Source organism: Opisthocomus hoazin, chromosome 6 (genome assembly GCF_030867145.1).
Source record: "Opisthocomus hoazin isolate bOpiHoa1 chromosome 6, bOpiHoa1.hap1, whole genome shotgun sequence".
NCBI classification, from domain to species: domain Eukaryota; kingdom Metazoa; phylum Chordata; class Aves; order Opisthocomiformes; family Opisthocomidae; genus Opisthocomus; species Opisthocomus hoazin.
In genome coordinates, this window is record NC_134419.1 from 22,261,270 (window position 1) to 22,401,881 (window position 140,612).

The window sequence follows — 140,612 nt, forward strand, 5'->3', positions numbered from 1 at the left end:
AGTGTGACTTCAAGGAAGACAAAAATACAGAGTTTATTCTGGGAAGATCACAAACAAACAGTCAAATAACAAAATGCAGATGTCTTTGCCACTTGTCTCCATGAATTAGATATTCACAAATAACTGATTTTCAATATTTTTCCAGGGGTCATCTTCTTATGGAGGCAGCCATTATGGTGGACAAGTAAGCATTAATAGTTCCCACTTATGTAGTTTTGACCTATGCAAACTTGTGGTTTATTTGTTACCTACCTGGCTGTCACCATTAGCCTTAGTTATCTTAGCCTAAAACCTTCTCAGTAAATCTTTCTCTGTAGCATTATGGTGCTACTGTGATTAAACAAAACAAGGTCAGATGAAGACCTTTATTTGAGACTAAGAAAAAACAGAGTGTGAAATATTGTTGACTCAATTGGCTCCTGAAATTTGCAGGACTAGAGGGTCATGTCTTTCTGAAATAAACTAGTGCTTCATGAAGCTGACCAAAATTTTTAAAAGCCTCATGAAATGATTCTATGATTCTGTGAAAATGGTGTAAACAAGTTTCAGTTTCCCTTTTTGTTGGTATTCAGGGTTCATCTTCCTCAGGAGGCAGCCAGCATGGTGGACAGGTGAGAATTCTTCCCTTGTAATGTTTACTACTTTATCCCAGAGACTTGGTAGTTCTCTGTGTAAAAGAACATTTTAAGGAGATGGATTTTTTTTTTTTTCTTTTTTTTACATTTCATTTAATTTGTTGCTGGGTATATAGTAGTTGTAAATCTATGTGATGCAAAGCCACAGGACAGTTTTTAGGAGATGTAATCTCTGATGCATCATGGTAAATGCAGATGAGTCTCACTCCTTTTTGCACAGTCTGGTTCAGTCCACTCAGTTTTGCACTGAAAGAAATTTGGTATACCTCCTTCACATGGAGCATGGTTTAGAGGAGTGCTATGACATGGATATAGAGCTCATTTAATTCTTTCTGTTCAGCGTTCACCTTCTTCAGGAGGCAGCCAGTATGGAGGACAGGTAAGAATCTCTTCTTGTGTAGTCCTTATCCTAACACACAGCTTCTACATCAAAACTTGGCACTTTTCTATTGACTGAAAAAAAGTAGTATTTTGAGTAAACTCTGTTAAATAGACAATCAGGTATCTAAAGATACATGATCTTAAACCGTACAAAAACTGTGAAGGGCCAGTGCTTCTGTCATATCACAGTAAATGCTTGTTCTACCCTCCAACTTGTCCTCCTCACCTGGACCTATTTCCCTTCTGCTGCTGTCATGGTTTCTTAGCTCTAACAGTAAGCAGAAAACATTTGTCAGATTTATTGGAGAGGGAATGAGTGGAGAAAGATTTTCAGTCCAAATACAGTTTCCCAAAACTAGGTGTATAATCCTAATAGCTCATGATCAGTATTATGGAAGATTCATGTTACAGACCATCACTAATTTGCATAGAACACATAAGGGAATAGGTTGAGTGTTTATCTTTCTGTAATCTTTCATTGCACAACAGAGAAGGAAAATAGTCTTTCTTTCAGAAAACCTTACAGAAGCTTTTTGATAGAGAAATAATTGGCATCTTTGCTTCAGGGTCCATCTTTCTCAGGTGGCAGCCATTATGGAGGACAGGTAAGAATTGTTTTTCTATTTTGGGTTTTTTTTTTCCCATTGTTCACCTTTCTCTCCTTTTCTGTTTTGCGAAAAACAAAATATTTTATAAAGGGGTGGCTTACAGCTAAACAGTGTTTACGCAGAGTAGATGAATACATGACTACCTACGGAGTCAGCCCACTCAGGAAAATAGAACACAGGAGGCTGCCCTGAGCACACAATCCAGTGCAACAGTGCTCCTCACACCTGACTGAAGCTGACTTTGATTTAAACTTTATTGTTCTGTTTAAACAGTAGCCATTGTAAAGGCCAATAGCTTTCAGTATGGTTATAAAGCAAGTGTTCACATTTGCGTGATACTGAAATCCATGGAAGACAAAAGTGTGATTTTTCTGTGATGGGTCATAAGTTCAAGAATGTGCAACAAATATAACGCTTCCTTTCTCATGTCTTTAGGGTATACCTTCTTCAGGAAGCAGCCAGTATAGTGGACAGGTAAATTTCTATTTTCATAGTATTGGCAGTCTCAGTACAGAGTTTGTTAGGAAAACTGACCTGTATTTTTTGCAAAAAGAGGAACGTTCTGAGAAAGAATAGCTTTAAACCGAACTGAGCAAGGATTGCTAAGTATTGGTCTGTCTGGTATGTCAGAGCATGATATGAGCGAATGATACAGGGGCCTGTGTTACTGCATCGAAATGCTTCCTTAAACAGATTGTAGTTCTAAGAAGCCCATTTTTGTTGTTATATTTAAACAGAAGCAATTTGAAAGCCTAAGGACCACAGAGAACAAGTGACACTGTTACTCAGTAACATAACTAGTTACTCATCTTTTCCAGGGCTTTTCGTCAGGAGGCAGCCAGTCTGGTGGACAGGTAATGCTTTTCTTTCTCCACACCGTTCAGTTGTCCTAGTGTCAGGCACTCGCAATTTACTTTGCATATCTTTCCTTCACACGAACTGTCTTCCTCACCACTGTCCGTTTTGCCCAAAGCCTCAGCAACACATTATTTTCTTTTTCCGGGTCATTCAGACATCCCGGAAGCCAGAGTAGCCAGTAGCAACTATCAGAATGGCAATTGTATTTGAGCTTCTGTACCTGCTTTCGTGCTAAACGTTTTTCTGCTTACACATTTCATTGGAGATTGAATGTGGAAAGCAAGATACCGAATGGTGAACCCCTGGCCACCTCTCACTTAGTTTTATCAGAGTAGAAATCGCCTAGTAGGCCTCCACTGGAAGTGATCCTTAGAGTTTTCTGTAACATCTGTAGCATGAAAGAGTGCTGCATGTATTCCAGGTGCTCTGGTCTCTCTGGGAAAGAAAAAAAAAACCCAAATATTTTCTGTAGTACTTAACTAGTTACTCAGAATTTTTTACTCATCCTTTTGGAGAATTATTTTACTGTAAGTTTTAAATGAGAAATTAGAAGACTATACTTAAAAATTTGATCAGTAAGTGCACAGTTAGCCTGAAAGGACAGTGGAGAAAGAAATAAATTACTTTTTAGATGGAACTTGGTGAATCTATGAGCAGGATTTTATAGCCTGTTTTCTTGCAGTAGCAGAATGTGAGTTTGATTTGCTAATGCAGAGGCCTCTTCCAGTCACAGACTCAGGAAAATGTTTGGTTGTGTTTTCTGCAGGGTGGATGTGTGTGCCCTGGTGGGAGTTCAGTAAGTATTCTTTGTCTTTGTATAGTTTTCATAGTACGTACTGGAAAATTGCCAAGGAACTACATTTCTGTGTGTGAACAATATATATACTTCTGTCTGTGAAATCATACATATCATGAATTTTTTTTTACATTGTGCTAAAGTGCGAAATTTTGAACCTGCTAAGAACAAAAATATTATGTGACTTGCAACTGTAGTATTGTATTCAAAAGTAGCTACCCAGAAGCATTTCTATTTTGAAACAAATACATGGGAAATTGCAGTTTTCCCACCCTGGATTAAACAAGTCATAATGTTCTCCAGTACCTGTATTAAAGGAAGACTAGTACTAATTCTGTAAAATATCCAGACATGAAAAACTGCTTCGAAGCATTTCATTTCTTTTGGTTTGTAAAAGAGGTCTGGGACTTCTCTGAGAATCTGTTTCCCAAATATCTCATAGTATATCTGCTGGGTTTTGGACACGTGTGTAATAGTGCTCTTCTTATGCTAGTTATTTACAGTATCATTGAACTACTGAAACTTAGATCTAGAATCTTGACCCAAAATGCTTCCAAGCAGAGCAACACATTTTAAAAGTTAAAACTATTTCCATTTTTCTGTCTAATTAGTATATTCCCTATACTTTTGTAAATACTTTAAAAACAACGACAACAACAAAAAAACCCACTGTTTTGCTGAAATTAAGCTAATTTGCCATTGAGGGTAGGGTTGAGTTATCTATCTCAGTATAGTAAAAATTGCTTTGATTACTACAGCTTTTTCTGAGATTATGAAATCAAGAAAAACCCATATGCCATAAGTGGGGACCTAATAAATGCTTATAAATATCTCAAGGGTGGGTGTCAGGAGGATAGGGCCAGACTCTTTTCAGTGGTGCCCAGCAACAGGACAAGGGTCAACAGGCACAAACTGAAGCACAAGAAGTTCCATCTGAAGATGAGGAAGAACTTCTTCACTCTGAGGGTGATGGAGCACTGGAACAGGCTGCCCAGGGAGGTTGTGGAGTCTTCTTCTCTGGAGATATTCAAGACCCACCTGGACAAGGTCCTGTGCTGCATGCAGTAGGTGACCCTGCTTCAGCAGGGGGGTTGGACTAGATGACCCACAGAGGTCCCTTCCAACCCCTACCATTCTGTGATTCTGTGAAGTATACCACTCATCGTATACATGCCACTTCTGAGAATCAGAAGTGCTGAAAACAACACATAAATTATCAGTTTACTTCTCTTTGCAAGCAAACAATCTGAAGGAATAAGGACAAATAAAAGTTAAATCCTTTACTTGTTTAATCAAACAGATAGAAAAGTATACTAGTAATACTGTAAATGACTTGATAATTGCAATAGGTCAGTAAGTTGTCTTGGTTCTCCTCCACATGACACTGATTTTAATATGGAGTAAACATTGCTATTTTTGTTGAATACAGGGCTCTTTTGGAGCAAACAGCTACCATAGTGGACAGGTAGGAAATTTGTCTTTAACATTTACAGAGTTCAGCTCTTCAGGAATAAACGCAGCTCAGTTGCCATATTTGCCCAGAAGCCATTAAATATTGAGTTCAGTTTAGTCACAGAGATAGGGCAAATAATTCCAGAGAGTGCATATGGCTTTTATTGAATTGCTCTTGACATTTCAGTTATATCTTTCTATATACTAGAGCCAAGAGTTTGCTTTGTACTTACCTTGAAAAATACTGAAGTGTAATTCATGGGGTTCATCTCATTGCATAAATCACTAATATGATGTGCAGATAAGTAGCAACTTGCCACTGCATTAATAACAGTATAAAGTTCTTCCACATAATCCATGTCATGAGTATTGTTTAGATTAGGTCCAGGGTTTTTTTATGCCAAGTGGTGTTTAAAAAAATTATTTACAAAAGTTTCACATTCTTTTTACAGGGTTCGTCATATTCTGGAAGCAGTCAGTATGGTGGACAGGCAAGCAACTTTTCTTTGTTTTCAAGAGCTTCTTCCTACTTACTATTTATTAAATGAAAAATACGATGCAGTGCACACACCGCCAGCCAGATTTCTGAGTCATTTTACTCTCAATAAATATCTGAAAACAGGGACTGTTTCTCAGTAACTGAAATGTAGTAGCATGAATAAAATTCAGTTTAAAGACACTGCATACATCATAAGTTTAGTTATTTTACCTCAAAGTGGTTTTTTTCAATTATATTGAAATTATCCTTTTTTTTTGCATTTGTTTAGATTAAATACTTGGAAATTTGGTACAAATATACCAGTAGATATTGTTTTGAAAATATCAATTCTGTTGCATTACCCACAATAATACTGCTTTCCTCATCTTGAGCTGCAATTCAAGTCTCTTACTCCTATGTACCTTCAGTAGACTTCGTAGTTTGTCACCGATCAAGAAATCTTACTAGCCCAAATAGTTAACAGATGTAATGGATGGCTATCTAATAAGAAGGTGGAACATATTTTTCATTAGTATTACTCTCTTGGCAATGTTTCACTCTACTATACTAAAAAATACTTTAATTTCTGTTTGCTCCATTGGCAAGCATTTGAGTTCAGTATCACTCTATTAAGAAGATCATTTCATGTAGCATGGAGAGGATTTTTAAAGGTGTAAAACAAATTTTTCCCAAATTACTTACTTGGAATAGTAAAGATGCTCTTACAATGATACACATGATGGTCTCTGAAAATGTTTGACCTAGCAGAAAATCACAAATAAAATAGATTACTTTTTTTTCTCTTGAACAGAGCCATACTTAAAGACACTTTATATCTGTATATTTATATCAGGGCATAGTCTTAGCAGTTTGTAAAATTTAACTACTTTCAACTCTCAAGGAACTTAGCGGAATTAAGTCAGAAGTCTTTAACTGCGCCTTTTTAGATTCATATACTTTCCAGATTCCTACTGAGATCTCCTGTCAAAAGGTCCTTCTGTGGTGTTTCATTCTGCACAGGAAAAAAAAAAAAGAGTAACTGCTGTTATTCTGCCAATATTTAAGCACTTCAGTTTCCTCTGTTTTTTTTTTTAATAGGGACATTCTCCCTCAGGAAGCAGCCAGCATGGTGGGCAGGTGAATATATTCTCTTCCCATCCCATCACTCCTAACTCTTTCCCTGTACTGTCTGCATCAGGTTAGTTACTTGATGCTGAAAGATACATTAATTGGCCATTTTACAGGGCTTAAATAGTTGAGGAAATATCAGTTAAATCCGTTTCAGCAAGCTGAATAAAATAATTGGTTACAATGAATTACTGCTCTATGTAAAACTGTAGTCGCTATATAGTATTTCATAACACCACTCTCCTGATGCAGAGTAACAAATTGCCATTGTTTTGGTGTGCAGTAGATAGCCTAAGGTTTAGGTACCCCAGTTACTTTTTGTTCAAACAACATCCAGATAAGTTTGTCCTAAGTACTGCATGAATTATCTCAAGACAGTGATAGAACATTTTTTTTTTCATTCAATTAATACGTGTTTGATTGACTTCTTGCAGGGCTCATATTCTTCTGGAGGCAGACAACATGGTAAACCCGTAAGTAAAAAAATTTCAAGTTTACTCTTCTTTTTTCTTGTAAGCCTGTTAAAAAAAAATCATATCCAGTTAGTTATGGACTAGATACTTCTCTGAGAATTACTTAAATATGCAAAGTGTCACATGATTTACTTATCTGGGATAATGTCAACAAATGCAAACACAATATTTATTTTCACACAGTTCCATAGTTTTGAGTCAGCATTTTACTCTGTAACTGAACTTCTAGTCAATCTCTGGATTAGTTCTAATAATAACAGAATAAGATTACAGGATCTTCATTTTTTTATAAGGGACTTCTGAACGTTTATATGTGTTTAAATTCATAGTAATTATGCACTTTGTGCTCAGACCTCACATTTTCATTGATTTTATATGCATTTGTCTTAAGTATTTCTGGTTTTCTTTGAAGAAAATATTTTCTTTTTCTTTTTGAAGGAAATAATCATTGATATTTGACTGTGTATTTTCATCTCCTCCCATTTCAGACCGCTATTTTACTATGTAATTTAGACCTTGCTCTTGTCATTCAACAGCAGGAGATATAAATATGCACACACAATGTTTTAGCTTATCTCGTACAGAAAATAAGATGTATCAACTTGTTATTAAAAACTGGGCAAAAATGTTATATTTTCTTATACACAAATCATAAAGGTGATCATTTTGTGTACTGTATTTGATGGCATTTCCTAAAGAGTCAATGCTTGTAAGATTTCCTGTTAGCAATGCCATTCAAATAAGCAGAGCATCTTTGCCAGAAAACTGAATAAGACTTTTGTAGAACATGTAATTTTTCAGTATCCACTTTTATTTTCAGTTACCTTCCTTATCAGAGCTTTCTTCAAGTAGGGCTGTAGATTAAAGGACTCTAACACTTACCTTTCCCCTTCTCCTCCCTCCCCCCATCTAACTGTAGACTGATTCTAGGTGAATTAATGTTTAATTTCACCTTATTATTTTTTCCTTTCTATATATCAAACACATTGTAACTACAAAACAGCTCTTTCTTCTTGAGAACTTTGAATTAAATTCTCTGCCTAATACATCATTCAAAAGAATACTTGTAACAGAAAGATGTTAAATATTTGTATTTCACATAAGCTTTTCCCTGGGATTTTTGGATGACTGGACACAAAATAGTGTTCATTCTCCTGTGGTCCTTTATTCCAGATACCAAGAACATACTAAAGTACAAATAGGCTTAGAGTCAAAAATAGGTATCTTTTTTCAGGGTTCATCTTCCTCAGGAGGCAGTCATCAAGGAAAGCCAGTAAGGATATTCTTCTTTCAGTATTCTACAACGAAGGTAGAAATGTGGATATTGGTATTTAAAATAGGTAACAATCATGATGGTGAAATTTAAAATTATGTTACAATGCTAAACGTCTGAGAAAACTCACCAATAAAGATTGGAATATTTTGTTCAAACTGGAAACTTAGGATGAAGCAGCATTCGCTCCTCCCACAGCAAAGTTTTTACATTTTCTGTTACTTACTCATAGGAACATGCTTGGATCATTCTAGTAAGCATTATGTATTTAAATATCAGGATAACTATTTCAGTTTCAAACTTAGTATTTCAGTCAGTGATACATTGCTTTGAAAATCCTCTGAAACTGTTCATGGAATAAAGAGGACATAGCTGTGCTTTCTTGAGACCATTCAATTCAAATAGGGAATAAAGTTCAAGGAAAAAGGTAAAATCAAAGTCAGTATCAAAACTACTAACATCCAGCGCATTTTCAAGACTGCTGTATGCTCTTTGGACACAATTCACTAGGAGACTCGTACAACAAAAATAAATGGTTCACAATTATTTTACAGGGCTCCTCTACCTCAGAAAGCACTTATTCTGGGAAACCGGTAAGAATACTTTCATCACTACATTTTAATCTTCTTTTCTTGATAAACAAGGAACCTGGGTGGTTGATAGAGCAATTCTGGGATGATTTGGTCTGAAGAACATGCTGTATTAGTTCCATTTGTATTAGAGCATATTTAAAGAAACTGCTGTGGAAAAAATGGCCTCCGCCTGGGAAAGCTATTTCAGTATCAGTCATATTTTGAATCTGAATCTGTCCTGCTTCACATTCCAGTTAGTGGCCTTGTTACATTTTGCTGTCCTCTATTTTTAAATTGCTGTGCTCTGTGTAGATTTTTATAGGCTCTTTTCAGTTAATCCTTCACTCTTTTTTTTTTTTTTTAATAAACTAGATTTTTCAGTTCTTCACTGGCAGGTTACCTTCCTTACTCCTTATTCCTTCCTCCCTCCCCGGGTACTCATCAATTTTTAACATCCTCTTTCAACTATAGGGATGGAAATCTCTGTAAGTAATATGACAGTGGAGTGAGAGAAAAATAGACTTCTGCCCTTTCATCAATTTTAAGTGAAATTTTCAGTTGAAAGACAAGATAGTGTGTAACTAGAACTGTTTATCTGTGCAAAGCTACTTTCCTCTTGAACAACTTAAACCGTGCTGTGGGTTAAGCTATTAAAATTTTGTAGATCACAAGCAAAACTGTGTTCAAAACCATTGGGTGGGAACACTTCTAGATTTATTTATTTGTTTGTTTGTCTACAGAATTCACCTTCCTCAGGCGGCAGTCAAGTGGTAAGGACTTTTCCTCTTTGTAATTTCTACTGGTTTCTTCCTATACATATTGTAGAAAACTGAAAGTATTGTTTATACTGTGAGGTATCTGTCAGATTTCCTCTATCTGAATAAGTGTTTGCGAATGCATGTGCAACATAATAAATGGGAATAGTATCAACAAAAATGAGAAGTGGGACCACATAAGTGCTTTATACTTTTGATCCTGCCTGTCATTTAAAAATAGAACACCTGTCGACTTATGTGCATTATAGATGTGGCACATGATATTTTACAATCAAAAGTGTCTACATAGTAGCAGGGAACTAATAGGAGAAGATTGCTCTGAAACTTCCTCTGCTTTTATAATAGTAATAAATCGAACTATTTTGGACTGGGTTTATCAAATTGTTCTCTTTTTTTACAGAGCTCTGCTGGGAAACACTCCACTCCCCAACTCCTGCTGTTATTCAGCGTTTTGAGTGCCTTTGCTCTCTCTGCTGCTACATCAAAATGGTCTATGTGAACTTCTGAAGAGTTGTTCAGCATCCTAGACATGGATTATATTCAGTAATATTAATTACTTGATGTAAGAAAAAAAAATACCCTTAAGTCAAACTGGCAGATGCTGCTTGGCTGTTGTATTGTATGTCTAGCTAGTATGTCATGCCTCTCATTAGTTTACCTTCGGTTTTAGTCATTAGTAGGATCATTAGTTTTGTCAGTGTTGTAGGCATCCATTTAAGAGAGCATATTGTACCCTACCTATATGATTTATTTTTATTTCCAATGGGGCATGCAATGAACACCTACCTGAAATCTGACTGGTGCAACAAACAAATGCTTAGAAAATATTTGATTATTAACAAAAGCGGAAGAGGTCGAAGAAATTGTTGTATATGCAAACTGAGCACTGTGCCTGGTCATCATGGCATAAAATAAGGCTAATGTAAACATCTGATAAGCAGTCCTTCATGGGACAGAAGAAAAGATACTATAATAATGTCAGAGTATTGATTTTAGTCTATTGTAATCAAATGCAAGTTCAATACGGAGGTTGCAAAGCAAAAAATAATACTCCACGGGACTGAAATTTTGGGGGCTGAATTGAAGTTTATTCATTGAAGAAGCCAAACAAGCTCAGAGCAAAGAAATACTGAACTCTGTTCAAACTGATTGCAAATACCTAGAGTTCTGTAGCGAAGTGTATGAGGCAATGCACCCCAGATTAGACCAACAGTCTAAAAACTGCTGAAAAACAATGCATTTTCCCTCGGGAAGGAATGGAAATTGAACTAAGTTCATAAAACTGATACTATCTTGTCTCCTTTTCTCAAGTATTTAGTCTAGCCTGTGATATCTGATCTATCTGCAAGTTTAATTTCAAGAATGATGCTGACATCTGCAAGCAGGCACAATAAATGTGGTCACAGAAAGACCATGGCCGATTTTTGAGTTCAGGAGCAGTTCCACGTCTTGCGGCAAACTCTCTTGGAGCTGCCACAGCCACCTTCTGTTGGTGCAGCACCCATTGCTCTGGCACCTTGTTAGCAGTGGTGTGCCCATTGCACCGCTACTGCTACGGCTCCTGCACCAGCATTAGCCGGGAGCTAAGCTCGTTTGCTATTAGCAAAATGCACTATCCCAAGGCATACTTCTAATCAGTGTCTTACTGAACACGTGCCTAGTATTAAAATTACATTTATTACTAGTATGCTTGTCTCCCATGGTTTACAATTGTGATTGATGAAATCTGTTTCCACTGAAGTTCTGCTGCCAGCTTCAGTGGGACCAGGATCTCACCCGTTACGGTATGTTGCTCAGGACACACTGTCCTATCAGTAAATCAGCGTAACTGAAACTGTAATGGAAGCATAAAGCAGTTCTGCCGACACACGCTCTCCAGAATTTGGCGGACACTTTGTTTCCTTGGGATACGCAATCAGGTTCTCTTTGTGAGGTCCGCACTTTAATTCGAACTAGCCTTGCTCTTCTTTAATAAACTTATGGTGGATTTCCTACCCAACACCGTGTCCGTCGCTGCGGCCCCTCCCCGCCCCGCACCCGCCTCGCTGAAGCTCGGCCCTCCGCCCCGACCCGTGCCGGAAGGGCGCCCCCTGCGCGGCGGCGGCCCGGCCCGGCCCGGCCCGGGCCTGCCGGTGGGAGGCGGCGGGCGGGGTCACTCCCCTCCACGCGACAGCCCTCCTGCTGCCGCCGCACGCGCCCGCCTTGCAGCCCCGCGGGCCCGCGTCGCTGTTCCTCACGCGGCGGCCGCAGCGCCACGGCCCGTGCTAACCCCCGCCCGCCTCCGCCAGACGAGAAGGCGGCCCGGTCGCTCCCAGGCCGGCGGGCTATCGCTGCGCTGCCCGCCGCGGCGGCTCCGGGGCCCGTGCCGGCCGGGGCGCGCTGCTTGTCGCGGCCCTGGGAACGGAGCGGGCGGGGCCGCGGCTGCAGCCGGAGCCTTTGTGGGACGGGACCGCGGCACCCGGAAACACCGGGTGGCTGGTGGGAGCTGAGCCGGCAGCGAGGGGCGAGCTGGGCTTCCGGGCGGGTGCTGCCGGTGGGGGCCTGGGCTGGGACCGGGAACAGCAGAGCCCGGCCGAGGCTGACCCGGAGGGAGCGGTGCAGGGGGTATGGATGAGGGAGGAAGCCTGAGGGGGGCCTGACGTTTGGGGTTGGTGGATGGGGGGGAGGCAGCTCTGAGAGAGCCGGCTGGGGCGGGGCACAGTGGGGCTGAGGAGCTGCTGAGAGAAATGTCTGTAAGTGGAATGCTCTGGGGAAGAGGGAGGGAGTGAGGGAGGTGAAGTTGCTGTGGGAAGCGGCCGTCTGTGAAGCTGGGAAGGGGTACGAGTCTGGTCAGCCGGCTATGTCGTCGTTGCTGAGGCTGCGGCTCACTTGCTAGGTTTCTTCTCGGTGTAGGTGCGGCTGGCCCTCTGCTGAGGAGGTGCTCGCTGTGCTGCGTGTAGTGCTGCGTGTGGCGCTGACAGAAATGCGCGCTTTATAAGTATTTTCATGGCATCACAATTTCATACTGAGTTTTTGAAATGAGGAACACTTTAGCAGTACAAAACTTATGGATTAAGTCGGAAAACCAGGAGGTGCAGAGATAATGAACATAATAAGATAATACATATTATGGAATAGACTGGAAGATAAAAGATAAACACCAAAAGATACTCCCAAGTTGTTTCATTTTATTGAATCTTATAGATGGTATTTTAAATCAGAGTGAGGAAGATATGGATACCAGAGAAAAGGTTTTTAAGGAATGATTGGGTGGAGAAGACTGAGTCTGCTTTCTGCAATGGAGGGATGTGTTATCTGGGACACAAAGAACATGCAACAAACCTTTCTAAAGCTGAGCGAGCACCATAGCAGAAAGCCTGTATGTCACTGTGGGCTCTATGCCAGGAGGGCTGGGGTCTAAGGCAACCCTTGCTTTTCAAAGAGCGTATGTGCAGACTGACAAAATGGGGTTTAGAATTAACATTAGGTGACGCAGTGCTTCTCCCAGTATCTGTGGGGTTGCATTTCTCCGTAGGCGCTGCACTTGACTCATCTGAACTCTTTGTATGTGGACCGAGTTGAGACTGACCTGTTCATCTCTTCTCTGTTAAGTTAGTACACAGGACCAGCTCCACAAAAACTGCTGCTGCGTAGACAGTTTGCTAGAGTAGATGCTAGCTCTGTGATGTGTGCTTTTCTTTTATAAAAGAACAAGCAACATCAAATTTCTTTAGAGGCTGCAGGGTGAGTTTGAGGGAGGTGATAATTGTGGAGAAACTGATTTAGAATAACCTCTTCCTTTAGAGACCGTAGCTCATGATTCCATTGTACATCGTTAGGCTTTGTGAGAACTTGTCATTAAAAATTACAGTTCTGGGAGATAAGGATCCATTGGTTTGGGAAGCGTGATGTTCTGGTTTGTAGAAGTAGAATGTATAACAAAAGTACTGGTTTGGGGAAGTACTATGGTGGTGGTAGTAAGTATAAATTTGCTTTAATTAGAGCCATGTATTGTTGGGAGTGACTCTACATCTTTTAACAATCCTACAGGCAGGCTGCCTACACAGCCTAATTCCTTAAGCTAGTTATGCTGCTGTTGGCAATAACAAGAAAAAGGCAGGGGTTACCTGAACCAGGTACCTAGGAAAATGAAATCACATGTGTCTTCTTTAAACAGTTCTGGATTTGACAGTGTTAAGTGAGGGCAATATATATTTGATTTTTGGGACAAGCTTGCTAGATACAGTTACTCCTCTCTTACTATTCTTGAATTGCTTGCCACCTGGGTTTATTCTTCACCGATTTCTTCAGTTCATACCCATATGCATGCTGCTTGCGCAGGCTTGGAGGGTGTCTCTAGAGGAGAGGAGAGATTCTTAGGATCTGTACCTAGCATAATAATCTAAGATGGTTAAGAGTTCAGGATTTTCCCTTTGAATTTTTGAACCTTCTTGTCTTATATTCATACCCCTTCAGTACACTGTTCAGCTGTCTAATTTTATTTATAATTACTAGCTTTCTGCAATAAGTGTCTACAGTTTCATTTTCACTGTAATATCTAGTTTGTGTTACTCTAATCAAACTTGGTCACCTTGACTGAGGGTGGCTGTATGACCTCAAGCACCCAGACTTGATTAGTAACTCACAAATAGCATAAGTGTAAGCTGTAGCTGAACCCCAGCTGTAATCAATGTTCAGTCTTTCAGCAGTGTAAAATTGTCCTTCATTGGCTTGATACATCTGCAGAAGTTGCATTCAGGCAGTGCTTCAGTTCATGGCATTGCGCTCCTGTATGCTTGAGGAGGGATGGGCATTTGAACTAAAAATGAGAACTGAATGCCTCCTTGCTTACAGAATCTGGATGTGACTGCTAGGATGTTTCTATACTGTGATCTGTACAATGAATGCAGTGTGTGTACTGTTTGAAAAAGAGAGGCAGTTAAGGCAGGTTGTATCAAATTTCTATGCAGGCAGGCAGAGTTTGGCTTAATGTCTGTTATGTCAATATAAAACTGTTGCACTACTGTGCACATAGTTGAAGTCATCTTACAAGAAATAATGGTGTTAGATTTAGCTCAATGAGGGCCTGAATTTCCTGATGCTGAATATTTATATGTGATTTCTTTAATAATTATCAAACCAAATTCTCATCAGTCAAAGAAATCTTATCTTTGAATTCTTAGGTTTGGTGTAAAGGATAATGGGGGTGAGGTGGGCTTAAGGAGTGTTTAGCCACAAATCACACATTTAAGAGTCACAATGACAAACTTTTCCTGTTTGATACATAATTAAAATGGTGATTCTTTTTTCTCCCCCCCCAAAAAAACACAACAAAAAACCTTTGTGAAAGGTTTTTTCAGAAAACTCAGCAGTGTTAAGTTCCCTTTCTGCTAGGTTTTCTGTCACACTGTGAGAAAACCTTACTTGAGTCCCAAGCAATTTATAGCATTGTCTGAAATTAGACAGTAGTTAATATGTAATTACATTCCCTTTGTTAGACTTGGCAATGGTGGGATTTGCTGGTTGAGCAATAGGCCAGTAAATCACTGATACAGCTTCCACTATGCTTGGCAAAAGCCTAGGGTTTTAGAGCAAAGCTGAGAAGACATCATTGGTTGATCTTTAGCAGTTACAATTTAATATTTAACTGCTCTGTGCATAAGTGTGCTTGGCAGCACTAAAAAGTATCTGCATGATTTTAAAAAGGCCAAGATAGAGTTGTGGCTATGGAGCTAGATGACGTTGCAGGAGCAAGGTCCACCAGTGTTCTACTGTGTTGTGCTTGATATCTTTGTCATAAAAATATCATCTGAAAGCAGTGCTTGTTTTAATTTTTTCACCAGTTAAGATTTTTTTAAGTGTAAATAGAGAAATTGGATATACTGCATGAAGGAAACCTTCATGTGAAAAAAATCTTTGTTACTAAGTTTCTGCTGGAAGAGTAAAGAAAAAACTTTGCTAGAGGATTTGCTTTTAATAACACTTCTGAAGAAGAATACAAGCTCTAAGAAACACATAGCTTTTTTTTTTTTCCGTTGTGTACCTAATACACATTATAATGTATCCAGCAAGAAGAATGGGTAAGAAACTGAAAACAAAAAGAAGGAGCAAGGTAAGTTTTAAAATGATTGAGTGATTTGCAGTGGTTTAGTTGAAAAGTGCTATGTATTTGGAGAGGAACAGTTGACAAATATAGATAGCTTGTGGGAGGGAGCAAAGAGGAAATTTGTCTGAAGTATGAGGAAGATAGAAAACATTAATAGTGACATTTTAAAGTGAGAATTACAAGGTTTTATGTTTGTCAGAATGTTTATAAAATGGTTTAAAAAAAAATACACAGGCATGAAAGATTACATATTGGGGGTGGGGAAAGAAAGAAATGCGTTGTTGAATGATAGCAGTCCTAATTTGGCAGTTAAAATACTTGTATGTATGTAAAATCTTGTTCATAACCCTGTTGAGCAGCACTGATTAGATTCAGGAAGGTCTATGCACCCTCAGTACCATCTTGGATATTTATCATAGAATCATAGAATGGTTTGGGTTGGAAGGGACCTTTAAAGATTGTCTAGTTCCAAACGCCATGGCCTAGACAGGGGCATCTTTCACTAGACCAGGTTGCTCAAAGCCCCATCCAACCTGGCCTTGAACATTTACAATGATGGAGCTTCCGCAGCATCTCTGGGCAACCTGTTCCAGTCTCGTGCTACCCTAAAAAATTTCTTCCTTACGTCCAATCAAAATCTACCCTCTTTTAGTTTAAAACTGTTGCCCCTTGTCCTATCGCTACAGGCCCTGATAAAAAGTCAATCTGTCTTTCTTAAAAGCCCCCTTTATATCTTGAAAGACCACAATAAGGTCTCCTCACAGCCTTCCCTTCTCCAGGCTGAGCAGCCCCAACTCTCTCAGCCTTTCCTCATAGAAGAGGTCCTCCATCCTGCTGATCATTTTTGTGGCTTCCTGTGGCCCCGCTCCAACAGCTCCATGTCCTTCTTGTGCTGGAGGCTCCAGAGCTGGACACAGGACTGCAGGTGGGGTCTCATCGGAGCAGAGGAGCAGAATCACCTCCCTTGACCTGCTGGCAACGCTGCTTGTGATGCAGCCCAGGGTACGGTTGGTCTTCTGGGCTGAAAGCACACACTGCTGACTCCTGTCCAATTTTTCATCTACCAGTACCCCCAAGTCCTTCTGGGCAGGGCTGCTCTCAATCTGTTCATCTCCCTGTCTGTACTGATATTAGGGATTGCCCTGGCCCATGTCCAGGTCCTTGCACTTGGCCTTGTTGAAAATCATGAGATTCTTTCCATCCATTTGTTTCTGTATGTAAACTATTTGTTGTATTAGATACTACTTTTGGTAAAAAGAAGGCTGTATTGAGTCCAATAGAAGATTTATGGAATAGAACTTTCCTCTGAGGAATGTAGTTGTGTTATAGGAAGTAGCATGTTACTTGTGCATTATCTACTACGGAGAAGAGGGCAATGCACATGCAAAAGCATAGGAGGAAGTCTTGTAAAAGTGTTTTTCAGGTTCTGTGAGGTAGCTCTTGCTTCACCTTCCAATTGTACTTTTTTTCCTCTTTGTTGCCTGCTTATTCTATTTGTATAGGTGTAGAACCAGCACTGGGCTCATATTTCGTCTGAGAAATATGAGAACACAATCCTGTTTCTTTAATCTGCTTTCTAAGCAAATGCCCAGGAAGCATGTCCATACCTGTTCCATTGGAATGGTGTACTTTCCACTCTCTTAGTTCCGTAAGGCAGACTCAATCAGTGTTTAGTTTCTGGCAGATCCCAGACGTAGAACTTGGTGTACTGGCACACAAAACTTTATTTTTTGCAGTTTTAAGAGGCTGGTTGTCTGCTTCTGTTTGGCTTTGTATTTTAACCAATGTGCAAGTGCCTTTTGTTTGGTTAAGGAGTCTTCAACTCATTAATCATGAAATGGAATAAGAGCTAGCAATAACTCCTGTAACTTGGCTTTTTACTGTAAAAGATCATGAGCAGTGAAAACATTTCACAGCTAGGCTGGAACGAATGTAATTCTCAAAACACCATCGCGGTGATGATTGGAAGCATATGAGTAGTTAGTAATTTTTTTTTTTTTTTTTCAAATTTAACTTTCCTTGTGACAGAGTAGGGAGGAGTAAAGAGACAGTTGCCAGTAGAAGTTACTTTCATGTCAAATCTTTTGGTAAATGGGTAGAAGTTAATACAAATATTAACTCTGTAGCCTGTTGGAAAGGCCTCATTTCACCATTTTTTGTTATTCTATGTGCATTTGATTTTGATATGTTGCATCCCTAGGCCATGACCTAAGAAGGCCTTTGCTTTTGTGCCTATGTAGCATGCTAGGCTCTGCCAGTGAGGTGTAAATTGCAGGATGGGAGCGTAAACCAGCACTACACTTGACCTTCCCTCTGGCATGATTTCCTCTCATTTTATCGTTCTAAAGATGTGTCGGTGGTGAGTGGTGAATGGACATTGATTTGTAGACATAGTGACCGTAGGTACTCCGAAACTATTTTAATTGTATCTTACAGTGAGAGGTGAGGTGTATCTAGCAGTGAGAGGTGCTAAGTATCTGCAATTCATTGACTGTAATGTAGCCTGTCGCATCTGTTGCCTGGTAGTAATTGCATGCATGAGTTTTACTGTGGATTGCTCAGTCATTTGACAGACAGCATGTTGTTATTTTAATCTGTGAATTTAACCTGCTTTTTTGTTATGTGACTTATTGGAATTCATTGTTATTGCTTTTTTTTGTTGTCTTAGCTACTTCTTGAGATAGTGTTGGGTGCTTGGATTTTTTTGCATGGTGATTTCTTCAAGTTTTCTCTGATACTCTCCTGAAGTTTCAGAAATTTAAGGAAAATTTAATTTAAATAATAAAAAGTGAGCCAGCTGCAGTGACTGTAATAAATGCTTTCTTAGTTATTCAGGCTGATTTAATCAAATATAATGTAGAATGCTGGATAGTTGGGGATACTGAAAGAACTTTCAGTGTAATTGATGCAGGAGAAATGCACAGTCAAATAAATGAAGTTTGGATCATTTGTGCAAGAGCTATGATCTTTTTTATTTATAAAATAATATGTGAAAGTGTAAGGCACCCCAACCTTACAATTTCAATGAGTCTAAAACATGCTAATCAACTAGATACTTGATGTTAGACAAAGCTGAGTCTTAACAGTTCTGTGCTCACTTTATCTAAATATATTTGTATCAGCATGGTGTGAAATTTTGGGAGTGCCTGATCTTTGGAGTTTCCCCTGCTCTTTTGTTCTTGCAGATGGTGTTAGGCCATGCTTGCTGGAAGGATCTCCATAATATGCAGTACAACTCCAACCATCTTTGGAAAATGTATCAAGACAGTATCTAGTTTGTGAGTTTAACTCAAGAGTATTTAAAATAAAGTAGTCACTTTTCCTTCAAGAGTTCTCTTTTTTAGTGTTTTAAGAGACCTCAAACTAAAGTAATTCTGTCAGGCTTTGAGATCTACAAACTCAAGAATAGGATAAATTCATAAACTAATCCTTAATTGTGCACAAGGTTCTGTTACTGTAGATATTTAGCAGCTGAGAAGCTCAAAAGTTTGTACCATCAGGTCTTAAAAGACAAAATCTTAAGGTTAAGAAAAGTCATGTAATCATCTCATTGGTCATGTAGTAAATCCTGGTTAATATTAGTGAGTTTTGTTAAGAATGGATAGAGGAAAATAAAATATATGTGGTATGTATACTGTTCATTAAGTCAAATTGAGTATGTACCCTTTGGCCTAATGTATTTCCTCTGCAAATGTTAGAATTTACCAGTATTTTAGGAGGATAAGTGTGGGGATGATATAAAAATAAAATGTAAAATATAAAATTTTAGCCTGTGGTGGAGAAATTACTAAGGGAGATGAAGATCTGCAAGTCAAATTTATTCATTTTGCCTGAATTAATGTTGTGAAATGGAAATATGTGGTTTTCCACTTCTAAAAAATCTGCTTCCTTTGAACAGGTATTTTTCAGACTTTGCACAGTATGCTTGGAGCTGAAGGTATTACTTCCTGTATTGATCGTTTTGGTTTTGTTTTCTGAGTCTGTGAACCCTTTCCAGGTTCCTCTTCCTGTGTACTTTTAAGGAGAACAACTCTTTATATGGTATCCATCTGCATTTTATCCACTTGTGTGTACTGAAGTCAAATGTTACATGGCTGTAAATACCATTTTGGCTTACTGCATGTGGATTTCCCATATAGACCTGCCTTTAACCTCTTCCCCTGCCTTCCATTTTGCTGGCTGTAGGGTGTGTCTACATGGTATGCTGAATAAACCACACAGAAGCAGTTTGCCTTTTTTTGTTATCTAGACTAACAAAAGAATCGTGGAATGATTTGAGTTGAAAGGGACATTAAAGATCATCTCGTTGCAGCCGCCCTGCCACGGGCAGGGACACCTTCCACCAGACCAGGTTGCTCAAAGCCCCATCCAACCTGGCCTTGAACACTTCCAGGGAGGGGGCAGCCACAGCTTCTCTGGGCAACCTATTCCAGTGCCTCACCACCCTCATAGTTAAGAATTTCTTTCTTAGATCTAACCTAAATCTAGTCTCTTTCAGTTTAGAGCCGTTACCCCTTGTCCTAATCACTACATGCCCTTGTCAAAAGTCCCTCTCCAGCTTGCTTGTAGTCCCCTTCAGGTACTGGAAGGCGCTATAAGGTCTCCCCAGAGCCTTCTCTTTTTCAGGTTGAACTACCCCAACTATCTCAGCTTTTCCTCGCAGGAAAGGTGCTCCAGCCCTTGGATCATTTTTATGGCCTCCTCTGGCCCCGCTCCAACAGGTCCATGTCTTTCGTGTGCTGGGGGCTCCAGAGCTGCGTAGCTGGATGCAGGACTCCAGGTGGGGTCTCACCAGAGCAGAGTAGAGGGGCAGAATCGCCTCCCTTGATTTGCTGGCCACACTTCTCTTGATGCAGCCCAGGGAGAGAATAGCCCAGAAAAGAATAGTAAGCCTAATCACTGAGTTAACACATGTGGCAGGCCACATTACAGTCAATGAGTTGCAGGCTCTTAGCACCTTTCACTTGTAAGATACAGTTCAAATGTCACTGAGTTAATGTGACCACTCAACTTCCAGTCTTTGAATTAACTACCCTAAATCTGATTTTTGGAACAGATGCATCCCGCCAAGTACTGAGTAGTCTGTCCAAAGCCCACTAAGAAATCTAAGCCCAGTTGTAACTCTGTATAGGAAATGTGTTGGGAGCTTTCATTTCATTATTGGTTTGAGACAATCAAAGTGTGGGCTGCTACTGAACACAACAGTCCATTTAGTAAATCACAGCACAGTCTGTTGCAGTGAGCGTAGCAGGAACTCACAGCTAGAAGAGAGTGATTACACCTCTGGCAGTAATCTGTAAATCTAAACCTGCTGTGAAACTGCAGTTGAAGGCAGTTCAACGGTTTGAAGTTCAGTACTTTTTGCTCCTTTTCTGGATCCAGTTCCCAGTTTCCACTGAGTTCTACAAACTGATACGCAGGTCTTTTAAAAGAAAGAAAGAGGGACCAGGAAAACTGACAAGATACTATGTGTGCTATTTAGAGAGCGGTTATTTTATTGGCATACGTGAGTGTCGTGGAGTTTCAGGACTCTAGTTCCTGCTCTGTGAACCAACTATTTGTAAATGCAGCATAAAACTTCATACACTTGTTCTCTACAAGCCTGTCTTACTGACCAGTGACAGCACAACTTTTAGCAAATATCCTTATATCAGCTATCACACTGGACGCTTAAAGTCCATCTTGTGTGAATTTTGATAAGTCTGAAACTGCTGTAGTGGATTATGGTAAAGAAGCGTTTCCTGCTACTGGCACCTCTTTGAGACACATTGTCAGGGGGAAGTTCTCTGTTTCATCATGATTACTAATGAAGACAAAGACTGTAGTTCATTGTGATATGTGTTCCGTATGGCTTTGCTGATGGGCTTATTAAACTGTTGCGCTCGTTGGAATGTTTTTATGCTGAATGCTTTGATACTTGCTTATAAACAAGGTATTAGTGATTTACTTTTAAAATTACATTTTAAGCTGCTTAGTAAATAGATGGTTGCATTTCAGGAAGAAATTCACATTAACGTTATTTTCATAGAATCATAGAATAAGTTGGGGTGGAAGGGACCTTTAAAGGCCATCTCGTCCAACCCCCCTGCAGTGTGGAAGGACATCTTCAACTAGATCAGGTTGCTCAAAGCCCCATCCAGCTTGAGCTTTAAGGTTTCCAGGGATGGGGCATCTACCGCCTCTCTGGGCAACTTCTTCCAGTGTTTCACCACCCTCACTGTAAAAAATTTCTTCCTTACATCTAGTCTAAATCTACCCTCTTTTAGTCTAAAGCCATTACCCCTTGTCCTATCGCAACAGGCCTTGGTAAAAAGTCTCTCTGTCTTTCTTAAAAGCCCCCTTTATATCTTGAAAGGCCACAATAAGGTCTCCTCACAGCCTTCCCTTCTCCAGGCTGAGCAGCCCCAACTCTCTCAGCCTTTCCTCACAGGAGAGGTGCTCCAGCCCTCAGATCATTTTTGTGGCCTCCTCTGGCCCTGCTCCAATAGCTCCATGTCTTTCCTGTGCTGGAGGCTCCAGAGAAGAATGTGAGACTCCAGGTGGGATCTCATCGGAGCGGAGGAGCAGAATCACCTCCCTCGACCTGCTGGCTACGCTGCTTTTGGTGCAGCCCAAGATACAGTTGAAAGGTTAAGGAATTGATCTCTGAGAATTCTGAACATTTGTAAAACCCTTTGTCACTTCACATGCTCAGAGAATGCAGAAATTTGTGTCTGCTTTCAGGTAAGATGTGTGTTCCCATTATCTGTATTTTGTTCAGAAGCATTTTGAAAACTGAAAACCAAAAAGTTTAAAAACTTACTTATCTGTAAGTGTGCTTTCATGAGATTTAGTGTTGTTCATCTTAACCAAGTATTGCTCAATACTGAAAAATAGCGTAGATGGAAAAGTCTGAAGAAATTGTGCAAGTTGGCTTACATAAATGTGCATTTTGCAATGTCAGTTTTCTCCAGTAGCATAGGCAGACCTTTTCATGAAGTTCAGTTCTGTATTTTCTCTTGGTGCATTTTTTTTCTTTCCCTTTTTCTCCCTCTATTTCTCCTCTCCCTGTTTTGCTGGTGTTTCTCCAGAGAGTATGATCTCTGACCTTGCATGTTCCCTCATCATCCCTTCATGGGAACTGTTCTTCTGTTTTTCCTCCTTGTTCTCAGCTATAGCAAATCCATTCTTCAAAGATGTCCCTCTGACTAGTGGATCTTCTCCTTTTTGTTGTTGAGCGCATGTAATTGCACAGTTAACATCCTCATGTTAAGGGTTATTCCACGAGAACCTGTGGAAGAAGTTAGCAAATCTTCAGTGTAGTCTACAGCTTTCTTCTTCTTCATGCTTTACATTTCTGTCTGATGTCCAGTGCAGTTGCATCTTTGGTATTGGTTTCTTCAGTGAGTTACATGAGATCATAGTTTGTACAAAAGTATCTTCTATTAAGGTTCCTGAAAGGAATCCTTGTGTATTTCTTCCTTGGTTTCTGCATTCTGGCTTTTTTTTCCTTTGCCTATATGCTTTTGCAAATGTTTTTACAGCCATATGATTCTTGAGGTAAAAAATTTTATTGTGTAGGATACAAGTATGTACTTCATATCTCTGCAGCAGTTGGCAATTCATATTTGTTTGCAGGTTACTGCAATGTCTCTCAAGGATCCATGCCCTAGTAAGTGTTAATTTGGCTTTGTATACTTGACTGGGGAAAATCTATTAATGCTTAGAGACAAAATAAAGACAAGTTGGAAATGTTTGAATAGCACATCTCTCTAGATCTCTGAAAAAATAGCAGTGAAAATTGTTATGAAATGCATCTTGAACTAGAGAAATGCAGTCAGCAAGAAACAGCTTCAGTTTCAGCTGGAAATGTTTAGAGGTACCAGCACATCCTTCAGTATCCTTCAGCAGTGTGTACAAAACTAGATAGTTAAGGAGTCAAAACTTGGGTACCTGTAGGTGTAAAACATGCATGGGGCAGCTCTGGCATATGCCACCAATAAGTACTGCTTATGTGACAACTGTATTTATTGTCTTGACTTGTTACTGTATTTCCTTTACTTGAAAACATGTTTGTTAACTTTTAATTACTGATTTTATTTTACTTTGGCATTAGAAAACACTGCTCTGTTTTTGAATACATGGGCAGTGAAGGCAGTAGTAGTTAATTTTAATTCATTTCGGTGCATATAGAAATTCTTACTTAATATGAAGAATATAAGAAAATTATATACTATTCTGAATAGAAGTGATGCATTTTTTTAGTTTCCTTGTAATATATTATTCATGTGAAATGAGAATTGTTTTCTCTATTAGTCTCCTGCGCTAAGCTGACACTTTAATTGGTTACTAAGGGCGAAGAAAACCACGTCAGCTTGGTGAAAGTTCATGGTAAAGATGAGGATGATACAGCCTTACTAATGTAAGGTTTGTGGTAGTCAGTGGAGTATGAGAAAGTGAGTGTAGTCACCTATGATTATCTATGTATAATTCATTTTTTCTAAGCAGGATAATCAGCAGGACAAGTTTAGTGCTGTCTCCCTGCAGCTCCTCCATGCTATATCTTCCTGTCCAACCCCGCTTTTCTTTTGGCGTCAGGCATACCTGTCATTTTCATTTAAAGCAGCCCAACCCTCACCCTGTCTTGCGCTGGCACTGTGTCATCTGCCAAGGCAGAGACTGCAACCTGAAAAACTTTGGAGAGGTGGAGGAATGAGAAGATTTGTTTATTCTAGGAATAGCTCATTGCAGCAGGGGTACCAGGCATTCCGCAGTACCAGAGTGTGGGGCTTTTTCACGTTGAAAATACGTTTTGAGCCTTCACCTACATAAAGTGTGTGATTGATTGAACTCGGGAGATTGATTTTGTGAAACCAGTTATTAGAAAGTTAGTTATCAGGTAATAGTCCTTATTTTACTTTATTATTATTATTACAGTTAAGAAATACTTCATTTCTCTATTAGTTATCACCTCTAATATTCTGATATGCTTCTCCATTTGTAATCATGTATTCAAAAAACATTTGTGAAGTGTTAATCTCCTTTTTAAATATCAGATTAGGTATGTTGTTTTCCTTTGGCTGAGCTCCATGTGTAACTTTTTTTAATATACTGATTTTCAGGGGAAACATCTATCTGCAGTATTACCTTTTAAGCCTGAGTTTGGGATTTTTTTTCCTGTTTCAGGAAGAAAAAAATCAAGAAATGTCTACCAATTTAAAATACCTTTCCTTGGGCATCCTGGTTTTTCAGACCACAAGTTTAGTCTTGACCATGCGTTATTCCCGGACACTGAAAGAAGAAGGACCTCGTTACTTATCCTCTACTGCAGTAGTTATTGCTGAACTTCTGAAGATTTTGGCCTGTGTTCTGTTGGTCTACAAAGACAGCAGTATGTGTCAAATTTTGCACCAAGTAATTTTCCTAATCAATATGCTGTGTTGTAGTGGCAACTGCAAAGCAGCCAAGTGAGTGCAGGCATACAACAAAGCATTTCCCTCCTCATGTAAGAAATAAGTGTTGGAAAGACACTAATACTTCAGTCCTCATCACACAATAGAAGATATTGTCTGTTTGCTGAAGAGAGTTCTTTTAAAGAATGTGGATACTGAGTAAATTTTCTGCTAACAGCTTGAAGCTTTGTGTTTGCTCAGGCATGTTGAGAAATTCATATGTAGAAGCAGGAGAAAATAAAAAGATTTAAGTGTGTGCAAAGCATTAATGATAATTGAACAGCCTATAATAAACAGCAGATGCAGAAGGGAGGAAGCATTTTCATTACTACAGGAAGAAACACAGTTTTAAGCTCAGCAAAAGTGTGTTGAAATTTACTCTAGTTCTTATTTTGTACATTTTATACTGAATTTATCTGATTCCTTGGCATATATATTTGATCTTCAATAGCTTAAAAATATCATTGTATATGCATAATTATTGATGATGCTTCTAAATGTGCACTTTTTAGGTGATACTCTTTAGTGTATCATCTTCAAATATTGATTTGATTTCGATAAGCTTTGCTTAAAGTATTTTGAGTAATTGTTCTAGTTCTGATATTCCAGGCTACAGGAAGACACTTTGCAGCCTTTTTTCTTACATATGTGAGGCTCGTGGAAGTCAAACATAGGTAGTATTTTGAGATCTTGACAGCAGTGGTAGCTATAAAGAGAGGGCAGCAATCTTTAAGAACAGAACATTGTTATCTCTTTTTTTTTCCTCTCTGTCTCTCTCTCTCCTTTTAGTGAATGTCTATTTTTTTATTGTTTCTTTGGGTAGAGTGCAATTTACGGACTCTGAACAGAGTGCTACATGATGAAATCCTTAATAAACCCATGGAAACTCTTAAACTTGCTATTCCTTCAGGAATTTATACTCTTCAGAATAACTTGCTGTATGTAGCATTGTCAAACCTAGATGCAGCCACATACCAGGTATTGTACATTTGGATTTCTCTGTAAGTGTAAAAAAAAAAAAAAAAAAAAAAAAAAAAGAATTATGCAGTAGTAACTGTTTATGGGTTCTTCTAGGTTACATATCAACTGAAAATCCTTACCACAGCATTGTTTTCTGTGTCCATGTTGAGCAAGAAATTGGGTGTATACCAGTGGCTTTCATTAGTAATATTGATGACAGGAGTGGCATTTGTGCAGGTAAATATTAACAGGTCATTTATGTTCTTTATTCTGTTTATTCAAGGAACATGGATTTCTATACTGATTACACAACTTTCTGATTCTACCAGCTGCACACAAGCACCAGCGTACAGTCAGTAGCTATGAATCACAGCTGGGCAGGGCTAGAGGACACCAGAAATGGTTCAAGGGCAGAAGATAACACCTCTTTTGTGTCCCAGTGTTCTACTGTGGAATGTGATAGGGCCTCTGGAGCAACCTGCAAATAACAGTAATAGCAGTATTTATTAGCACGGTTCTTTAGACATGAGGGATTCACAGACCTTCTGTGCCAGTGCAGTCCTGCTGCTCACCTTGTCATAAGGTTTCAGCATGGAAAATTTACTTGAACTTTTTAAAGAGGCAAACTTGGCCTCTGTTCTAAATAGTGCAGGTAGGGGAGTTTGTAGTTTTCAGAGGGCAGGATCATGGGATATGAGACTATTCTAAGATTTTTTTTTTTTTTAACAGATTTTAGCATATCCTAGAAAGTTTTATTGTAAAACTTAAGGATTTAAAAAATATTCTGAGGATTAAATATTATAGAATTTTCAAATTTAATAATGAATTAATAATGAAAAATGGCAACAGAACATGAACAGACTCTTCAGTCTGTTTTTGCCGATGGCATTACATTTTAATCTGTTAGCAATAGATACATGGCAGGATTTAGCTTCATAAATTTCAGCTTGTTGTAATTGTCTGCATAACCAATGAAGAGGGGCACATGTGAAAGACAATTCATCCCATCTTGAAGACAGCTGGTGTAAGCGGGTTTCTAACTGTGCTTATATTTGTGAGGTAATTAACTGTCAGGTGGCAAAAGTTGGTGACTGTCAATGACCATGATTAGTCATGCTGGGATTCAGAAACAGTTCCAGCTTATAAAACATAAATCCTGGAACTGTTTAAATTGGTGCGTATTCTCCTAGTTCAGGCACAGTTTTACTCTCCTTTATAAGTGTTTGTGGTGCAAAATACAAAACTTTACAAGCATGTGATTGTCTGCATTTAGTAGCTGTTACTGTTGCTAGAAAACAAATTTGCATTTTATAGATGCTCATGACTTGATTTTATCAGTGAATTTTGTATAACTGTTTTTACGTCCAGTGGCCTTCAGACTCTCAAGCAACAGCTGCTAAGGAACATTCAGCAGGATCTCAGTTTGTAGGCCTGATCGCAGTTCTTATAGCATGCTTTTCTAGTGGATTTGCTGGGGTTTATTTTGAGAAAATTTTAAAGGAAACTAAGCAGTCTGTGTGGATCAGAAACATTCAGCTTGGTAAGTTTAATTTTAGTTATCTTTTAGAGATGCTGCATTCTGAAGAATTAAAATAAATGTGCAAAATATATATGTAAATAAAAACATTACCAACATTTTAGTATTCTGCATAAATTTACTTTTAAAACCAAGAGTATAAACTCTGCTAGGTAGATTCTAGCAGTTGCCTTCTGATCTCAACTTAGTTCTTGATTTAACTTGCTTATAGAGCATCTGTAAGTTTGTACAGAATCTGTCAATTGAATTTGTATTTTAAATTTTCGAAAGAATGTTATCTTATGCAAGATTCTATGTATCCTGTGTTTAAAAATGAGTATCTTTTGCACTAATTCATAAGATCTGCTAAATACAAATAATACTCCTTTTTCCTAATTTTTTACCTTTTTTTAGAGAATATGGGAACATTAAAACAAAATATGTTTCTAAATCAATGTTTTGAGATGTTTTAAAATTAACTTCTTTTTTTCATGTCCGGGCAGGCAGTTTTTAGAAATGCCAACATAGAATACAAAAAAACCCTGCATTGTTTGTGAACAATGTTGGGGTAATGAATTATTATTATTTCAGTACAAAGGTCAGTTTGTTTTAATTGTCTGTATACTCACTGGAGAGAGGCATATGCAAAAGACAGGTCATCTTAACTGTTTTAATGCCCTTACCTATTGTGCACCTATCAGTAAGAGAATACCTTCTATTTCCAAAGTAGTTCTGGGTCTTCTATGCCCTAGAAATTAATGGTGAATGAGTTTTCCCTCACCTCAAAGTAGTCTTGTCCAGTTTATAACGTTGGAAATGTGACATCAGCAATGTCTTTTTGTTCCTGTTTTGCACCAGAAACAAAACTTATTGTTGGAGTTGCCCTTCTTTCTGTAATGGAATCCCTCTAGTCTTCACCTATAGGCAATAATTATTTAATGCATATTTGAATAAATGCTTACAGAAGAATTTGAATTGTCTGTCACTTTAGAACAGACTCTTAATCAAATCCACAGTACTGTAGAATTAAGTCATGAGGATGATTTAGTGGATCCAGGGCTGTGTATTGAATCTGGTTAGAATGTAATGAACTACCATAAAAACAGGAGATAGTGTGGTTTTTGTAATTAGATAGTTGTTCAAAAACTGTTACGGTCAAAAATGCTGGAATACCAGCAATTTTTTTCCTTTCTTTTGCTGTTGCTGTGTTTTAATTATAAATGGTTTTGGTTAAAAATGCAGAACTGCATTTTCATTATATTTTAATATTTTTACATGTTAATAATGTTTTGAAACTTGAGGATTGAGAAGGGGATCAAAAGCTCTACTTACTATCTGCCAGTATTCATTGAAGTTGTGTATATTAAAACTCAGTTTTCTTGAACAGGGTGTAGCGGATACCTCAGGAAAGGTTATGTTAAGGAATTTTGGAGGCAGAGGAGGGTGGGTAGCTGGGGCTTGGTCCAGCGTTTGAGGTAAGATTCGGTGCTCTGGCTGGAGCTACAATGTAACGGAGCTTCCCTTGCCATGGAAAGCTGACTATTATTACTCTCAGTTTCCATGCTGAAAGTGCCTTGGTGGGCAGCAAGGCGGATACCTGAAACAACTTCCAATGAAACATCCATAATTGCTGGAAAATCAATGATCTCATCTAAAACATTCTTCAGATTTTTCTACAGTGCACAAAAGTATGTATGAAAGCAAGTGAGTTCCCGATAGTCGGCCTGATCATGTCTTGAATGTTCCAGTAATTGCTTTTTGCAAGCAATGAGATCAGAACAGTCTGTGTCTAAACACAAACTGTTTAAGATAATGAATAACTAGGACGGTGATATATGAAGACATAAATGTCTGTGATAATAGTGAGAATCGAATCACATGGTGTTTTTATTTATTTTTTGGCAGCTTAATTTGCCTCAGTATGTTTACTATTAAGGTTGTTTTCAGTTCAAAAGGGAAAGGAATATTGTCAGATTTCATAGAGAGTCTCCTGATACAGCTGTTAGAAAATATTTAAAACATGAAATCACAATTTCAAAAATATGTTAGTGTATCCTTTCTACAAGTGCAAGATAGTTGCATGCTTAAGACATTGTATCATTCGGGAGCAAGTCAGTCATAAGCAAGAGCTTTGAAATAGGGCTTTTCTTAAAAGACAAACAGCAAAAACCATATATCCAACTGTTTTCGCTTTCATATCTGTAGAGAATTATTAGAACTGTAGAAAAAAATGGAAAATATATTTGAAAATCACTTTTTCGCTTTTAAATCAATCTTGTACTTTCAGGATTTTTTGGTAGCATATTTGGACTGATGGGTGTATACATTTATGATGGAGAACAGCTGTCAAAGAATGGATTTTTTCAAGGATACAATAAACTTACTTGGATAGTTGTTGTTCTACAGGTGAGATACTTTGGATCACATGTTTCTGTGGAGGCACTTGGGATTTACTCTTCTATAAATGATTGGAAAAACTAATGGGTGTCATTGAAGCTACTGAGAATTCTATAGTCAAAAGTCTGATGTATCACTATTAGAATAATCCTTTAAATAAAAACCTGGACAATATATAACAAGTATATGACCAAGTGCTGTGCAACAGAAAAGCATGTAAGCATTATTTCTTTTGCAATGTTTTAAAAAAAGAAATGCCCTTCCTCCTGCGCCTAAAAATGTATAGTACAAGCATTTCCAATAATCCAGTGATGGTAATATGATCAAAAATTCTTTAATGGGGAAAGAACTCCTCCAATATTTATCTTCAACAGTGCATGTCCATAACATTAAATAAATGAAGTGCTCCTAAACACAGACAAAAGCTTTTCCTCAAGTAAGCACATGTTGTTAGAATAGATGCTCTCAGTGGAATTACCAGGTTTCGATTCCAAACCTCAATATTTTTTCAGGCTCTTGGAGGGCTGGTGATTGCTGCGGTTATAAAATACGCAGACAACATTTTAAAGGGATTTGCAACTTCTCTCTCTATTATACTGTCAACATTGATCTCCTATTTCTGGCTGCAAGATTTTGTCCCTACAAGGTAAGAATTATTTTCCATGTGTGTTGGGGAAAAAAAAAAAGTTGAAAACTTAATGCTTACCAGGTATAACTGCAAAAAGAGATTAAAAAAACAGTCCAAGCCACACTTTCAGAATGTTTAGATACAACTTGCACATAAAAGTTTAGTTTCATAACATACCATATATACTACTTAATATTTTCAGTATAGTTGGCAAGATTAAATCTTCTGTAAGATACAGCCCCCCACAGGTCAGGAGCTATTGAATCTCAAATCTTGGCTTTTGACAAACCACTGTCTTGCAGGCTCTATGTTTCAGGTCACTGTCCCTTTCTCTTTTCCTCCCTACCCTGTCTCCCTCAGTTTGTTCAGCTCCTGCTTTTCTTGTATGCTGAAGCCAGTCCTCTTCAGCTTCGCCGCCTGCCTTGTGCGGCATTTGGCTCTGCTCTTGGAACCAGTCTCCCCCCGCTGGCTGTTTCCAGAATGGGCCTGACAAAGGGGTTGCCTTATGCTTGTTTTCTCTTTGTCCTCTAACTGGACAGATCTTCTACAAGTCATCTCGCTGCAAGAGTTGTTATGGCTGAACAGTAATAATGATGATAATCTTTTTACACTGGTTTTCATCCAGTCTCAAAACAGTCTGACACAAAGTTACACTACAGCAATTAGTTGCCCGAGGACATCCAGAAGCCCAAAGGTAGAGCTTTTTTCTAAAGATAATACCATATTTATTAGTGAAAACACTCAGCCGAGAGAGAGAAGAATGCTTGCTATATGCTTCTAGACCCAATACAATGTGTCCTGGTCTTTTGTGAATCAGATTTTAGTAGCTGTGTGCACTGCAGGTTTTGTACATGGGTAGGTTCCAGAATAGTGCCTGTCTTGGCAGTGCATGTTAGTATATGGAGTGTAGACATAATATTCCAACTTTCAGATATATTTATAGGATTTTGCTTATAACTGACCTACACTTTTCACATATGTTACACAAACTCATAGTGTAAAAATATTTTTAGTAGTATTTACAACTTCTGATACAAAGATACATCTTTTTATCTAAAAATAGTATTTGCAATATTAGCAGGAGTTTACTTAAACATTAAAAAAGTAAGTAAAACATCTGTTTAGGCTTAAAAAGTGGGAGATATTGAACTTAAATTATAAGTAGTATATACTTGTCCCATTAAGACAAATGTGGAAAGTGATTTAAGAATTTCTGTGTGCTGGAATGGAAAATTAGTGAATAACTTACCAGTTTCTGCAAACATGGTTAAAATAGAAACAGTGGTAAATAATTAAATGAGGTGAAGCCAACTAGCAGCATGTAGAACTTGAAGCCATGTCATTTAATAAAACTTGATTAACTTGAATTAATCGAACTTAATCTTTAGTACCTTTCTTATGCCAACTGAATTTATTTGAACTGAAACTGCGTAATTGTTTCTGTAACTTCAACAGACATTTTTGGTTGAGATAATAGATATAAAGTAAGTTTATATATAAAGTGATTGAATGTGTTGCGATGGATCGTGTCCAGAAATAGGTTAACTGTATTTTCTGAAGGATTATCATGTCACGTGCCACAGGTTTTTTTAGCGTTTTGTTCAGAAGAACAAATTGTCAACATTGTCATGTCTTTATGACACGATTCTTTTCTAAAATGTGTACTGATTGTCTTTTGGCTTTGGATACTTTGTTTCCAACTTGTGCCTGTCAAAACAACTTGAAAGGCGCAGACGTCACAATACAAAAGATGCCTTTACTATCTTTTCCTTATATAAATCTTTGTGTCTGCCAAAACTTAGATTATACTGACTTGCAAACTGGTCCTTGGGCAGCAGTAATTTGTTTTCATATAAGCTTTGGTTTTTAAAGTAAACGCAACTTCAATAACGTGATATGTGTAAAATGTTAAAAGTGGCTGGATAACCATGGTAGTTAAGCTGCTTTAGCTTCTGCTTACATTTTTCACAGAGCTTTAGGTAAAAGGAAGAAAAAAATATGGTCTGATTACTTTTGATAATTTTTCCATGAAACTATAATTAATTTTAATTTTCAGAATGTGTCAGTATAATGGTATAATTTGTGGTTGTAAGTTTCTCATTTCAACTTCTTCCTGCATCCTTCTATAATAAATATATGCCAATTATTTTGTTCTTTATAAATTGGACAAATATAATTTATCTTTCTGTGTTCCCACAGGAAAAATGTCCTTCCTTTTGATTGTATTACATAAATAAAATTGCATCAACTAAAATGAGCTAATTTTTTTTTTTTTTTTTCATCTCTATTCTATTCAGTGTCTTTTTCTTCGGAGCCGTCCTTGTAATAGCAGCTACTTTCCTATACGGTTATGATCCCAAACCTGCAGGAAATCCCGTTAAGGCATAGCAGACTTCCTCATCAACGTGTTTCTCAAGATCATGCACTGGGGGCCTTGCTGACCATGGCATGTGGAAAGTGTCATTGTGCACTGCAAGGAAAGGATTACTACCCTGAATCTATGGAATAAATTCTTATGAATAGTTCTGAACAGCCAGAGGGGTTAAAGGTGGATGATGATACTGTCTGTAACTGATCAAAACAAACAAACAAAAGAAACCAAACAAACAGAAAAACCAAAACACAACAGTGGCAGGGGAATGCCCGGTGCAACTTGCTAATAAAAACTTGAAAGGAACAAAAAGTTTCCAAGAAACTGCAGTTAGGAATGTTTACAGCTTTGACTAGGATTGCATCAGAAAAATTTACTGTATTGACTGCTGCAGAAATATGTCCTATGCACTCTTCGAAAGAGCACATGACAACATTGTCAGATTGTATGTTCTTGCAATTTGACTATATTTAATCTTAGTAAATATGTTTTTAACTATTTGTCTATTTACATGAAATCAACTGAATACACATCATGGTTCTAAAGGGATGGTTCTTATTAAAACTGTGAAGATCGAAGCATGGTTGAAAGACACTTTCACAATATCAAATATTTTTATATTTTTAAAAGGATGAGAAATCTGTTATTAAATTATAATATTATAATTCTGTTGCTTATATGAAACTATTGAAAGTGTGTTAATATTCTCACCTAAGTTCACAAAGGGAGAAATTCACAGTGAAAGCTGGAAATCTTTGTTGATACTCCAGCCTTCATCAGGATAGCCTGTAGTGTTCCAACAGATGCAATAACTCTGTGAACGCAGGCCGGAGGTTCGTGCACTAACCTGGTACTAAGACTAGGGTTATGAGGGAGTGTTTGCTCAGATGTAAGGTTCATTCTTTTTATTAATGATAAATCAACTTGTTGGTAGAACCTTTGAAGTAGATTTTATGCTTTAAATATCCTCTGGGGATTTTTTAAACCAGAAGTTTTTTTTAAAAAAAAGCCCATAATAAACATTTTAAATGCATTATTGTTGTCTGTAACAGCTGTATCTGGAGCTATTATGGTATATGATGTGTATACTGTACTGTACTTTATTACAGAGGTGGTTTTTAAACATGTTGTTTACTCATGAACTCTCCAAGGCTTTTTCAGTACATTTCTATGTAATGGCTTAATTAGAGATTATTTTTAATTATAATTATTATTTTATTCTGGGAATCCTTGAGTCAACAGACCAAAATGGGTTCTCTGGAGCTATTCAGTTTAGTAGTGGAATTACTTTAATAGGAAGCATAATGAAAAAGTAATTAATTGTGCAATAGGTAAATATGAAAGCATACTGTTCTTGTGTTTTAAACCCAAAAAACTTCACAAAGAAACCTAGATGCAATTAGAACTCGGATCAATTAGACTACTACGAACGCTTCACTTGTTGAAGTATTTGCACGTAGCCAGAAACACACACACGAAAAAAAATGCCAGACCTAATAAACAAAAAAAGCTGTCTTAAAAATCACTTGTTTTCAGGAGACCTGTTCACAATGGATATTAATGTAGAGTGACTTCTTATCCATGTTACGCTTGTATACATTTATACAAAAACATATCAGTAGTCCCTTACCTGTAGAATGGCAAGTGATAAAAATGTATTATTTCCTTTTTCCTCCCTCATGCTCTTTCTCACTTCTGTCTTGCTCTAATGAACACGTTATGAAGAGAGAGGCTTTTTGAAATGTTTGCCAAAGTACCTCATCCTCTTTTCCACATTTTAGTGGTGGATTGACAAGGAGATTCTGTAAGAGTGCTCTGAGATTTTTCTTAATGGAGTAGTGTAAATGGGAAAGGAAAAATTTCACTTACGTCAGCCAAGTAAAAATAGTGTTTTCTTTCTGTTGTCAACGACATGGATTATCAATATTTTGTTTGTTTATCGTATCAAAGCAAGACATTAAAGAAATTTCAGAGTTACGCCAAGGGCTTGCTAAGCTTTGTGAACTGTGAATCTATCCCAGCATGCTGTAATTGCAGGAGCTTTACTACTTGGTAGCCAAAGCTATTGTATTACCCTAAATTGGCATGCTATGTTGATACTAAACCTTTTTGCTATAACATTCAGAGTGGCAAAATCTTTGAAAAATTATGTTTAGTAATTTGCCACTGAAATACAACGTGAGGTAAGATGTATGCATAGAGCAGTGGCTCGCAGCATTGCTTAGTGTAGAATGGGACAGACTCTGAGATGATCTGAGAAGTGTTGGTAGTAATACCTGAACTGGAGTTTGGCCTTACACGATAATAATTTCAATTTCATGAATTACAGTAGTGGAAGTGTTCAGGTGATATAATTGGTTACTTCCTTGAGGAATTTCTGCAAAAAACAAGCAGCAGGTTGAGAACACTTTAAAGCCAGTTGCCAGTAGGCCAAATAACCACCACATTGCCAAACTTCTGTTACGTATAACCCAGTTTTAATACTTCAGGTGCACCTGTCAATATTTGTCAGTAAGCATCAGTTTAAAGGAAAGAACAGGAATATGTGCTTTTTGCTTTTGAATAGGATGTCATGCAGCTTTGGAAAACAATATATGTACTGCACTAAGGAACAGTAACTCCTGTCTGTAGATCAATGACTGTTCCATGCTTTCAATTGACAGTTCCATTAAATTTTCCAGTAGAGGGATAGATCTCTTTGCGAACTTGTTGCTGTAAAGGAGATAGGAATTTGCATTTTGAGCCATCAAAGGCTAAGGAAAGACCCTCATCTGAGGCCTTCCTCGTTGAAAAGCATTATTGTAGACAGAGGGAAGACTGCATATGTTTCTCGAGAACGGAAAGGATTTGAGGAGGGTTTCTGTAACCTTTGCAATCTGAGAACATGTGCACATTTTCTCATTGAGATACATTTGTATCTGGATTTTAAAACGTAAAAGAAAAACAAACATAAAAAACCCAAACCCCAGTTTTAAGTCTATAACTCATTAACTAACCAAAGAAGCATAGCTAGCACAGAGCAGGATAGTGTGCTCTGAGTTTGCCCTAAAAGCAATCTGTAGGAGTCTTAATTTTCCAAAAATAAACCTGTCTTTCTGAACTATTTTTCTGACAATGGATTTGTTTAATTGTATAGTTAGGAGGCTAACCTATACTTAGCAGAATTTTATTTAAATATTTATAAAGTTAAAGTCAGGTATTTATTTGCAGTCACTTGAATTATGTGGGGTTTGGGGTTTTTTTTTTAAGACTTGCAGAATGAGAGTACTAGTATTTATTGAATACTTGGATAGTTGGTAGTTGTATTTGAGAATCTCTGGCATACATGATAAATGGTCAAATAACCGTAAATGTAGAACTATCTTAAAGCAAAATAAGTCGGCAGTTCAGTGGTGAAAAATCTTGAGTCTAATAAAGCAAAATAAACTTTTCTTCAAACATTGTGTTTCTGTGCTATCCGCAAGTGCCGAATAATCTTTTTTCTCAAAGAATTCAGATAGTTTTATAGTTCTGTTCAACTTCTTTGTTTTAGACAAACTGTAAGAAAACTTCCCTTTTTGTTTGCTTTAATAGTGGGTAGATTAATGTTCTAGATCCAGTTCCTACAAGATAACGCCTTGGCATTTTTACTGAAACTATTGTTTTATTTTTTCTCAAAAAAGAAAATCTTATTTTGGTAGCAAGTACTTGCGTTTCAGTTACTCATACAGTCCTCTCACAGATTTTTAGAAGCATATCAATGTTTTGTGTTCCTTATTTTTATGGCTGTAATTCAAAAGACTGTAATGGATTTTGTTAAATTGTTTTAAAATTGATAAATGAAACATTGCGTTTCTTCTAGTTTTCATTGTCAGTAACTTTCATGTTTTAATATATTTCCTTATCAGCTGTGCATGTTCTGTTGCATATAAGCAATCATCATTTTTCCAAATTTGAAGTTGTTGCTCATTTTCCTCCGGTTTCTTCCTTCCTGTTTCTTCCTCTTTCTTCCTTCCTGTTTCTTGCTGGGTATTGTGAATGAGGAAGGTTGTTCATTGTTTTCTTCTCCGAAATCCATATTTTGTAAGAATGAGATATTAAAAAACATTAAGGGTTTTTTGTGTATTAGAAAGGTAATGTTTATCTATAACATGGTATTATACCATATATGTGGTAGTGTATCATTACCTGTGTTGCTCAGTTACTGTAAGGAAGTCCAAAAAGTGTTTCCTTGCCTTTGTTTTCATGGTTCTGCTCATTTTTAATGTGATTATTTTCCACGGGAAATTACTAAAGACTTCTACTCTTTCCAAGTAAGCTCATTAAATGTTTTTAGATATCTAGAATTAGGATATTTTTACTGGAAAAAATGCAGCAGAAAATGCAACAAAGTAAGTGGGATTAATTAGATGATATCTTCTGCTCCAGTTACTCTGAATGCAAATCTCTGTTCAGTTGAATTTAGAACTTTTTCTAATTATTTCCCACTAGGTGAATTTATAACTCTTTTCTAGAAGCAATAAAATCTGTCCTGAGGTGCTGTTCAGTGCCTCATTCTTGAATGTCTGTGGCACATTTGTATCCAAGAGCAGACATGACATTTTTGACTTCAACTTTCCATCATCATTCTGACTGTAATTAGCCATATTAATTTTGTTAGCAAAGTATAGCTGAGTAAAAATTGCTTTTATGCTAGGCATGTGTGTATATTTGCTGCCATGAGTAATACTTCTTTAGATTTTTTAAGAATTTTTCTTTATTGTCAATATACTTTAATTTTAAATATATGAGCCCAAATAGAAATCATATATTCGAACATTCTAACAAAATTTTTAAGGTGGTCTTGGGATTATGTGTTGATGTTGATATTTGTGTGTGATTACACTGAATACAATTCTAATATATGGTGTTTCCAGGCAGTTTGGAAACAGGTTGTTTTTTGTTGAACCATGGAATGCATCTTACATGACGTAATAGTCTTCTTTTAATCCATATTGAGGTATGGGGGTTTTTTCTCCTGTATGTGTAGATAATATCACTGCAGTAATAAACTGCTTAAAATTAAGCACCAGCTTTATTAAGAATATGATATAAAACTGTTTGAGAGCCTTGTAAATGGAGAGGCTTGCCTTATGCATATTTTAGCAGAAATAAAACTTTTAATTAGCATTCATTATTATAGAATATAATTTTTGGTATCATTTTCTATAAACTCCAGAAGGCTATTGTAAGATATTTGTTAGTAGTATCTTTTAACATACAGCTTACTGAATTTTGCCAGAAATTTAATTCTGAGACATGCTTCTTTTTGACCACTGTATCATGACTTCTTGTGAGTCGCATTCCAGCAGTGTTCTTGTGACTGTCTGTCTCTGTACTCTTCTGGTCTGAAAACCCTTATCTCCTTGTTCAGGACTGTGGTTCCTGAACTGGAGGTGGTGTGGAATGTCTGGATATCAAGTACAGTATAATATGCAATTGTAAAACACTGTAATCCTCTGTAGAAGACTTTAGCCACAAGTTACCAGGAGGCATCTGGTTATTCAGTAGGCTGGGGTTTTTGCCTGTTTTAAATATTTGATTTTCATAGCAGTGGAAAGTACTATACAATATACCTGCTAGAACACAACACAATCTGTTGATTCATGTTACAATTTAGAAGCTGAGGTTTTATATAGCTGTAATTTACAATATATCGAAGTCCTGAACAGAGTTCACAAACACATTGCTGTAGATAGTGGATAACATGTTTCCCTGTCCTTTCCAGAGATACATATAATAAAGTCAGGTCATTTCACCAGCTATGCACCAGTAATTTTCAAGACACTTCATTTCTGCCAATTCCTTTTGTCAGTTCTGCTCTGATCTTAGTGATCGCATGCAGCATGATTTAAAGTGAAATTTTTAGGCCATTAGGTCACAGAAATTAGTTATTCATCAACCAACCAAAGGAGCATTGCTGGTACAGAGTGCTGGGATGCAGGGAACAGTGTTCTTTGAGTTTGGCCTAAAGGCAGTCTGTAGGAGTCTCAACTGAAACCACTGAAACCATCATTTGTCAGTGCTTTAGAATCAGCCATTTCCTTTGGGGAAATGAGAAGTACTCTGTCCATTTTCATTCCACTTCCAAAAAGATGGTAATATCTTCTACAGCTAGTGGGTAGTATTATGCATTTACTTTGTGTGGAAAGTTGAATACGACGGGTGTTTAGATGTAACAGACAACTTTTGTTTCTCCAGGAGACTAAATGTCAGCAATTTGTCTCTCAGTTAAGGGCAGAGTGGATTATGTCAGGACTTACGTAGGTAAGTGGAGTCTGGTATTGAAAACACATAGCTGACTGAAATTCACGACAGCAAAAGCAAGTCATATTTATCTAAAGTTTATTCTAAAGTTCGGAATTCTTACTTGAATCGTCTGCTCGGCCTGCATGAGCGAACTTGATATTTAAGATGCATTTATTTTGGGATAATGACATCAGTAACAGAGGTTGGTCTAATATAAAGGTGTGGATGGGAAAAGAGCTGTTTAATCAGCCTAGTTACAAAATGTCTTTCCTGATACGTAGTTTTGTTAACTTTTTTACATGAGTTCTTTACATGTCCTGTACATGTCTGTGTGTGACGCTCCCACCAAAATGCAACAGCACTCTCTCCAAGGAGTAGACCTGAAGCGATGGTGAAATTTTAGGACCCCTCTCCTTTTCAAACAGAAGGGGTGAGAAACCCTGGAACATAGTGTAGTTGTCACATGCTTGGCATAACTTACGAAGACTTGTAACAAATGACCGATAATAGAAATGGCTGCACACAGCCTTTTTCCCCAGTGGGTAGCCTGGTAGAGCCACACTTTGTGTCATGAGCTACAGTCTACTTGCCTTGGTCTCACTGTCAGACCAGAGTAGATCCGTTGGCCTGAATAGGGCTGTGCCTCATGATATTCTAAATTCCTTAAAAGCTGCATTATGATAAAAGGGTGCTTGGTCTTAAGGCTAATAGTTTTAACTTAAGCCACATGATCGTAGCCACCTCTGCTAACATAGTTGTGTCCATGCTCTGAGGGAGCTAGAGTACAGGTCGGTACGTTAGGGTTGAGTGAGTTTCAGGGTGGACAGAGGAGATGTTAATGGGTGGCTGAGGTTTTGGAGGAAGCAGAGCTGTCACTGGAGCGTGGAGGTAGGGATGTGCAGTAAGAGGGCTGCAAGATGGAGGACTGAGTGAAGAACATAGAGAAAAGACTAATACGTGGGTATGGCCATGGAGAGCTGTGTCTGAGATTGTGAATGTAATAGTACTGCGTGTGGACAGATGTTGCTCTGCTTGGTGCTGCCAGTCATCAGCAGTGAAGGAATTTAAACTAGAAGCCACAGAGTAACGTTTCTTAAAGATTTTCTCCACTAAAGGGTGTGAGGCCTTGGGAAAGCTGATCCCTGTTACCTGATTACGTGCAGGCCGCTTGGTAAGTCGGAACCTGAAAGGGCCTCCCCATTTAAAGATGTTAAAGCTTTCATAAGCTAAGTTTAAAACTTGAGAGTAAGAAAGCAGAATGTCTCCAAGTTGGATTTTTAAGATGGATTATGTGTGTGGTTATGTACTTTGGCTCTAGAAATGTCTTTCGACGTCAAACAGGCATATCCAGTAAGAACTGCCTTTTCTTGCTCTTTTTTTCCAGGCCCCTCGGCCAGCTCTGGGAGGGAGAAAGGATCCGTTGGGAGGAGGTAGCTCGCAGGATTGATGCCGGAGGAGGTTTGTGAGAAACTGAGGCTACTGAGGGGCAGGAAAGGCCACGACAATGTATTTTAAAATGCCAGTGCTCAGTGTTGTCAGGACAGGGAAAGAAGTCGAGTGTCTCCAGCAGTGCAAGATCGGTGTGAAGCGGGGCGGGAGCTCAGTGCGCCGAAAGGAGGAGGTGGTTCGGAAGCGGCAGCACCGGGCGGCGGAGGGCAGGCCCGCCGGGCCGGCAGCCGCGACGCTGGCTCTGTCGGCCACGTCACAGCGAACCGCGCGGCTTCTGGCAGCAGCCTCGTTTACTCAAAATGTATTTATTTTTTCCCACTCTAACCATCACTTTTCGAAAGGCACCAAGGCGAACCGCTGCCTGCGCGCGGGGCGGCGCCCTGGCGCGGCGGGCCCGCGGGACGGGCCGGCGGGGGCGTCCCGCGCACGTGACCGGCGGCCGGCCAATGCGGCGATCGCGTGATGCGCTGCGGCGGCGGTTGCCCCCGGGGCAGGCAGGCCAAGATGGCGCCGGGTGCGTGAGCGGTGGCGGCGGCCGCGCGGAGGCGAAGGCCCGGCTGCTGGGGAGGGTCCGCTGCTGCCCCTCGCTCCCCGCCGGGGCGGTAGGATGGTAAAATGACCCAGGGGGGGAAGAAGAAGAAACGCGCCGTGAACCGCAGCATCATGCTGGCCAAGAAGATTATCATTAAGGACGGCGGGACGGTGAGGCCGGGCGGGGCCGGGGGCGCGCGGGGCGGCTGTGGGGCGAGCTGACGGCGGCGGGTGGGCCCGCGGGCCTCGAGCGGCATGCGGCGGGCCGTGCCCCGGCCGCGGGCCGAGCTCCCTGGCCAGTTTTCGGTTTCTCTTACAGTGCGGGGTTGCCGCAGCCCCGGTAGCTCCGTTCCGACCTCGCGGGCTGGCTTCCCGAGGAACACCCGTAAGGGGGTCACGCCGCTTCGGGCCGTCTTTCTGGGTGCTTTTCCCCTCGTGGGCCGGCGCCTGGAGCGCGGGCGGCCGCGTCGCCTGGAGGGCGAGGCACAGGTACCTGCCGGCCGCTGGCGCCTGCCCGAGCCGAACTGTGCGCTGGGAACTGTCTGGCGGAGTCTCGGCGGAAGGAGCAGCGTCCGGGAAGCTCTGCCGCATACAGCATCGCTGTTTCAAATAAAGAGATGCATTGCCAGAGCAAATTGCTGGTGGCCCTTCAGTGTGTCTTTTTGGAACAAAAATGGAGGAGAGGGAGGTGCTGGAGTCACTGCAGTTGTTCACTGAACTGTCCGGATTACTTAGTGATAAGAAGCAAAACTAATTCCAGTGGTGGATGCTGATGTTTTTCAGGACATGTTCTCCTGCTCCACGTAAAGATAGAAAAGTATGTGATTACCTTTTACAGATGTTAAATGCAAATATTTTAGAATGAGTAATAGAAGCAGAGTGGATGATGTTATTCGTGGGTACTTTAGCATTCCTCTCTGGAGTAATCATTGATTAAAATACTATATACTTCCAAGTGTCCTTTATCTCTCAACTTTAACTTTCTGTTGCCAAGAGATGAGAAAGGATACTGTGACAGCTGCATTCAGTGATACTTAGGGTGCTGCATTCAGTGTCTCCCACTAGTTTCAAATGGAGAGTGCAAACTTGCATGAGTTCTGTACGATGTTCAGTTGTCTACAAGCATTAGGTGAAGATATGTAGATTGTTGTTAGATAACAAAAATACCAGCTTGTGATATTTTCTGCCTTCAAATAAATGTTTTGAGAATTTAATTGTTGTAAATGCATTTTCAAAGTTATGATGTCTGATACGGCAGAGTATTCTTTATAATGACAGCAAAAATTTTATGTGTGGATTTTATTATTTTTTTTATGTTTGCTGAAAAGCTTAATTAGGCTTCTGTGCTCAGTCTCCATGGTTTCTTTGCTCACCGAACAGGCTATGTGACATTATGGGAAACAGGTAAATGAAAATGGCCCATGCCTTGAATGCCTCCAACTGGCAAAACCAGTAATTAATCAAGCATGTAAGTGTGCAGTTTCCAGCCTGATTGGTTTATTCTGAAACTATGTGACATCAAAGAGAACTGTGTAACTCTTTTGTCTGAAAGAATATACAGCAGTTTATTGAGGCAGCATCACAGGCAAAAAGAGTTTACTGATGGGGAACTTAAGTCAATGTAATATATTTTAATTTCTAATCACTGATTCTGATGTGGAAAGAACCAAGCAAAAGGGAAAAAGCACCTCTTGTGTCTGCAAAGGCTCTTGTCCCACTGCAGGTTATGCTGGGTCCCGTTGGCGAGGCGGTGGGTGGTGCAGGAGGCTGGGGTCATGTGTGGTGGTATTTTTGTGGAGTTCTCTTTGCAGCTTAGTAGCTGTATCACAGAAGAGAGTGTGTAACAGTGCGTGTACTCAAGTGTGTGTCAGATTCACTGAAAGAGAGGCAGTAACACCAGCAAAGTGGTTTCAACACTGTTCTTAATTTTACCTTCCTTTATGACCAGTTGGAATTCATCTTATGTAAGATGATGCATTTTTCAAGCACTCATGAACTGAATTAGGAGGTACATGCCTGGGCAGTGCTGGAGAGAGTTGGAGCTGAGTGCTTCATGTGGTGCCTCTTCCTTTCCCGCAGAGGAGCAGCAGCTATGATCTTAAAGCTGATGCCTTTGCTGCTTTGATAGTTATTCTGTTGTTGTCAGAGTGTGCTTAGGGTTGCCTGGCATATACACTTTTTATCACTGGTGTGACTGACAGTACAAAATGTTTGGTTAAAGATGTTTTCTCCGTAACTAGAGAATGGGGCATTCTTAAGAGTGCAGTTTTGTGCCACTGATTTTGCCAAATATAAATACTTTCTGCTCTGGCTACATGGTTGTAGAGGAGGGTTGCTATTACTCTGATGGGAGCGTATCTCTGTTCCAGGTTGTTCACACAAAGGCTCCTTATCTTTCCAGGTGTGAGGCCACCTGATTTGGTTGTATGTAGGTCATTACATTACATTACACCATGTTAGCCATTTTGTAAAGCACGGCGGGGCTTGTTTGTAAAGTAAGACAGGGCTGAATACTCAACACCTGTGCTGTACACATTGCGGTAGGAGGGTACGTCAGACTAGTACTTAAGTCTTGTGGACCGAATGCACATAGTACATGTTGATGAACTGTAATGTAACCACTTATTAATCTCCTTCCCTCTTTCTTCCATCTCAGGAGTATTTTTGCTACTTTATAGTTGCAACCATCTTTAAAAATAGCTATAGAAGTGATGATCTAAATGTGATAAAATTACTTCTTTTTTTTATAGATAAGAACAAGTAACAGTACCTGTGGTAAGTGAGCATTAGCAACAAGAAAGCAAGGAAGTTTAGTAATCCAAATGTCACTTCTGTTTGCTTCTGCCAGTGTAATGGAAAAATCTGATCAGGTTGCTTACAGCTGGATGACATGAGAGAGAGAGCAGCTGTCACCTTGCTTGTATGCCTCTAAAATCACCAACAGTTTAGGTCTGCAGAACAGCCACTGGTTTCATTCTGCTGTTTTGGCTTGTGTGTGTGATCTCTGGGCAGCTGCTCAGAACTGGACAAGGGCAGTGTAGAGACAGGTGGCTGTTGAGCTTGTATTTGCTGTATGTGCACAGAACGGAGGTGCTTTTGACCCTGGTGCTTGGAGGGACAGGGGTGGTTCGTGACTCCTGCCTCACCATCTGTACTGCCTTGGGGGGTCACAAGCCATCAACTTGCCAGGAATCTGGAGACTATGAGAATGAACCTGATTTTCCGTATCAGACAGAGCCAAGGAGCGAAGATTGTTACTTACTGTTTGTGCAGAGCCAGATAAATTTTTAACCCAAAACTAAAATAAGGATTGTGGGTAGAAAGGGAAAGGAGTTGTGGGAAGTGAAGATAATTATACCTACAAAGACTGTTAGTTTACCTGCTTAAGAGAACAGGATGAAAAACTAGCAGAAATATCTGTATGGCATGTCTATATTTACTGAAGAGGACTTGGGAAAGAAAAAAATAGCACAGCGTAATTATGATCTTTTCTAGCAATAGAGTGAATGGCCAGTGTGGTTTTCTGTATTTATTTCCTGCAGTTGTTCAAAAGGCTTATTTTTTTTCTTTCTGTGTTGGAAATACTGGAATCTTGAAAGAAAAGCTAGGTATGACTTGCATGAATCTTGTAATAAAAGAAAGACTCTAGTATACGTAACTGAAACTTAAAATTGTGTAGTATTTGAGATTGGAAGGCACCTCTGAGCATCTCTAACCTGACTACTCGCCCTGTTCCTCCAAACAGGGTCAGCTGTAGCAGTTTGCTCAAGGCTGTGTAGGGATGGAGTTTGCTCATCCTTTGGGGGATGGAGATTCCACAACCGCACTGGGCAGCCTGTTCCAGGGGTTTGTTTCATTCAAGGTTTAAGTAGAAATTCCTGTATTTCAGTGTGTGCCTCCAGTCCTGTCACTGATGCCTCCAAGAAGAGTCTGGCTGTGTCGTCTTCACTGCCTCCCGTCAGATATTCATACACGTTGATAAGGTCACTGTGAGCCTTCTTGACAAGCAGCTGGGGACCTTAACCTGTGTGTGTTTGCTCAGTATAAATGCTAGGTCTGATCCTGGGGTACATTAAGAGGAGTGTGGCCAGTAGGTCGAGGGAGGTTCTCCTTTCCCTCTACTCTGTCCTGGTGGGGCCCCATCTGGAGTACTGTGTCCAGTTCTGGGCTCCCCAGTTCAAGAAGGATGAGGAGCTACTGGAGAGAGTCCAGTGGAGGGCTACGAGGATGATGAGGGGACTGGAGCATCTCTCTTATGAGGAAAGGCTGAGGGAGCTGGGCTTGTTCAGCCTGAAGAAGAGAAGGCTGAGAGGGGACCTTAGAAAGGCTTATAAATATCTGAAGGGTGGGTGTCAGGAGAATGGGGCCAGACTCTTTTCAGTGGTGCCCAGCGACAGGACAAGGGGCAACGGGCACAAACTGAAGCATAGAAAGTTCCATCTGAAGATGAGGAAGAACATCTTCACTCTGAGGGTGATGGAGCACTGGAAGAGGTTGCCCAGGGAGGTTGTAGATTGTACTTCTCTGGAGATATTCAAGACCCGCCTGGACAAGGTCCTGTGCAGCCTGCTGTGGGAGACCCTGCTTCAGCAGAGGGGTTGGACTAGATGACCCACAGAGGTCCCTTCCAACCCCGAACATTCTGTGATTCTGTGATCAAATCAGTGCCAATCTGCTAGTAACTCACCTTCACACAAAGCCAGGAAAGTAGACATTAAGGCAGCATTTCGAAGCTTAAAGAATGAATATGAGATTTCTGATGAGTTATTCATACTACCTTCGTATGAAAATAATTAGTACACCATTTCCTTAATTTGCAAATGATGAACTGTGGCATGTTGTTTGACAGGGTAGCATTTACAGAGTATATTAGATGAGCAGGTTGTCCCACACATGCTCCTTTTGTTCTTCTCAAAAGCTACATCTGATTATACTAAATCACCAAAGAATTTGAATCCTTATTTCAAATCTTTTCTCCAGATCTCTTCCTACATTTGAAGCCCATTGTAGCTAATAGGTCTGTTCTCAGTATTTGGGAAGTGATCAGTGCTGTTCCCAAGATTGACTTCTGGTGTTATAGAATCACAGAATCACAGAATGTTCGGGGTTGGAAGGGACCTCTGTGGGTCATCTAGTCCAACCCCCCTGCCAGAGCAGGGTCACCTACAGCAGGCTGCACAGGACCTTGTCCAGGTGGGTCTTGAATATCTCCAGAGAGGGAGAACCTCCCTCGACCTGCTGGCCACACTCCTCCTAATGCACCCCAGGATCCCATTAGCTTTCTTGGCAGCCAGGGCACACTGCTGGCTCATGGTCAACCTGTTGTCCACCAGGACACCCAGGTCCCTCTCCACAGAGCTGTACTCCAGCAGCTCTGCCCCAAGCCTGTACTGGTTACTGCATTGGGTTGTTCCTCCCCAGGTGCAGGACCCTGCACTTGCCCTTGTTGAACCTCATCAGGTTCCTCTCTGCCCAACTTTCCAGCCTATCCAGGTCTCACTGAATGGCAGCACAGCCTGTCAGTATATCCACCACTCCTCCCAATTTTGTGTCATCAGCAAACATGCTGAGGGTACCCTCTGTCCCTCCATCCAGGTCGTTGATAAAGAAGTTGAACAAGACTGGGCCCAGTACTGACCCCTGGGGGACACCACTAGTTACCGGCCTCCAACTAGACTCAGCGCCGCTGATGACAACCCTCTGAGTTCTGCCATTCAGCCAGTTCTCAATCCACCTCACTGACCACTCATCCAGCCCACGCTTCCTGAGCTTCCCTAGGAGGATGTTATGGGAGACAGTGTCGAAAGCCTTGCTGAAGTCAAGGTAGACAACATCCACGGCTCTCCCCTCATCTACATATCCGGTCATGCCATCGTAGAAAGCTATCAGATTGGTCAAGCATGATTTCCTCTTGGTGAATCCATGTTGACTACTCCTGATAACCTTCTTTTCCTCCACTTGCTTGATGATGACCTCCAGGATGAGCTGCTCCATCACCTTTCCTGGGATGGAGGTGAGGCTGACTGGCCTGTAGTTCCCTGGACCCTCCTTCTTGCCCTTTTTGAAGATTGGAGTGACACTGGCTTTTCTCCAGTCCTTGGGCACCTCTCCTGTCCTCCAGGACCTCTCAAAGATGATGGAGAGTGGCTCAGCAATGACATTCGCCAGCTCCCTCAGCACTCGTGGGTGCATTCCATCAGGGCCCATGGATTTGTGGGCATCCAGATTGCTTAAGCTCCTTGAAGAGGCCAAAGTTAGCCCTCCTGAGGTCCAAGGTTTTGATCCTACTTATCGCCCTGCTTCCTCCACGCAGGATCCTGAACTCCACCATTTCATTGTCACTGCAACCGAGTCTACCTCTAACCTTCATATCCTCAGCCAGTCCCTCCTTGTTTGTTAGTACGAGGTCCAGCAGAGTGCCTTTCCTTGTTGGTTCCTCCACCATTTGCATCAGAAAGTTATCATCGATGCTCTGCAGGAACCTCCTGGATTGCGCCTTCCCAGCTGATGTCAGGATGGTTGAAGTCCCCCATGAGAACCAGGGCCTGTGACTGTGAGACTACTTGCAGCTGCTTGTAGAAGGCCTCATCAACTTCCTTCTCCTAGTCAGGTTGTCACTGTTTCAGTTTTTCTTTCCTGATTTAGAGCTATCAAAGTTCTATACGTAGCCATCGTGCCTTTTAGTAACAGAAGTACTATAAAGCTGTTTGATAGACCAGGTAATTAGACTTTGGGATAGCCGAGTGTAAATGCTACCATGTTTTGAAATTATGAAAATTTTATTTCCATGCAGCATTGTGTGGCCTTAGCATTTTTCTCAAGGAAAAGTAACTAATTCTCCAAAGAAGAGTCTGTTTCTGCTTTCAGCAGCATCCTTGTTTCCCTGGCTGGCAGTATAAGTGGTTTATTTTTTAATTTAAGATGGGAGCGCACTTTGTATTCTGCGGAGGATTAAGACACTTCAGGACATTGGCAGCAAAGGGTTAAAAAAGGAATTTGACACAGTACCAGTTAGCTGGAGTAACTGTATCCTGATATTTTGAGTCCTGTTTCATTTCTTAATCCTTCTGTTCATAGTGTTCAGATGCATTTCTCATGACTGTGATGGATTGTTACATGTTCTAATCGCCTGTTTTTTCTCGTTTTAGCCTCAAGGAATAGGTTCACCTAGTGTCTACCATGCTGTTATAGTGATCTTCTTGGAGTTTTTTGCTTGGGGACTCTTGACAGCGCCCACTCTGGTGGTAAGTGATAAGCTTTGTCTTGCTAGGTGGCAGGTGGGACAGTTGCTGCAAAGGCACTGAAAGTCTTCTGAATTAAATGAAAATTATGTATCATTGAGCTGCTCTGTTGTGCGAGTTAAAAGTTTTGTATTTTTACATGGAATCAGGAATTTAAAATTATTTCATTAAAGCAGTGTAATGATGCAGCATAGCTGTTTATGTGCAAGTGTGCTAATAGTCAAGCTTACACGTAAATATCTTCTGACTTTAAACCAGTAAGACAGTAACGAAATTACCTTTCCTTTCAAGATGCTACAAAAAGTTGGCACATTACAAATGTGAGGACAAAAATGCACTTGAAATTTGGTAAAATTATGCAAGCGTGTGTGTAGGTGGGGAGATCTTTGCTGACCTGCTTGTGCTTTAAACGGAAGCTTCAGAGCGCAGACCCTGTTACACCGGTGAAAGCTTCCCTATGATTAACGAGACAGTCATACCAGCGTGTTTGTACCAAATTATTTTCTGATGTAGTTAGTTGCTTTCCATTTGGATTTAATCTTTGAGGCCGCATGCTTACAAATTAGAAGGAGCGAAGGCTTAAAGATCTCCAAGCAAACTCCACCTAAAATGCAGTCTCAGTGCGTCTCTGTAAGCTGATGTTAACCATGGACAGTCTCTTGGACATAAACTGCATGTTGGTCACTGAATGGAATCCATCTCATGTAACACAAGTCAGACTGAGGGAGGTGCTTATTTTAACCTGTGTATCCAGGCTCTGGTCGCTGAATTGAGAGGCACTTCTGAGTGCTGATGTCTCTCTCTCTCCCCAGCCCCCTACAGATGACTCGGTAACATCTGGAGAGTCTGGTCTGAGCTCATTTTCTAGATTCTCTGTGGTCTGTTTAGATTGCAGACACTGAAGCTGGATGACATGAATTCTTCCCAAAGCATTGACAGAACTGAGGCCTCTAGCAAGTAAAGCTAAAATCTCAAAGCACCTTCCCTGTGAATTACAGATTAAATAGATTACTTGTGGTGTGTTTTGTGTTGTCCTTTCTTTATGTTCTGTGAAAATACAAAACTCCTGTGGGTGTGCCACTGTAGGAGTTGGGTGCATCGTGAGCAATATTTGTAGTTACTACTGTGTAAATGACAGTGTTTGTATTTCTTCTCCAGGTTTTGCACGAAACCTTCCCAAAACATACATTTCTAATGAATGGTCTAATTCAAGGAGTAAAGGTAAGGTGACAGAAGTTAATCACAAGTACAACTTAAGGGGAGTGGTGGCAGGAATAGAGAAATGACTGCCAATTGAGAGAAACATTCAAGAGGTTTTTCAATATAGCTTCCATGGTATAAATAAAACAGGGGAATAAATTATTGCTAAAAAAGCAAATATGCATCATTTCACTTTTAGTAAGCTATTGCTTGGTCTGTACCTGCTGTTTGGGTTCAGCAAATAAAAAGGTAGTTGACTAATCCCAAATGACACACGTGGTGTTAAAATCTGAGAATTTTTTACTTGGAGCTTGTTGCTCCAGTAGGGTATTTTCAATTACCTACATTTATGTGAATTCTAAATAAGTAAAACTATAAAACACAGTTCATAAAACTGCTAGTATGACTGGATCACCTGCGTTTTGATTTTTTTGTAGCTCTTAGGTAACATCTCAAATTTTATTTGGCAGACATGGGGGAGAAGATCAGTAATGCTTGACCATATTGCCTTTGATTGCATTGCACTGTAGTCATCGACTTTAATAAAAAAAGAGCCCAGCCTGCTATCAGGCTGTGGTATGGTCAGCTATCATGATTCTAACCACTTAGTTCGAACTTCAAATGTTTTGTTTCATTTAGGGCTTATTATCGTTCCTCAGTGCCCCACTCATAGGTGCCCTGTCTGACGTGTGGGGACGAAAGTCCTTCTTGCTGCTAACAGTATTTTTCACCTGTGCACCAATACCACTAATGAAGATCAGCCCATGGTTAGTAAATTCTTTCACACTAGATTTGCCATTTCTTGTCAAGGTTGCTGTATAATGCTTATGTTTGTAGCACTGTGGATAAAATATTGTTTCTGCCCCCTGGAACGTTGAAGCTTTTGTATTATGGGCTTTTTACAAGGGCATGTAGTGATAGGACAAGGGGTAATGGCTTTAAACTGGAAGAGGGTAGATGGAGATTAGATCTAAGGAAGAAATTCTTCACTATGAGAGTGGTGAGGCCCTGGCACAGGTTGCCCAGAGAAGCTGTGGCTGCCCCATCTCTGGAAGTGTTCAAGGCCGGATTGGATGGGGCTTTGAGCAACCTGGTCTAGTGGAAGGGGTCCCTGCGCGTGGCAGTGGGTTTGGAACTGGATGGTCTATAAGGTCCCCTCCAAGCCAAACCACTCTGTGATTCTGTGAAAGCTGGGAGGACAGAGTCAAGCTGAAGTAGCTGCCATGAGGGCCAGATGCCTTGGTCAGAATTTTAAGAGCTGCTGTTTTTGAGCTCTGTGCTGTAGGCCCCATTTCCTACTTCAGAACATTTGCAAAAGAGATGAGAATGCTGTCAGTAAATTGTGCGGGTCTTTCTTGTGCCCTTATTGCTCAAATACTAACCAGCTATGCAGAAATGGAAACCTTGCCTAATGCTGGCTAGTGCCTGTTGCTGCAATTTTATACTTTTGTTTTTCAAGTTTTAAAATCCACCAGCTTTCACGTTGTGTGCAAGTTAGTAAGCTCTTAACTGGCATGTATGTTCCCCAGGTAGTGCATGAGTCAGAACTTTGAGTGCTGTCAGACTACCCACGTGCTGTACCTGAGGGTGTAGCTGAAATAACACAGGCTGCACTGACGCAGAGCAGCACCAGCTGGTTAGGTAGCTCCGTGAGCCTTTTCAGTTGTCTCTCCAGTCACAGGGATTGTTCATGGATTCATGGATTCTTCATCCCTTTTCTGGAAAGCAGCTTCTTTCTAAGTTTAGATTAATGTTCCAAATGATGAGTGCTCGTGTCTGGCATAAAGGTAAGGCTACTGTTGAGACCTCTCAATGACCAGATTCTCAACATACTGAAGTTCCTAGTTTGCTTTGGGTCATAGGCATCCGGTTAAAGTTAGTCTAACACCTCGGTTCCTAGAAGTACTTAATCACAGCAGCTTTTTGTAGATGTTACAAAATTACGCTGTTTATCTTTGTGCTCGGTGTGCTAAGGAGGAATTACACAACTGTATTGAGACACATTCACATTGGCTTTATCCAAGTATGTCTTAATATTTGTCAGTTGGACAAGATGATTTACTGTTGAACTGTACTTGGATTGTAAATAGAGACTTTGTTCAGCTGTTCTAATCTTTTTATCATGTTCTTAGGTGGTACTTCGCTGTTATCTCTGTCTCTGGAGTTTTTGCAGTGACATTTTCTGTGGTTTTTGCATATGTAGCAGACATAACCCAGGAGCATGAAAGAAGCATGGCCTATGGTTTGGTATGTATTTTTTTGGCTCTGTTCTTGTGGTATTCAGTGCTAAATACTTCAGTAGGGAAAACATTCCAGAGAAGAAACAAAAACACACTTTTGAAAAGTTGATTTTTAGTTTGGAGTAACGCTTTTCTGTTTAATTGTTCTTCTCATCCAGTCCTGTATCTCTTGAATATTCTGCTTCAAATTTAAACAAAAGATGACCGTGTTAAAAGCTGTCTTTCAGATATGTCGTAACAGTTACTGTCAGTGTTAATGAGGTAATCTGAGGGGCTGTAGCTATTCCTCCATTGTTTCTCACACTAGTACAACTCTCCCACCTTTTCAAAAATCTAACCTTTTGTTCCTGGATAATCTTGGAACTGTGACTGTATAATGTCATGACAACTACCGCTTGTGTCTCCAGTCACACAGCTGCGCTTCCATTCAGAGCAAATGTAGCTGATTGTCTGTCTTAAGTTCTTACAACTCGCTTCCGTTTCTCCATTGTCTCCCGATGACCTGCCACATTTCAGGCGCCTTCACAGCCCTACGTATTATGGATTAGTGGAATTATTTGTTGCGTTCCAGTTACAGAATCTGCTATCATATTCAGCAGGAAGAGCTGAAAGCAGTGGTTATAGAACTAAATAGTTACTTTCTGCCTGTATGCATCAGGAATTGAGATATGCTGAGAAAGTTCCTTCATTTTTCAAGTTAACATCCTTCAGAGCAAGGCCAGCAGGTTAACTGAAAACTGTTTTCTGAAGATCCATTGTACTGAGTTGGATTAACCAGCACACTAAGTTTAATATGCCCTTGATAAATGTGATTTTTTTCTTAACAGGCGTCACATATTTCACTAACATGAAGATTAAATACAGCTCATCACTTCCCAGAAATATTAGCAGACTATAGATAATTTAACCTAATTATGTCAGTACATGCCAGAGTGCTGTGAATCTCATGTTGCTCTCCAGTAATCAAAAAAAAGAATTGTTTTTCATGAAAAATTTTGGCTGTCTGAAATACACAGCTGCTACCACACAGTCACAGGAAAAAGGTTACTTTTAATCACTACCTGATTCAAATGGTCAGGCTTCTGAACATGAGGAAAAACGTGAGTAATAATACTGTTGACTTGCATCACTGAAAATCTTACCAGCTGTTGCTTGTTCTAGGTTTCAGCAACTTTCGCAGCAAGTTTAGTTACCAGCCCTGCTATTGGTGCCTACCTTGGTCGAGTCTACGGAGACAGCCTGGTCGTGGTCCTGGCCACAGCAATAGCCTTGTTAGACATTTGTTTTATTCTTGTTGCTGTACCAGAATCACTGCCGGAGAAGATGAGGCCAGCATCCTGGGGAGCACCCATTTCATGGGAACAGGCTGACCCTTTTGCAGTAAGCTATTTAAATATGGAATGTTTTGTTATTTGTAGATGTTGAGCTTTTGAGACAGGAAGGAGACTGAATTTACTACATTTCAGGCTTAAAAAACAAAGCATGTATGTTTTAAATTTAATCTTGCATTGCTACTAATACTTTTTCCAACAATCTTGCTAAACGTGGGGAATGTTTTGGTGATACCACATAATAGCTTCATTGACAGGCTTTTCAGGTGCTTGCTAGGTATGTTTTTCTGCATATGAAGATTAAACGTTTTATAATAACTTTTTTTGCTGTAGTCACTGAAGAAAGTTGGCCAGGACTCAATTGTGCTGCTGATCTGCATAACAGTCTTTCTTTCCTACCTCCCAGAGGCAGGTCAATATTCCAGCTTCTTCCTGTACCTCAGACAGGTAACTTAACATTTTGATATGGATTTGAACAAAAGTAAATTTATAGGGAAGTTTTCAATATTGCTGAATTAATAGAGAAAGTCGATATAACTAGTACAATTTAAAGCTCCCAGCAGCTGATTTAAGTCTTCTTGCTGTTCTGTTTTTGTCTCTTTCCAGAGAGACAAAAAAAGGAGACAGATGAATGAGTTATCAAACAATTTCTTGTATTCTGTAATTATTTGCATTATTCTTGGAGTATGAGGTTCATTATGTTACACTGATTTTTTTCTATTTTTTGAGGGAACCATTTACTTATTTTCTATTTATGCCCCTTTGTTTTTGAATACTTGCTTGATTTAATGAAAAAAACCCCAGCTTTTTTCTAAGTTAGTGAGGAGTTGAATAGTACTGCTCTTCTGCATTGTGTGTTTCCCCCTGATGTTTGTGGCATGAGACGTGGTTTACGGTTAATAATCAAATTGCCTTTTTTAATACAGATAATGGGATTTTCATCTGAAAGCGTTGCAGCATTTATAGCAGTCCTTGGGATTCTTTCCATTATTGCACAGGTGAGTCACTGCTATGTACTTCATTGATTTGGTAACCTCGAAAGAGCTGAGTGCTGTGGAGAACTTCCACAATACTACGGTTCCAGAACTGTGACTCACCTTTTCTGTAGCTGTTTTTCTAAGTCTCTTAACAACTGACAAACACTCTTAACTGTACCCTAGATGAAAAAACAGCTTTCCAGCCAGGGTTTGGTTCATTAATATCCCAAGTGTGTTGTGTTGGGAACAGCTGAATCCGGTGCACCAAAGAAGGGGTGACAGTTCGTATTACTTGCTAAATGATTGCTGCTTTTTTGGCAGAGGCTCCTGAACACTTGGCAAATATGGCTTTTGAAGACTTTTACTTGGCTTTGTAAAATTTATTTATTTGCATGTATTTAACATTTAGAATAAAATGTTTGGGTTTTTGTTTCTTTTTTTTTTTTTTTTTCCGCTTTTTCCCCTCTCTGTCAGACAATAGTTTTGAGTTTACTTATGCGGTCCATTGGAAATAAAAATACCATCCTACTGGGCCTAGGATTTCAGATACTACAACTTGCATGGTACGGCTTTGGATCAGAACCATGGTATGTAAATTTCATCTTAATAGCTGAATGACAGTATTTTTCTGCATTTTACCCTTTATCCAAGGGAGACACTTAAGTGTGTGTGTATCTGTGTATATACACTCCAGATGCAAAACGCCGTCCGTGCAGGGCAGTTACTTTGAGTCTGTTTTTTTGCAGGATGATGTGGGCAGCTGGTGCTGTTGCAGCCATGTCCAGTATTACTTTCCCAGCTGTAAGCGCACTGGTTTCACGAACTGCTGATGCTGACCAACAGGGTAGGCTTTGTCCTAACGCTTTGAATTCTAGGCAAATACTGCGAAGGCAGACGTGTCAGGGTGTTGTTGTGGTGCTGCTGCTCAGTCAGCCTGAATCTCAGCACACAGCAGCCCATGCACCTGAGCACAGGTCACAAAATGTTAAAATCCAAGTTCCTTGGAAGTTGTAATACATGCGTATCCTGTCCTTCTGGCACAGAGGGAGAACATTCAACAGGTCCCAACAGTAGCAAAGTATTTAGCACACTTGATATGCTGTTTATTATTTTCCTCACTTGTGACAAAAGTTTACTTAGTTGTCCAGGTTCCATACAGTGCTTCCTCTCCTGTGTGAGACAGTGGTAGCAAGGATATTGTGTATGGATGGGTTGGTCTCTCAGTGAGCACGGCATGGCAAGTACTGCGCTGTGCCTCCAGGGAGGTTGAAAAAAACCCACGTGAATGTGCTATAATGGCAGTTTTTCTGTGCCCCTTGTTTATTGCTGCCCTTAGTGCAGCACCACTTCGAGAAGCTTTCCTGCTTGCATCAGTTTGAAGGGGAAGTGAATGAAGTCTTACTGATCAGTTTATAATCCATTAAAAACAGTTAATTAAATATGTATAAATATAGATAGACAAGTAACAGTGAATTTTACTTTTTCCAGGTGTTGTTCAAGGGATGATAACAGGAATTCGAGGACTCTGTAATGGTTTGGGACCAGCACTTTACGGTTTTATATTCTATATATTTCATGTTGAGCTCAATGAACTCCCCATGCCTGAATCACCAGCAGGAGGTGGTGCGGTCACACAATACCATTTACAACAGGTATTGTTCCTTCACTTACTAATTCCAAAAAAAAAGAAATTAGGAAGGGATTGCGTGCCCACCAGTTCTTAAGAGTATGACGCTGTATTACATTTTGTTATACCAACTGTAAATGAAGCATGTTAAAAGCGGTTCTTAAATCACTCTTGGGGAGGGTTGTTATCTGTCTGCTTTTAACTAGATGGTATGGTTTAGTTTAATTTTCCAGTAGATACAGCTGATAGTAATTAGATAAATGATGACCCTTGAGAATAGATTGAGGGAAGGGGGGACTAGTAATACCAGCATCCCACTCTTCTGGTCTCCCTGACAATGTATTTACCTTTCACATGTTGCACATTTTTGTTTTATTGTCCTTTAGTCTTTTAACCAAGCTCTCTGTATTTTCTTTAGTTCCTAACAGATACTAATTTGTTGGGGAAAGGCAGCAGCAAGAACTTGCACAAGAAGAGGAAGTTGGCACGCATTAGTCAGAACTATATGCTCCCTCTCATAAATCTTAGGATGTAACATTCTTTCTGCACGTCTTCTAAAAGATTCCACAGGGCGACAAATACCATATTGGCTAGTATAGCAAGAAAAAAGTTCTTTCCACCCTTGAAATTTGTGTAACTAGCAATTTAGTCTGTTAACATCATGTCTGAAGGTTCATTAATAGTTTGTGGTGGTTTTTCTTTTGTTTTCAGAATTCCATAATTCCTGGCCCCCCATTTTTATTTGGAGCATGCTCTGTGCTGTTGGCGCTACTTGTTGCCTTGTTTATTCCTGAACACACGAACCTAAACCTACGACCTAGCAACTGGAAGAAACACTGTGGCAGCCATGGCCACCCCCACAGCCCACAAGCTCCTGGTGAAGCTAAAGAACCATTATTGCAAGATACAAATGTATGACAAAAATCCAGGAAGATCTTCCGGATGTTTTTTTCCATCAGCAGTTTGGGACACACATTCCAATTCCATCCAAAATGTTATTTCTTAAGATACTCTTAAGTATCTTTCTGCATGAAATTCATAGGAATTGAAAAAAAAAAAAAAAAGGAGTTTCTCCAAAGATGTTGCCATTGAATTATAATTTGCTTTTAAAAACAAACTGTTACATACTTGTCTCTTGCCATGAAATACTGTTACTACTAAACTTTACATTCTAGGTCCCAGATAAAAAAGAATATAGTCAAGGCATGAGCATGTGTCTGTTTCCTTAAGGTGGTAAGCTTTAATTCCTGTCATGCTAAGTCTCAGTGAGACATACTAGCATCTGTGTGGACCCATTCATTTTAATGTTGTAAAATCTTGGGTCAGATGATTCAAAGCCTTAATGTAAACGTACTCAAGTAGGGAAAAGGTGAATTGGTATCATTTATCTTAAAAGTCATATAGCAGGTTTTTTTTAAGTTTGTACTAATACAAAAATCACATGAGCATGCTTGCTGAACAGTAAAAGTTATTTTTATGTAAGTAAGTGCATTTACTCTTTCTATTTTTGAATAAACAGTAGTAGCAAACACTTGTTTAAATATCCAGTTAGTGTTTTGAGCCTTACAAATTTTAAAATTGGCTCTAAAACTCTGCTTTCCTAAGTACCGTTTATTATACCACTATATTTCTGACATTTGCGTGATCAGAACGGACCTCAAAACTTGAATACACAGACTGAAATATAAGCTGATAGCCTTGAATATGTCAGTGTGCTATATATAGTGGCCTTTGAAGACTGTCACAATAACCCTTTTGCATTACAGAACTGATGTTTTAGTCCTAAATTTTCAGGACCCTTAGTACAGAAAAGAGCTTTATACAATTACTGATGTGAATTTCTCTAAAAGTGTATATTTTTGTGTCTAGTTGTATTATTTAAGTGTTCCTTTGTATAAATTTGTGTATAAGGTATTGTATAGGTTTCAAATGTTTTCATCTTGTGGTTATTGCTTAATGCTTTTTTTACCTTTGAACATTCACCATGGTTGACAAAGAGCAGGAAAAAAATTATGTAAATATACTGTTAATAAAGTTGAATATTTTAATGAATTTTTAAATAATTGTTAATGTCTCTTAGAACCTAAATTTAAGTTCTAGAGTGCATGCATGTTATATTCCAGCAGTGTGGAGCACAGGTCCAGCACTGTGTTTTATCTGTCAGCTATGTTTGCCTTGAGCACGTTGCTGGTCTCCCTTTTGTTCGGCCAGCTGGCTGTGGCTGCCTGCTTTATTCCCTCGGGGATGGGACAGAGACAGGCTGTGGCAGACTGGTCAGTGCCCTGTACCTTGTGCCCCTCTGTGCTACAATGCTGTGGGTCGTCCCTGGCCCACTGCAGTTTTGCTTCATTTTAGATTTGCACAGGGCTGGGAGATATGGAAAGCAGCCACCTTTTATTAACTACCAGCTTCGTGGTTGGTAGCAGCTTATATACACTTCAAGAGAAAAAGACCAAACTCACATTAAATTACACTTACTAACATTTAACTGGAAAAAGTAGCATAAGCATAGACCCTCATCTTGGCATTTCAGTACAGTGGGGATGATGGTGATTTAGTACTCTCATAACATTAATCAATTCTTGATAAAAACATTTAATATTTCAATTGAAACTTACACATGACAAAACAAGCAAATATACATTGACATGGTGCTGATTTATAAAGAAATATAAACATTTTGCACTGCAAAACAAACCAGTTAAAAATTTTTAAGCTGAAAGATGTGTAAATAGTAATTTTTAAAAGTGTATTTTGTATGTTACAGATACTTGTGTGCTAGTTCTTTATTGGGACACCAGATAAAAGATGGCACAGAATGAAGTTGTTACACAATTCTAGCATTTGAACCCAGGTAGCAGAACAAGCTGAATAGACTCAGTACACCTAAACTTGAGTGTTACAGTATCTTAAATTTCTGTACAGTCTTATAGTTGTAAAATATGATTAGTAAAGTAGCCTTTAGGTGTTGTGATACTTCTCATAGTTAGCTGTTCAGATACTTCAACTTATAATTTATGCACAGGGGCGTGTAGAATAGAACAGTTAGGGTAACCAAAAATGAGAATTCTAAATTACAACTTCATACCTTCAATGAAATAATTTAGCATCTTTAGATATATGCAATTCAGATTAGCTGGTTCCAAAATTAAGCAACTTTTAAAAATTAAAACTGTAAGCACTCATGCTTAGGAGCTTGACCATTATTAAAATGAATAGCATCACCCAGTTGCCCAGCACTTTTAATTTGCATCATCCTTTCTCTGAAAGGAGTCAAGAGAAGTATACATAGAGAAATGTTGTCTCTGAGGGAGTGCTGGGGGGGTACGTCAGCTGTTAGAGCCACACTTGTCAATTCCTCTAACAAAAGAGTCAGTGCACTTAGGTGGGTTTTTATGAAGACTACAAGGTCTCCAGTATACTAAGAGAAAATTATGCATAGGCCCAGTGACTTAACTACAGCATTGTTCCCACTATGGCTGAGCCTGCTTAAAGCTTTATCTTCTCTGAATTAGCTCAAGTATCCTGAAGAATCATCCAAGTCAGTCAAGATCTCTTTCTCAAAGAAAATAGATTCAGACTTACAAAATTACGTCAGTTCACATTGATACATTACTAATACGTTATTACAGGACATACAAAAATCCCCAAATGGTTAAAAGAGGACTCATACTTTAAGAACCCTGTCTACTATCCAGGAAAGTAAGCTGAGGCTGGTGTTACTGCAGTTTTTGGTGACGACTGGGCTTTTGTTGGAAAGTGTGGTTTCAGATACTCTGTAGAACAGCAGAAACAAAATACTGTTCATAGAACCGTAACTACTCTTAAAGTACATTTCAAATTGGGTCTTGTTTTACTATTTCCATACGTACCCAAGTTAAGTGTATTTTGACTAAGCCCTCGTAAAGGAATGCTGTCATCTTTTTTCTTAAAATACTTTGATTCCAGTCCCAAATTTTCACCACTAGAAATAAAAAGGCTAATTAAAATTTAAAACAAATGTAATTAGCAATGCATGAACAAGTGTGGATACAGACTCATTCAGAAAAATAATAACTGCAGTGGAACTACTGTGTTCCTGTGAACTTTATCATTTAAAGGCAAACTACCACCAAGCAGATTAAGAACAGTCTAGAACCAATTTTTTTGACTGACCCATCCCCTGACAGCACAGCTCTTCATTTGTTACCTACAAACCATGTTTAGTGACCCCCTAAGTCTGCCACAGCTTAAAATTCATTAACATGCTGATGGAGGAAGGCAGCTCACAGAACTAGCTTGGTACTAGAAATGTTTTGCTCAGTTCCAGACACACATGGAAGACAAATGGTTTCATAAAAATAAAAATAAAGAAAACCCACTAAAAATACAATAGGATTACACTTACTTCTCCTTATTTGCTGGAAGACTAGTTGCAGCAGTCACTATCTGAATATCTGAACATCGATTCACTTTAGAAAGCTGTGTGTTAAACTGAACCTGCAGAAACAGAAGAGTTACTCCAGCTAGGATGGTCCACCAGTAAGTGTACTCAGAGAGTGAACTTTTGAGGGACTAATGTTTCTATATCTTGCACAATACTTCTGTGCAGCAAAGCATGCTAGAACAAGCAACCTAAAAACAAGCATTAGCTATGAATAGTGATAATGTTCAAAAGAGGGAGTGTTTAAGAGTACTAGGATATACAGTCAATATTTATGCATTTTGAGAAAAATTCAAAACATTAAGCTTTGATGGTTTGCACTATCACATTCTTCACCAAAGAGAAAAGTCAGAGTGCTTGCCTTTGGTACTGGACATTGTGGACTGACAGTTTTGGTGTGTCCTGGTTCCGGAAAGTGCTGGAAGGCATACAGAGGAGAAATGGGATAATTGAGTCCTGAGCTGGGAAAGGATGGTCGGTCAGGCTATACGAGAAACAGAATACGTCCATAAAGGAGAAAAACAATTCTTGAAGTAATTATTTGCAGAGATTCAAAATTCCAAAATTAACAAGTAACCACACTTACAAAGCTAACACTCATTTGAGTCTTCCTGATGAGTAGTAAACATCACTTTTCCTAGATTCATATTCTTAAGGAAAACTTGTAACTTTTTATAAGTTAGCAAGCTGAGCATTCTTTTAGCTAATAATTACAAGCTGATCATAAGCTACAGACCTTGTAATTGATTAATATATTAAATGTATCTAGCTAGAAATCAGAGACCTCTTTGCATGAATATGCCCTTCCACTACTGAATAAGCAGCTCATCAGTTGCTAGGTGACAACAGACATCTGTAGACACGGGGATAACTAAGAGTAAGAACCAATAAGCTATGGTATTTAACACAGTAGATAATATTTCTTAGACCTTATTATCACATTTTCACTAATAAGAATATTCAAATAGTACATTTTCAACCCACACAAAGATAAGTAGCATGTAAGCTGACCTCAAACAAACACAAAAATGCCACTTCCCCCCCCCCTTCACTTCATCTTTTCCAAGCTAATTTTAGCATTGTTGCGTGTATTTTAATAAATGAAAGCATAGAAATTCTCACTTAGAAAGCCAGGGCATCAAGTAGCACCCAACTGTGTATTAAACAAACCAACCAGCCACAACAAACCCCATACCCAGCCAAAACTATATAGGGCCCAAGGAAGATGAAAGCACTTCCCCGGCCCCCTTTAAGGCCATACATTTCAGGAAATAATGACTACATTGTAACCATTATAGTTGTATCTTACCATGCCATGAGCTGAAATGGCAGTCCTACCACCACCGTGTGTGCTGCCAGAAGTCTCTAGCTTCTTGGCCATCTGAACTTCATTCAGCTGTTTGTTTAACCATGTGATTACTGGAGAGAAGAAAGAGGTCAAGCCACTTCCTACCTCTTACAAGCTGTTGAAAACAGCAAGTAGCCCTTCCTCAAAAAGTGACAGCTCAGTGGGCTATTTTTCCCCCTCCAGCTCGAGCATCGCTAGAAGTCCTACTCTCACGAAAAGCCTTTTTGTTCAAGCTTCCTCCACCCCTATGCACATTCTGTTCTTCTTCGAGAGCTAGCATCCCACATGCACACTGCCCCAAGCAACCACGAGCACTGACTGCAAAGGAAATATTCTCTACTTGCAGCTCTAGGTTGTTGCACACCCACTACAGACAGAAGCTTCTTCTCCATAAGTGACAATAATCACAGCTCTTTACAAAAAAAGAACACAAGTACAGCAATATGGTTGCTTCAGTCAGTTTTCAGGAGGAGTTAGATATCTATGTCATTTTTACAGAGGGAGAAATGACATTGTATAAACCTACCATTTTCATTGGTTTTCAGTAACTGCTTACTTTCCTCTAGTTTTTGTACTGTAGTTTCCAGCTGTTCCTGTAGCTTGCAAACCTGCAGTATTCCCATAACAACACCACCATCAGGAGCTACTACTAATTACAAACTGAACAAAAATTATAATATAAATAAATAAATAGGATCTATGAAGTTGTTCTAAAACTACAGAAGTCTGAACTCAGTTTTTTACAAAAGCAATACAGTAATTCTTTTAAAATATGCCCTGCTTCTAGCTAAGATTTCAACAAGATGACAGCCAGAAACCTTTCCAACCTTAATTCTTCTATGATTAAATAATGCAAGGACTCTGAGCAAGGGAATCTACTTAATGGAAGAAAAAGTTCACTCTGCTACTGTTCTTGCCTCATTCACCAACTTTCATATGAATATGCCCTCTAAGGCAAATTGATTCATCCATTATATAGCTTTGCACTCAACAATACAATTTTAAAGTTTTCCTCCATATGGATGGATGGCTCGCACAATTCAGTTTAATAAGAAAAAAATGAAAAGTCGATTACACATTTAAATACACTTAATATTAACTAAGTAGAAGAGTACATTCTATTCCATGGAAAGGTTTAAGACCTTATTGCTGTAAGTAAGTTAAAAAACACAAAAACCCAACACACTACATACAATAACATTTAGAGGACAGTGTTAACCTATCACAATACCTCCTGCTCTTTCATTCGAAGAGATTGTCCCATCTCCTGCAATTCTCTCTGCTCTTTTTGAAGCCTCTCTTCTTTTTCAGCCAGAAGTTTTTCCTGTTGAATTGTTACTGTATTTTTCAATTTTAGTTTACTCATTAGAGTTTTCAAATCTCCTTGTAACTTCTTGATAATGTCATTAGCCTATTAAAAAAAATACTCAGATATTCTCAAAATAAAGAAACCCCTAAAAATAAGGAAGACATTTCATAAGGATAATGGCATGTTCAAACAAACCTTAAGAAGTTCAGCTGACAGTGACTTAATTGTTGTCTCTAGTTTTTCAACATGAATTTGTTTTTTCTCTGTAATCTCTTCCAGTATCACCTTTAAAAGAACATTAAAAATATTACAATTATATGTGACAGACATCACTTATGATTTCAAGTAGAACCTCAATAATTCTGAGCTAATCCAAATTCATCCATTTTTTTGTTTACAAAAAGTACCACTAACTTTAATCCAGTACCACATCATTAAAACCAGAGCAACCATTGTAAAACTCAATCCAGTATGCTTTTGATGCCCTAATTTAGAACCTTTAGCTACATTTAAAAACTCACTTGCTGTATTCATAAAGACTAGTCAGCTGCTAATCTCTAGAGACTGCAATTAAGAAGGTTCTACAGAGCTTTAGAGAAAATTATTTTCAAACTTGAAGGAACCTTTTGTTCTTGTGTTGCATCTAATACTTCTTTTGTTCTAATAATTAGCTGATCTTTATCTTTGATTTCTTGTTCCAAAACAGCAACCCGGGTCTGTAGCTGATTAATGACTTTCTCTTTTTCATGACATTCAGCATCCAGAGTAGCATTCTCCCGACGCAGTGACAGCACCTCCTGCTTTGCTCTTTGACATTCCTAGAATGTTGGGAAGGAATTTTGGGGTTTTTTTAAGAAAATTTGCAATAGTGATTTAAACACATACATCTAAACAGTAAGCATAATGTGGAATGACAAGGAGCTGAACAAACTTAGTATGCTGTGTTTTCCATTAATCATGGGCAGGCAGTGTTAATGCTCTAAAAATAGCAAGTTTAGTTACGGAAATCAATAAGCCATACATCTTCTATTCCAGAAAGTTTGGCTTTCAGTTCTCTGACTGTTGAGTCTCCTTTGTATCTCCTTTCTGTCAGATCTTTATTGATGACCTCAAGTTCCGAGAGTCTGTTCTGCAACTGTTGAATACTTTTCTGATGCAAATTTTCTAATTCCTTTTTCTGTTGTTCATGCTGTTGTTGGTACTGAGCTTGTGCCTATAAGAAGCAAATAAACTAAGCAGTTACTCAACAAATCTGAAAATTAAGCCAAGAAACTATTCACATATAAGAATATTGTTAATTCTCTTCTGTTGTCATACCTGAAGAGCTCTTTCCTTTTCATTTGCCAGCTCCTGTGTGTGTTTGTTTGTTAGAGCTGTAGTGTATGATGTCCATTCATTTTTCAGTTTGTCTAGTTCTCGGCTCTTCTCTGACAAGCTCTGTTTAAGTTTGACAAAGCATAAAGAGTTTTACAAATGTAAGCATTTCAGTCAATACTGCATGATTCTTTACTGTTACTTCTTAAAAAGGACACAGAATTATTAAGAAAAGTCTAAATTTCAGCACCAGAAATTCGTTCTGTAAACAGGAAAGTAAGGCACCGAGAAGCTGAAAAGCACCTTTCTGACACTGGATAAAATAATCTTCATTTCCAATTGTATTTTGTTCCAACCACTGTTTCAAAGTGAAAAAACAGCCTGCTGATGTTCCTTATGCTTATAGCAAAGTGCTCTACTAGGAAGGAAAAAAAGGAAGTTCTTCTGCAGAATCTTTTCCTCTTTTTGATTTGTAATGCTGCATTCCAATTCAGCAAACACATTCCAGCAACTCCAGCTGAAATTGCAAAGATGAGGTAAACAAGTACTCAATTCCAAAAAAGCTCCATAACAGGAGATTTAATGGATTTTTTCTGATTCAGTCAAAAAAAATCAGCTTGATAATTCTAGAATTTGACCCAAGTCATCCTCTTGAAACACAAATGCAAAGTCATTACTGACTGCAAAAAATCAAAAAGCAGTAGAGTAACATGAAGTCCAAGACTTCCAACTTACTTATCGTGGTTTCACAATTTTTCCAAGTATAAGGATTTCCAACCACTCACGGAATATGTAGAGCACATTTATCTTCACACTACTATATATTTAGTACATACTTTGTGTATGCATATACAGAATACAAAAATACTGTACGAAATTAATTAAAATTCTGTTTTACTATTGCAAGAACTAAATTTTATTCTTCAGTTGCACGCTTTACTCATTCTTGAGAAAAGCTGCAGTAGACTACTTCTTGTCACTCACTCCCAAGTCAATTATCTTGGCTAAGTAGTGGCTAACAAACCAGCGCACAAGAAGGTACATTTTCCACAGATTAAGAGAAGTGCAACCTACAAAAGGAAAGTTAAAAATTTACACAACCTGTTGAGTGTAGCCCAGTTGTCTGGTAAGATCCTCTTCAGTTTTTCTAAGCTTTTCTTCCAACATAATTTTGTCTTCCTGTGTACAAATAAACATTGAGTCAAATCCTTAGGTCCCAAAATACAAGTAGTATTTAGCTTCCATTTTATCAGTGTACCCTGCCTAAGCAACCACATACCCGTTATATTTGTGGAAAAATAATCTTATTTAATAAACTTCATATTGAATAAGATATAATTAATAAATTTAAAAGAAAAGGCATTAGCTCACAAGGTAAAAACCCTGAATTAAATTATTACGAGGTTTCTATAAGGAAACAGTATCTTATCATAAAGACTTGTTTACAAAGGAGTTGCATGTACGACAAATTAACTGAAATACTATAAATGTATGTTATTAAAATGGCTTATTAGGTGGCTATAAACATAACAGCGTAGTAGGAGATACACAAAACCCAGGCTATGAAACTGAAATAGACAACTATGAGACCATTAATTTCTCATTAAATAAAATCTAGCATGCTACCAACTGCAACATTACAGTTTCAATTTGCTATTTATAGCTACTAGCCCTTTGAAGTCCATAAAGCCTTGGAATTATATACACACAGACACTTTATTCTGAAGTTGGATTTAGGAAAGACACTGAAAGTTTGCAGTATTTTCCTTTTGCAGTTGATCTGGCAATCAGCACAAGGCTATGAAGCACAAGACACTGAAGCATTCAGAAGCATTCAACAGCTGCATACTACATGCACCACATATGTAAAATACCTGATTTTCTGCCAGTTCAAATTACAGCCTTGGTTGAATATACATGTAATATTTTCATTGCTAGAGTGACAGTAACAATTTAGCCTTGTAACATGCACCCAAATAACTGCATGCAATGGCATGCATGAGCATACAATTTGGTACATACATCTGAAGTATTAAGACTGAAAAAAATGCTTAAGTACACATAGCCTCAAGTCCTAGTTGCAGCTATGACAAGCCTTCATTTTACCTTAAGGCATTTCAAACAGCTGGCTAAGAACTTCTTTATTTCTGCATCATTTCCTGGTAGGAATTTTAGAGAGAGATGGGTAAGATGTTTAAAAGGGTTGGTCTCCACTACATTTAAAGAGACAGGTGTGTGATCTAGAACAGATGCTGAAGAAACTAACTGCAGCAAAAACCTAGGGAAAATAAAAAATAATCAAATGTTTAGTATCTTTTCTTGAAACTACTGTAGATCCTACAAGCTATTTTCAAATAAAATATATTTTTATATGTGCAGTAAAAGGCTGTCCAGTTTTTGTTTGAAAAAGAACTATGAAATTCAATCCCTATGTTGTAGTTAATACCAGTAACAATATCAGCTAAAATACTTGCACCTTATAAGAAGAAATGTACAAAACTAATCAGTTTGTTTATTTGTAAAATTTCTAGAAAACCATCTTAGACTTAGAAGTCCAAAACCAAGTATGGCCTTTGTAATTAAATTCAACAGGAAAACAGACTCCTGACTTGTAGGTATCCTACATCACATATCTGCCACCTTGTGAAGCTTACCAGCTTCAACTCAGACAGGGAGACTATTACTAGACATCAATTCCACTGCTTAGCCCTCCCAGGACTTAGGTTTTATCAGTAACATCCACTGACTCGTATTCAGATACATCCAGGGAAAGGCTAAGTCTACTGACTCTTCTCAGACTGAGTGGCTGACAAGTATTTTAAGAACTGAACAGGTACACACACAGAGTAACATGGCACTAACTTATTACCTACCTTGGGATATCTTTGTTCTGTTCCTGAATGCACTGCTGAAGCAGATCTATAAATTTTTGCGGGAAAGCAGAGAAGTCTACCAAGAGACCTTGCTGGGATTTTAAACTATATAAACAGATTGGAAAAAAGTATTAACAATATATAGACATGTCATTTATTTCCTATAAAATATTTTGTTTACACTAGTAGAAATAACTAGTTCTGATCATGCCATTAAAGTTTGCTAGCACATTATTTTCAATCCTCAACACAAAATAAATGTGATCATGTCTTGGATAATAACCACCAAAGGGTATTTTATTTTTCAAGAGTTCTTGCAAATGGGCCGCACTAAGGAAAAAAAGAAGTTTTGTGGCACAACAAATGTGCTCCTTCAGGTAGACATCTTCCTTACAGCACAGAGTGATATGGTTATTGGATAGGAGCACATGGAACAAGCAAAGGACAATGAGGGGAGACTCAACCATTATCAAGACTTTCTGTCTACTTGTTTGTTGAATTACGCACGTTCACCACAGATGCAGTAAACTCAAAGATAGAAAGACATTCAACAGTGTATGCACAAAGCCATGCCTTGGCTTACAAAACACTTCTGCACATCTGTTTTACAAATACTATTTTACTTCTGCCTTTCGATCCACACACTGATCACATCTCACTTTAAGGAGAAAAAAAAAAAAAAAAAAGAAAAAAAAACCACCAAAACCACCAATAAAAAAAAAACCTACCCACACCTCCAAACAACAAAGCAGGAAACTCAACTGTTCATGCCATCATTCATCAATGCCAAATTTGATGGTCAAATTCTGAGCAAGTAAAATAAATGAGACCCAATAGTACAATCAGCATGCAAGAAACCCGTAAGACAAAGGCTTTGGTCTGTGAATCCATGTCCACACAAACAGTCTTTCCCCTTGCAATTGTTTCTTGAAATAGTTCACACGTATACAACAGTCTATACGAAGTAGTTACGATAAACAGAAGATGCAAGTAGTAATGTAAATTGTGGTACTGTAGCTATGCAGGGAACTTAACATCAGGATTCTGTCACTCATCTGTATAATCTTGAGCCAATCACTTTCCTGTACTTTGCTGTTTCACCAACTGGTCAAAGAGAACAATGTTCTACCCAAATACTGACAGCACTCCCCAAGTGAAAAATGCCAAAACCTAAATTCTAAGATAGACCATTCTAAGCTAAAAAAATATTCCTTCCTTTTTTTTTTTTTGCCATTTAGAAATGTTTCACAGACAGGACATTATAATTTCACTTGCCTTTGAAAATCTTCTTCAGATATGACAAGGTTATAAAGGAAAAAAGGATCAGTATCATCAGTCAATCGAACAGCTAAATCCTGAAAAGACAGACATTTAAATATTATTTAAAATACTATAAACCATCCTACAGGACTGTTTAAATATTGTAAACCAATACTGCAAACAGTATTTAATGTTTTTACTGTTTAACCAAAAATAAGGTAGAACTGTGGCAACTAATTCAGAAGGTGAAAAATATTAACATTTAACACAACTCCAAATACTACAGTGGGAAAATGAGGAAAACTATTTCTCACAAAAATAAACCAAGTGAAAATCTTCAACTCTGAGCAGCAAAGGTTTCAAAATTCAATGCGTCTTCACCATTTTACAGAAAGAAAACTATTTGCTATTTTTCCCCATCATGAAATAGTGTAGCACTAGCAGTCCACTGTAATAACATATCATTCCTATAACTGCAAGTTTTTCAGAGCATACTGCTCCTAAAGCTTTAAGCAACCATCTTCTGAAGAGTTTATATAGTTGAATACAGAGCTTCACAAAGCAAACATAAAATGAATACAGCTGAAGTCCAGTAAGGTCGTAAGGAAAACTGTAGCATTATGCTGCTTAGCTTTTAAAAATGAACTCATTTGTTTACTGAAGGTCTACACAACATTTTGGAAAAAATTCCTTCTCTATAAACCTCAGTCTTTCATTACAAGGCTGGGGTTATGCAAAACACCTGATATATTAGGCCCAGGCACCTGTTCTCTATAATAAGGCTCAAACCTGTGCAAAGAATGCAGTATTTATTCCCTAGCAAAGAAAGGAAGCAGAAACCTGACAGCTCTTCCAACATAACTGAAGTGTGAGCAAAGCACACGTATACATAATGTTATAAAAAATGCAGTACTCCTTCACAAACAAATCTTTACTCAATAACACTATAACCAACTAATGACCAATCTTAAACTGTACATCCACCTACCATGATGTTAAGTGACAAATTAGACATACAACAAAAAAGATTTTATAACCTGCAGTAGCAATCTCATTGGTATTCTTCCTGAGGAGGAAGATTTTTTTTTTTTTACTGCAAATTTAGTATATCACTTCCTTCCCACGCCCACTGAATGAATTCCAAACATTCAAATACCAATACACTTATCAATAAAAAGCAAAATGTTACAACCACTACAGGTCATAATTTTTGCTAGTTAAGATGAGGACTTTGCAAATGTAACTGCTGCTCTATATTCTTAATCAAGTGTTGAGTATATTTAAAGCAAGACTGCTCTTAAGCTCTAACTTGAGCTCCTCTGAGGGTCTCCAAATACTTTTAATTTTTAAGTTTATGAAGACCCATGAACAGCCAAACTAAGAGAGAGGAGTAAAAAGGCTAGGAAAAAAGACACCATAGCAAACCAATTAAGTTACTCAGGAAATTATATCAAAAATAAAATAAGGTGAAGTGACAAACATACTAAAATCCTATTTTGCTTTCCCTTTGCCTATTTGTCCTCTTATACAATGAAATTCAGGTAACACCTAAAGAACAATACAGATACAACTAGTCCACAAACCTTTTTATGAACAGGATTAGAAATGGACAGTAGCTCAATATTCACTCGAACATTTAATCTCCTGTGTACAAAAAGATAAAACTCAGTAACAAATCAAGAAAACATTCTCCAAATAACATGGGTTTGTAGCCACATTACAGGCATCAGATGACATTTAGAAAACAAATTTAGGCAGAAATATTGAGAAAGCTCCCATTGACAACTACTACTAAAACACCTGAAAGACCCACAGTTTCAGTTCTTACAGCTCCTCAGTCAGCTCAGGTTTTTTTTTTACATGTTAACCACTAAACTTTAAATAATAAGGCAGAGGTTTTGAAACTTTGTCCAGAAACTAGAACTTTTGGAAAAGCCTGCTGAAATTCATTAATGACTGCTGAAACTTTCGGTAATTATTTATACAGTGCTACCTTGTCTTCATTTACTTCTCGTTGAGTAACACGAGAAGTTACTTGCGTTATAAAATACACCCACAGACATCAGCCTTTCTGTGCCTTGCAATACAGGCAGACCAGAGCAGCCCTAACGCCTGCACACGCTGTCTAATCCAGACAGAACCTATATTACTGAAACTCACTACGTTTTTAATAGACACTTCACCTAAAATACTCCCGGGCTTTCCCAACCTCAAGTGCTGAGGCATACGCACACGGGAGCGCCCAAACCGCCTCATCCCTCGGCAGAAACCGATGGGCACCGACGCGTGGGCTCGCCCACGCCGCAGGGGCCAGGATGCCGCGGTAAGGCCACCATCAGACTGCGAGGAGGAGGAGGAGGAGGAGGAGGCGGGCCTGCCCGCAGGTCAACCGCTGCGGCCGGGGACGCGCACACAGGGGCCCGGCCAGCCGGACCCACAGCGCTGCGAAGGCCCGCGCAGGGCGCGGCAAAACCCCCGGCCCTCCCGCCGCCTTCAGGAGAGAAGCGCTGGCCCGAGAAGCCACTGCGTGTTTTCTCCGCTGCCAGTGCCCCCTTCGCCCCCTCTCCCCAGACAAGGCACCCACAACAGCCACTCCAGCCCTCAGTCACTACCTCCAGCCTTGTTGCGACCGCGTCCCGCTCCCTCTAACCCAGAGCGTCCCCACAACCAGCCCCAGAGACAGAACAACGCTGGCAGCTACTCAGCTCACCCCCCGCGCTACGCGCACGGCCCCGCCTCTCGCCCAGCAGCTGTTAGGGCACAAGGCAGGAAGAAAAGAGAGGAAAGAGCCTGTCCCTCAGCAGCCCTTCTAAAGAATGCAATAACGCTCCCGCGCAGCTGGTGAGAAAACCAAGTCGGAGGCCGCCGCGCCGACTAAGCCAGCCCCTCACCTCTCCTCGCAGCCCTGGCACCTCACTTGCATGCACACCGGGCGGTTGAACATGCTCTCCGCCGCCATCTTGCGCTTCGAGTTTGGCGCTGGGCTCCCGCGGAGGAGGAGCCTCAAGATGGAGCCGAGGCAGCGACCGCAGGGGGCGCTGGGAAAGAAATGGCGGCGCGGAAGACAGGAAGCGGCTGTCCGGCTCCAGGGCGATGTGCCTACTTCGTGGAGAAGAAGAAGCGCTTCTGCAAGATGATCGTGGCTCCTGGGAGGCGGTTTTGCGGAGAGCATGGGCAGCAGGAGGTACCGGGCCTTGCCCGGCGGAGCAGAAGGCCCCCGTCTCCGGCTGGGGAGGATGGGCTCCTGGGGCCCGGTTAGCTGGGGCCGGTGGGAAGGCCCGGCGGCACCCCGGGGGTCCTGGGGACCACGTCCGCCATAGCAATCACTGCAGCACGGGCAAGAGGGGCAGCGCCTGCGGCTTCCTTTGAGCCCTGGATGTGCTAAGGCCGTCAGTTCAGCCCGGCAGTAACACTGCCATTACATTATGGGTTTATTCTCTTGGGATCCATTTAAGTATTAAATTATTGCCTCAATTTCTCTAGTCCGGTTAACCCACCTACCTCAGAGTAGATGTTTTATGAAACTGAGATGTCCCTCAACAGCTTTTCTAAAATAGGAACACTGAATGTGTGCTCAAGTGTTGTCTAAAACCTTTTGTTTGTAACTAGGAAGAAAATGACAGAAAGAGAATTCCGTGCCCTCTTGATCCAAAACAGTAAGCATATGTAAATACTTTTCCTATTCTTTTGCAGAGTTCACATGATAAATGCTGTTACTTACTTTTCTTTCCATTTGGATTTTAGCACTGTATATGAAGACCAACTACAAAAGCATTTAAAAAAATGTAATTCAAGAGAGAAGCCAAAGCCAGTAAGTGCAGTGTGAATTCAGCACTACTTCCTCTCAGGTTTAAGATCCTAAACATTACAGCTCTGCAGAGGATTTGTTCTGCTGACAGCAGCTGTGAACTGGGGGACAACAGTCTTAGCATGCTCCACAGTTAGGACAGTATAGAAGCTGAATAAGTACTTGCTGAGATGGAATTAACATTCCAGTCTCCTCATCTTCTACGTCCCTGCTCTCTGTAGTTCAGTACAACTTTTCAGTTCTCTTAGTTACAAATGAAAATGCTGAATTCATTTTTCTCAAAAACATTCTCTAAGACCAGTCTCTCACAATGCTATTCATTTTAGAGGCTTGGTGAGAGATTGTCCTCGGAAAGCAAAACTAGCAGGGAGGCTCTAGGTGGTTTCCTACCTCTGTCCGTCTGCTGCGCTAGCCAACTGCCTGCTTCATTCAAGCTAGCAGTGAATTATGGAAAGCCAGGCTGACAGTTGCAGCCAATGGTGAGGGAAGGAATAGGATGTACATCTCAACAGCTGTTTCAAGAAAGCAGAAGATGGCTTCTTTATTTTCTGCCTTATCAGTATTGCACCTTTAGTATTACCTGGGAAACCTTAAAATGGTCTCTGGAATCAGTCCAGTAAGCATTCGCAGCTTAACTCTTATGAACATGTTCAGTCTTGTCAAAGTGTGTCAGAACAGTCGTTTCTGCTGGGGATTCAGGATCAGACTATAGGAAAAAAAATTATTTGGAATATCTTGTTTTGCAGTGGATTCTTGTTGCTCTGTACCTTACGACAAAAACACTAAAGAATTTAGCTTTTTGCTTCCTGGTACTTCACAGAATCAGATTTCTTTATTTTTTAAAGGTCTACTTTGTTCAAGATATTAACGCAGGTTTAAAAGATGTAGCGGAAATACCAGAAGAACAAGTGAGTACGTTTATTTGTTGTAAGGCTCAGTCTCTACATAACATGTTGCAATTTATCACACAACAGAAGAACTAGCAAAAATAAAAATGTATTTATGGGTGGTGCTTTTTTTTCCTTAAAAAGGTACCTATCTCTTCTCTATCCAAAGAAAAGCTGGAGAACTTAATTATCAAGTTGAAAAAAGCAAGTAATGGTGAGCTTACTTAATACTGAAAATAAGATGTTTTAAATTGAGTTGATCAAATATTTCACTGTTATTTTTGTTATTAGATTTCAGGGAAAATGTGAGACATTTGGCACTGAACACATCTGAAGTAGTTATCAAGATGTAGGCAAGCCTTTAATAGTCAAAGTTTACTCAGAAGAATAAATTAGATTGAGAGAATGATAAAACACTGATCTTTAGTTCATCTAGGTGATTTCCCTTCGTGTCTTTTATTTCCCATTTAAATATCACTACAGATAACAATACAGTTCTGTTATAAACATATGATGATAGATTTATGCTCCCAACAGACTATTTTGTTAGTGCTACAAATCGAGCTCGTGTGTTTTGTAATGTGTGTTACAAAACCAGAAACTCTTGGAAACCTATACCTAAAAGTTTTGCATTTGCATGTAGGCCTGGAATTTCACCTTAAGAAACAAATACTGTCCCACCAGGCTCTACAAGAAGCCTTAAATGACCCAAAGAATGGGGAATCTGCTTTCAAACACTTGAAACAACAGGTATGGTCACTGCTTTACTAATAGACATAGATGTTTTTAAACATGGAATTCTGCCACTGTAAATATGAGCGACTGTGTGTGCATAATGCTAGTCACTTCAGGTGGAGGAAATGTGATATGCTCTATAACGTTATACTCTTCAAATAATCGCATATGTATAACCTTTGAGTGGCTGCTTTGTTAAGCGTTAGTAACAAAAGTTTATTAGGGTACTGAAATAAATTACAAATTGTGTGGTGTTCTTCTTAATTGTTACTTATAGATTCTTATTTTATATTAACTCATAATGAATTTGATTTACAAAAGGTAAAAATATTGTATTTGTTAAGAAGTAAAACAAATTTTTTACTTTTTCTGCCAGAGCTGGTCCTAGATTTTCTGGTTGTGTAACAGATGCATAAAAAGAATTGGAGAGCCTGAGTTTACCTTCTGCTTTTTTAATGTATATTGAACAGGAGGAACTTTAAGGGAGGTGGATTGCATACTGGGGCAAAATAGAAAGTTTTGGGAAGAAAATTTTAAAAGTGAGAAACTTCTGTTTCCTGTAGTTTCTTCCCATGCTCTACTTTCCCTTCCTTTATATTACAAAATGCGTGACTGCAGCAGAGAGAGCTCTGCAGGCACTGATGCTTCACAGAAAATCCAGTACAGTACCCATATTTTGGATGGCTACTTCGAGAATCAGCAGAGAAGAATATTATGGTGTGTATCTGATCCCAAAAATTCATTCAAAAAAATTTCTGGGTGGAGTTCTGTGAGCAGTGGAAGCAAGGCAAGGTGATGCTGACTAGCCAGAATTTATAATACCTTTCCTCTGTATGCACAAGATCTTTTCCCTAATCCCTCATGGAAGGGAAGACTTGAAAAAGTCTTCTGCAGTTTGGTGAAGTAATAATTTTTCAATCAAGCATTGCAATACACAGTGTATATATTTGTTTGGTTTGTAAATAATCTTTTGATGTTTGTAGGCTTCTATTTTAGGTAACATGGAAAAATTACATTTACTTGGCCCAGGAAGATGTTTTGTTGAGTTTGGAGCTGGGCGAGGAAAGCTGTCTCATTGGGTTGATGTTGCCTTACAGAATGCTGAAAATGTTCAGTTTTTGCTTGTGGAAAGGGCAACTACAAGATTCAAGGTAACAGAGGATGTTGTCACATTAGCAGAGTATAATTTTTAAACTGTTGTCACTGAATCTGTTAGCATTTGCTTTTTGTCTTCAAAAATATACATAAAGCCTTGAAATCTAAAAAGTTTTGGAAGTGTGATTGCCTATATTCCGTATTTCACCAATAGCAAATTTATTAGAAAAAAATCCCGGTGTATAATGTTGGAAATATGTTGACTTGAGAGGAGAAAAATCCAGCATTAATACCTGGAGCAAAATTATATTTATTAGTGGCCAGCCCTACTTCATGATCTTGTTCTGTTTACACAGGTGGATGGAAAACATAAAAGGAGAGATTCTGTATTTGAAAGGCTTCAAGTGGATATTAAACACTTATGTTTAGGTACGTTCCTTCTTGACTTGTATAATTCTGAAACAGAAGCTTAATTTCAGGTTTTAAATACTGGAGTTCAAGTCAATTTGTATGTAGCATGCTTAAATGTACTTGTTTTTGAAGATTATTCTCAGGGGTTGCTTGGACACAGCAATGATATATGTATAAAATGGAGATGTAAATTTTTTGGCTTTTTATACACTTATAGCATATCGTTATAGGTGAGAAATACCAAAACAAAAACATTTTGAATGTTTTTTTAGAACTTACAGGATTACCTTTGCATTGTTTGTTTTAGGTTTGCAGAATGAAGCAAGTCATGCATATTATTGATATGCTATGCATGTCAGTACTATAGAATTTGTGAGAGCACCTGTCATCAGGAGATGCATTAACGTCATATTTGCATTTCATAGGCAGTATAGAAAGGCTGAAGTGGTTAAATATGCTTCTCAGCCACAGATCTAATTCACTTCATTTGTTTTAGAAAAAGAAATTCTCCTTTTAATAGCTTATAACTGTATGTACAGACCACTGTATTTTTAGTAGTGGTAAACATTTATTTCTTTAAATGTGCTGAAATTATCTTATCCAGAAAAAATATTGCCCCAACTAGAATAATAGAGGTTCTGGGGTTGTTGTGGATTTATTTTCTTTTTTCCCCTCCCCTCCAGGTAAGGTACCTGTTTTGGAGAAGGAAAAACTACCAGTGGTAGGAATTGGGAAGCATTTGTGTGGTGCTGCGACAGGTGTGAATTATATATGTGTTCACTGCAGACAGTTAGAATACCAAATCTTACAATCTGAAGGGACTGATCTTCCAAACTGTCCTTTTAAGCTTTTCTTCCCCTCTAACCCTTTGTTGGCGAATGTAACAATTATATTCTGCATGTCTGTGACTTCAGTGGAATAGTAAATGGATAATAGATGCAAGGCTACTTTAGACAGAAGTAAAACCTTTCTTGTTTTTTATAGAGTAGAACAAAGAAAACAGAATAGTGTGTGGCGGCATGGGTTATATATTTGTAAACTGTTGAAAGTTGGGGTTTGGTTGGGGTTTTTTTTAAGACCATTGCCTCTACTCTGAAATATTTTTCTTTCTAAATTTGTTGGCTGTCTGAATATGTATCCCAAGCAAACAAAGGAGAAGAATATGTTTCTGTCCCAATAATTTTAAACTAATACGCTTTTTCTAACATCATGTGTCTGCTAAGTAAAGACATCTCAAATATTACACCTATATAGATACTGTTACAAAGATGACACAGTTAAGCATTTAAGAAATACATGTACATACTAAATAGATTGTGTCCTAGATATCAAACTTTTAGAGCAAATACTTGCATGTTTTACAGGGAGGAGATCGTCCTACAATATGCCAGTTTGTTAATAAAAGTACTTCAAATTCACTTGTGTAGAACAAATATTCAAGAGGATAAGCCCTTAATAGTTCCAGAGGTCTCATAATATTTATTTAGTGTTTAGGGTTACCATGTTTTCAAGGCATGCTTGTAATTTTTAGTCATCCTTAAAATTGGTTTTTGGCTTAGTTGGTGATTTGTACTTGTATTCTTATTTGCGGGAAGTACATTCCCAACCATGATGCAGCCTGTATAAATAATGGCATGGTGTTCATCGCTATTTTTTGGGGGGGTATATCTGTTTTTTCTCCAGATCTTGCTTTGAGATGCTTGGTTGAAAGTTATACACCTTGCTGTGATGGAGAAAATGAAGAGCCTGCACCAAAACGCTCTAGAGCTGATAAGACAGAGGTGGCTTCTAACAATTCTGCTGATAATGAAAGCAACAAAGAAGACTGTAAGCCTGTAGCTGGAATTGTTATTGCACTGTGCTGCCATCATAAGTGTGACTGGACACATTATGTAGGCAGAGAGTTCTTCAAATCAGTAGGACTTGGACCAGTAGAATTTCATTATTTTCAGAGAATGAGTAGCTGGGCCACTTGTGGCATGAGAGAAACCACAACCAAAGCTTCTACAAGTGAAGAAAGTGAAGATCAAACTAATGATTCAGAAGACCATGAGCAAACATTCAGCAAGACGGAGAGTGGTTCTGAAACTTTACAAGGGTATATGATTTTTTTTTTTTTCTTCCTAGCAAATGGACTCCTGCAGAAAACCAAAATTATGTATAGTGGTATATGAAATTGTTTTGGGTCCTCAAAATGACTATTTTACAGAAACATTTGAATTACTAAATTTATAGAAATACTCTACTGTAAAAATACACTTTTCATGGACACAAATTTAAAACTATTTAAAGTCATGTTTGCCTGAATGGAAATGTACTTACAGTGATTTCAATAGTTTTTCTAAGCTTAACTACTAATGTTAATTAACAAAACTATTCTTCTGACACATGTTTGTTCTTTTCCTCCTTTTTATGAAACTAGGATACTTACTGTTGAAGAACGAAAGGATATAGGTTGCCTCTGTAAACTTCTGATTGATCACGGACGGATTGAATATTTACAACAACGAGGATACAAGGCTGCACTACAGTATTATACAGAGTCTGCTGTGTCCTTGGAGAATGTCCTGTTGACAGCTGTCCCAAGTCCATCTTTGTTGCCAGAGCCAAGTACATGACAGGCGATAGATTTGGAATTGGTAGGAAAGAAAACCTATAAAACTTATCTGGATTTTTTTAAAAAGCTAATCCATTGCTTACCAAAAAAAATCATTTTAGTCTTTCCTGTACCCAGGAAAAAGGTCTTATATTTCCCAGTTTCACTGGGAAGTACGGATATGCAAACCAGTTCTTATCAGTGGAAAAATAAAATCCCTAAGAATATTTGAAACCTGTTGTGCACCTCTTTGCAAAAAGTATACTTGTTATTTTCTTCCATCCACAGTTACATTCTTTATTCATTAGCGTTTGTGATATGAGAAGGACCAGAAGTACCACTTCCCAGATTTCCTGAAAGACAATGGGTTAAAATTTTCACTTTGAAGTACACGATAGCTTTGTATTTCCTCTTAAATTATTCAAGTAGACATAGGTACTTTCATCAGCCCATGCTGCTAGAACAATCTGTTAAGGAAGAAAACTTTTTGTAAACTGTCATCTTGATATGTTTTTGCTAATTTGATCATTCATGAAATATTGATAAGAAAAAAGCTGTCTTAGCTTCCTAAACCAAGAGCATTTCAATCATTCATTTTTTAAGCCTTCACAATATATACAGTGAAGATCAGAGAGAACATTTTGTATCTGCAATGAAGTTCTCTCTGCAAGTAACATCTGTTTGGAAGTGCTTGTTTTGGTTTCTTACTGCAACCTTTAAGCTGTTACCTTTGAGACTACTAACAGCATTTTCTCGCCATAGTGATTTAGAAATGGGATGGAATTGTGCGGGTGTTTTGTTTAGGTGACTGGATTTTTTTGTCAGGCAAAGCAAGTTGTGAGAAACATCTGTTTATCAAGCATTGATACTTCATTGCTAAAAGATGTTGTATGTTGGGAACACAGGTATGTCTCCCGTGCATCCTTCTTTGGTAGTCCCCATCTGGACAACATCCAAAAATAGGGAAGGTTGAGCTTTATGAGACAAACAGTGCTGGAAGACCCACACTATGTAAACTCTGATTAAATTGCAGATACAAGAGACAGTCGTCAACTTCCAGTTATCCAGGCTGTAGGTAACACGCACATTTATTCCAGTGTTCCATGGATTCAGTATGTTCTTACTAGAATATATGCTGTTTATGTGAAGACCTACTGTGCCAACTCCTGATAATAGCACCTCTGCCCTCAGTAAAAATCTGTTTACAGATTTTTGGAAAATGTTACTCATTTTAAGACTTTTCATGTTTCATTTGTATATGTATCCTAACTTTCTTTTATCCAGTTAATCCTTTCCTTCCTTACTGTATTCCAGAGAGATTAGAATTAATAAAAAAACCATACCTGTTTTCTTGAGTGACTCCTGGATATACAGGTGCATGAATTCAATGCCAAACATTTCCTGTTGCTCCTCCTCTTCTGTTTTCTCACATGGAGGGAGCGTTACCTCTAACTCCAATGGGTTGTCTCTGAAGTTGACAAATCTGACAGTTCACCAGAAAAGGTTACCCTTGCAATAGGTTTTGTCCAGAGAGAACAACTCTCTTGAAACTGAATTAAGATTCCTCAAACAGTATTTTAAGCAAAGTAAGTCTTTTCTTATACTAAAATTACTACTATATTAGTAGTATTAAGTAAACTGATGTAAGAAGATGCCATATAATAACAGCAGCCAATTGTGGTGGGAGAAATATATTGCAGTCCTTAACATTTTGTCTTCAGGTTTTCACCTTATTGAGGTTTGTCAGCCTTATTGAGCTTCCACAAACAGATGAGTGGATGAGAACCAGAGTGCATGCAAATGCCTGTATCCTCCCAGCTTTTCAAGGCAATAGCTAGCCCTATCTCTCTCTCTCTCTATTCTTAGTTTATCCTTGGGCCTATGGTTGTATATATTTATTTAAAGAGGTGCTGCTTCTTCCAGAACATCTGAAATGGGAAATGTCTTTACTGGGTTAGATGTGATTTATTTAGATTACCATTCTTTCTCTAAAATGGCCAGCATCCAGAAATTCAACCGAAAATGCAAACAGGAGAGTTTCTAACACAGTATGCAAAATAGTATTTCCAATTCTACCAATTAAAAATTTACATTAATTCTTTTTTTATTTTTCAAATCAAGTACAGGAGTTTCATCCATATCCATATACCAAATCCTTTTTGTTTAATTCTGAATGCTTGACTTCTCAGTGCCAAAGTTCTACTTTTTGTCATTTTTATGCTTGTCACTAATTAGTCCTCCTAGCTCTTGGCTTTAGAGTGATATAAAAGGCCAATTAGAGGTGCGCATTTGGACCCTTCAGAAATGAGAAAATGTATTGCATTCTCGTTTTCATTTGGGACTGTAACTATCATAGCTTACCTCTTTAAATGAGTTGTGCTACACAAAGCTTTCTTGACCAGATCCTCTATTGTTGTGAATCTGTGTAATTATGCTGATTCATATGGTATTGTGTCCATCTGTACAACTGTGGACATACGTTTTCCACTTCCTATTACTCTATGATATACAATTCAAGGGAGGGTTTAAAACTTCTAGTATTTTTATTTATATTTCTGTTGTTTTTTTCTTACCTCAGATTTGTCATGTCCTTCATAGAAGCTGGAATAGCCTTAAGTTTGTTGTTGCTAAGAACAAGAGTACTAAGATTTTTCATATTACAAATGGTTTCTGGTAAAGAGTTTATCTCATTCCTTTGGAGCCATAATGTATGGAGATTTTCCATTCTGTAAAACAGTTATTTGCACAATCAATCAAGATTTAGAAAATTAATCATATCCATCATTAATACAAAGTAATTGATTCATTTTTACAGCCACATAAAGGACTTCCATAAAGAATACAACAATTCTCAAAGTTAGCCCCATATGCAAGAAAATCACCTAACCTCTGGTTGAAAATGTCATTGGCAAGAAATATTTAACTTGATAGTTGATACTGAATTTATTGTTTATGGAATGAGTTATTCCAGCTCATCCAAGATATCACATTAGGGCTGATAAATCTTAAGTTTGCAGTGAGGTTAACATTAAAATAATATTTTGAAGGAGGATTTAATAATTAGAATTTCAGTGCAATGGAATTGAGATTAAGATGGGACCTTTGAGCTTTATTTACCTGTCAATTGCATCAGGAAGCTTCTGGAGTTTATTTCCCCCCATATCTAACCATTCTAGATTTGGCATGTTGAGAAGAGCTGAAGGGATGGAAGTAAACTTATTCATGCACAAATCTATGTGTGAAAGCTTCTTTAAATCACTGAGCTGAAAAGAAAGGGAAATTTAATGCAAGTTTGTACAGCTCTTCCATTACAGCACTGTTGTAATAATGTTGACTGAAAAAAAAAACACTTAAAAACATTACAACCTATTTTGGAGTAAACACAGTATGGTTTATGATTTACATTAGCTCATATTAGGTAATAAGTGCAGTTCTCACGTGGAAGGTAGGTAGGTTTGAAACTGATCAGGCAGAAGACCTTTATCTCCCACCTGGTAGCGATGGCCCAGACTGATGAGAAGCTGAATGCCATGACTACAATGCAGATATACCCCAAGCCTTGAGAAGAAAATGGATTTTAAAGACACCACTATCCTTAGTGTTTCATACTCCATGCAATACACCACTTTTCATTAGTCAAATATTTAGATTTTATTTTTTATTTTTATTATGGATCAAATTGCACAGACTGTATTTTAGACTGAACCTAGACACCTTCCATGTTGTGAAGTCTACTACTATGGCAAGACATTCTAAAAAGTAAAGATAGCATCATTCAGTACTGCAACACCTAAGTCCTTTGGTGAATCATGCCTTCAAGTGCTTTTACAATGTTCAAGTGATGCAAAGATGTTTTATTGCAGATCTGGTCCAACTATCTGAACACTGAATGCCACTGAAGTACATGTAACCAAAGCTTCATGGTGTTCACATCCTCATAGTCTCAACAGAACAGAACTATCTGTTTATTTGCTATGAGCTGTTAATTTAAAAGCTGTTGCTCTACATTACACCATGTAACCTGCATCCACGTAGATTTTTGTAAATTCTGGATTCTGATTAATAGTGTATATTTTCATTTGAAGATTTTTTTATTAGATATTACTGTTTGGACTCACTCAATTCTGCAAGGCACTGATTGCTGTCAACTATTGCCAGTACAGTTTTTTTAAATAAATTAAAACAAGTTAATATAGTTACATACTTTCATCTCTGTCAAAGAGACTAATAGTTACAGATGCAAGTCTCTTACATTTAGGCCAGTCCAAATTAAAGCTCAATAGTAGGTGAGCAATTGTTTTTATTCTCTCTTAATTGCTTTCAGCATCTCAGAACAACATGCGTTCCACTCTGTGCATAGGCAGTTGTATAAATCGCACAAACCCTTTTCATAGCTAGCAGCTCAGATAAAGATGCTTACATTTGTGTCCTGGCATATGGTATGAATTTGTATTCTTAACCATAAAAGGGAACTTCTCTGTTCTAAGGTATTGGAGCCTCAGTGGGGTAAATCAGTGAAGACCTGCAGCCTAAACAAATTAACATCAAATGTATCACTGTCCTGTATGCACTACCAAGTCACTTATCTGGACAAAATGAAGACTGGCTCTTTCAAATACTCAGGTATACGTATGTCCTTCTCATGAGGCTTCAGTTTGACTAGTGATATAAAGATTGTTCACATAGGTGTTTCTATGGAGTAGTTGTGAAATAAGAATGTCAAAGCAAATCTGAAAACATGGAGTGCAATATTTAATGATAATTGGTTTTGGACAAATTCAAAATATGCATTAAACAAAAGTAAACAAAACAGTCTGTCAAAACCTGAGGAGGAAGATCACAGATACTCCTGTTGACAGCCAGTTCCAGTCTTTCCAGACTGATGCAGTTGCTTATTTCCTTAGGAACAGACTTTATTCTATTGTAACTGAGAAGCAGATCTTGGAGGCTAGTCAGCTGGCCTGCACAGAGCACAAATGAGCAATGCTAAATGTTCACATTCATTCTATTTGAAATACGATATTACTTGTTGTGTGTTATCATTATACTTTTATACAAGTGCTCTGTGTTCTCACTAAGAAAAAAATTCACTGAAATTCAAGTAGTTAGGGCTTCCAGGACTTGCTAGTATAGAACTGCACTGTAGCTGAGTGCTACAAAAAATACCCCAAAAGCCTGTTTTTCAGTATCACTTTTCTAGCTGCATTCTGATATCTAGTATCTGCTGTGGTTACAAGTTTTTTTTCTCATGGGGAGCATTCGTAAAGATCCAGCCATTTTTTTAATTTATAGGGAATCCATGGTCTTAAGATCTCTATCTCACTGTCAGATTTAAATCATCTGTTTTCTAACTACCCAATAGAATTGTTAGACAGGCAAAGTGCACAAAAATGGCATGTTTGTGTAAGATTAATTTTCCTAGAAAAGGAGCTTAAAATAAAAGAAAGCAGAGCTCACCAATTTCTTTAGGTATATTTTCAATGGAATTCCGGGATAGATCCAGAACAACAAGATGGTGAAATCTTCCAATGAACTGAGGAATTTTCTGCAAACTAGTTCTATGAAGCTGCCATTCCTGGAGATGGACTAGTTTCAGTAAGCACGAAGGTAGTGTCTTAAGACAAGAAATATAGAAATACGAACCAGAAGAAATTCAGCGTAGTGTACAAGAAGAATACAGGCTTAAGTAGAAGTTTTATTTGAAACAGTAATAGCTTTGTGACTGGAGGGAGAGGGGGAAGAAAAAAAAAAAAAAAAAAAAAAATCTTTCCTTCTTCAAGCAATACTGTAGCATCCCGAAATGAACACCACCAATGCGAGTCATTCTGACCACAGATTTAACCTACCCACTTTTTGGTCCCAGGATTTAGATATCTGCACTATTGTCATTGCCTGAAAAGCCTCAGGCTTGCTTTTGTTTGCTTTTTTTTTTTTTTCCTTTAAACAAAGCCAATATAATGATGCTGAAACTGCTCTAAATAGCTTTTTGCATTTAAATGGTGATCTGAATTTTATTTCCTATTTTGTAAAGAAAAATAGTGAGCAACTGAGAGCAGAAGAGCTGAAGGACAGAAAAATGACAATGTCTGTATGCTACAAGTTCTGAACAAGGAGCACGGGCCTATGGATCACCAGAGTATTGCTGGGTGTGGCTGTCACTTACTGGCCTCAACATGGTCTCATTCTCATCACTTCATAGGAACTGGCATCTGCATTTCTGTGGCTCGGAACAGACTGTCAGTTTCCACTCTGTTGTTGATTCTACAGCTAGCCACTTTCCCCGGTGCATTAGAAACAAGAATAATAGTATTCTGGGAATCTACTGGCTCATTTTCACTCTTAGAAAGTAAACAATAAGAAATATTTTCATGTACCTGAACATAGAGGGTTTTCACCTTGATACATTTCAGTAGTTCTGGTGTGTTAATGTTAAATGAGGATTTACGTAATTAAACTCATAATTTGCAGTGTAAATAATTTCTAATGCAAAAAAGCCTTTTGGGCTATATTTTTGCAGAGTAATACTTAATATTCAAGACTAAAAAAAATCACGTTGTTTTTACACTCACAACAGTGTGTCTCAATCGTTGTTAACAAAGCACACAGTGAGCACTTCATCGATTAAAAATAGTACAACTGTGAGTGTAAAGTTGTAAATAGTAGTTTTCTAATGCATCAGCCATTCAACACACGCAACATTCATTCCTATCAACACTACCTTCCATTCTTCTTCCTCTATCCTTAAAATTGCTCTTCCGTCTTCATTAATAACTTTTTCTTTGAGCTTTGCTAAAGCAGCTCTCTCCTCCAAGACAAGTAGTAGCCTACAATGGAAAGAAGAGCTGCGAGTGGTGCAACAATGAATACAGGCAATAATTACTATCCATTCTATTTTCTGGAACAAAGAGACAGTACCCTTTTTGGATGTCAAACAACATTTATTTTATGTGGATGCTAAATATACTATCAATCAATCTGAGGGAAGACAACAACAAAGTAATGTTTGGCTGATGTAGTTTATAGGAATTCTATTTTACAGTTCTTCAAATTTACAGTCAGAAGGAAGACATAACTTCATTCACTTTTATTACGTTGCAGCAGGGCAACAGAATATAGTCATGTGAAATGAAGTTCCAAAGCCATTAATTTTGAAGAAGTCTCCTAAAAAAAAAGCCTTCAGTTCCAACAAATGTGTGATCAAACAAGTTCAATCAGCTGGGGATCCTTTTAGCTGGCTTTCCAAAGGGGACTTAAACAAGAATTATGAAAATTAGGCAAATTCTCTTTCTTTTTGCTTGTATTTTCCATTAATAACTTTTTAATTTGTTATTCTGTTTCAAATACATCTGAAAAATTAGGAAGATTCTGAAAAATAAAATGCTAATTTTTTTCACATTTCATTGAATTGCTAGTGAGAAAGAAGACCAAGTGACCCTGTTAATGCCTCCATAGAGAAGAAAGCATAACAAATTAATTCTCCACTGGTCAGAATATCCACCAGGAGTGGATTTTAATATCTGAATTTAGGGGATCTAGTATATATGCTCACATTTTTGTCACAGAGCACAATTCTTGGTTTGACCAGACCATACTGCTAGATTCTAACCAGTGGGAATTCTGCTGGAGGAACAACTAAAAAATTAGACTCTGGATGAGTTTGAAAAGACCAGTTATAGTCTTCTGAAATGTAACATATGGTCTAGCTTTTCACATACTTAAACATCTACAATTTACCTACCTTCCTGCAGACCTCTGTCTGAATTCCTTTTCTTTCTGTAATTCCTCATTTATCTTGTGTATTCTCACTTCCCAAAGTGCCTTCACCGCACTGAACGTTCCAATGCAAACTGCAGTTTTAGTCATGATCCTTACACGTTCAGATTCAGTTACAGGAATCTAACTGAATTTCAGGCTCAATGCATCAGGGCATTTATCAGCTGGCAGATGGGGACAGTGACATGAAAACTAAAATACTGCAATACTTACTTGATTATATTATTAAATTTAGTTAATGTATAGAATATAGAATATTACCAACTGCTTTCTCTTTATAAAAACAGATAATTGCACCTAGTTAAACTTTACTGTAATAAGAAATGGTATTCTTGCAATCTCTCTGCATTCTTAGTGAACAACTGCTTCTCTCACTTCCTTCCAGTGGTAGGCTGAGTACTAACCATAATTATTAAATGCAGATATGAGCATTCATTCCCTTCCAAAGAAGAAATTAAGCCGTTACCTGCAGTTTAAGGCAGTTAAATCCTGGTAGTTGCATCCTGGCAGCTACATGGTATAAATACTTGTAACTAAAGGAGTTTTGCACTTTAGAGAACCTGAACTGTTGCTGGAAATAAATTAGTATACTTTACTTATACTTAATTTTCTTCATAGTTTAACTCATTATAATACATTTTATAGTCAGTAATGCATTACCTTTAAGAAAAGGCTTTTTAAATTCTTCAGAACTGTCTTTGAATCTTCTTGTAGCCCAAAAAAATGTCTTACATATCCATTCAAACTAAAAAAGTGAGGACAACTTTCTTCGAAACAAGCAGGTAGATAACAACAGAAGTGGAATTTCAGGTCTTTTCATACATATATTTCCCTACAATAATTGCTGCAGGTCTGTCTTTTAGACCAATCTTTTCTATCATATTTATTCCATTATAATTTTGTGTGGCATGTATAAGCCACAATTGCTTAGTGAACGTTTTTGTGTTCGAACTATCAATCATTCTATTTTATGTTTACCATGTCTTTTGCTAACATAGTTATTTGTAAATCCTGATTATACTGTAATCACTTAATTAAAAACGTATAGGCAAATAATAAGAAATGCAAATTGTCAGGATTGCTTCCTGTTGTAAAGACAGCATAAAAATCAAATTATAATGCTTGAATAAAGAAGAATCTGATCCAATACACTAATATTAAGGATTCTTAACTGCTCTCTATTAAGGAAAAAATGGCAGGATTTGACAGGTAATGCAAATGACAACCACAGTGTGGCACAATGCAGTCTGGCTTGAATAAAGAAGAATCTGATCCAATACATTAATATTAAGGATTCTTAACTGCTCTCTATTAAGGAAAAAATGGCAGGATTTGACAGGTAATGCAAATGACAACCACAGTGTGGCACAATGCAGTCTGGCTTTTGGGCTCCTAAAGGGGTTGAATCGTTTCCTGTAAAGAGAAGGTTGTATTCTCTTTCCCTCCCCCATATAAATGTTATCACATTTACTAATTTGAAGGATTAACTTGTCTTTCAGTGGTCCTCATAGTAATTACCTTTCCCATTCCTCATCCCAATATGCAACACAATATGTATGTGTGAAGTTATATATATGTATGAGGTTTTTTGCTCTCATTAGTGGTTACAATTTAAATTGCCTTATTTTTCAGGATTAAACTTCTACTGAGATTAAGTGATTTACCTGATCTATAATTTCTTGTTCTTTAGAGACTTTTTTGAACTATAAGCCTTTTGAGGTAGAAAACTAGAAATCTTTTCATATAAATTGTGCAGAAAAGAGTAATTTGTTAATATTTGTGCTACTAAAACTAGTATCGGACTATACAGTCAAAACAGTACTTATTTTCTGTAAAGCTTACACCGCGCAATGCTGTTCTGCTGTGGAAAACATATTATTCAATAAATACTGCTTTAGAACCATGAAACATGAAGGAAGGCCTAAGTATATGACTTTGTTTTCAAGGAGATTTAATTATATAATAACAGGACTACCATCAAAAGCTTCTTGTTCTTAGATCTTATTATTTGTCAGGAAAATAAAACCATATTAACAATGACATCACAGCCAACAACTCAGAAGTGAATTCCAAAACGTGGCTGTAAAGCAACCGCAAATTTACTCCAAAGTAATCTGATCTGCCAACAACTTCCCCTTCAAGCATCTGAAAGAGTTTTAACAACGGCTTACCTCGGTTATTTGGTGTTTTCAAGGATCTTCTGTGACTCATTGCTTTCTGGGCAAGAGCAGAGATAAATTACGAAACTTGTCTGTACTACCAAAACCATTTAGAACTCTCACTTAGACTCCAATGCAATGTCAGTCTAGTTCTAATTTTAACCTATGCTGAGAATAGAAAGTATCACATGAGGCACTTCTGCAAAACCCCCGAGCATTTGCACTCTTAATGTCTTCCCCATTTGCTGAACTTGACTGGACTCCCATAAACTCCTGGATTCCCATTAACAAAAATTACAGATTGTGAACAAAAAGAACAAAGGAGTACGTGTACATTGCTCCACAATGAAAAATAAGATAGTTTTGAGTTCAAAATTACAATTACTTGCTTTAGTAATGTTTTTCTTCAAGATAACTGAGCTTCAAAGTGCTATCAACGAGCAACATTGACTAATTAGACTAGAAAAAGTATTACATCACTAAGTATTTTAGTCATTACTTTTGCCCATGCTGAAGAATTCTCTTGTTGAAGAATTTTAGGGCAAATTATCAAACTACAGACAGAACAGTAATCTTTATTAGGGTGTGCAGAGAGGTTATTACTGACCCTTTGTCATGCTTCCAATCATGAAACATTTTTAACATTCTAATTTCTTCAAAGAGCCCTTGGAGAAAATAAAAGGAGAACAAGTCTGTCAGAATCTTTATCTTCAACCAAAAGGAGACATGGCAATAATCACAGGTCACTATTTGAGGCAAAAGCCATAAAACTGGATAATTCTAACCAATTCTTGCACTCGAGTATAAAATGTGCAGATGAAATTTTTAAAGTAGCATTCATTTTGTTATAACCTGCTTTCAGGAGAAATATTTTTTCCTCATTATTAGCCTCATATTCTAGCATTACCACATAGAACTTTATAACCAAAAAAACCCTCTCCAGTCCTTGACCAACTAAATACCTTAACACCAATACTTGTTTAAAAAGACACTAACTGCTTTAGCTTTCAATCTTCTAAGCAGTTTGTTTGTTTATTTGTTTTTTTAAAAAAGTTCTGCAAAAGCAAAAATGATCCAACAAGTTCGTTGGTGTAGGTATTCTTTCAGTTTTGGTACAGACTCAATCCTCACAGTGTTTTTTAATCAATGTTTTTTCTTGATCTAAGAAATTCATAACTAAACACCTAACTACTTAATTTCCTCCTCCTTAAAAGAGAAAGATAATTAGAGGTAGGAAAAAAGAAATAACCTTCCCTTTTATTGCAGTTTTGTGAGACAAAGAAAATTCAGGGTCCTTGTTTCTGTAAGCCAAATTATTCTGTGTCAAAGATTTCAAAATCACTTTATTGCTTTCTATCAGACACTTTACATTTCCTCAATTTATTTTTTTCCATGGTCATCAGATCAAAAAAATATGCTATTCAGACTAAGTCCTTACCACAACAATATACTCGTAGGAAAGCAGCCATTAGGCTATGTTGTTTTGGTAGTCTTGAGTGCAGTAGGTTCTTTAACATAAGAAGAAACAGAAGTTTGATTCACTTGTACAGGATTGCCTGCATAAAATGCACAAATAAAAACAATATTACTACAATTCTTTGTGGCTTCCTTTTTTTTAATGAGGAATAAATTAATCTGATAAAAACGAAGTAGGTGATAAGCATGATATATTAGTCAAACTTTCCAAAAAATGACCCATATGTAAAAGACCCTTATACCACAATAGAAATACAAATAGCACCTTGCATGTGTGCTCCCATGCTCCCTCCCCTACATTACTAGTTTTCCTCTTGCTCAGTCTCAGCATCAAGGATAAGCAGAGATTCTACCTCTGGGAGCTCATGTCTTGCATCTTCACAGCGAAATGCAATGGACAATTTTGGCCTACAATTTTGGAGAATGCTCCTGTAGAGGCAGTTTTTGATATATGTAAAGAAAGGAGAAAATGTCCATTTTATGCCTCAAAAATTAATTTTTAAGGCCACATAACTGTCTTTTCTTGTGTCTGTTTGCAGCTTATAGTATTTATATCCAACGGTTTTCTTCTTATCTCCTGTTAAATAACCAGTGCAATCCTCATCATCTGTTTAGTTTATGTTAAAGCCACATAACTGTTGTCTGTTCTGAAGGCATGAACTTGAACCTATTCATTATGTGCCTTGTATCTGAGTTTAAAAAGTCCTTATCTCACACAGTATTTTTTGATGTTAATTCTTTGTTGTATCTGATTAATCTGTCAAATTCCAGTATCTGAACATCAATAATACAATGCAAGCTTTTAGAACACATTCTGCCTACTGTCAGGGTTACCTAATGACAGAATAACAAATGAGATCCTCCTTTTTTTCCCTCTTCTTCTTTTTTTCTTTTTAAAAAGACAGATGCTTTCTGTAAGAAACAAAAATAACTGGAAACTATTTAAGGACTGCAACTAATTCCAGCCTACAATATTGCAGGATATTCTAGAGAGTATTAAGGCCCTGATAGTTATGAACAAATGTTATCAGTAATCATTTGAATAAATACGGCCTTTTCATTTATAATTTGACAAAGATTTAATTACTTGTGCAAGTAATTGCCAGGAAAAAGTGGACTAGCAAAATACTTGTGAGGTTTACTCAATTAAACAACAAAAAGCTCTCTGGACATCTTACAGCAGAAGCAAAAAAGGCATTTTATTTGTATATGATTCTTGCATAACTACTTTGAAGAATTTGGATATTATTTGTTAAAATAAATTTATGTGTCCAACAAGGAAGAACTATGAGTATTTCCCTTCAAAACAGGTTAATCAGATTATAAATATTGCAGATGTAGATCAGTGTCATTCAGTCACACCAGCCCCACAACCGTATTATAAAAGTCAAAATAAAGATGTTCCATCACCATATTCAGAAGTTGTGCTATGACCTATTAAGTTTGACAGTCTGTTGTAGAAGAAATTACAGCACTGCTAATTAAAAGAAGTAACAACTAATTGATAGACTGATACCAGCTGTTGAGAACTTTTAACATAAAATCATTATATAATGTGAGTAGCAACAGGCATGTGCCAGCAGAGCCAGCTTTTATAATTATTCAGTCTAATCCACAAAGTTTAAAGGCATATTCTAGCCATGGTTTCCTTTATTTAAGGTCTAGCAGCATTGAAGCAGGGTTCTCCATGTAAGATTTCCACAAGTTAGAAAACCGGGCCATTGTAGCTCCATCAATGATGCGGTGATCTGCTGACCAACTCACATTCATTATCTGTGCTTTAAATACTTCACCTTTTCCATTAAACCGAGGAAGAACCTAAAAATCAGAGGAAGTAAAAAAACAGAAATATTAAATACTTTCATTAACAAATCTGTATTTTTTTATTGTTAATTTGTCAATCTAAATTTCAACATTTTGCTAAGTTAGACACGTAACAGTAGTGCCGTTCAAAAAACAAAGACCTTCCCATTATTGTTTGTGCTGCGGATTAGAAATATATTGCAAACCTACATAATAAACAGTCATATCCTATCTCCACCATTACGGAAATACTGAAGTAGTGAAAACCTTGACTCTAAACTTTCCTCCTGAATAGTTTATTGCACTCTTAGTGCTCTTAGTGCTCAAAGTTTCCTTAAAGCATTCCCCAAACAAAAGGCTCACAGGAAAAACACAGAAAAAGTATTTTAAATTAATACCAATTTCATTTCCAGCACTGATCTCAAATGTCTATATTAAAGAATTAAAGCCTGAAATAAAGAAAATGTGAAACTGCCTTCACCATACAGACTTCTGCACGGATTCAGCTACCTGGCTCATGAAATTAAACTTCATTATCAAACTACTTTTTTAGTCTCAAGTTGGCAATAGAAAAAATGCTATCGCCACATTGCAAAACTTGTAAAAACATATTTACATTGTTTCTTAAAACTAGAAGGCTAAACATAGATGTGAATGAAATATAACAGGATTCTAGAAAACAAATCTGAACCTTTGGCATAAAAGACTTTTATCTGAACATTTGAAACCTCCTGAAAGGAGGTTGTAGTGAGGCAGGTGTTGGTCTCTTCTCCCAGATAACTAGCGATAGGACGAGAGAAATGGCCTCAAGTTGCATCAGGGGAGGTTTATATTAGATATTAGGAAAAATTTCTATATTGAAAGAGTGGTCAGACATTGGAACAGGCTGCCCAGGGAGGTGGTTGAGTCCCCATCCCTGGAGGTGATTAAAAATGTGTACATGTGGCACTTCAGGATATGGTTTAGTAGGAATGGTGGTGTTGAGTGGATGGTTGAACTTGATGATCTTCGAGGTCTATTCCAACCTATGATTCTATGATTTGGTCTCTCTGCACAGTCATCTAAAAACACCACAAAACTTTTCGAGGAAATGATTATATAAGAAAACAGGGACACTCCACGTTTCTTTTTCATTACAGGTGACCTTAGTTAGCCGAACATTCACATCCCTGAGATAATATACCTGTATCTTTCCAAGGGCTCCAATAGCTACTTCAGGAGGTAGTATCACTGGTTTGGTGTAAGTGCCACCAATCTAGAAAAGAAAAAGCTGTGGATATTAGATAACAACTTTAATTTTTTTTTAAAGCAGATTGCCTCTTGCATTAATTGCTACAGGTTTTGTTCATGGCATATTAAACTTTGCTAAGGTATTCCTTTCAGAAGCAGTTCTCAGATATAAGTTCTCATTTTTCCTGTACTTACTGTGCCAATATTTGAAAGGGTGAATGTTCCCCCAGTGAGGTCATTTGTTCCCAGTTGGCCTGCAGAGCCCAACAACTGTAGGCGATTTAATTCAGAAGCAATCTCAAACACACTACAGACTTGAACATTTTTCACATTTGGGACAATTAAACCTTGCTCTGTGTCCATAGCAACACCAATGTTATGCGATGCCTGCAACAAGTTTCATTAACCAGACATTAACATAAGCAGTCAACATACAATGTATTTTACACAAAAAGCACTTGAATAATGTCTTCTTTATATATCTTTTTAACCTAGAAAGTACTGTCTGTAGCAAGCAAATCCTCTATAATACACCTTTGAGGGGAGAAGGGTATGTAAACTTTTAAATATTAGCTTTCCACATCTACAAAGAGTAAACTGATTTTTGCAATTTCACATCCAGGAAATACAAAATCCTGGAATCAATTTCGCACTGAAAATATTTCACTTCAGGATGATTATATGGGTAACAAAACATGACTAGCAGATTTTAAAGACAACAATAAAATTAAAAAAAAAAGAAATGGAGTTGCCTGTCATTTGCTAGAAGGAATATATAAGGATTCATCGCAGAGAAATTGATAAAACAGCACAAAAGGAATTTGTACTGCAAGGAGTATGTACACGTCACTTAAGTAAATAGACACTTGCTGCCCAGAAGTATCAGTCCAGCACCTTGTATGAAAATTAAATATTTTTTATCAAAACTGAGTTTAAAATATGACTTTAATACATAAGGGTTGTGTGTTGTAACAGTGGAACCACTTGTGCCATTACTAAAAAATTACTGTAATGGTCTCGTTTTAAATGCTTGTCCCACCTTCAGGTAGAAAAATAGGAAATCACCATATTGATAAGTATTTCTGAGGCAAGCCTGAGTAACAGTGACTCTCATTAAACAAACTACTGAAATAAGATCAATAATAAATCAAATCCAATCTTAGAATCTGGACATACACATTATTTTCCAGCACAACATCATAATTTAGGTTCTTACAATTAGCTCATTCTGAAAAGCCCCTGTTAGCTGTTAGTTTAGGTTTTCTGCTCACAATTTTTATCAGTAGTGTACAAACCTTATAGGTGACATTTTGACAGCTTTCATCCAAAGAAGCATTAAGAATGGGATACTGTAATAATCCCAGAGAGGCTGCCTGTTAAATATAAAAGAAAAAAAAAAAAGATGGATTTTTATGTTTTATAATCGGAGAGCTGCATGGAAAGGAAGGAATGGTGGAAGACAATTTAGATTAATAACAATATGGATTTCCTCAATGCAATCAAATTTGGCTTAAACTCTCCTACACTTGTCTGTTGATATTCTGTCATTATTAGGATAGCAGAAGAAAAAGACAATTTACAAAAAACAAATATACACCAGACAGACATGTAAAAAGTGATAATCCCTTTCCCAAGTATAACTGACTTTGAATCCGCATTTGTTATTTCTGTTCCACAATTCAAATCACATATCCCAACACAAAAGTTATGAGATTCAGCAGCAAAGTCATTCTCAGCTCTCCACTTAGATGACAATTATTTCAAGGAACTAATATTATTTCCCCCTAAACAGAGTGAGCAGAATGAGTGCTTACTTAGCACTCTAATTGAAATAGCATTACCAGAAGTTTCAGACTATGCTATGCATTCAATGTGTAGCTTAGCCAGTGCATCAGCCTTCATTGATGCCAACAGTTGGAAATGGAACCATGGCAACTGAATGAGTGCAAGTGTCTCGTCTTCTGAACAACAGAAGACTTACACATTCACCTGAACAACAGAAGAGACATACTGATTCACCTAAGCGATTCATTACCAACAAAAATATAATAATAGTAACAACAATAATGACACATTTCACATGAGGATCATTTTAATGGAGCTCATTAAAAATACTGACAGTTTCCAAAATTTGTTTTGTGTAATTCAAACACTCAGTGATGCTTATCTTCATAATGAATAATCCTTTATCTGCTCTATCCTTCCCCATTAATATGTCAAAAATTTCCATGATATTATATAACCCTAACTATAATTCCAACAAGTAATTCATAAGTGGTTCAATAAACAAGAAAAGTGACCTGTAATTATTCAGATGATAGAGAGGTGCTCCAAACTTACAACAATCACTGATCAGATTTTGGCAAAATCTGCATAAGTACTTCATACATTGCTCTGCTGCACGTCTCACCTTTATGAAGAAAGGCATAAAGGAAAGCTTAACTCCACGAATTTGTGCTAGAGGTTTCAACTCTTCTCGCAACTGAACAAGTTGAGTCAAATCAATCTCATCACAATACCCGAAGTGGGGTATCTTCAGGGCTGCACTCATCGTCTTTACCATTGCCTTGTGAAAACCTGGAAGATATTCACTGACTTCTTAAATCAACAAAATGAACTTCTGGGAAGTTATGGTGAAATTTCAATTATTATTTCCATTAAACAAATTACAAAACTTAAACAAAACAAAACAAAACCTAACCACAATAGAGAAAGGACAGGGTAAAACTCACTTTTGGATCAAGTTATTCAGCACATGCAACTCAATTTTTATGATTTTAATATTTCAGATTATATTACTGCATATCTCTCCATCATATGGCATGGAATACCCCTCTGGTCAGCTGGGGTCAGCTGTCCCGGCTGTGTCCCCTCCCAACTTCTTGTGCACCCCCAGCCTGCTCGCTGGCGGGGTGGTGTGAGAAGCAGAAAAGGGCTTGACTCTGGGTAAGCACTGCTCAGCAACAGCTAAAACATCCCTGCATTATCAATGCTGTTTTCAGCACAAATCCAAAACACAGCTTCATACTAGCTACTGTGAAGAAAATTAACTCTATCCCAGCCAAACCAGCACAATCTCCACCCTGATATTCCATACCACATGGCGTCGTGCACAGCATATAGAGTGGGGGGAAGAAGAAGGAAGGGGATGTTTGGAGTGATGGCGTTTGTCTTCCCAAGTAACTGTTACATATGACGGAGCCCTGCTTTCCTGGAGATAGCTGAACACCTGCCTGCCAGTGGGAAGCAGCAAATGAATTCCTTGTTTTGCTTTACTTGCATACGCTGCTTTTGCTTTACCTATTAAACTGTCTTTATCTCAACCCATGAGCTTTCTCACTTTTACCCTTTTGATTCTCTCCCCCATCCTGCTTGGGGGAAGTGAGCAAGCAGCTGCATGATGTTTAGTTGCCGGCTGGGGTTAAACCACAGCGGTCCTTTCCCGCGCCCAACGTTGGGCCACTCACTCACCAACCCCCGCAGTGGGATGGGGGAGAGAATCAGAAGAGCAAAAGTGAGCACGCAAGTAAAGCAAAACAAGGAATTAATTCACTACATCCCAGCTTTATATGCTGAGCACGATATCGTATGGTATTGAATATCCCTTTGGCCAGTTTGGGTCAGCTGTCCTGGCTGCATCTCCTCCTAGTTTCTTGTGTACCTCCCACCTTCTCGTTGGCAGGCCAGTATAAGAAGCTGAAAAGTCCTTGACTGCTTAGCAACAACTAAAACATCAGTGTATTATCAACAGTCTTCTCATATTAAATTCAAAAAACAGCACCATCCAGCTACTAGCAGGAAAATTAACTCTATCCCAGCTGAAACCAGGTCACCTATGTATGTATGTATTTGAAATCACAATAATCTGCACTACTCGTTCCAGCCTCTCCAAATAAACACTGCCTGAAAATCAAACAAAAACCTTTTATCTTCCTCTGTTAATGTGATTTTTATTACCTCAGTGTCTTTTGCTGCACTCTTCTCCAAAACAAGTGTGAATGCTGACATACACTATTATTAAGCACTGATAAACATTCACTGCATTTTGCCACTGATAGCATAATGATTCATACTGTGACAAATTCACATGCGTTTCAGAATTCCTACTGGTTTCAGCATGCATTTGAAGAAACATAGATTAAAAATGAGCAACTGCAACTTGCAGCCCAACTCCATCCAACCAAAACATGAACAATTATTTCATAAAACAGTAATTTCATGCAAGACCTTCTTACAGGGCATGCTCACTTGCATGACAATAACATGAACACGCTGCCATCAAAAGGAATCAACTGTTCACTGATAGTCTACTGTGAACGTGATTTACCTGTTATAGGCTCAGTTTTATCTTTTCCTGAAAACACAATGGGTCTGGAAACAGGTCCAGGAATTTTGTGTGCTTTGTCCTTTGGAACAGCTGGCATGGTCTCTGATTTTGGCAAAGGTGGGATAATTTCAGCCTTCGGTGATGGAGGTAAAATAGCTCCTGTTTGTTTGGCCAAGTAATTGAGTATATCTTCTTTAAGAATTCTGTTATCTTTCCCTGTTCCAACAACTTCACTCAATTTAATCTGAAAAGTACATAACAACCTATGACACTTACTTTTTACAGCAATATAAAAATATCCTGTATTGTGAGCTACGGTTAAAAATTATTCCAGTTACCGGTCTAACATACCTACAGTTTTCTTTCCCTTTCTATGATTTATTACGTACTCAACATTGTTCAAATCATCCAGAAGGCCCACTAAGTGTCTAATGGCTTACTTTAAGGAAGGACTATAAATATTACTTACCTCTTAATTACCTCACAAGATCAATATGAAATATGAATCTGAGGTAAGCTACTTGTAACTTGATTTTCTTTCCTTATTGTTTTACTTTTCTCCTAAAAATGCACCACAAGCTCTCAAAACTAATGGAATGTTCATAGATTCACAGGAAAGAAGAATTAGAAAAGCTCTTTAAAAATCACTTAGTACATCCTCTGCTCTAATACAAATCTGAAAACCAAGAACAAGGCAGCTAAAGCTGAGATTCCATTTTTCCCCTCCTCCTTCCTCTGTCCCAGGAATCTATTCTGATAATTTATTATTTTTATCCTAAAAAAGTTTTCTTAATGTCCAGCCTAAAGCATCCTCGCTGCATTTTAAGCCCAGTAATTCTTTTCCTATCTACCATAATCATCAGAAAGCACGATCCTCTTCATAAAGATTTTACACATTTTTTACACATTCATAAATTTTTTACACATTCATAAAGATTTTACACATTTTTACAGTTTTCACATATTTGAAATGTATTTGAAAACACGTAATTTCTCACTGCACTTTACTGTAGATCAGCGTTCCCCTAGTCAGTCAAACTTCTATACAAAAGACAGATAAAATGCAGCAGGACCTGATTCAGCAAACTTACATTGTTCTCCATGGCCAGACGACGAACTGCAGGGGTTGCTAATGTTTTGTGACCTTTTATCTCTTGGTGAGTGTGCTCTTCATGAGACATAGGAGGTGTTTCAACAACATCTTCTTCTGGGGCAACACCTGCAAACAAAAAGAAAAATTTTAACTTTACTACATTATAAGCATTCGTTAAATTCCAACCTCAGCCATTCTATGATTCTGTGACAGCTGAAGATTTTAACATTTACTTTCAGCTACTGTGGATGGGAACACAACATGCTAAAGGCTGCTGCTTAAGCTAAATTTTCAATAGGAAATATCTGGCTTTTGAGATTTTAAATCCAAATATATTATCACAGCTTTTTCTACTTAACTTTCTTGACTTTATAAAAGGGGAAAAAAAAAATTAAGTTTTAAGATTTAGAGGAGTCAGTAAACTCCTCTGTCACTGGTGGTTTTATGACAACAAACATAAAATATACAGGAGAAAAAAAACGCTTACAATACCTTTTGAAGCATCAATTTCAATGTCCACTAATGGTTTTCCAACATAAGCAATTTCATCTAAATTGTAATGGAGTTTTCTAATGATGCCATCATAACGACTAGTAATAGTAACAGAAGCTTTATCGCTTTGCACTTCACAGATGCTATCAAACTGAGACACGCTATCACCTTCTTTTATATACCTAACAGAAAAGACACAGGGTAGTGTAAAATGTATTAAGTGTAAAAATCTATGCTGTGTATTCGTTTGATAAGTTCAGTTATGTATATCCCCACAACATGAAAATGCATTCCAGATAAGAAGACAAATTCTACATAATAGATATATTTGCTATAGTTAATAGATACATTTGCTTTTGTCTGACTGCTCCAAAACCCTTTGTTGTGTGAAATGACACAATGATTTAGAATATCATCACACATATGTTTTTACTGTCACTTTAGTAAAGCAGAGTTTTCTTGACAGATTATAAACTATCTAAAAATAAGAATGAGCCTAGCTTAGTCTGAACCTAAGGAAGTTCTTCGTTTCAAATTGCCAAGATCAGTATATGCAGTTTCAGAAAAGAAACTGAAAGTAGCAAACACTGTCTTCTAGGCAAAGAGAGGTATTTTCACCTATTTGTACAAAGAACAAGGCATTTCAACACTGCCTTCCTTCACTGTACACTTTGATTTTGCTTAATCCATTCATCATTGGCTTTTTACAAACAATTTAAATGTTCAAATCTTTCACTGAAGTCAACAGAGAAGGGGTATAGGATAAAATTCTGTGGATTCTCCAGACAAGTAATTTGTTTCTGAAGTTCAGCCTAAGTAAGTATAATAAGAGACAGACCTCCTGCACTCTAGAAACATTAATTACTGAAGGAAAGCCTATATACAGGTGCAGTTAGAGCATCCCATTCCTTCCATCTTTTTCAATCCCAAATAAACCAGACTGCAAATAAACAAAATGTAAAGCTCAGTGTATATACAAGGTTTTAAAATGTGGAAAATGTAACTTGAAAAACTTCACTAGTAACCCAGAAAACATATTCTCAGATAAATGACTGATAACACAGCTGTTCAACTACTTGCCAATTTCTCAGTATCTTTCTAAGAAAGTCGAGCTTACCATTCTTTTACAGTCACCTCTGTAATCCCTTCTCCAATGTCAGAAAGCTTAAACTGGACGATTTGGCCACATGAAACTTAAAACAGACAATAAGGAAATACAGCATGTTTAATATTAAATATGCCAGACAGAAAAATCTGAATGCATCAAAAATAGGCTGCGTACCAGTCATATACAAACCACTAACATAACAGCAAAATAAAATTATTATATTATGAAAAAGATTACCAGCAGATGTTCTGAATAATCGCTGTTGATGACTAAACTTGAGGGCAGATTTGTCAAACACGCACACATATTTTGATTTTATAAAGCGAACGCTGTGGCACGATCTAACATGATGAATGCAAACCTGGGGGAGAAAAGTCTCAAGTGTTAATATAATGGACTGAGGAATGTACAGCTCATTTAATATTCCTGATGCAACAGTAACACTAAAACAGTTAAATTCTAGTTTATATAAGAGAAACTCTTATGGAAACACAATTATATTGAATACATACTGAATGTAAGATAACCATTAAATTAGCATAAGCTTTGGCAGGTCTTTAACTTCTTTCACAAACACAACACGTGGGGAGATCAAAGCCAAAACAACATACCCAATTAATAAACATCATTACAATGTCTGGTAAGAGATTCATACTTGCTATTGTTTCTTTAAGCAATTAGTTTAATCAGGACACACACACAAAAAGCATAGATAATATCAACTACATCAGCCATCTGAAATCTTCTTATCCAGAACGGATGCTGGAAGGGTCCCCTAGACTGCAGGAAAAATCAGCATATTTTTCTTTTGTCAGTTCTTATTCCAATCAAGTGTTGATCAGAAATACTAACTGGAAAGGAAATTCACACCAGAGGGCCCTTAGATTTCTGTTAATATATAGGAGACAATCATCTTCAAATAAATATCATTTCACATCAACTTTAATGACTTTTTTTAAGAACTGGGCAATTATATTTATCCAGAAGTCAACTTAAAGGGTCAACAGAATTTTCTGAAAGATTCTTCACACAAAACCTCATGCTTTAAAACACTGCATAATCAGTCATGATTTTGGTCAAAAGCAAAGCCAGTAGCACTTGCATTAACATAAACAGGCATTTTATCATTAATCTCAACAGAAGTTAGTTCAGACCCTTTCTTATTTAGTAAGATTTCTTAAATCTAATGTAATTCTGGGGTTATGTTGTCTTAGAGTGCTGTAAAATCAATAAAAATAACAATTTATCATAGATACTATCTCTAATTAATTTAGAGGGATGAAAAAAATTCAGGTGCTACAATGTACCTCAAGTAGCTCAAAACTGTAAAATTTAGAAATTATCTTCTTAGAGGAGCCAGAAAACAGCACACCTGCATGGGAAAGTTAATTTTAACTTCTTTTGAAAAAAATCCTTTCAATAATTATAGAGCATATGAAACTTCCCAATTGCCCTTCCCACCCCCCAAACTGTTTAACTGTTTGATTTTATATTACCCTTTTAAAAAGTAATTATTCAGAAAACTGTACAATTTTGAACTGATGATGCACACATTTTCTATATTATTTAATTTAGCACTGAAAGCTATATTTAATACCACCCTTCTTTTAGGAACAAATATTTATACAATACAATCTACCATAAAGGACAAAACAAAGTTACATTAAGTTACTTTGCAGTTGCCTGCTACTGATCTAGAATAAGTATTTTTCTAATTCCTGTAATGAACAAACAGTAAATCCTTTTCATTAGTCCTCCAAACCATTTTCCCTATTAAAAAAATCCGGTGGAATGGAAATTTTAAGCTATGACAAGTCTTATTTTATGAATACATTTAAAAGTCTCATTCAATTACAAAACTGGTATATAATGTACATCTTCACAAGCCTATTTTCTCCTATTTTTACTTCTATTTTTCTTCCCACTTGAGTCCATGGTTCCATTTCTTTGTCCGACAAGATCTTTTTGTGCCAAACTTACACTAGAACTCTTTTCTCTTTATATGATCCTACATAGAAAACATTCAGTATTTACCTGTAAAGATGATCACAAGGAGCACAACAAATCTCTGAATTGTTTCTAAATGTGAAGTTTCATAATGCTTTCCATGTGTTTTTAACATTTGGTAACCAATGCAGGTAGTGAATTAGTAATGTCAGTGTCAAAAAAACAGGCTGGTTCTGTTACAGAAGAGTTTGTTTTAAATTATATTTGTAGGAGTAATTCAAAACTACTGCATTTTTTTAAAATGGAATCTTTTTGGCTTGCAGTTTAGCACATTCTCTACTAAAAAGTTGGTGTGCTAGTATGTAAAAGCAATAATACAGTACCCAATCTCTTTGTAGAAGTGTTCCTTTCTAACAAGGGGAAAAATTAAAATCCATTAAATAAAGAGGCTGTGCTCATTAATTTCACTATTTAACATCATAATACTATTTTCTGTGTAATGCAATATTCATAGCATACCCATCTATGTATCTTGATGTCTGGAAAAATATAGTAATAAAAAAACCCGAAGCAGCACAATACTAGCAGTTATGTTTATGTCACCGCTATATGACAATTACGCTATATGACAATTCAAAGGCAATAATGCCACAATAAGATAACACCTTTCCTGTGCAAGTCCTCAAAGTGCAGAGTTTCTGTGGTGAGAAGAAAATGAGGGCCCACTCCAGTCTCCCGCTGATACTAAGGACACATCAGCCATTGGTATCTGGTTGACTAAGACCTGTGGTTTGAACCAAGACAACATGGAAGCTGTTTGCTATTGGGGGAAGAACTGCCTTGCCCCTGTGTAATAGACTAGAAGATGATTCGTGTCGAGTGCACATATTGTGCAACTGTGGAAACTAGCATAATGTGAAATAACAAAACTACATAAGGCATGGAACAATAGACAGGATATCTGTGGGTTTGAGATTGGGCTAATATAGAAGTCCAGTGCGGTTTGAGACTGGGCTAACTATATTGCTTATGCAAGATGAGTGGGCAGCGGCGGGGAGGCTGCGGCAGCGCACCGAAAAAGGACATTTAAAGGACACCGAGGAAGAAGAGACTCTTCATCCTGAAGACCACCAGAAGAACTATAAAGACCACCAACATCATAAGACGCATGCGTCAATAAATGATGCCACGTAAGCACAGAGAATCAAAAGAAGGAGGAGACTTCACGGAAACGAACAGCTCGGAAAGAATATAAAGACCGTCGGTGCCATTAGAAGGTGTGCGTGTTGGTGGTAACCTCCCGCGCACCCAGCGCTGTTTGCTTGCTTTTTATTGCCTTAAATATTAATAAAGAAAAAGATCATGCAAATAGCGTATTATCATTTATAACACCTGTTTAGTTCAGTTTTGGCTGTTTCCTTAAAAAGAAGACAACTGTGCTTTTCTAAATCACCACTGATCCCAAAAATCTACTGCTGGCCTCAGAACAAAATGTTTTTATGCAGCCTGGAGGCAACCAATTACCTGATGAAGAACTGTTCTGACTCACTGTCATATTAAGTCATTTTAATGAACATTTACTTACATTGGATTTGTTTTGCATACATATTCTATATCTCAAAGTATATAGTTGCCGATATACTAAACCAACGTCGTTGATAGCATGTTTCAGTCAGACATCAATTCTTCACCTAAATAACTGGCACCACGTCCTAGTGGCCAGGTAACTGTTATTTCCCTGCTACTTAACACAAAGATCCCCAGGCTCCTTTTTTTTCTTCTTCACAACTTATACCCCCACCGACAACCACCATTACTTTGTACTTCTTCCTCTAGCCAAAGTGCTTGCAAAAGCATTGAGAACATTAAAATAAAGCCCTTTAATATTATAATAACCATGTTATTTCTTGGATCTTACCACCATTTTACAGTAGATGGTCACAAGAATTAGTATCTAGCAAAATTCAAAATGTGCTTGTAGGAAACACACTATGAATAGCCAGTTCTATACTTCAGCATGCACATAGATGAGCCTTTTCATCTTATCAGAATCTCCCTCTGGATTTAAGAGTAGATGGTTTAGTTTGAAAGAAAACTAACAAAAAGCTGCTATTTTCGATATTCTTAATTAGTAAAATTACTTATATGTAGCCTAAAACTAGATAATTGCAAAAGTATCACTGGAAAAAGTTCTCACTACTATGCTTTCAAAATACAGTATGAATTAAGACCAAAAATAATAATAGAAACTAGAACTGATCCTTAATTTTATCTTCACTTGAATTATCTTACAAAAAGATGTTTCTTTTTCTGATATTCCACAAAACAGCAGGGACATAACTGGAAACCAACACTCATCACTACAGCAGGAAGACTACAGTACGAGAAGGCAGAAGAAAGCATTAAGTCTTCAAGACCGGTGTATGTTTATGAGACGGGAAGCGTCCCAAAAGGCAACCAAGTAGATTGACTTCCTGAAGTATGATAAGGTATCTCAACTACTTGATTTACAAATACCAAAGCTCCTGGGGTTCAAAGAAATAGGTTTACCCTTCCTGTGTGTCTAACTACGCCGTCTCTGTGCAGACACGGCACCGAAAGGAGGCTGATGCGTGGACGGAGGAGCGGTGACGGCAGTGGAACGCGCAGGCAATGCAATATATCAGATGACTAAGAAGTAACAGCAGACGAGGATGTCACTGCCTTATTACAGGAGGCACACGTTTCTTCCATGGGAAACACGGACAACACGGAAGACATTCAGGGGGCAGCAGCGTGGGGCGGACGAAGTCTGCTGTGGGGTCGCTGGGGAGGCCGCCGCTCTGACTCCCCGGGAGCAGCGGGGCGCGGCACCGTAGGCTGAGCGGCTGCAGGGGACATGGTCACCTGCGCCGCCGCACCACGGGGCAGCGGCGGGGCGGGCCGGGCGCGGCCCGCCCGGAGGCGCGGGGGAGGCGGCGGCCGGGACGGCTGAGGGGAGGCGGCAAGCCCACGAGCGTGTCATGGTTGCTCCGAGGGTCTGCCGCGCGGTCCTCGCTCGCTCCCGGCTGGAAGGAAGCAACAGGGCTTCAGGATACCGCCGCCGAGGCGGAGATGCTGCGCGTTGTCCACCGCCTCGCCGGCTAACCGGGAGCGGCACCACCCGCAGGGTCCCCCGCTCCCCTTACCAGGCGCCCCACGGCTCGGCAGCTGCTCCTCAGAGCGGTCACGGCCGCCATTTTACTCCGGGAAGCGGCAGCCCCGCGCTCCGCACACCTCCCACCGTCCAGCCAACCGGAGGGCAGCCACGCCAACCGCAACCAACCAGGCGGCGGGCGGCCGCCCTGGGCGCGGGCCAGGGAGGGCGGTGGCGGCGGAGGACGGCGGGCGGTGCCGGCCCCGCAGCAAAGCCGCCGGCGGTGGCGGGGCAAGCGCGGCTTCCCTCGGCCGAAGCGCCGTGACGAACAGCGCGAGGGGGCCGGCCTTTCCCCGTACGCTTTATTACGAGTCCCGAGTGGGACTGCCAGGCCAACCGGCGTATGTTGCTTCTCCCCGTGCTTCCTTTAGCGATCTCGCTTCTGGGGAAAACTATTGGCTCGTAACCGTGGCGGCAGGAGGCCGGCCGCTCCCCTCCGGCCCTCAGCGGCGGCACAGGGCGTCGCGGGGCAGCGCTGTGCCTGCGGGGCGGCCGTCCCAGCCGCCGCTTCATCGCGGCCTGCGGGGTGCCGCGTTTGTCACCGCTCCGGGTTAGCGCGGCCCTTGGCCGTAGCCCCGGGACAGACGAAAGGCAGTGCCTTCTCCGTCACGCCGCGGCGCCGCAGCTCTGCCCTGCGCCGGCACGTGACCGGTAACGCGGGGAGAAGAACGCTCCGCCCACCCGCTGCGCGGCTACGGGCGCTGGGACCCGGCGGCTGCTGCTCACGCAGCGGAGCCGCCCCTTCCAACCCAGGCGGGGAGGTGGCTCCGCTCTGCGCCTGCTCCAGCGCCACCGCCTGGCCCAGGCAGCGGCACCGGCACCGCCGCCGTCAGCGGGGCTGAGCTTGGGCACGCCTCCATCGCCAAAGCGTGCGCGGCCCCTGGGGGGCTGCTTCGCCGGGGGTTCGCTGTCTGCAGGGCCCTGCCGGGATCCCATCGGCGCCGCAGGGGGCTCTGCGAGAGACCGCTCCGCCCACCGCCTATCATGGACGGGGACACGGTGGAGATAGACGGCGGGATCATGGAGGGGGTGAGCGCCAGCGGCGGGCTGGCCTCGCCCTGCCTCGCCCCCGGCAGTGGTGACGGGTCGCGCCGGTAGCGGCCGGGTGGGTGGGACATGCCGTAGCGCCTGACGGGTGCCGTTTCTCCGTGCAGGGCGGGCAGATCTTGCGGGTGTCCACGGCCCTAAGCTGCCTGCTGGGCCTGCCGCTGCGGGTGCGTCGGATCCGCGCCGGGAGGAGCCAGCCCGGCCTCAGGTAACGGCCCTTCCCGCGTCCTCACGTTCGCCCGCCCGCCCGCCCGGGTGCTGTCCCGAGGCGCGGCCGTCCCCGGGCGCGTTCAGCGGGGTCACGTTGCGGCGTGTCCGAGGCCCTCCTGGGCCGGGGCGTAGCTGCGCAAACGCCTTGGCTTGCTTGTGGCTGAAATACTTGACGAACAAAAGCCATGTATTTCCGTTGCTGTAAGAGGGCCTTTTTGTCAGAAAATCCCGGCGGTGGCTCACTTACGTGGAAGGACTGAGAGAGGAGCAACGCTGGGGTGTGAACCGAGCGCCGCGCAGTCTCCTGGCGAGGGAGTGCGGAGCCCTGCGCCCGCTCCCCTCGGCGCCGTTCCGGGCCCCGGCCCTGGCCCTGGCCCCGGCCCTGTCCGGCCGTCGGGGCAGGTGAGGGCGCGGCCCCTGCCGCCGCTTGTCAGTCACCGCAGGCTGACAGAACGTCTCGAAAATATTTTCCCCAGCCTGCGCGATATGAAACGCAAATGCAGTTGAGGTCATGTAGTGCCTCAGGAAAATACGGTTCGCCAAGTGAATAGCATTAAGAACAGTTTACTTCTTTCCTGTTTAAATTACTCTAACAAATGGAAACGCAAGCACAGCAAGACAGATACATAGCGGAACTGTTTGCTTTCTTGTGGCTCTGGCAACCGGTTACTGGCTTGGCTCCAGTTCAGTATTGCCATCGTTATCCCATTGCATTTTTGTCCAAGCATATATCACATCAGGACAAGCAACTGCTTCTGCGTCTCATCTGTCTGTCTGGACCCATTCTAGTGGAAAACACACCAGAATCCTGCAAATTCTGGAATGGCCTGAATGCTGCTCCTTTGGCTCCTGTGAACTCAGGAGAAGTACTGTAGGAACCATATCAAATTTCTGATCCTTGTTTGATATTAAATTTGCAATTGTAGTAGTTGGAGTTTAGCACTTCTTTTAATGTATGTAGTCTACTTGCATGTATCTTTAACTTCATATTGTCACTCGAAGGCCTCAGCATCTGTCTGGATTGGAGATAATTCGAGATCTATGTGAGGGCAAGCTGGAAGGCGGAGAAATTGGCTCAACAGAAATAACCTTTATTCCTGGGAAGATCAAAGGTGGAACCCACATAGCAGATACAAGAACAGCAGGGTATGTCTTTGTACACTGATAATGACTGACCAGTAACCACTCATAACTGCCTTTGGTATCTTGAAAATTATGACAGAAGAAGTTGTGGTAACTTTATCACTAAAGAGCAGGGAAAAAAAGAACATTAATACATGGGTAATGAGCCAAAATCTGTGCTGCCTGAATCACGTATATATGAAAGAACCTTTAGTCTAAGCAGGATAGGTATGAATAAAGTACATGCAAGTGTAATAGTTTTAAAATGATATGTAAGTTGAACACTTGGTTAGTGTTAAGCAAAAATCAGCTGCCCATTTATTTAAAACTTTACCTGTTATTTCTCACGTTACTACATTACATATCAGGTCAAATGCATCAAATTAGATAAATATCTCAAATCTGTGAGATCTGAAATTATCTTCATCATATAGTAAAGTAAATTCTGAGATTTCACTTGCGCATGTAATGGTCCAATATGTAATACTAGTCTTTTGGAACTGGGAATGTATTCTGTCCATGGTTCTTTGCGCTTGTGTTCCTTCTATCCCATATTTCTGTGTTGAGTCCTTTGTTCTTGGAATCTGTTGCAAAACTGAGTAAATGGGTTTAGCTATGGAAGGCTGGTGTGAACAGTTGTTTGGAAGCATAAACCTGGTTAGGCATAAGTTAAAAGTTTCCTTTAAGTTAAGAGAAATATTCTTCTGAGCTGCAATAATATAAACAACTAAGCTGATGCCTTTTACTTAACACAGAAAGGTTTGAGTAAGCAACAATGCAGCAAAATTAGTAATTAAGCACAAGCCAAAAAAAAAAAGAGAAACAATACAGTTCACAAATATTTGGAAGTTGTTTAAGAAAACAAAACCATGTTTTCTTCAGTTCAGTGGTGATTACTGCTTTCACAATTCAAAATGATGCTTGAAACCCCTGTGAGATAACTGTTTTGTTTTGCTGAACACACTTTTGGAAAATTTATTTTGGAAGTTTTTTGTTACCTATGAAATGTGGAGAGATTCAATAATAGAGGGCTCTTGTATCTAAAAGCATATTTTCTATGCCTCTGAATTTTCTTGTGTGCGATGCTGCACAGCTTCTAAGCAGTCTTGTGGTTTTCTAAATATTTTGTTATTAAAGAAGTATTAAAATTGCTTCCTAAGCCTTTTCTGCTTTTATTATCTGCTAGCTAAACCTACAGTTTTCACAGTCCTGTCACTATACTAAGTAAGCTACATTACTTTTATTTCAAACAGGAATATGAAATTATTATATCAATTATTGTGAAACAAAAACCTTCATATTTAGGCTTGCTAAGGACATGAAGTTTAAATTAGTATTTTTTAAGATTAATAAGTTTACTTTATAGACAGTGTTCAAATACTTATGTAAATGCTCTGGAAAGTCACCTGCCTTTGGTGTGTAATGATTCTATGGAATTTATGGATTAGGACTGCACTACATTTGAGTATCTTGTAATTGCTTTCAGGAGTGTGTGTCTGCTGATGCAGGTAGCAATGCCTTGTGTGCTGTTTGCTGCTTCCCCATCAGAACTTCTTTTAAAAGGTGGGACTAATGCCGAGATGGCTCCTCAGATAGACTACACAGTCATGGTAGGGAAAAATTTCTTTGGCTTGGTGCATCTTTCATGCATGTATATGCCATGTAACTCCTGTAATTCTGTTGCTCTTACTGCAAGTTTATTTGTAAATATGGAATTAGGCATGGGAATATAATGCTATTAGTGTACTGTATGTAGAGAGCAAGCAGTGTCTCATGGAATTCCCTGAAACATCAACTAGTCTGTTTACTTTTAGTCACTAAAGAAAATTTCGCTTAAAATATGTTCTTTATTCTATAAGTGCTGTGAATTGTTAAGAATTTCTCTTTCCATATACAGAAAGTGTCATTCAGAATGAAATATGAGGAATGTCAAATAAGCTGGATGGATAAGACTGGCTATCTTTTTTTATATATAAAGTAACTGAAATTTTTGTGTTGAATTTTTTTTTTGTTTGGTTTTTTTTTGAAGACTGCATAAAATAATGGGAAATTATAAATGCAAAATAGATTCACTCTGTGTTTTTATATGTGGTTGTTTTTCAGGTTTTCAAGCCGATAGTTGAGAAGTTCAATTTCATATTTAATTGTGACATAAAAAAGAGGTGCGTTATGGAGATCTATGGCAGAGGCAGGCCTTACTGAACCAGTGTATGAGCACAGAGGCACACACACAAGGTGCTCTCAATCAAGCTGAAGGATGAATTTGTAATACATGAACTAATCTACATTAGCTGCCCCTGTGTGTACTGTCACCATATGGTGAATGTGATATGGTTCTTTCCTGTCTTTTTTTTCATTGCTGAGTCTTCAGCTGCTGTTTAATGTTTCCTATGGGCTACCCCTGAGGGAAGCGCATACTGAACAGGCAGTACATTACTAAGCTTTTTCTGAGGTGCCAGTTATGTTGGTTTTAGGTAGTTAATAAGATGTGTGTTATGAAATAATACTGTTAGAGAACCTAATTCTATTCTAAAGATTTCTAAGGCACACATCAAGAAAATTTGTATGTACAGTAACAGAGAACATAAAAATGTATAATATGTGAAGAGCCTTTTGGCTCTTTTCTTGGTTTCCTTGTGTTTTTTGCGTTTAATTATACCTGATTACTGTTTCTAAATAGGGGCTACTATCCTCAGGGAGGTGGTGAAGTTGTAGTCCAGATGTCACCAGTCAAAGAGTTGAGCCCAGTAAACTTAACGGAACGTGGCACAGTGACAAAGATATATGGAAGAGCATTTGTTGCTGGAGCGCTGCCTATAAAAGTAAGTGCTGGTAATAGTTCTGGTAGTATCCAGCTTCATACATCTATATGAAATTCCATGTCATCTACTTAGCATAGCTCTACTGTTCCTGTATTCTGCAGTCTTTCACATACAAACTAAGTAGCCTTACGTCCTGGTTTTGGCTGGAATAGGGTTAATTATTTTCCTGGTAGTTGGTGTAGTGCTGTGTTTTGGATTTGGGATGAAAATAATGTTGATAACATACTGATGTTTTCAGTTGTTGCTAAGTAATCAAGGACTTTTCAGCTTCTCATGCTGGCCTGCCTGGTGCACGGGAAGCTGGGAGGGGACACAGCTGGGACAGCTGACCCAAACCAGCCAAAGGGATATTCCATACCATATGACGTCATGCTCAGTACATAAGCTGGGGGAGTTGGCCTGGGGGGGCTCAGTGATCACTGCTTAGGAGTGGGCTGGGTATCAGTCATTGGGTGGTGAGCAACTGCATTGTACATCACTTATTTTATCTATTATTATTTCCTCCTTTGCTTTCCTATTAAACTGTGTTTATCTCAACCCACAAGTTTTACTTTATTTTTTCACTCTCCCCCCCATCCCCACCCTGAGGGGGGGAGTAGGGAGGGGAAGAAGTGAGCGAGAGGCTGCGTGGTTCAAGCCAGCTGGAGTTAAACCACAACGCTTTATTGAATGGTTTAAATTATTCAGGCTGTAGAATAGAATTTTGGACATTTCTAAAATGTATTTATTGCATAGCAATATGGTAACAGCTAAAACAGGAAATGAGAACAATATCCTTGATATCCGTCATATGACTGTTCAAAAGTCTTTAGCATATGTTGATGGGTATCATATCTGATTTATGTATCATTCATATATATGTGGATTATTTTAAATCTGAAATCATAGCCCTCGTTCATGGATTTATGGGTAAACTATGGTTCACTGTAATAGACAGAGGTCAGGCTACACCAGATTTTTCAACCATTGCTAAGGCTATTAGACAGAACAAGTTAAGGGTATTTTTACCCAGAGAGAAATTTGGGCCTTTGTACCCCCTTCTTTCTACTATTCCTATCCTGTCTGTGTTTGCATGAGTGGTGGAATCTCTTTAAGGGTCCTTGTCACACACAGGCTAGGAATTCGTAGAGAAACGAAGAGGAGAAACTGAATTACTTTCTGAAGAGCTGTGGACTGCTGGTTTTGGTCTTAAAACCTCCAAACCTATGAATAATGGCTATGATTGGATCACAAGGATGGGATAAACCTCATCTGCCCCGCACATGCCTGTGATTTAGGATTGTTGTTCTGTATATTATGTCTTATAGAGTATATCTTGTACATAATAATTGTGGGGTGTTTTGTTTGTTATTTTTTTACAATCTAATGTCTTGAGACGATCAAGATTAAAATCAAAACTTTCTTCCTATGAATGGAAAAAAGTTCTTGAATTTCTATTGATATTAAAGCTTTTACATACATCACTATAATTGTCATTTGTTCAGCATTTAATATGACCTTAACTTTGTGGGAAAATTATTGGAAGAGATGGTGTTGGGTGCTTGCTTGTAGGGGAGCAATCCTATGTTTTTCTAGTTGATAAAGCAGTCCCTTTTTCAGGGATTCACTGTAATAATTAGACTTATGAGGAAAAAGTATTACCATAGTAACATAATTTAATTAATGTTTTTACCTCTTATTTTGTTAGCTGGCAAAAGACATGGCAGCAGCAGCAGTGAGATGCATCAGAAAAGAAATCAGAGATCTTTACATTAACATTCAGCCTGTTCGAGAACCTGATGATCAAGCCTTTGGGACTGGAAGTGGAATAATGTAAGATGAGCCCAAACTTTCTATTGATGCCTGTAACCTTGCTGGTTGATTAGCTAGACCTTGATTACATACCTGATGAGTAAAGTCTAATGTGAGTGATTTTGTTGTTGATTCATTTTTTTCTGCTTAGCATTGTTGCAGAGACTTCAACAGGTTGTTTGTTAGCTGGGTCATCACTTGGCAAGAGAGGTGAGAGTTCCGTGAGTTCTATCCTCTTTCAGATGTAACTTAATGTTCTGTTAACAAATAGGAATCTGAAGTATAATCTATTCAAAGATCTGATGCTTTGACTGTTGCATTTTTAAATGAATGTTGTTTAGTAATAAAGGACAGTGGAAATGAGCAGATTTTAAACGTAGTAAATGGAATCTCACACTTTGTACCAAACTGCTTGTGCATAGTGACAAAAATTACAAAATTACTAAACTCATCTTTTATCAGAATGGATTGTTAAGGATCACTGAGTTGAAAATGCTTCTGGACTTTAAGAACATACAGTCTTCGTGATTTACCTGTGAAGTATTTGTTTAACAGTGAATCTAGATATGTATCTAGATTAAAAGGAATAGAAGTGATTTTGGTTTTAAATGGGTTGAATAAAAAGCTTCTCTAACTCATTGGGGCTACTTTCTTTCCACTGCTTAGGAAATATGAACTATACGCCATCATAAGATGGGAGCGATTTTTTAAGCAGGCATTTGAGGCAAGAGCTTGGAAATACGGTTTAATAAATTGACCATTTCTTGATTTATTTTTTTTCCTTTTGTATTTTTAAAAGATTAAATAATAATTGGCAGCATCCTAATCTATATTTCTCTGTTAGGAAAGAATTCTGACAAGGTTGGCATTGAAGCAGCTGAGATACTGCTTAGGAATCTTAAACATGGTGGAACGGTGGATGATTCTCTGCAAGACCAAGTAAGACTCCTGTATGTGTTTACATGAAGTAGAAGTAGCAAAAACATGCATGTATGTATTACTTGCAAAGAATGTAAATCTGAACAGGGAAAGAATGAGATGTAGATTTCAAAGTTAGACTGTATCTCCACAGGTTGGTGTGACTTTACATAATTGTTTGATGATTGGAAGTTTTAAGAGGTTTCTGGCTGTGGTCACAACATCACTAGGATTAGCAAATCATATACATTTTTTAGGAACCACACATGCTCCTGGCTTTGCACCAACACCCTTAAATTTACCCTTCCTGTAAATCTTAGTAGATATGGAAGAAAGAGGTAGGAATTTGCTTCTATTCGGCACTCAGTGTACTGGAGTAAAAATAGCTCCCTAGTTGAAGGATGATACTAAGTGAAGCTATTAGAGAGCAGAATATCTAGGAGGTTCTCCTGTTTGTCTTGCTCACCTAATTTCGTTTGAGAGTGAAGACCCTCCACTATCTTATTTTCAATAATGCAGCCTGGTAAGAATCTTAGGCTATTCTAGATAGGATGACATTACCTCTTAGCTGTAAACACTGAAACACACATTACTATTATGTTGTATAATAGCAAGTATTTAGGTCTTGGACTGATCCTACTTTTTCCGAAGAACACGCAGTACGATTTGTGGAAACATGCCACAGCTAGATTCAGTGTGTATGGGAACTGCTCAGAGTTACCTGACGCTTTACGGAGTACTTGTCATGGTGATGTTTGTAAATGAGATTTTTTTTTTTTTTTTAAATATCTGTCTGGCTAATATGTGATGAGAAAGTGTTTGAACTGAAAAACCTCTTCCTGAGTTTTTCTCTCTATAAAGGTAATCTACCAATCTGGTGTCTGATGTGACTTTGAGGAATTTCAGGGCAGGAGGGTGGGGGAGAGCAAAGGTAAGTGGGTTAACAGCAATTCAGTGGCAAACTCTGCTGTGGAAAAGTAGCAGCCATTCTGTAATAGGCATTACAGTAGTAATTTCCAAGCTTCCTGAGCCTTGCTTGGATCACTCTTAACACTCAGCATCATGAACTTTTATGAAACTTGGCAGACCATATTTTTACATGTATGGACATTTTGCATGTTTTTCCTGCACTGTTTTATTTTTGTTTGTTTGTTTTAAATCAAGAAGTTCCTACGATCTGAAGAGTTACTTAATAATTACTTCCCCTGCCTTTCAGCTGATCATTTTTATGGCGCTAGCAAACGGGGTGTCTAGAGTGAAAAGTGGACCAATTACACTTCATACTCAAACGGCTATACACTTTGCAGAGCAGCTGACGAAGGTGAGTCCAGAAGTTCAGAAAGTTTTACCTATCAGTTGTCATCCAGTAACTAGGCAGTGTACAGTCTGGCAGGCATCGTGAACTGAACTTGATCATGGAGGACAAGCATTGATAAAATTATTGCTACAATATTTGTATTGGAGTTCACCTGTAGAAAGTGAACATACTTTAAATGCCTTTAGAATGGTTAGATACTTTTACCACCTTTATTTAAATATTTTTTAATTAAATCAGTCAAAGCTCTAATATACATAAACATATGGCAATACAATTACTGGACATCAGATACTGAATATTTAAACTTGTGTATATTTATAACTTAATTAGTGGTATATTTCTAATCCATTTTAGGCCAAATTTACTGTGACAAAATCGGAAGAGGAAGATCCTAGTAAAGATACCTACATCATTGAATGCCAAGGAATGGGGATGATAAACCCAAACTTATAGCAAGCTGACAAAAGCAAAATTAAGCGTACCTCAGTGATGTATTGTACTACATTTCAGTGGATGTATAATAAGCATGTGAACAGGAGGAGCCTTCTGTCACATCTGAGTGATTTAACTTCAAGGATGATGTCGAGTTTTTCCTTGGTGTGCTGAGAATCTGTGGTGTGAAAAGTGGAAACTTTTTTTTTTTCTTTTTTTTTTTTTTTTACTATTAGCAGCGAAATGAGTACAGACAGGACAGCAAATGGAATACATTGTATGTAATTGAGAGCTTCAATTAGAAGCTTTGAAAATTCAGATTCACCAAAGTAGAAAGTAACTATTTCAGTTTAAAAAAAATACTGATACATTCTTTCCTGTTTAAAAAAAATGTAACTTTTATTCATTGGGAACCTTTGTTAAGAGGTATATGGAATGAAGTGCACCATCAAATCTTTATCACTGTTCTTCCTTAACCATTTTGTTTAAATTGTGCATGGGGAAGTAATAAAGCAATTTCACCATATGAAAGCCTAGTATTTATGTTTGCTGTTATCTCAGCAGGTTGTGTTAGTGGGAGATGGATACAAAGTAACTTTTCAGAAGCATAATTTCTTTCTCTTCCTACAGAAAGAACACTCCATGCATAAAATAATCTTCTTTCAAATCTTCTCTTTTCATCTGTTTTAAAAAACCTGCTCAGGCAAACTAAAACAATTACTTCCCAAACACAAAATATTAACTTCATGATATGATTTGATTTTCTATCTGCAGTTGTCCTTATTAGCCTACTAACTGGGTCTACATTTTCACCAAGTTGTTGTTGTAAGGGAGTACTTGATGTCAGCTGAGATTAGGGAGCTGTTGGACACATATATATACACACACAGATACATGTACGTACACTGAGCACTGCGTATTATTTAGGCATATGAAATCCAGCTGTGTTATCCCCCCATCTGTGGATTAGGTAAGGTAGACCCTCTGCCAATCTGGCCTTAATCATGCTGCGAAAGCTTTTTCTGAAGCAAAAGGAAGATAAAAGGAAAGATAGGGCATAATTTGTTTTGCATATGAAGACATGAATCACAGAGTTGGAATCACTTAACTGAAACTATATAAATGTACTCTGGAAGCTTGAATCGATTTCCAGGTTTTCCACAGCCCAGTCTGTAGCCTTTGCTCTAAGATATTTTTTTCCTCAGTTCTTACTATTGAACCTAATTACTATTGAACAGCTAGAGATGTAACTTGAAGTATTGTTTGTCTTTCTCATGAAGATAGTTGTGTTAATGTGCATTTCTAACACAAAAAAAATTCTTTTGCTGATATACAAAAACATTCACCAACTATCTACTTAACAACATCGTTCTTCTTAGAGTTCTTCCCCTTGCCCCACCTGAAAACTAGCGCAAAAGAATAGGATGCTATTAATTCCTGACTAAGAATTCTTCTTCTCTAATACTGGAATGGTCTGAGGGGGGCAGTAGATACCTGCCGGAGTACATCTGTAACATGGACACTCGACTGCCGTTGAAGAGCACCTCTCTCGAATTACTTGTCTGTGCTGCTAATGATTTTCAGTGTTTCCTTCTGGAAAAACTCTGAAGGTATTTTTCAAAAACGCTTGAAAGAAGGCCCCTCAAAGATTTGTCTGTGCTTAAGAAAACAAGCTCTCGTAAACCACATTTGAATGGATCTTTACCTGTTTCCACAATTCAAAAAATTAATATATTTGACTAATTTAACTTCTAATGGAGAGATTCCTGCTGAAGGGATGGCTGGGTGTAATTTAATTCAACCTCTTGATCAAAGCATCACTAACTTAATTTATATCAGGTTGATTAGAGGCTTGTCCAGTCAGGTGTTGAAAATTTTCAAAGATGGAGGTTCTTCTATTTTCTGGGCAACCTGTTAGAGCTTAACCACTCACAGAACTGATACATAACGTGAGCAGGCAAAAGGGTTAGGCTTTTCATTTGTTTAGTTTTTATGGGTTTTGTTTGTTCATTTCTTAGAGCTGACGGTCTGCTTCTTAAATGGAAGTTACTCCTTGCTACAGGGAATATATTGGGAAGGTGAGCTTAGCAATATACCAGTTCTTTGCTATTTATTCAGAAGAAAACGTGGCAGAAGAAAATTGTGTAATCGCTTCCACCTTACTCTGAAGATTTCTGGTATGTGGGAAATACTCAGGTTGCTCTAGCAGCTAAGAACAAGGAAACTTCAGTAAGCCCTAGAACTAAGATGATAAAACCAAAAATTTATTACAAATAGTTATATATCCTTGCTGAAAATTAATTCAGAAAAGCATGTTGAATACAGTTTGTAACCTACGTAGCTGAAGTATTCCTTTTTGTTACCTTTGAAGTTCAACTGTTGGATTCTCTGTGATTTAACATCTTTTTACCAATAGCTAGTCAAGCAACTTTCACAGAATACAGGCAATTAAATTTATCTTTTACTATGCAATTTCAATATTTGTAGAAATTATGCTCCTTGAGAAATAATAAAATTTACATTCTTTGTGCTGTTATTCAAAGTAAGCTAACATTTTGTACAGCTTTATAAATTACAATCCAGAACTAATGCCTTCCCATTAGGTTTTAAAATCTCTGAGTGCCCCATACACTTGGTCTTCTTGCCCTGTAATCACTGCTTCACTTCAGCAATCAAATAAGAATGACCCACTTTCTTGCCTAATAGATTCTTTGTGGACTGTAAGTGTACTTAGAAGTTAATGCCTAAATAGTTTGAAGACTAAATAAATCCGCATAACTGGCTCCTGTCATATTAAGAAAACCTTATGAATAAAAGCACAGCTAAATGAAATCTTTTAAATTTAGGCAGACTTTTATATATTTGTGCTCATATATATACTGCTTTATGTATGAAAAGTAGGATAAGCTTGAGTATGATTTTGCATTGGGTCTCAAGGGCTGACTGGAGTACCTTTTCATAGCTTTTTAGTTGCTTTTCTTTGCTTCTGAAAAGCCATGCCAGTTTGCACACCTGAGATGTTGTCTGCAGTGCTACAGAAAATTTTCCCACACTCACAAATGCCCAAGGCTGTCTTGGAACAATTGCAGAAAAGAAGAAGAGCTAGCAAAACCTTGAGAGAACTATCTCACCTCAGAATTTCTAGCTCTGCACAACACTTCCTGAAATCAGGTCTATAACTAAATGCTCAGCCAACATACTTAACAAAGATTAACAGAACCCAGGTTACTGGAAAAAAATCTCCTAATAAATGTCTAATACATAGCAGCTCAGCAATACTGACAACAATTGCTGCACCACCCTGCTCTCCATAAGCCTGTTAAAAAGAGCAGCTGGTCATTAATACCTGGCAGTCCTTGGCGGCTTCCTTGTAGGCCCGTTCAAGTGTCCAGCCCTCTCTTCTTGTGGCATGACCACCGGGGCCACCACCGGATAGGTAAGAGGGCTGACGTGCTGGTCTACATCTGCTCACCTTTGCCAGTGTAATGGCTGTCCGCTTATGTCATCCCTGCAGGGTTTCTTTCATCGAAGGAACATGCTGCTGATTTCACCAGGCTTTACACACAACCTTTTTCATCTTGGGGATTAGAAAATCTCTAGGTGGGAGACATCTACAAGAGATTTGACTCTTCAGTAGGATTAAATTCCCAAAACAATTTTTACTCCCTGCTACACATGCACACACACATATACACATACATAATGTTATTACTCAGGCCGAATTCACATCTTGTCACCTCATGGTGACCTCTTACCAAGAAATGTTTATCATAATTCCTGTTCTTTTTCTATATACAATAATTAATTACTCTTCATTACATACATACTTGAACAAATTTTAACTGAGGTAATAAAATTCATGAAATTAATTTTGGACTATTAGTATCCTTCATATTCTACAAAGTCCCTATTTTCCCTTTTCAACGGAGTTCCACATCATAAAAGTTAAATCTTCTGGGTTTACATTTACTTTCAATTCACTTAGATTTTAAATCTACAAGTCAAACATGAGCTGCAGATCTTGTTACATCACACTCCTACATTGCACATAGTGTATGTACTTAAGTTTAAATTTACAGCATAATTAATTCTTAAAGTGAATGCAGTGTGTGCAAATTAGTTGTTGGTAGTTAGTGGTGTAACTTTTCTTTTGTCAAGCTTCCTGCCCTTTTTGAGTATTAACTAATAATTACAGTGCATTACTTGAAGCTTTTTAACTTTCATTTATATCCATTTACAGTCATAGCATTTTTAGTGATAAGGTTGGATTAAGTCACTTACGCGAATGCATTAACTTTTTGTTCAGGAAGAGCTGAGACATTGTTTGCACCTGCTGTACAAATATGCACTGGGTTTTCTTATGTTAATCATGCACACTTCAATCTTATATAAAAACTTCAGTGTGGGTGTTCAGATACAGCTAAGACACATTTAATACTGCTCAAACAAGTAGTGGCAATGACTCACAAGTTCTATATATCAAGGAAATGGGATTAATCCTCTCAAACCTTGTGTCCCTGGTGGACTTCCATGAGAGAGAATTGTGTTTGCATGAATGCAAAGATCAGAGAGAGGCACTGCACTGAGATGTATGGGGACTGAAGTCTCAAGATTATATTGCAGCCAGTTTTAGAGAAAGTTCCCCAGGAAATACAGCACTCTGGTTCTGACTGAACTCTGCTACTCTCAAAAAGAGTGCCTTTGAACCTTTTCTCCTCTCATGCCCTTAAATCTGCTTTAGCTGGTAACTGTTCCTCTCCTGAGCCTACGCATCTCATTCTGGTCACTAAAATATCAGTAAAACATTTACTAGTAGTTTTCCAGACCATGCTGAAAATACTGCATCCAGTTTTGGGCCCATCCATACAAGACAGACACCAATGGTGAAGTTGGTCAGGCCTGGAGCCCTGTGAGGAGAGGGGGCTTGCTCAGTCTGGGAGGGGATGGCTTCAGGGGCACCTACCAGCAACCTGCCAGTGCCTGTGAGGTTACAGAGGAGATGGAGCCAGGCCCTTCATGCTGGTGTGTGGCAGGAGAGCAAGAGGCAGTGGGGTAAACAGAGATGCTTAGCGTGGACAAAGCCCTGACCAACCTAGCCTGAACTCATGGCTGACCCTGCATTGAGGAGTTTGGACCAGAGCCCTCCTGCGGTCCCATCCCACCTCAATTATCCTGTGATCCTGAATGCCCTATCTGGCAACTAATTATCATCCAAACATAATATGGAAGAATTCTCTAAAATATTCCAGCACAGGTTATTTATAACAGACATTGTGAAAATGAGCCATAGGTTAAATAAAACACTATCCCAAATAAAGGTGCATATAGGGAAAAAATGCGAAATGAAATTATTTACAATGGATACAATGGAGAAGTTTATTTAGAATTAGAGCTACATCTTCTTGAATTAAAAACAAGTGAATGCAAACACAGAGGTTCAATCTGTTGGTGATTGGAGAGAATAGAAAGTAATATCAGTATCTAAAAATCAAGTAAGATGGGTCAACTGGAGAGTGCTTCCCTAATATTTGACTGCAGAAAAGTCTGTAAAGACTGAGGTAAAACAAGTGGGAACACAGTCCCGTGTAACAGTTGGCAGAATTGGAATTTTTCCTTTCATCCCAGATTTACTAGTGCATTGAAGACCAAAGTTCAAGGCTTAGGAAACCTACTGATAAGTCTACTTAAAAGCTAAAAGCTGTTATGGAGCACGCATATGGAGAAGCTCACACTACAAGCTGCAGATTTTTGAGGTTTTGTACCACCTGACTGCCTCTTAGGTGTTTCACAGTCTCTCCTCTGCCCAGGAGACTTTCTATCCAATGCTTTCCAAATCCAATACTGTAATCCTATAATGGCAGGATATCTGCTAAAACAAGGAACACTGATTTGAAAAATCCCACTTTAATAATGGAATCTTTTTCTTCACATACAAGTATTTTAGGATGATATTTTAGACAAATTCTCTGCCACACCATGCAAGTTTTCAATGATATATAAAAAGAACAAATCTTATTAGCTCAGAAAACATATAGAATTATTTCTCTTTCTTTCCAAATATATGTGTCTATCCACTGAAGACTTCCATTACCAGATGAATGATTCCTGTGTAAAAAGACAACTTGTTAAAAGATTTAGTGGTTTTTCCACATGGAAACCTCTCTATAAACAGAGAATTTTACACACTGCACAGTTCTAATTTATACAACTCCAGATGACTTGAAATTTATGCAACCCTCGTAATCCAGGAATGCACTAGTAGATCGTACGTTTTCTCAGCCATTAATGCTTGTAGCATCTGAACAAAGTCAGGCTTATTTTAATCCCAGACTTGTATGCTGTTATTACATTCCATTAAAAAAAAAAAAAAGAAAAAGAAAAGGAAAAAAGTTATGAATAAAGCATTCACTTTTTATCGCGATGGGGTCTTACACAAAAAGGCTGTGCAGACGAAGACAAATTCCAGTATACTGTGTTTTAGAAACAGTGCTCAAGACTGCTGTTACAATAAAACAGCAAATTTTTGCTTATAATATGATGAAACCACGACTAAAGGAATTTACATTTGTATAACTGAAAATGGAATTTGGGCTATATGCATAAATGAAAAAGACTATTACAGCATTTGGCTAAGAAAGGAGAGAAAAGTAAGCAGTGAGTCTAAACAGCATTTCCATCACTTTTATTCAACCATCATCCCCCCAAACTTAGCCACAGACTACTCTGATTTTGAATTATACTTTGCTATAATGGCTTGCTAGTGAGTACTCCATAGCAAATGACTTATGCTCGCTCACTCATCTTTCAGCTATGCAAATTTACCAATTACATTGCTTTTTAGAAAAGTTAGTCCTGTCTTCCCCAGTCCCCTTGCCCAAGATTCCTTAGATTTTTCCTTTCTCCCTGACCAAGGATTGGTTAAAAGTTAGGTCCTGTATCAGTATCATTTAAAGATGTGAGTGTAAAGAAAGATTCTCAATTTGTAGCAATTAAATTCACAGAATATCCAAGTAAGTCAAAGAAGTTACTCGGAAGTAGCACTGGAAAGCACTAGCCCCAACTGAACAGGGAGTTATCAACACATGCTGACAAATCTTCAATAGCTACAGTGGGCTCGTCGTCAGAAATGAGGATAAGCACATGGCTCCCTTATGTTTACGTGATTTGGTGGTGCTGTATAAATATCTCTTATCAGAACAAGCTTGCTAGCATTCTCTTCTATGTGGGAGGGTTCATTTTCTTAATCAAATTATCAGATGTAAAACTAAAGGAAGAGTCTGTGAGTTAAGCTGAAGTTTTTGAGCTCAAAATAGGAATTAATTACATTCCATCAAATCTTGAGCCTTCTATCCATTCAAATCTTTAATCTTTTTATTACCCCCACACACACACATCATAGTTCTGGACTTTAAACTTCAGCTCCTCAGCTTTACCACTGATTTTGCTACACACAACTGACTTAGCTGAGACATTCTTAATAGTACCACTAATTGTTTCTAATTGTTTTTTTACTCTTTCAATTCCAAAATGTGTCTGTGGCCTCAGAAGCGTTTGAAAAGAACTCTTAATTCTATATTTTTTCTTTCTCTGTTTTTCAATGCTAAAAAAGAACATATTCAAAAAAACAAAAAAATCAGTCTAAGCTGCTGCTTTTGCTGGAGAGCTAAGAGAAGACCTATGCAATTAATTGATGAAAACATCCAAATGTGCTGATTTCCTTCACCTTATTAATTACACTTGGAACAAAATTTTTAAACTGGATGGACTGCTGGAGCAAAATTTTAAAAGCAACTGAGTTTATGTCTTTCAATAAGACAGTGCCTGCTCCCAGGTAAATTAAAGAATACTTACATATCTGTACAAAGTCTTATTTCCAGGAGCGGCTACTTGTGCTTCCACTGAAGTTTATAAATTTTGCAGTGTGCTCAGCTCTTCTGAAGCTGAGGATATACTTAAGTTGTCTGTGCTTCTTTTTTTTTTTTTTTTAAATCAGTTGTAAAACCTGCACAGCTAAAGACAGATTTGGTTAGTAATAATGAAATGGAATATTTAGAATCGGTTAACATAGTCCAAGAAGCCATATACTAAATAAAAGCACTTTGTATGTTAACCCTTCATACTTGCAGAAAGGAATTAAGGTAACAGAATCAATGATAACTACCCTCACAGAGAAAAAGTCAATGTGATGTTGAACTCACTTGCTTTTAACATATTTTGGTCAGTCAGCACAAATAATTTTGAAACTGTACTTTTAGATAGCTGTGTTTGCTTCCTCTTAGAAGATGGTGACCTCCAAGGCCACAAGATTTACGTCCTCTGACTGCAAGCCAGATTCCTGTATCCTGTTTATTATTTAATATGTGCTCTTTAAAATAAGCAGAATTCAAATGCTTTGCCACTCGATCAAGAGTCAAGCCCAAGCCCACATTTAGACAGAATTTAGGTATGTGTTTTGTCCAATGATTATTTAATGATCCTGAAACAGAACCAGTGAAACCTTCTTCCATATGAACGCCCAGCCACTCTGGTTGTCATGCAGGTAAAGACGAGAGCCTCCCTCCCACAGCAAATTAGCTAGTGAGTGCTGCAGTTTTGAGGGAAAGCTATTTAAATCCCTTCTGGCAGAGGAAGAAGGTCAACCTGGATCTCTTAATTCATGGATGGTGCTTTAACTCACACATTGTGAAAAGAAGAAAACCCTACCACCTCTTGTCCTGACTGTTAAATGACTCCTACTGTCCTCCTAATGAAAAGGTTGCTGGTCTTGCATACTACAAGATCACAAATGGATGGAAAGACATCCCTGGAGGAAGAACTGTGTTTCGAACACATCCACATACTGCTAGGGTCTTAGCAGCAATCACCAAGAATTTGGATGGTTCCCTGCTCCACTCCTAATGGGCTGTACAGTGAGCCTGGTGGCCAAACTCAGGCTCCCACTGTCCAAGAATTTGAGTCTCAGAGCCAGCCACCACAATCTAACCATTTTTCCTTTAAGCTGCTTCTCCCACCACATGACTGCATGAAATAAGATAAATAAGGTCCAAATTCAGCAGAAGAAAATAAGGAAATCTCAGCAAAAAATGCACAGTTTTCCATATGATCTCATGACATATTACAAAATCTCTGATACTTAGTAGGTTTAAATTACACAGTCTCACCCTATTGATCTTAGCCTTTCTTTCATCTTCTTTCTCATTCTCCCTCCCTAGTCACTGTTTACTTTCTTTGTACTGCTGGCTGTAGCATGTGAATCTGTGAAGAAGTGAGCAAACCAATGCCCATTTTCTGCACTGCAGACTGTCAGCATCTTCAGCTTGCAGACTCAGAGTAGCACCAACTACTTCTGACAAATAGGATCAAATTAAAAAAAAGAAGGATTTGTCTTTTTTACTTCTTGTTGGTTACTTCCTTTTCTGCTCCTATTTTTATTTTCTATGCTCTGCTTTCAGTCTAATTTCTTTCTTGCTTTATGTGCATTTCCTCATCTTCCCTCCAAATTCACATTTATTTCCCTTCTCCTCCCTCTTCTCACATTCACATCTACTTACAGAAGCATTATAATATCACAGTATTGTTAAACTACAGAATTAGAAGTACAGCCTGGCTCCAGCTAACCTTGATCCTTGCAAACCCATTTTACTTCCTGCAAACTACAACAATGGGAGGTGCAGAAAGCATTCAAGGACATCTCTGCAAGTCCCTCCTATGGTTTAACTAGACAGAGTCTCACTTCCCATGAATGCAGCACTAGCGTCTGCCTGCAGAGACAGCTACAGTAAATGGTGGTTCATGATATCTTAAGAAATAGAAGGAATACTGGAATAGGGGATTCACCTTATTTCGGCATCAGTAGAGGAGAGACACATCCTCCTACAGAGTTTGGTTGGGGGTTTTTTGCATCAAACAATTTGTTCTTTAAACCACATGAAACTGAGGCAAATTAAGCTCACATATATAATGCTGTAGCTGTGCTTGAGTTTATGCTCAAGTTCCTGGAGCCAGCTGCACCCATAGAGCCTGTAGGGGTAGGACTTTCATGTGAACCTGGCTATGCCCATGCCTGAGTCACTCCGCCTGCAGACCACTTGGCTCTACCAGCTTAAAGTGAGATTTAATGTGTAGACAGCATGGATTACCTGGGAGTTCCAGCTCAAGCAAGCTGAAAAATAAAGTCTAGACAAACATGTAGTCAAATATCATTCTAGCAAAAACGGATGCCCGTTGTATACACGGAGATTTGTGAAGGCTTGAAAATACTTCCCAGTCCTTAACAAAATAACAGCCTATAGACAACAGACATCTTTGAAAGAAGGATGTTTTTCTTCTAGTTCTCCTTGTTTAGGTGACAGAGTATTGTTCAGAGTATGCCTATGACTGCATCCAAACTTCTGGGAAGCTGTGATGGAAATTTCATGCAAAGACTTGCATAAGATTCCTGAGGTTTCCCAACTTCATGCAGAAAAAGAACAAGACTGGCTTTTCTCACATAAATATTAAGACTGACCTTCAATTAAACCAAGATATGCAAAATCCACAAAAAGCCCAGAAACAAAACAGATTAAAGAAAAGGTGATCAAATTTTAGAAAAGTCTCTTTCCCAGCATTTTACTCCTACATATGCTTTATCTACCCCATACTCAAACTACCACCATATGAGGAAGAGAGCTCTTCTGCCCCAGTGTCTTTCTCCTAGTAGTCACAAACTGATTTACATGAATTAAGCTTCACTATATGCCTGTAAGATAAAACAGTGTCACAAGGCAAGATACAGGACAGACAGACAAGCGAAATCAATTGCTAAAAGGCACATTAGAAAAGACAAAAATAGAGTCAAAAAGTAAGTTTCATGATCCCTGGTTCTCAGTTCCTAGCTACACTGCCAGACTGCCCTTACTATGCTGTAATGACTGTGAAATTTGTAACTATTTTGAAGATTTCTGCACATCACTGATCATAGTGATATTTTGAATCACTCTATGTCCTGGGTTCGGCCAGGACAGGGTTAATTTTCACCAGAAGCCAGAAGGGCACACAGCTGGGCGGGCTGACCCAACCTGGCCAAACAGAGCAGAGTATTCGACACCATGTGCTGTCCTGCTGGGCTCTGGTTGGGGGCAGCTGGGTGGTGGGAAGGCAGTCGCAGCTCGGAGCACATGGCAGCAGGCAGTGAGAGTTGCTCTGTGCGTTCTGCTGTTTGTGTTGTGTATTCTCCTTATCTGTATCTTTGTTGTTCCTGTTCCCTTTGTTTGCTGTTCTGTTAAACTGCCTTATCCTGACCCACCAGTTTCTGCCTGTTTCTTTCTGTTCTCCTCCGCACCCCAGCGGGGGAAGGGGCGGCAGAGCGGCTGCGTGGCCATTTTGTTGCCGGCCACAGCCAAACTATAACACGCTAGTACAGGAATAAAAAAGAATGCCTTTCTTTTCATGCTAACAGATCTCTCAAAAGCCCGAAAGTGGCTCATACACTGTTCAAATTTAGCACAATTTTCTTCTCTGGAACAAAATCTAGCACCCAGCTTGTGTGCTGTATCACAGTTGTTCCAGCACAGCATTAACACTCCCAAGCAGACCAAACATATTTAATGCCTCTTTACAAATAAGAATGCAAACAGGACAAGAATAGTTCAGAAACAACTTTCATTTATGAGTCTGGGGGGGTCTCAGCTTAGGATCAAGTTCAATTTTGTGGCAATTTTTAGGACTTTATGCACAAAATCAATATAAAAACCTTTGCAGGGAAAGTGCTGCATCTGGAAAGCTTATTGAGAACCTAGGTCACTGTGCTTCATGATTCCTGGCACTTTCATGGTTACCCTTCCACTGTCTTACAAGCTGCTACCCTGTCTTCTCTCCACAACATTTTTGCAATTGCAACCCCACAGCTCTACAGTCATACCTCCTGCATGTGGCACAGGGTTAGGTCACAGTCCCGAAAAGATTTACAGAAGCCTCAATGAAGTGCACTGAATTTACTTACATGTTTAAAAAGCATTGTGTTTTGTTAACACATGAATTTCTGGCTCAGATTGTTATTTTATGTGACCATCATGGTAATTTTTAAAGACTAACAAAAGGGATCTTAGCCTTTGGGATGACTTGTGTCTGGTGCAAAAAGCTGAGGGATCAACTTATTATAGTTACTTCTTGCCTTATTGATACCATTGACACTCAGCCATTCCGAAAGGAGACAAATTTGTTAACAAAGTTACATTAAACATCCATCAAATTGAATTGCAGCTATTAGTAATATTAAAAATAATGTCTTCTACTATCCAAAAAAGCCATTATAAACAGCACCAACTTTTACTTAAACAGTTTATAGATGTTAGTAATTAACAGAGTAAAATCTACTATGGCACAGCTTTACAACTGCATGTAGACAGAGACATTATTTCCCCCCTTTAATCTTAGAAGCAATTAGTAGTACTGTTGGCAGTGGTGACAGACACCCAAATTTAGGTCAGGGGATTAAACAGCTGTGAGGATGGCTGTCAGTTCACACTAGCTATGCTTCTCTAAAAAGGCACAGCTGTTGGTTGACGTGAATTTTGATGTTACACAGATGTGTGTCTAAACCATCTGACTAGATTATCACAGATAAAATTTTTCCTAAGCAATTTCTTTATGTGAAGACAGGAAGACAAACAGCAGCAATGTTTAGTTTTATGTTCTTGACTTAAGGATATTGACACAAAGTTTGGGGATTTGGGGTGGGATTTTTTGATGTTGTTGAGCAAATGGGTGATAATACAAGATGATAGGAACAGCATGTGTTCTTAACCAACTTGCTGTGTCAAAACAATGCTGGGAAGCTGCTGACACACCAGTATGTATCACTTGTATGGCAAAACTGCTGAAAGTGGCTCAGAGCGCATGTTGATCTACAGCTTTAGATCTGCTCACCAGGTTCCTTAGGTAAAGCACCTGGCTCCAAACTACAGGCTTTCTGCAGTGGCAGTGAACACTGAAGCATCCCAATGCAGCTCACAGCCCTGGGTTTGTCCTATGCATCAGGTGTCCTGCTGTTCCACCCAGTGTGACTCTTCATTAATGCCATCGCTGAGGTGGAAGACACTGAAAAGGTGTTATCTCAGTATCATAGAGAAGCATATACTGGAGTTCATGGCTGCACCTGGGATGTGGCTGATGTGGTGATAAGACAGGTAATCCAGAACAGATGTACAAGTGAGAACTCGCAAACAGGAGAGGAGCAGAAGAGGTGTTTTCTACAACTAATACCAATGAGAAGTGAAAACTTCTCTCTTTTAGTCAATACTTATTCATTAAAAACAGAATATGCTGAACTTCCCTCACATCAAAAGTTCTTATAACTTTCCATAGCAAGCAAATCTATATTTTAATTGGCTTCTGCTGATATTGGTGATTAATGAATGGCTGATTCTAAATGCCATTTGCAGTAATCTGAAGGGGAAAGGGATATGGCTGCAAAGCACTGCATTTCTGTGGTAGGAGAGGTATAGCCCATCATCGCATCTTCCTTTGCAAGGGCAGAATCTTGTATCCTGTGTAATCTCTGACAAGTCTCATTTATTTCTACAGTACAGGTCTTTGCATTTAAAAGAATGTTAAGACAATTTTAAACTCTTTCTGGGAATAAAGATTTACTTGAACACACTTTTCAATTGAGGATACTCTAAAGGAAGTCCTAAATGTGATTACTGAATACACTTCAAATGTTCAGGGAAATGGGAAATATTTTTCAGTCAATTGGGAAATCCAAGTCAGGCTTTATAAATATCAAAGACTTCCAGAGAGAAGCTAACTGCTTTTGACTTCCTACAGGAAATTTTTTCTGTGTGATATGCTGAACAATGACTATTTAAATGAACTTCTTAAAGGCACTAAAAATTTAGTGTTCATGTTACTAGGTAGGAAATTAACAATCAGTGTTCTCAGCTGAGTAAAGGTCTCTGCTGAATGTGCATCTATGGTTAAAAAAAGGTCAGCTGTCAGGAGTAACTGGTTTCATAACACTTTCAATTGATGCAAGTGCGGGAGAGACAGCTCTGTCATTATGCTGATCACCACCACTAGCTTGGTTGCACTAGCCTAAATATGAGTAAGGCCCCACAGCAATTTGGATTCAGGACCTGATCCAGTCAAAAACTAACCCAGCAGAAACAAAAAGGGGTGGGTGAGAAACTGGTTTTCAGTATGGAGCAGACTGTCCTTTTGGCCTACTGTGGGAGATAGGGATTGGAAATTATGAAATATCTTCTTTTGGTATCGAGCCAGACTTTGTCAGCTTAAGACAGCAATATCCCAAAATATTAGGATCTGCAAGGAATGAGATACAGAATAATACATGAAACATTATAACTCCTTTAAGGTATTGAAATGATGGAGCTTCTACCAGACTGATCATTGCCTATGAAAGGTGATGATACACTAGAAGTATTGGAGAGGGTAACAGAGATTGTTGACGTGTGAAAAGCATTTCTAAATATAAACACTTAAAAGAGTGATATTTTTGTCATTTTTTTTATTTAGAAAAGATATGAGTAAGACAGAATTGCATACATTAATGATTAGTAGCAAAATGGTAGATGACAAACTTTTAGTCTTTCTGCATCGTAATTCAAAAACAAGGGGACCAAAAGGATAAGTATTTTAAACCAATCAAAGGAAATACTTTTTACAAAGTGTCTAGTTAAACTATGCAACTGTTTTACACAGGAAGTAATTTGGGACCACACTTTAAAAGGAGTCATGAAATGACTGGACATTTAGACTTCTGACTAATGCCGCTGATTTGGAAGAGAGACTAACTCTTATGCCTGCAGACTTACATTTAAGCTGTCTATATCAGATACCAAAAAAAGCTCAACACTGTAGAAGCAGCTGTTCTTAAATCTGTCTTCAGGGGTGTTTCTTACATCCTCCTGCGAAACTTTGGTTGCTGCTTATTGCCAAAGACCAGTGCACTGAACTGTTTGAATATTTTTCACTTGATCTTCTATGGGAATTACATTGCCCCTTACAAAACAAACAACGGTATCTCATGGAAGCTTCTGTCATGCATAGTTACAGAAAAATTTAGGTGGGAGTGACCACAGAAGATCATCAAGTTCAATGTCCCACTCAAAGCAAGACTTTATAGTTAGATTAGGTTGATCAGGGTCTTTTCCAGCTGAATTGCAAAAATCCTCAAGGACAGATGTTCTACAGCTGCTGAGCAACCTGTTTTGAGTGCTGAACCAGCCTCACCATGAATTTGTTGCTCACATGCAATAGAAACATCTCTTGACACATTTTTTGACTGTATCCCCTTGTCTTTTTATTGCACATTTCTGAGAAGAGACTGCCTCTGTGTTCTCTCTAACCTCCGCTAAGTGGAGGGACATTGAAATTACAATCGGTCCAGAAACACATTTTGCCCTTCTAAGATGTGTTTCTTAATCTGGCAACAGTATTTAGACATATCTGCAGATCACAAGCTTCATATTGCAAAACAGATTAAATGGGATGGAAAAGTAGGCTGACATTAGCCACAATATTTTTCATACTTTGGCTTTTAAACTTTCCATCAGTAAATTTTCCAAAAAGCCTGTGCTTTTAATTCAATTTAATTGTGACCTCTTTAAAGTTAGGAAATCAGATTATTAAGAATTAAATTGATCAAGCATATTATATGAAACTTAAGGTGCTTCTTTGTACAACTTGTGTATGGGCCATAATCTCAGGGTGGCCTAGAAGATGCACTGTACTACATTCCTTTAGACTGCAGAATCCTGTCTCTTTCCATATAAAAACAGGAGCCCAAGGATGGCTCTTTTAAAAAACTCAGAAAACATGCTTTGAAGATGTCTGTGCTTGACAGTTCAACTGCAGGAAAGATACAACTAAAAATAGATATTTAAGTACAGGGAGGGATGTTAATCTTGTGGTTCCGAACTGACAGTTTTTCTTTTCAAGTGTCATAGACTTGAGCTTTGATTACACATTCTTCACAGGCTCCAACAAAAGAAGCTCTGTGTTTCATGCTGTTGGTTTATTGTTCCACATATTCATTTTGATAAATTATACAAAATACTACCTTGAAATTAAGTTTTGTCATAAACAGTGGAAACAATACCTATGTAAACAACCTTTTATGAAATTTTATGGGGTTTTAAAAGTGTTCTACCAATTCAGTAAGGTTCCCAATATTTCCCTCTCACGTGTTTTGTTACTAGTCTCTACCCTTTTTTAATTATTACCCTTATTTTACACCTTAAGGACATTTAACGACGTATCAGCCATTCTTCTTTAACTTACGTCAAAATTCTTCCCAGGATTGTTGTGAAAATACAGTGTAGGTTTTCATTTTGTTTGCAATGAACAAGAGAAGGTGTGGTGGTTAGTCTTGCTCCTGTCAGCCCTGAACCTGACCATCACAGCCTTTCCCTGCTTCATTGCATACTCCACAAAAGGAATAGAGTAGCAAAGTGTAACAGAAGAAAAAGAAGTCAAACAATCCCTCTGCAACAAACAAAAGGGGACTCTTCTTCAGCCCTTCAATGAGTCAAAAAAAAAAACTTCCCCAGCATCAAAGCTGTCCTCCTTTACCTAGATTTCAGTTCCTTGGAAGGGCCCAAGTCTCACAAAGGAGCAATATCTTTTTAACTTTGCTAGGTGAAAAGCAATTTGTGAACTGACATAACATTCTAACAAGTCCAAAAAGTGATCAAGTGAGGGCTTTAAAGATGAGCATTCATTTAATGTGATTGCAACACTCTTCCAATTAAATAACCTCAGTTTTTATTTCAAAGAGATATAGCACAAAAACAATGACTTGTGGAAAGTTTTTAACATTCTGCTCTGTTTCAAATATAAACTCTTAATAAAAATATTATTACATCAGGAGTATGACTATCTTCCTCAAAAATAAAAAAAACAGGTTTTCTTCCAATCTTAATTATATGGAAAACACTTGCCCTAATTTTTAAAGTAATTATCCAATCTGCTTACATGTATTTTAAAAAATAATAATTTGAAAGTTAAATGTGTGAGAGTTCTTCAAATGTGAAAGTAATTGACTACTCATTTGTACTGTGTTAAATACAGTAATTGGCAATGCAGATTGTATGCGGAATTACTCCTTAATGGATTTTGCAAATTCAGCCCGCCAGCTATAATTTATGGGATCACTGCCAAATCCCTCCCTCCTGCTGCTGACAGCTTGTGGCAATGCTGTGCAGAGTTCTTCACACTACATTCTATCATGTCCTAGACGTTATCTAGAAATCTAGATAGCTCAGTGTTGAAAGATTGCTCAAATGTGTTTTCTTCCATTTTGACCGGAACACAAACCAAGAGTATAAAACAAACTTCAAAAGCTCCCAGACATACCACCACAAGACATCAAACTCAGCAAAGCAGTACTTCATTGCTTGTAAACAAGGATGTTGTGCATGCTATGAATTTACATGATTTCAAGTGACAAAACAAATAGAAAACAAATCCATCGTAAGTTACTAAATGCAGTAAAGCAAACTCTGACTCGGGGAACTCCTGAGCTTCAAAACAGTTGGAGCTCTGGGAGTGCATTTGGAGGGCATGTTACATTATCTGTTGTTTTTACAGCATTTTTTAGGCATTAACTTTTACATACTGCTGGTTAAAAAAGCTTGGTCTGACCTAGTGTGGTCATTCTTACGCTTTACCTGATAATGAACTTCATTTCCCTTTCACTGGGTCTTTCTATAATTATCTTGATACCTTCTTACTTGTGTCTGGTTCCAAAATTATGTGTATACACTCCTGAAAGCCTGCAGAAACCTTGGGGGTGAGTCAGCCAGTATTTACCTTCACTTCCCTGTTCAATCAAGCCCAAGGCTAAACAGGTGCCTTGATCGTAATTCATATCTACTCACCTGTCTGTCATCTCTGCAAAAAGAGGGCTTTGCTAACAAAAACCACAACAGCTTTTAGGAGGTGGATTTTCATGTCCAAAGAAGTGCAGATCTTGAAGGTTTGTACAGCCCATTCTATTGAATTCACAGTGAGCTAGACACAGGAAAGAAAAAGGAATAATTATACATGCAGGCTACTCATAAAGCGTGTTTTTCAACTGCTTGCTACTACAGATACTTGCTACAAAACAGGGAACAAGACAAAGAAGAATGAAGTTCTGTCAAGAAGTTTACAGGTATAATAAACAGGATATTTCAGTACATTTATATTTTGAACACAGAATTTTCAGCCTATGAATTTAGATGTGGGAATAAATTCTCCTGTATGCTATACATTTCTTTAGCTGCTTCTACAGATATACCACTTTTTTGGCTGGCAGACAAAGCAAGTAGAGCACTATTCTGCTATGTACTTGCATTTTACTTCAATTCAGACAACTTGGGAAGAGTGGTTTATGCCAACATTGTCACAATTTCTCAAAAGAAGTGATGTTCTTTAATCAATACAAACAAAATCTTGCTATCTGCTCCATCCTTGCTGTTATCAGCACCAAGGCCATTGTGACTATGAACTAGAACAAAAGACCCAACAACAACGTGGCACTGGAATTGCAGTTTGTTTGTGTGAAGGAATTTTTCTTTCCTTTTTCCCAGAGTTTATCTACAAAACCTAAATTATCTTCGTAAAATGTTTATCTCTGTGTGCTTTTCAGATAAGAGTGCCTGAATGACTTATACAACAGTGAAGAATCATGCTGTCTTGCCTCACTCTACTGTTATGATACCTGGATATATATGGAGGCACAAAATGTTCCTGAATTTTAGTTGAACAGGGAATCAGTAGAGACAATAGCAGAAACATTGTCAATGTAATTTTTAAAACTGCAGGCACTGATGTTTTAAGTCTATTTTATATGTATTTCTGATATCGAAAAAAGCAAATGAAGGCACTATTTGTGGTAAGATTTTGTTGCTTAAGCCTGTTAGACAGAGGTCAAGATACAATGCCAGTAAATACTCCAACCCTATTTTCTGAAGTTCTCTCTTCAGCTGCATGTTAGAAGTAGTGCTAAAGGATCTAGTGCTGGTTTTTTCCATGCACACGATGTACATGGGAATGTAAGAAACTAGTTTAATCTACAAGGTTTGAATAGCCAAAGCAAAGAGGCTCTGTGGCTCAACCAGTAGCAGTGTCTCAAAGTTGCATCACTGTTAAAACTGATAGTCTCCATCACTGTAAGTCTCTAAACCTTTAATCAATATGAAAGACCAACATGAAATGTAACAGTCTGAAATAAGTGAGAGTGTTCAAGACATGACATCTGTGTTGGGAACATGAATTTATTCAACATCTATGGCACCATTTCTTTCAACTGCTGAGAGCAGATGTCCCACATCCACCTCTCATTCAACTGAAAGTAAAATATTTAAGAGAAAAAAAATCAACAGCATTAGGTCACAACATTCTGTTTTTTACAATTAAGCACAGCAAACAGTAGTAAAGTCAGTCTGGTTTTCTCATATGTTCCTTTCCAGTTCAGTTAACACATACAGGTAGAGTTTTCACTAATGCAATGAAAAAAAAAAAAAAAAAGTCATTGTTGTTCTACTTCAAGTCACATAAGCATAGAGTCCCAGACCCTCTGTCACATCTATTTATAAAATATGTATTTGCCTTTTTTTAAAATAAATCTTCAGTTAGTCCTGGCACAAGTCTTAGGATTTAAATGTCTAAATTTCTTTGCATTGCAAAAAGAAAAGTTGTCTCTCTCAAAAAACTGTTCCCCTTGTTTCATTTGCAACAAACCTTAAACATAGCAGAATCACCGAGAGGAACCAAGAACACCGGGGAACTTCACAAGCCTGTATCTCATAGACACACATTTGGCCATTCTGTGTACTTCAACAGCATCAGGATTCCTCAGGTGGGAAGGACAGAGCGACAGACCTGCTTTGGTACCTGGTGGCTACCCAGATACTTGGAACAATACATTTTAACTACGAAGATACCTGGTAGCTAACAGCAAAGCACATCACACTTTTTACAAGCATTTCAATATTTGTTAGCATAACTTGCATCACTTTGGTGACAGGATATATAGCATGTGGATCGCAAAGGTTGTGAGGTTTAAAGGTCGTTGAGCCATACAACAGACAACAGAACCAGAGGAGTAGTTTCACTGATATAACTGCTTCTCCCATTTCTTTTTTAAATGTGAAGTGGCCTTCAAACTGAGTATAGAGTATTGTCATAAGCTCTGTCAGTGTTTGATTGGTAAGCTGAACGGTCTGCGTAAAATTCAGACTGGCTGGTACGGCAAAGTTTTAAATAATGGGAAAAGCTGATACAGGGATAAGGATAGAAAATATTAATTAGTGCCAGTCAACATGGTTCTGTGGAACATAGGCATTATGAGACAAGTTAGGTTTAAGGTATTGGGACTCATGACGCATTTGACTTTGTATCACGTAGATTTCTGTTTCAAAAAAACATAGTAAGAACAGCTCTGAGGGACTGTATCCTACAAAGGACTGATAAACTGTAATGGAAATAAGGAATTGACTTATTCTTTATTCCCTGCAATGATTCTCAGACAAAAAAGCAGCAAATGTAAAAATGGCTGTTTATGGAAGCAGAGCTGCACAGAGGAGTAAAGAAGCAAAATCACCTCTGGCACTGGCAGAAAGAGCACTGGAGGATCATATGATCATACACAGATTTTTTGCCACGTGATAAAGGGTATGTTGAAGTGCTGGAGGGGATTTAGAAAAGACCAGAAGGATTACTTATCCCTGTAGAAAATGCCTTATAGAGAAAGGTAGGCTTACAACAGCTCAATCTGTTTAGTTTATCAAAGAAACAGGAGACAGCTTGATTACAGTATGCAACTATCTTGTGGGGAAAAAGGCATAAAAGGTCAGAGAAATTGGACTAGGAAGTAGGCCATGCATATACAACAGAAAGGGCACAGCTAATTATCAAGGACTATGGTATATTCTCTCTTTATGAGGAATTTCCAGTCAAAATCATATTCCTTACAGGGGGACACACTCTGCTCAAGCAGAGAAGTTACCTGGTCCAGCGCAGCAGCAAGTTGATGAAGCTGAATGGCCTGCCGCAGCCAGACACCAGATCATCATTTGGCCTTAAGCACCATGATCAGGCCCTGCTAGTCCCTGAAACCAGGGGGAGCCCGTTCCTGCAAACACAAGGCCTCCAGTGTTATTTCCAGCAGAGACCTCTGTCACAGGATATATTAACTATTCCCTTCAGTATACCTACGAAATACTTTGAAAGCATTCTTGGAGAAGTTTAAAAAATGTATCTTCTTCTGTTTGAGCTTTACATTTTAAGGAAGAGCAGATCCTGAACTACCTGCAGGGAGTGAGATTCTGCAGTCACCTTTTAAAATCCAGGCTTATTTTAGCATTAGCATTTGGCATTACCCTGTGGTATTGCTGGGATAAACCCCTGCTCTGAGGACACCAGGACAACTGGTGTGCTTGAGCACAGGCCCAGGCAGGGGAAAATGCAACTTTAAAACCTGTGAGGTGACTTTGTAGAGAAAACCTGAGCGGATCTGTCATAGCCCTTTGCTCTACAGACCACTTTCTTGGTCATAAAGACAGGCCCCATGGCAGGGACTCTTACCTACAACGCCAGGCGGCTCTGACCCCTTCTGAAAGAGCTTGCACGTCTCTTTGTAAGGGCAGAGGATCTGCATTTGCTTGATGAGATATAGTGCAAGGAGAAACAATATTCCTGCTGTAATTTTCAGTAAAAAGAGAAATTATTTGCCTGCGAACTTTTAACCTCCACAGCACAAGCTTCTGCCCAAATCATTAAGTGTCCTGGAAAATACCAAGAATCAGGCAGTAGGGGAGGAGATCCCCTGGCAAGGTCCTCCTTCGTGATTTCACCAAGAGGAAGCTTGTTGCCCACACAAGAGCAATCTCTCCTAAAATAAGCACTACAATCTCTATCTATTCACTTTGCATTTCTGGGTGAAAAATTTGCCCTGTTGAACTCACAGACCAACTCCTATAGACTTAAATGACTTAATGGAGATCCTGAGAGGAAAGACAAGCCATGTAGACATTAAGGTTTGTATCTGTATCACAAATACTATCTCCAAACTGGAAAGTCCCAAGCATTTTCGTTTTTCCTGTGTTCCAGTCCTCCTCCTCTGTATCTTTTCTACCTATCATTCTTGCAAGATATATAATACAGATACCAGAACTATACCTAGTGGGCAAAATGTGTGTGCACCATAGTTTTGCACAGTGGAAAAATCATGCTTTCTGGTTTGTTCACAGGACAGCACTGAGACAGGCCTGACATTACTCTGAATAAATCTGCCTGGCACCACCTCCAAGAAATTTCTGTCATGGGCCTGTCAAAGCTCTCCTCCTACTCTGTCTTCAATCTTTTCTTCACCCTCCTACTGCATGCTTACATTCCTCCAAGCCAAGTCCACACTGCTTTGCTATTTTTCTGCTACATCCCCACTTTCCAAGTTGCCCTTTCCAACTGTAGATAAGTGCAGGACCCTGCATGCACTGATTTACTGTGCACAAAACCCTGAACACACATATGAAAAAGATACGGGAGATCTGCACCACTACCTCATCCCACAGCTAGCTACCAAGAAACATCAATGTTTGTATTGCTGTTGGGGGCAGTTGTTACCATTTGTGTAATTTAAAGCAACTCTTTTCACATATATCTGCTTGGCCTTGTGCTTGACTTTCTGTGTGGAAGTTTGGGGGAGCCAAGCCCATCTTCCTATGCCAAACACCGTGGCTCAGGACTGCTGAGACTAGATGCATTTCAACATCTCAGCCACAGTGCCTGCACCTCCCACAGCCTTGCCTTCAGTGCTGAACATCACCAACCAGATGAGTCACAGCAGCACTTCTAGACAGAAGGGATGTAAGGGAGAATACCATCAGACTCCACCTCTCCTTCTCCCTCATCTTTGCATCTGCACAGAAAGCCCACTATTTTCACAACACTATTTTGCCAACACTGGAGAGAGCGTGGGGTGAAAAAGGTGCTAACCACGGTGAAGCATGTAGGCACTAGCTGTCTACTGAAAGGAAATTTGTCAGGTAAGTGGTTTAGTTTTCCCACAGTGAGCATTTCTTCAGGAAACAACCACCATTGCTGAGGCTGCATAGATTTTGCCTCTCCTCCTTGCCTATGCCTTTATGTCGTTGCCTGCCTTGGTGTGCCTTTACAGCTAAGGCTTCCCCTGACACTCAAAACTGCTGTTGCTAAGGATAATAGTTTTCACTGTTTCCTTTCATAGGCAAGAACCACTAGGGGGATACAGTCAAAGAAACCTACTGGTAGTTTTATTTTGCGGGGGAAATCTGTAAGGCATATTTACCAGCAGCTTATATTCTAAATGAAGGGACTGATTGGGCTCATCACAAAATAACAGAATTCTGGCATTGATTTGAGAATAATTAAACCCTACAAACATACCTCAGCTGTCCTAAAACTAACTAGATTATAATCCCAGACACTTTCTGAATAATGTTTAAAATAAAATGTTGCAGAAATGAACCTTGAGATGTTAATTTAAATTAATTAGAAATGCATAGCCCCGTGATTGTGTAATTTCATTGAAGGTACAAAGTTTGCGGCAATATGAGTGAAAAGAGAATATTATCCAAACATTACCACAATTAGATAAATTATAGTAAGAACATTCACTCTGTAGAGTAATACAAAATAAAATGTTATCTGATCAGCTCAAGTAGTGGTGATTTATATATTTGAATTAACAACATTTCTCTGTACAGTTGCAGTGAGACTGCGATTTTACAAACTGATATTCAGTTGAACATATTTATAACACAAATTATACACTATGTATAAACCTAGTTCTCCAGGGAACTCTTTGTTCTTCATGCTTCAACACAGAAGTGATTTTCAAATTTCTAGGACAGGATACTAGTTTTCCCTTTAAATTAAATACCAAAGTACTTATTAAAACATGAAAAAAATCTCCATTTGCTGTCACATGACGGTGTTCCCAAGTCATTTGTTAAAAGATGTTATAGAAGAGTAGAACCAGTCACAACAATAAATAACATCGCTTATTATGAACTTAGACTTATATTCATGCGATCACACTTTCAGCCCGAGTGCTTTTACAAGACTGTAGGATCCATTTATCTTTGCTTTTCTTGACATGTAGATCAAAATTGCAACTACAGGTACTGCTATTGCTGTTACACAGGAGAATGCAATAATCAGTGGTATCATTTGATCTGGTTTTTCCAATCTTCCTGAAAACAGAGACAAAAGGAGAAAAAAGTTGTGTAAAAACTGATTGAAACAGATACATGTCTATGACTGTAAGAGCATCTTCATTTGGGACACTGTTTTCATACATAAAGCACATTTCAAAATGTTTTCCTTGTGCTTTTTTCTTAAGTAACTCCATATTATACACTTTAATTCCTAGCTACTCTCTTGGCCTTGAATTTGCTGCAATGAAGAATACCATGGAGTTCATGAAGAATACAAGAAGAATATGATGTATTTTACCCAGGAAACATCTGGGGACATTTCTACCTCCTCAAAACAATGCATCAGGAGAAGACAATGTTTGAAAAGCTCAATATTTAGATCTTTTTGTGAAATAGAACTTTCTCTGGACTAGTCTCGCAGTTCATGCATGTGAACAGAAATGTGGCCAGGACCCACCTTTTTCTGGCCCTATCGTTAAAGCTACTGCATCAACTCAGGTAAGAGAAACAATAACACCCACACTGAAAGGAAGTTAAATATAGCGTATTCTCACCATCTGTTCTATTATTTGGTTTGATTCTGGGCTTTTTTTCAGGTTAACTGCAGTATTGTTGAGCAAGGATCAGCCATAAACTAGTTGTGCTCACCTTGAAAAAAATTCATTAGAAAATAAGTTTAAGGCAATAGATCTACCTATCTACAACAGCTATCTCAATTGTTTTGGTGTTGTTTCCAACCTCATTGAAAACATCAAGCAAATATCTGCCTGTATAATTTTTGGTGACATTGTAGAATATAAAGGTTCCATTCACTGATGGCAGAATAATTTCTTTCTCAAGATGGACTTTTTTCAGGTCCACCTGTGACGGTGGGTTACTGTATGCACTACATGTAATAGTGATATTTTCTCCTTCTTTAACATTTTCTGATGGATATACTAACACAGTAATATTTTGGGGAGGAACTGAAAAGAAAAGAAATGCAAGGTAGGATTTAGCAATAAAACAAAAAACTCATGAGGTATCAGCACCTTATACACACAAAGTACTAATCCAGTTAATGGATTCACGATAATATTCAAGCACATAGCTTTAGACACTACTCTGTCACTAGATATCCTTCACACACTGCCATCAACAGCAGCTGACAAAGAACACTTTATCAATTGATGGAATATGTTGCGTATCTTTTACATTATATGGAACCTGTTCTTCTTTTCTTATTTTAAATTCACTGTTTATTCATTTGAGTTCATGAAAGGACACAGAACAACAGACCCAGAGGCTGATGTCCTGTTTCAGAAGAGGAATACAAAAGGCTAAGGAAAGAGTCCTAGAATAGTATTTTTTTCACTAGGTTCCACAATTTTACATCCTGTTTTCAAAGGTGGAAGTGGAACTATGAAAAAATTTGAAGCAGCAATTATTTTGTGCATCTGCTATTTTGGACAGAAGTTTTCATTAGCACTAACATCCTACCGCATATGACAAGAACCTGTGCAACTCACTTCAGTTTTTTTAAAGACAATTCGTTCTTAATGGGATTGAAGTGATGATGTCATTCCATCTGTCCAAAACAAATCCTGATATTAACTCTGTACAGTAGTTCTTTTAACTAACCTTTGACATAAAGTACTATGTGCTGAGATTGCTCTCCAGGTTCATTAATGATACGTGTTTGTATGTTCCTGTGTCCTTTAGCTGAGCCCAGTCTATAGTATATATGCCATTGACTGTTTCAAGGGTTGAGATCCCATCACATATTTTCTTTCACAGAGTACTCTGAACAGGTAACATCCGCAAATTTGCAAGAGATAGTAGCACTTTCTCCTTGTATCACTGCACTTAAAGGGAAAATTGAAAGTGTCTTTTTCGGTGCAGCTACAAAAGTAATAAAGAATAAGGAAGATAGATGGATTAGTAGCAGAAGTGATCCCTAAGCAATAGATTGTTGCCATGCAATAAACAGAAGCAGAAGGGCTAAAACAGAGAAGTCCGCGTACTACTGAAAATGAAACTTTGCTGTCATCACATGTAGGTTGAGGAATCAGCATTTGGTATAGCTTAAATGCAGCTTACAAGAACAGGATAGAGAATCGTAACTTAAAGAAGAGCCAAGGGGCTGTAATGCAGTCCCCTCCACAGAGAAGTTTCACCATGTATTTTCTCTTTGAATCTTTTGTATGCAGGTATCTGGATCCTCCACTGAGACCTATTCGGAAGAAAACATAGGCACTGCATAGCTTCTTTGCCTCATGCACACATTTGCCAGTTGGAAGGAATGATGGAAGCTCAACTGAGATGTGAACTTTGCATAAGCTATCTGTACTAAGGCAGATTTCACCTTTTATTGTTTAAAGCTTCCTAAACAACTTAATGACATTAGGGCCACCTTTTAACTCCCTTGACAGAACTCCCCCATTCTTTACAGACAGAGATCTGGACCT

General features: G+C 38.6%; 8 protein-coding genes and 2 long non-coding RNA genes across 26 annotated transcripts in view; 6 read left to right on the forward strand and 4 right to left on the reverse strand.

Annotated features, from left to right (window-relative positions):
- Positions 1-8,647: 8,647 nt before the first annotated feature.
- Positions 8,648-9,918, forward strand: LOC142361666 (uncharacterized). The gene is made up of 3 exons (XR_012764295.1): positions 8,648-8,675; positions 9,395-9,424; positions 9,831-9,918. It is a non-coding gene; the product is annotated as an uncharacterized LOC142361666 (long non-coding RNA).
- A 1,894-nt stretch (positions 9,919-11,812) lies between these two features.
- Positions 11,813-37,359, forward strand: SLC35A3 (solute carrier family 35 member A3). 6 transcript variants are annotated; one of them, XM_075425008.1, is made up of 11 exons: positions 15,452-15,521; positions 18,701-18,793; positions 19,414-19,452; positions 23,133-23,166; positions 24,681-24,885; positions 25,770-25,924; positions 26,021-26,143; positions 27,275-27,446; positions 29,710-29,828; positions 30,332-30,465; positions 32,745-37,359. In XM_075425008.1, the coding sequence occupies exons 5-11, from the start codon at positions 24,699-24,701 to the stop codon at positions 32,833-32,835; spliced, it is 981 nt and encodes a 326-aa protein (XP_075281123.1). In that variant the 5' UTR covers positions 15,452-15,521; positions 18,701-18,793; positions 19,414-19,452; positions 23,133-23,166; positions 24,681-24,698; the 3' UTR covers positions 32,836-37,359. The 6 variants fall into 6 exon arrangements, with proteins under 6 accessions (XP_075281126.1, XP_009936290.2, XP_075281123.1 ...); XM_075425009.1 differs by lacking the exon at positions 23,133-23,166; XM_075425007.1 differs by lacking the exon at positions 23,133-23,166 and having other exon boundaries at positions 18,701-19,452.
- A 3,636-nt stretch (positions 37,360-40,995) lies between these two features.
- Positions 40,996-57,744, forward strand: SLC71A1 (solute carrier family 71 member 1). Of its 4 annotated transcripts, XM_075425017.1 has the most exons (15): positions 41,158-41,236; positions 41,385-41,882; positions 44,955-45,048; positions 46,661-46,888; positions 48,214-48,309; positions 49,465-49,527; positions 50,146-50,273; positions 51,639-51,753; positions 52,908-53,126; positions 53,411-53,524; positions 54,004-54,075; positions 54,529-54,641; positions 54,801-54,898; positions 55,543-55,706; positions 56,393-57,744. In XM_075425017.1, exons 4-15 carry the CDS (start codon positions 46,853-46,855, stop codon positions 56,597-56,599), a joined length of 1,425 nt encoding a protein of 474 aa, XP_075281132.1. In that variant the 5' UTR covers positions 41,158-41,236; positions 41,385-41,882; positions 44,955-45,048; positions 46,661-46,852; the 3' UTR covers positions 56,600-57,744. The 4 variants fall into 4 exon arrangements, with proteins under 4 accessions (XP_075281134.1, XP_075281131.1, XP_075281132.1 ...); XM_075425019.1 differs by lacking the exons at positions 41,385-41,882; positions 44,955-45,048; positions 46,661-46,888; positions 56,393-57,744 and adding an exon at positions 56,100-56,384 and having other exon boundaries at positions 40,996-41,236; XM_075425016.1 differs by lacking the exons at positions 41,385-41,882; positions 44,955-45,048; positions 46,661-46,888 and having other exon boundaries at positions 41,000-41,236.
- SASS6 (SAS-6 centriolar assembly protein) lies at positions 57,727-71,182 on the reverse strand. 2 transcript variants are annotated; one of them, XM_075425014.1, is made up of 17 exons: positions 71,100-71,182; positions 69,792-69,852; positions 68,224-68,303; positions 66,949-67,053; positions 66,182-66,353; positions 65,177-65,254; positions 64,079-64,198; positions 63,783-63,974; positions 63,385-63,579; positions 62,957-63,046; positions 62,684-62,863; positions 61,979-62,060; positions 61,414-61,523; positions 60,466-60,522; positions 60,069-60,160; positions 59,554-59,645; positions 57,727-59,457 (listed from the first exon to the last, which is right to left on the reverse strand). In XM_075425014.1, exons 1-17 carry the CDS (start codon positions 71,165-71,167, stop codon positions 59,372-59,374), a joined length of 1,860 nt encoding a protein of 619 aa, XP_075281129.1. In that variant the 5' UTR covers positions 71,168-71,182; the 3' UTR covers positions 57,727-59,371. The 2 variants fall into 2 exon arrangements, with proteins under 2 accessions (XP_075281129.1, XP_075281127.1); XM_075425012.1 differs by having other exon boundaries at positions 60,466-60,588.
- On the forward strand, positions 71,165-77,974 carry TRMT13 (tRNA methyltransferase 13). 4 transcript variants are annotated; one of them, XM_009938003.2, is made up of 11 exons: positions 71,165-71,392; positions 71,818-71,864; positions 71,953-72,019; positions 72,862-72,924; positions 73,048-73,117; positions 73,547-73,653; positions 74,622-74,789; positions 75,090-75,162; positions 75,828-75,902; positions 76,828-77,242; positions 77,567-77,974. In XM_009938003.2, the coding sequence occupies exons 1-11, from the start codon at positions 71,258-71,260 to the stop codon at positions 77,760-77,762; spliced, it is 1,416 nt and encodes a 471-aa protein (XP_009936305.2). In that variant the 5' UTR covers positions 71,165-71,257; the 3' UTR covers positions 77,763-77,974. The 4 variants fall into 4 exon arrangements, with proteins under 4 accessions (XP_009936305.2, XP_075281137.1, XP_075281135.1 ...); XM_075425023.1 differs by having other exon boundaries at positions 71,289-71,392; positions 71,818-71,874; XM_075425022.1 differs by lacking the exon at positions 75,828-75,902 and having other exon boundaries at positions 71,197-71,392.
- LRRC39 (leucine rich repeat containing 39) lies at positions 72,911-85,621 on the reverse strand. Its single transcript, XM_009937983.2, has 8 exons — positions 85,479-85,621; positions 84,459-84,564; positions 83,198-83,354; positions 82,565-82,701; positions 80,858-81,003; positions 80,314-80,466; positions 79,084-79,223; positions 72,911-78,093 (listed from the first exon to the last, which is right to left on the reverse strand). Exons 1-8 carry the CDS (start codon positions 85,601-85,603, stop codon positions 78,038-78,040), a joined length of 1,020 nt encoding a protein of 339 aa, XP_009936285.2. The 5' UTR covers positions 85,604-85,621; the 3' UTR covers positions 72,911-78,037.
- A 14-nt stretch (positions 85,622-85,635) lies between these two features.
- DBT (dihydrolipoamide branched chain transacylase E2) lies at positions 85,636-104,421 on the reverse strand. Of its 3 annotated transcripts, XR_012764426.1 has the most exons (14): positions 104,316-104,421; positions 99,439-99,562; positions 99,211-99,286; positions 98,094-98,275; positions 97,600-97,727; positions 96,509-96,752; positions 94,592-94,758; positions 93,477-93,554; positions 92,377-92,568; positions 92,135-92,206; positions 89,111-90,966; positions 88,280-88,337; positions 87,685-87,730; positions 85,636-85,677 (listed from the first exon to the last, which is right to left on the reverse strand). XR_012764426.1 is itself a non-coding variant. In XM_075425015.1 (11 exons), exons 1-11 carry the CDS (start codon positions 104,364-104,366, stop codon positions 90,799-90,801), a joined length of 1,482 nt encoding a protein of 493 aa, XP_075281130.1. In that variant the 5' UTR covers positions 104,367-104,421; the 3' UTR covers positions 88,978-90,798. The 3 variants fall into 3 exon arrangements, 1 of the variants encoding a protein (XP_075281130.1); XR_012764425.1 differs by lacking the exons at positions 85,636-85,677; positions 87,685-87,730 and having other exon boundaries at positions 89,111-89,228; positions 89,983-90,966; XM_075425015.1 differs by lacking the exons at positions 85,636-85,677; positions 87,685-87,730; positions 88,280-88,337 and having other exon boundaries at positions 88,978-90,966.
- Positions 104,422-105,049: 628 nt separating this feature from the next.
- Positions 105,050-116,719, forward strand: RTCA (RNA 3'-terminal phosphate cyclase). The gene is made up of 11 exons (XM_075425024.1): positions 105,050-105,352; positions 105,478-105,578; positions 106,583-106,726; positions 108,189-108,312; positions 108,806-108,864; positions 109,383-109,524; positions 111,212-111,336; positions 111,467-111,525; positions 112,160-112,254; positions 113,450-113,554; positions 113,906-116,719. The coding sequence occupies exons 1-11, from the start codon at positions 105,308-105,310 to the stop codon at positions 114,002-114,004; spliced, it is 1,098 nt and encodes a 365-aa protein (XP_075281139.1). The 5' UTR covers positions 105,050-105,307; the 3' UTR covers positions 114,005-116,719.
- A 19,440-nt stretch (positions 116,720-136,159) lies between these two features.
- Positions 136,160-140,612, forward strand: part of LOC142361809 (uncharacterized) — a 10,925-nt gene continuing 6,472 nt past the window's right edge. Inside the window, exons 1-2 of the long non-coding RNA XR_012764427.1 lie at positions 136,160-137,013; positions 138,381-138,663. This is a non-coding gene — a long non-coding RNA (uncharacterized LOC142361809). The remainder of the gene's footprint in view (positions 137,014-138,380; positions 138,664-140,612) is intronic.
- Positions 137,663-140,612, reverse strand: part of VCAM1 (vascular cell adhesion molecule 1) — an 8,021-nt gene continuing 5,071 nt past the window's right edge. For 2 of the 3 annotated variants that reach the window (XM_075425026.1, XM_075425025.1), the window contains one exon: positions 137,663-138,201. In XM_075425026.1, the coding sequence (XP_075281141.1) occupies positions 138,041-138,201 (161 nt within the window). In that variant the 3' untranslated portion in view covers positions 137,663-138,040. Of the gene's footprint in view, positions 138,202-138,728; positions 138,814-140,612 lie in introns of those variants that run through there. The other variant, XM_075425027.1, reaches the window with a different exon arrangement.

What these genes read in the sequence shown, in the direction of transcription:
- SLC35A3 (XM_075425007.1), top strand. Translation starts at nt 19,372, where the DNA reads ATGTGGTTTTCCACTTCTAAAAAATCTGCTTCCTTTGAACAGGTATTT. An exon ending in CAGTATGCTTGGAGCTGAAG is followed by an intron (nt 19,453 to 24,680) that starts GTATTACTTCCT and finishes TTCCTGTTTCAG; the next exon opens with GAAGAAAAAAATCAAGAAAT. An exon ending in GTTGGTCTACAAAGACAGCA is followed by an intron (nt 24,886 to 25,769) that starts GTATGTGTCAAA and finishes TTCTTTGGGTAG; the next exon opens with AGTGCAATTTACGGACTCTG.
- SLC71A1 (XM_075425016.1), top strand. Translation starts at nt 41,150, where the DNA reads ATGACCCAGGGGGGGAAGAAGAAGAAACGCGCCGTGAACCGCAGCATC. An exon ending in TCATTAAGGACGGCGGGACG is followed by an intron (nt 41,237 to 48,213) that starts GTGAGGCCGGGC and finishes TTCTCGTTTTAG; the next exon opens with CCTCAAGGAATAGGTTCACC. An exon ending in CTAATGAAGATCAGCCCATG is followed by an intron (nt 50,274 to 51,638) that starts GTTAGTAAATTC and finishes TCATGTTCTTAG; the next exon opens with GTGGTACTTCGCTGTTATCT.
- SASS6 (XM_075425012.1), bottom strand. Translation starts at nt 71,167, where the DNA reads ATGGCGGCGGAGAGCATGTTCAACCGCCCGGTGTGCATGCAAGTGAGG. An exon ending in TGTCAGCTGAACTTCTTAAG is followed by an intron (nt 62,864 to 62,956) that starts GTTTGTTTGAAC and finishes TTTTTTTAATAG; the next exon opens with GCTAATGACATTATCAAGAA. An exon ending in TCAAAATACACTTAACTTGG is followed by an intron (nt 59,458 to 59,553) that starts GTACGTATGGAA and finishes GCTGTTCTACAG; the next exon opens with AGTATCTGAAACCACACTTT.
- TRMT13 (XM_009938003.2), top strand. Translation starts at nt 71,258, where the DNA reads ATGGCGGCGCGGAAGACAGGAAGCGGCTGTCCGGCTCCAGGGCGATGT. An exon ending in GAGAGCATGGGCAGCAGGAG is followed by an intron (nt 71,393 to 71,817) that starts GTACCGGGCCTT and finishes GTTTGTAACTAG; the next exon opens with GAAGAAAATGACAGAAAGAG. An exon ending in TGCCCTCTTGATCCAAAACA is followed by an intron (nt 71,865 to 71,952) that starts GTAAGCATATGT and finishes TTTGGATTTTAG; the next exon opens with CACTGTATATGAAGACCAAC.
- LRRC39 (XM_009937983.2), bottom strand. Translation starts at nt 85,603, where the DNA reads ATGACTAAAACTGCAGTTTGCATTGGAACGTTCAGTGCGGTGAAGGCA. An exon ending in AGACAGAGGTCTGCAGGAAG is followed by an intron (nt 84,565 to 85,478) that starts GTAGGTAAATTG and finishes TTTCCATTGTAG; the next exon opens with GCTACTACTTGTCTTGGAGG. An exon ending in AAATATACCTAAAGAAATTG is followed by an intron (nt 82,702 to 83,197) that starts GTGAGCTCTGCT and finishes TGCTCTGTGCAG; the next exon opens with GCCAGCTGACTAGCCTCCAA.
- DBT (XM_075425015.1), bottom strand. Translation starts at nt 104,366, where the DNA reads ATGGCGGCCGTGACCGCTCTGAGGAGCAGCTGCCGAGCCGTGGGGCGC. An exon ending in GCCGAGCCGTGGGGCGCCTG is followed by an intron (nt 99,563 to 104,315) that starts GTAAGGGGAGCG and finishes TTTCTCCCCCAG; the next exon opens with GTTTGCATTCATCATGTTAG. An exon ending in CCCTTTCAAATATTGGCACA is followed by an intron (nt 92,207 to 92,376) that starts GTAAGTACAGGA and finishes TTTCTTTTCTAG; the next exon opens with ATTGGTGGCACTTACACCAA.
- RTCA (XM_075425024.1), top strand. Translation starts at nt 105,308, where the DNA reads ATGGACGGGGACACGGTGGAGATAGACGGCGGGATCATGGAGGGG. An exon ending in AGGAGCCAGCCCGGCCTCAG is followed by an intron (nt 105,579 to 106,582) that starts GTAACGGCCCTT and finishes TGTCACTCGAAG; the next exon opens with GCCTCAGCATCTGTCTGGAT. An exon ending in CTGGAGCGCTGCCTATAAAA is followed by an intron (nt 109,525 to 111,211) that starts GTAAGTGCTGGT and finishes TTATTTTGTTAG; the next exon opens with CTGGCAAAAGACATGGCAGC.